Source organism: Ursus arctos, unplaced genomic scaffold (assembly GCF_023065955.2).
Source record: "Ursus arctos isolate Adak ecotype North America unplaced genomic scaffold, UrsArc2.0 scaffold_3, whole genome shotgun sequence".
Taxonomy (NCBI): domain Eukaryota; kingdom Metazoa; phylum Chordata; class Mammalia; order Carnivora; family Ursidae; genus Ursus; species Ursus arctos.
In genome coordinates, this window is record NW_026622985.1 from 95,988,437 (window position 1) to 96,109,031 (window position 120,595).

Here is a 120,595-nt window from a genome sequence, read left to right on the forward strand (position 1 = left end):
CCAGTGCTGCCTCTGAAGGGCTGCCCTCTTTGGCTCCTCCTGGGTGACCAGTCCCCAGCATCCTCACCCACACATTTCAGGAAAGTCTCACCAGAAATACAGACATCTTCAAACCCAGTGAGACCTTGAGGAATCATTCGGCCCCTTCCCCTGCCTCCCAAGCCCTAAAACCACACGGAGAAGGAAGGCATCCCTGTCGGAGATGCATCTGGTATCCAACGACCTCGATAAGCAGCACACGTGTTCAGCCTTGATCCTGCGTGTCCCATCCTTGGTGGTGAGAGATCCAGGGGTCTCACGGGGGTGTTGGGAGCCTGCAGGCACAGCAGAAGGGTGTGATGGAATTCATGAGGCTAGCGTGGGGTGGGGGGAAACTGTCCAAATATTGCTCAACTCCGTGCATCCTGCCACCTCCCTGGCTCCAGGCCCCACGCGAATGGCCCCAAACAGGGTCTCATTTACCTTCCCAAATCCCCAGCGACTGATGGCTGATGATTGGCGCAGATTTTCTCCCCGTCCCTATTCACCCCGGCCATGGATCTCCACAGGGAGCTGACAGCTTCCTTTGCGATGTGCTCTGGGGGCACCAGAAAGACGCTTGGACGACTACCATGGTTCCTTCCGTGCCGTCTTGTAGAACGCGTCATGGGTCTCGTCGGTGGGTGTCTCCTCTCCCATCTTCTTTCTCCTTGTGAATTTATACTTTCTTATTCATTTACCATTGTTCTGATGGAGTTTTGGGAGGGAGTAGGGATAAACACGTGTGTGATCTGCCATGTTTAATCAGAGTCTATGAGTTACTAAAGAAGAAAAATCACTATCTCGCTACTATTTAGGTATAGTATATATATAATTATATATAATATTATATGTATAAAACTGTGTGCCCCTAAAATTTCTATGTTGAGATCATAACCCCAAGTACCTCCAGAATGTGACTGTATTTGGAGGTTTGGACTTTAAAGAGGTAATTGAGGTAAAATGAGGTCAGATGGGGGGTGAAGAGGAAGGACCGATCCAATATGACTAGTGTCCTTATAAGAAGAGATCAGGACACAGAGGGAGGACTGTGTGAAGACACAGGGAAAAGACAGCCACCGACAAGCCAAGGAGAGTAGCTTCAGAAGAACCAACCCTGCCAACACCTTGATATCGGACTTTTGGGCTCAAGAATTGGGAGAATAAGTTTCTCTTGTTTAGACCACCCAGTGTGGACAGTGCTAGCAAAACTACACACACACACAGAGGAGACCCTTTCCTAAGACTAATCAGGTGCTTTGTGATCAAAAGAATGAGGCTAGAATGGCTAATACTAAGTTGAAAAAAATCAAAATGGCCTTTTCGAGAATAAATATATGAATCCTATATTTATCTGGAAAAAAACGTATAAGAAATCAGGATGCCTTTTGTAATGTTTTAACATGGCAGGAAATGAAACTTGAATTTTCATTAGAGGACGTATCTTAACACTAACATATCATTAACGTTTTGAAATTTATAATAACTCTTTCAAGAAAATTCAGCAAACTAATAAGAGGAATTTGCATCTTTATGAAGTACATTTAAACAGTCAGCTTCATGGATGCAAAAATATTTTCCTAAATCAAAGTGGTTGGAAGGCAGGCAGATACCAGGCTGAAGGTCCATCAGATCTCACGGAGTCCGGGAAGCCTCGCTCAGGGATCCACCACTAGATGGAGACAGTGGGCACAGGCTAGGTCCTTCACGCCGCCAGTTCTCTGCCAGTTTTTTCAAATAACAGGCAGTGGAATTATTATTATTTTGGGAGAGAGAGAGAAGGAGCGAGCAGGGAGGGACAGAGGGAGAGGGAGAGAGAGAATCCCAAGCAGCCTCCACACCCAGCTCAGAGCCTGATGCAGGGCTCAGTCTCACAGCCCTGAGATCATGACCTGAGCCAAAATCAGAGTCAGAGGCTTCATTCAACTGACGAAGCCACCCAGGCAGCCCAAGAATTATTTTTCTTACATAGTTGTGGTAGCCTATGGTCGCTTTTTGATTCCTGGTTTAACTGTAAGAACTTCTTTTAACTCCATCCGACCCATACATCATGCTAATTCGTTGCAGTGCTTTTATCTGCCATTCGCCCATTCGTTAGAACTGCTCCCCGGCGCAGGCGCAGATAATAAGCAGCATCTCCGCCAGTGGCAGGCGCGTAGAGCAGTTTAGATGCTGCGAAATTACACACTTCCCAAATGTTCTTTTGAGAATGAATTTTATTTTGTATATTGTTTGTCAGATGTAGTAATGTAATAGAATGTTACCATGTGTAGTCAAATGTGCTATATTGTTGTCACTTCTAATAACATCCCCGAAATAAACCTTCTTAAATCATGTTCAGAGGAAACTCTCTTCTCATGTTTGAAGACAGCTGAGGCCAACCACTTCTGAGCACATTCGAGACCTCAGCGGCCAGCTCTGAAGGCACCAAATTTAACTGTGACCCAGATTGGGTCTTGGAGTCCTTGAGGAGGCTCTGAGTTGAAACCAAGTTTACATTCTGACTCACCACGTGAGGTTATCTGAGAAGGGTCTGGGCAGGCGCGAGCTAGGGTTGGAGGTGGCATTTCTGTGCCGTGGCGACGCGGACAGAGGGCGTTTGTGCACAGCGGCACGTGCCACCGGCGACAATGAAGCACTTGCAACTACCCCTGCTTCTGCCAAACTGCGAAGACCCCACAGAGGTTCCGTTTAGAATTTCCCTGGTGTTTCCAAATCAAGCTTGGCTTTTAGATTTTAAACCAAGAATGGATACACACAAGGCTTCTCAATCCATCTTTTGAATTAAGTTGAGGAAGACACAACTGATGCCAGTCTGGAGTAGAAAAAGACGTAGCATCATAATCATAGATGAGATTGGACTTTGAAAGGGTAAAAATGTCGATCTCTAGGTAAAGTCAAGTACCTTCTCTCTTGGCTGAGACGCTGCAATGGTTTGTGGCCGCATTTCCTGGTGGCATAGGGTCCCGAGAGCAAATCACCAAGCAGTGGTAACCGTGGTCTCCAGAGTGTCGGGCGCCCTCCTCCCCCTGAGCTGCGGTCCCCTCAGAGCCAGAAGTTCCTCAAAGGTGCTCGCATTCCTGTCATTCTAGAATAATGTTCCAGATAAAAGAATGTTAGATAAAAGAATGCTGCCTACAGTCAGAGTCCTTGAAGGAGGAGAGCTACAGACTCAAGTTTTCTTCTAAATGTCTTCTTCTTTGCCTCACTCACATACTGACTGGAATTCTCCTATGAGGAAAAGTGGTATTTTTCTCTCACCCGAAGGTCTATCAGACTCCCACCCTCTGCTTAACAAGCAGGGAAGAGACTTTGAAGTTTGCGAGTAAACGATGGTCCGGACTGTGTGGTCTAATCCAGTTCTCTCCCTGTGGGCTCAAGCTCTCCCATGTCCTTATTCATTTGGCCCACGGACACTTGCTGAGTTCCTGTCACGGACCTGACGCCCTTCTAGAAGCTGGCTGCAGTAGAAAAGACAGGCCAGATCCCTGCTTTCCGGCGACATGAGCTATGCACAGCAGTAAAGTAGGGGAGCTAGGAGGGGATGGGGTCGGAGTAGGTGGTGGGCTGATGACGACCCAAATCCCTGCTCAGGTCCCAGTGGTTGCAGTCCGTGAATGTTACCTTATATGGCAAAGGGGACTGCGGATGTGAGCTGGCTAAGAGCTTTGAAATGGGGAGATCACGTTGGGGAACTATAACTGAAAACAAAATCTCCTACCAACCCAGAAAGCTCTCTGCAAAGGCAGAAAAGAAAGAAAACAGTTTTATTATCCAATAAGCACAAAAGCAGAAAGAGAGGCGCATCACAGGCAGCCCGCTGAGAGATCAGGAAAGCAGAAGGAGATCTCCCTGGTTCCACAGCGCAGCAGATGCCGCCCGCTGTACACGGTCTCCAGCTAGAGCCTAACTCGTCCTCAGCAAGAGGACTTGCGTCACCCGGAGTTCATCCTAAACTCACCTGGCCATTGGGGTGGCCGCCTGTGTTTGCTAATTGCCTTGCTCCCAAGGAACAGGGCGCGTCTCCTATCTTTAGGACAGGAGACAGTTCTGCAGCTTGGAGCCGGGCGCCCGCGGAAGTCAGGCCCCCACCCACGCTCCCGTGGGTCCCTGTCTTCCTCGGTGTTTACATTTCAAGGAGGTGGCTCCCAGGGCCTTGGAGGGAGGGGGGGTGTGTGTAAAATGAACGCGTGTGGTCTTCAGCCACCAGATCTGAGGTGGCTTGTCACGGCAGCCACGGGAGACTCCTGCGGGTGGGGGTGCGGAGAGGAGAGGCTCACTGGGAAGCTCGTTTTGAGGGGAGGATCCTTGAGCCTGAATCAGAAGGAAGCAATGAGTGAACGCTATAAAGATCTGCAGGTAGAGCTTTCTAGGCAGAGGGAACAGCCTCCGCAAAGGCCTTTGGGGGGACCGGGCTACTGAGGCTGGGCAGCGTCCAGCCGGACCTCGGAGGCGCCCAGTACAGAGGCTGGTGCGGTCAGACCAGGTGGAACCTTAGAAGCCCCAGCAGCCGTCTGCGGGGTTCTCAAACAGAACTGCGCTGTGTTTAAGAGGACCATGCTGGCCCAGGCTGGGGAGGGCCTGGGGCGGCGGGAGGGGCTGCACAGGGCTGGCGGCAGGGGGGTGCAGCCGGGAGGCAGCCAGGTACTCTACCTGGTTTCCTTTTGACCAACCCTGTGCTTTTCCTTTTAGAAGAACAGACTCCTGGAACTAGATATGCAACAGCAGAGAGTCTGGTGCAGTCTTCTGGGGGTGACATTTGCTCTCGGTCTGGGGCTGCTCTTACAGGGGTCCTTGCCATGCACAAGGAGGACCACTGTGATCGTTTCCTGGGGAGTTTCCATGCCAGCTAGCAAGATCCCTTCGCCAGAGATGCCAGCCTGGGGCACTCAGGGCCTTCCTCAGTGGGGGCGGCGGCCGCTTTCTCCCCAGGTCTAGGCCTGGAGGGCTCAGGATGGAGGGCTGCCTGAGCACCTGCAAGGGGCCAGCAGGCGTGACCTCCACACAGCTCAGCGTGGGACCGTTCTGCCTCCTCCCCGCACTGTGAGGTTTCCCATCTGCCTGCAGGATGCTGTCTGAAGCTGGACTTAACAATTGTGAGTTGCATTAGAGTGAAGTTCTGTCTTCTCGCTTGCTTCTTACTCTCCTCCAGCTTTTCAACAGTCATGCATTCAAGGTTTATCAACAAGTACTTGGTTTTGGGGCACCAGGGTGGGTCAGTTGGTTGAGCGTCTGACTTCGGCTCAGGTCATGATCCCAGGGTCCTGGGATCGAGCCCCACATCGGGCTCCCTGCTCAGTGGGGACCCTGCTTCTCCCTCTCCCGCTGCTTGTGCTCTCTCCCTCTGTCAAATAAATAAATACAATCTTACAAAAACAAAAACAAAAACCCCCAAGTACTTGGTTTTTATTTCCTATTAAGTACTACCCCAAGAAAGATTTCCATTGCTAAACTGGGCTAAACGTCCTCTCGACGTCCTTTCACGTTGTGGGAAAACAGCACGGACCATTTCCGCGTGGCTCATGATGAGGACCAGCACGTGGCCCAGTGGCAGATGGCAGACACTGACTCAGTATTTGTTGGATGTGCAGTAGTCCTGTGGGGAGCACTGGGGCAGCGTATCCGCGAGAGGTGGGTGCAGATACAGGACTGCTTCTACGCTATACTCGGTCCTCTTCATAGAGCATTTCTGGAGACGTTGCTCCCTCATGCCCTGGTGTGCCCACCTGCTTTGCCATCTAAACCAGTAGTGGGGGCCAGGCACGGCTGGAGGGCAAGAGGATCCTCCCAGAGCCCCTGTCAATTTTTGCTGTCTGGCGGGTTCTCAACCCGGTGCAGACCTACCATTCTCTGGCAAGCATGTCAGAGCGGAAACGATCTCCACTGGGTTCGGCCATTTGGCTGGCTGCCGTGCCACCCCCCCCCATCCTCCTCGAAGGCATATTGGGGGGGCGGATTCCCAAATACCAAGGCCTGGAATTCCTGGCTGCCATAAGGGCTTGGGAATCCCTCACAACGCCTGTGTCCCTTTCCCTTCTGCAGCGTGAAGGCCGTGTCATTTCCTTTGGCTATGCCCAGAGAGGAAGGAACAGCTGCAGGTGGCTAACTCCTGATTGCACGGAAGACACTTCTAGTGGGGGCCAGGGAGGGAGGGAGTGGTTTTTGGACTTAAGGGAGGAGCCTTTTGGCTAAGAGAGGCTGCTTACCAACAGATGAAGATACTCTGGGGGTCCATGAAAGGAATTCCACTTTGAAGGTGCTGGCGGGAAGGAAGTGTTGGACGTGCCATGTTTACTTGTGAACTGCTGGGTATCTCACAATTTTTCTGTGCTGGGCCCAGCACTTGGTGCTTTGCCCACACATACGACTTTAGTGGAGAAGAGTAGGGCTGGTTTCCTGTCAACTCCTATCTAGCTGTGTGGCCCTGGGTAAATTCCTCAACCTCTCTTGAGTCTCAGTTGTTTCGTTTGTAAAATGAAGACTAGAAGAGTATGTTTTCTAGGGCTGTAGAGGGGATTGAGATGTGTATACGAGGAGTTTATCACCATGCCTGACACAAGATAAGGACTCCCTACATATTAACTATCCTTACTAAGTACTTAGGTAAAAACTAGACTATCTTAGGGGCACCTGCATGGCTCAGTTGTTTAAGTGTCTGACTCTTGATCTCAGGCCAGGTCTTGATCTCAGGGCTGTGAGTTCAAGTCCCCATGCTGGGCTCCACGCTGTGTGTGGAAGCTACTTAAAAAAACAACAACAAAAAACTAGAGTATCTTCTGAATCTACCGATAGAGAAATCCATTCTTGTAACCATCAAATTTGACATACATTGTATAATATGCAATATGCTATGAACATATTTTCTGAACCCCAAAACTCATGATCTAACAAAAGTTTTTCTTTTCGTATTTGTGAATTTTATTATTTAAAAAGTACAAAACTTATACATTTAATCTACAAATAGAAACCTTGACTGTGAGAGATAAAATAAGACCTGAATAAATGAGGGGACATGAATCTTAAATCTTCAAATGGATTTTAAAATATTGACAAGAAAAAATTTAAAAATATTCGACAAATTCTAAATTTGGAAGAATAAATGAGTGATTGTAGCCAAGACAATTTTTGGGGGGGAAAAGGAATCTGTGTGTAGGGGGAGTACTTATACTATTAGATATTAAAACTTATTTTCTGTGATAAAAATACACATAAATTTTAATATAATTTAATATTAAAATTTTTAAAATAAAATTTAATTTGGGGAGCTGTGGCTGCTCTACATATGACACCAAAGGCAGAAACCATAAAAGCCTTTTACTTTATAAGATACGAACCCCCAAATAATATGAAATAAAACCAATTTCCCAACTTTAAAAAATGGACAAATAAAGTGAGCAAAGGGACATAAGCAAATTCCCAAAAAAGAAAATACAAACAGGCAATAAATATGTGAAAATACAAGCCAGCTAACTAGTAATCTAGGAAATGATATTCAAAACAATGAGAAATAATGACTTTAAATTTGAAAAAATAGCCTTCGTTGTCAAGGATCTGGAAAAATGGGCATTTTTCAAGGGAAAGCTGATATTTTTCCTGGAAGATAATTTAGAAATACTTGCCTTTGATCCATCAGTTTCCCAGTCCCCGAATTTTAAAATCAGCCCTGTGCAAAAAAAGATGAATCTCTAATGGTCTAGAAAACCAAGAAAGTTTACTTGTACATTTATGCTGCCATTAAAAGTCACGTCCTAAGAGAATATCTAATAAAATAGGAGAAAATTCACAATATTGTTAGCGAAAAGGGCAGAATACATTTTTGCAACTCATTATCCCAATTACGTCAGACATGCATAGATAAGCATAGAAAAACACCGGAGGAGACATACCAAAATTTGAAGTGTAATTGACTCTAGGAGCTCAAAAGTATGAGAGATTTTTATATTCTTTTCTGATAGAACCGATGCAACAGATCTGTGTTTTAAAAATGATTGCACAATTAACATCGACTCTGTTGAAAAGCATAAAAGTACATGACATTGTACTAGCCTCGGAAAACCCAGGAAGTGTTTGTATAGCCACGGCCACCTGCTCGGCGGTGAGTCACGGGCGCAGGCTCGCACCTGCCTCCGCGCTCGCCGACCCGCTGCTCCGCGGTTCCAAGCGAAATGCCCGGGGCGAGAGCGGCCCCTGGGCCAGGCCCCGCGCCACCGGCCACGGGAAGCCGGGAACGCCTGCTCGTGGTAATTTCTGGAATAGGGGTTATTCTCTTTCTAAAGTTCAGGCGGTCGGGCCTTTCCTTTCTCCACTTGTGAACAAATCAGAAGCCAGACTTTCGGGACAGCCGCGCCGCCCCCCACCAGGGGCATTTCGGAGCTGCAGCGCGGCCAGAGGTCGAGGTGGCCGGCGGCGGCCGCAGCAGTGGAGGGGTGGCCCGGGGACGGGGAGCGCCCTCTCGGAGGAAGCCAGCAAGGCCGGGTCTAGCCGAGGGACCGCGGTCCGGCCACGCGGTCGCGCAGGGACGCGCGTCCTCCGCCGGGACAAAGGGTCGGGAAACTTGAGCCGGGCCTGTCCCGGAAAATCCGGGCTGCGGTCGCCATGGCTACGGAGCCGGGCTCCGGGCGGCCGCCCCCCGGCCCAGCCCGCGAGGGGGCGCTGGGAGGGGGGCGCGGAGGGGACGGGCCGCGCCGCCCGCCCCGCCCCGCCCTCCGGCCGCGGCCGCCGGCCCCAGCCCGCGACTGACCCTCGGCAGCTCCTGTAGTCACGTGGCGCTGGGAACCGGCGGGGGGGCTGGGCCCGGGCCTGGCAGTTGTGAACTCGAACCTGCCGCTGTCGCCGCGCGGGGTGGGGAGCGCGGCCGCCGGCGCCGGCGTTCCGGCCTCATGGACGCGCGACGCGCCTCCGCGCACCCCGCCGGAGAGGTTCGTCCCGGGCAGGGCGCGGGGTTCCACGCGGGCCCGAGGCGGGCGGCCCTACCTGCCGGGCGCGTGACTGTGTGTGCGCTGTGTGGGGGGGACAGTGCTGGACCGAATGGGGGGGCGAGCCCGCGCACCTGCGCACAGGCTTCGCGAGGTGCGCTCTGCGTGGGGACCCGAAAGGGCCCACTCGGGGTGCGCGGAGCCGTGTGTCCACGGCGTGGTCGGGGGACACGCGCGAAAACAAAAGGGGGTTGTGGGGTCTCCACGACCTTTTTGCCATTCAGAGGCGCAAGGGGATTGTGACCGAGACCTGGCCACACTAGCTCGCCCTACGCAGCCCCTTGGGAACCGGGCCTGGAATTCCTGTTGGGAGGAGGGTGGGGGAAGGGGAGCCAGCAGGGATTCCAGAGTTTCTGCCGTCAGCCGGCCTTTGGCCATCAGCATGGAGAATTCATGCTGTGACCTTACCCGTGGAGGAAATGACCCCCGAACGCTGTCGTGTACTTCCTTGGTGAAGGGGGCACATTCATTTATTAATCCAGTATCCATTAAGGTTACTCGGCCGCTCGGGGTGTGGGGCTTGGGTGGGGGAGGGGGTTGTGGCTGGCGAGGACACAAAGATGACTGCCCTGGAGGAGCTCAGAGCCTCATGCGTGTTTTCTCTCCCCTCCCCGCAGGTAAGGCTGGCCTCTCTGCACTCAGAGGTCTGAGCTCTGCCATGGGGGTAGGGGTGTCTTTACTGCTGCAGTTTTCTCTGACATCTGGGGGCTACCAGAGTGTGGGCGGAAGCCGGCGCTACAGCCGCAGAAGTATCCCCAGGAACATCCCCAGGAGGAGCTGGAAAAAGCCTCATCTCCAGCTCCACGGTCTCCAGGGTAGAGTCTGGCCTTCCTTGTTGGGTTCCCAAACCATTCCACAGCCCCAGTGCTAAGATCTCCTCATCCTGGAGGAAGGAAGTCACCTGTAGGGGGAAAGGATCACATTCCCACGTCAGCGTCTTCCCTGTGCTCTGACTGGCCATGGGGAATGAGTTGTGTCTGAGCTCCTCAAGAGGAAGGAGTTCGGCTCTAGGGAATTCAGGAGGATGTGTCTGGAGTTTGCAAGCCGGTAGTGAAGGTCCATTAGGAGGCTAACCACCACCCACCCCTCAGTGGCTGCAGGACGCGCTCCTGGAGGAATCTGGGCTCCCCAGCACCGTGGAAGAGCGGAATGTGGGGCAGCCCCTGGTGGGGTTGGGGCATGACCTGGCAGGGGACAGGGATTACAGTCTTGTCTTTCCTCCCCCTCTCTTGCCCCATTGGTAATCCCTATCACCCCAAGGGAGGCAGGGATCTGGGCCCCCAAGGGTAGCCTGCTGTAGGTGTTCCTTGGATTCGGGAGAGCTTTCCTTCCCGCGATGTCCTAATCATGTGTGTGGGTAGAGGAGGGCAGGCAGGCAGAGTGTGGGCACAGTCTGGACAGGTAGTGGCCTGGCCTTACGCAGCTCTGCAAGTAGCATCTAGCACTGCCCTCCTGTTCCCCAGAAGCGCTGCTCTCTCCTGCTCTCCAGGCTTCTGCCCTGAGCGACTGAGGATAGGGAGGCCAAATACGTTCCCGTGTGGTGTGATTAGAGCCCAGGAGAGGATAGATACGATAAAGGCTGTAGGAGTTTCTTTTCTGTGGGAACTTTACAAACCCAGGTGTTTTAGAGGCAAGAACACTGGCCTGGGAGTTTAGAAGACCTGTCCTCTGGTCTTGGTTCTGCTGTTGGTTTACTGTGTCCCCTCGGGCAAGCCCCCCCCTTTTTTTTTTTTTTAAGATTTTATTTATTTATTAGACGGACAGCCAGAGAGAGAGGGAACACAAGCAGGGGGAGTGGGAGAGGAAGAAGCAGGCTCCTAGCGGAGGAGCCTGATGCGGGGCTCGATCCCGGAACGCTGGGATCACGCGCTGAGCCGAAGGCAGACGCTTAACGACTGAGCCACCCAGGCGCCCCAAGCCCCCCTCCTTTTTATGCCTCAAAGTTGCTTCATCTGTCAAACTGGGAGCTTCATGTCTGCTTGTCCCGCCTCACTGTTGCTGTGAAGCTCAAATGTAGCGGCAGGAAATACTAGAAAGGAGCAGTGGCAGCAGGGAAGCACTTGTGAAAAGCCTAAAGCACCATAGGGAGAGAGGTGACTACGTTCTCTGGTGAGTCCGAAGGCAGGAATGTTTGTGCAGCCAACTCTGGAGTGTTTACTCCATGCCAGACACGGAGTGACTGGCATGAGGGGGGATTCCAAGAAGCGTCAGAGTTCCTCCCTCCTGGTAGTTTCCAGGGTTAGTAAATACTTAAATACACTTGCAGTGGTTTCTAGAAGCGCAAGATTGAAATGATGTAGAACATACAAGGAAATAGAAGAATAGTCCAGATTCAAGGGCTCTAGGCGTTCAGAGAGACGAGCTCCTCTCGGGCCTGGGGTCGGCCAGGGAGGAACTGGGGCAGGATAAATTGATCTCCAGAGTGACACTCCTTTTCCACCCTCAGCACAGGAAGAACTCATGCTGGAACGTCGCTGCAAGGGCCCCCTGGCCATGGGCCCCGCCCAGCCCAAGGTCTCTGGGCCCTCCCAGAAGTTGCCCCAGACCCTGGAGAAGGAGCCCCACGGGCTGAGGTTACGAGGCACTTCCGTGGCCCAGTCAGGCAGCCAAGCCCCCAGTAGGGCCCACCGCTGTGCCCACTGTCGAAGGCACTTCCCGGGCTGGGTGGCCCTGTGGCTTCACAGCCGGCACTGCCAGGCCCGGCTGCCCCTGCCCTGTCCTGAATGTGGCCGTCGCTTCCGACATGCCCCCTTCTTGGCACTGCACTGTCAGGTCCATGCCGCTGCCACCCCAGATCTGGGCTTTGCCTGCCACCTCTGCAGGCAGAGCTTCCGAGGCTGGGTGGCCCTGGTTCTGCATCTGCGGGCCCACTCGGCTGCAAAGCGGCCCATCGCCTGTCCTGAATGTGAGAGACGCTTCTGGCGACGAAAGCAGCTTCGAGCTCACGTGCGGAGGTGCCACCCCCCGGCTCCGGAGGCCCGGCCCTTCATATGTGGCAACTGTGGCCGGAGCTTTGCCCAGTGGGACCAGCTAGTCGCTCACAAGCGGGTTCACGTAGCCGAGGCCCTGGAGGAGGCCGCAGCCAAGGCTCTCGGGCCTCGGCCTAGGGGCCGCCCGGCTGTGACCGCCCCCCGACCTGGTGGAGACGCGGTCGACCGCCCCTTCCAGTGTGCCTGCTGCGGCAAGCGCTTTCGGCACAAGCCCAACTTGATCGCCCACCGCCGAGTGCACACGGGCGAGCGGCCCCACCAGTGCCCCGAATGCGGGAAGCGCTTCACCAATAAGCCCTACCTGACCTCACACCGGCGCATCCACACAGGCGAGAAGCCCTACCCGTGCACAGAGTGCGGGCGCCGCTTCCGCCACAAACCCAACCTGCTGTCTCACAGCAAGATCCACAAGCGGTCCGAAGGGTCTGCCCAGGGCGCCCCCGGCTCGGGCAGCCCCCAGCTTCCGGCCGGCCCCCTGGAGGCCTCGTCTGAGCCCCCCGCCGAGGCCCCGCTGAAAGCTGCCCGGGAGCGTGCGCCGGAGCCTCTGCTGGAGGCCCCGGGAGCGCCCCCGCCCGACGCTGCGGCCGCGCCCCCGTCCCTCTTCAGCTGCGAGGACTGCGGCCGGAGCTTCCGGCTGGAGCGCTTCCTGCGGGCCCACCAGCGGCAGCACACCGGGGAGCGGCCCTTCACCTGCTCCGAGTGCGGGAAGAACTTCGGCAAGAAGACCCACCTGGTGGCGCACTCCCGGGTGCACTCGGGCGAGCGGCCCTTCGCCTGCGAGGAGTGCGGGCGCCGCTTCTCCCAGGGCAGCCACCTGGCGGCCCACCGGCGCGACCACGCCCCCGAGCGGCCCTTCGTCTGCCCGGACTGCGGCAAGGCTTTCCGCCACAAGCCCTACCTGGCGGCCCACCGGCGCATCCACACTGGCGAGAAGCCCTACGTCTGCCCAGACTGCGGCAAAGCCTTCAGCCAGAAGTCCAACCTGGTGTCCCATCGGCGCATCCACACGGGCGAGCGCCCCTATGCCTGCCCCGACTGCGACCGGAGCTTCAGCCAGAAGTCCAATCTCATCACCCACCGGAAGAGCCACATCCGGGACGGCGCATTCTGCTGCGCCATCTGTGGCCAGACCTTTGACGACGAGGAGAAGCTCCTGGCCCATCAGAAGAAGCATGATGTCTGAGAGGGCAGGGGCTGCGGAGGCCGAGGAAGGGGGGGCCCGGGCGTCATTTACGCGAGAGTGTTGCCGTGGGCCTGGGCCTTGGGCGAGGGGCCTGTGTTGCTGCTGGTGTAGGCGAGGGGTGGGAGAGCAGCCAGTGAGCTGCGCCCTGTTAGAGACGGAGGTCCAGCCCCCGGCCGCCAGGGAAACCACTCGCAGAGCACGGGACTCCGGCCTCCAGCTGGTGTTCCCTAAGGTTCTGTCCTGACTGTCCCGTGCCCTGGAAAAGTAGCAATAGCAGCTCCACCTACCCCTTAGAGCCCTCCAGCTGGAGGGGCCACCAGGGGCTAGGAAGACCCTTCCCCCCTGGTGTTAACGCCTTAATGTCCTTGTCTTTTATTATGAGTTCCTTCAGCTCGTTTTTTGGAAGTAGGTGTGGTACAGTCCTTAGTAAATGAGCACTTGGGAGGAAAAGTGGACCAGCTGGCTGTACACCCGGGAGAACCTGCTGGCCTTGTTAGACAGCACCTGGGCCTTTTCCAGCACAGAGAGGTGAGGCCGCGCTGCTCTAACCGGTCCCACCCCGTCCCCTTCCTCCTGCCCCTGCGTAGGCACCGGGACTCAGAGAGACCCATCTACTGTTAGCACTCAGCTCCACTCCCCCTCCCTGAGGTCCACGCACCACCCTCCCAGCGCTTCGAGCATCCCCTGGACACAGCAGCACTGTGTCCAGGCTTTTGTCTGAACACCCCCACCCTCCACTCGTTCCAGAACTTGACATGGTGGAAAGGACTGCCCCATTGATAATGGAGGGTCGGCTGACAGGCAGAAAGGGGCAAGTTTCCTCTTCCACATTTCCAGGTTATGGATGCCCAGCCCCTGCTTGAACACTTAGGTGACAGGGAGTCCCCACCTCCTGAGGCCCTGGTTCTATTGTAGGATAATTCTAATTGTTAGAAATTCTTCCTTATAATGAATGGAATCTGCTCTCCTGTAATTTCTACCTATTGGGCCTTGTTCTGTTCTCTGGAATGAAACAGAACAACCACTTACCCTCCTTTTCAAACTAGAGAATAAAGATTTGGTTTTAGAGCTGGTGGCTGAGTGTTCCTTTCTCCTGGGGAGCTGTGTAGTTTGAAAGAAGGGCAGCATGCTCTGCTCTGGGCTGGGGGGAGGGCGGTGGAGGAGGGGTGCTGGTCAAGGGACAAGTGCCCCCACTTGGGCTCCTTTGCACCCTGCTTTCAGTTCTTCCCCAGGGGAGGCCAGGCACACCCCGCGGGTGGGACTAGTTCTGCAGGGACTTAGCTTTCTGTGGGGTCAGACCAGCCAGGGGCCAATTATCAGGAGGAAAAGGTCTGATTTGAATGTTCTGCAGTGTCTTCCTGGCTGGCCCGCTGGTGCTTCCCTGCACTGGCCGTTTCATACACATTTGAGTGCCTATTCTTGACGGGTATCAGTAGGCCCTTTTCCTGCCGGTTCCAGTAATTTTCGCAGAGATCCAGCACCTAGCACACCGTGCATAGTAACAACCACAATTTGTTTATGGGAGTGGCGCCTTGCAAAGGAGGTTACCTAAATTATTTCACATAATCCCCGCGTGGTAGGTACTTCTTATACAGATGAAAACATTTGCTCAAGGTCATATAACTGGCAATCACCAGAGGCAGCTTAAACCCAGGTCTCTCTCACTCCTGGAACGTGTGGTCTTGACCACTGCCACGTGTTTGTTGGGTGAATGGAGTATGCTGCTGCTTTGGTGACGATAATTATTAAATGCCTACCATGCTTGATGTTGTGATGGCAACTGGGGACTCAGCAAGATAAGACCCTGTTTTTACCTCTAAGAGGCCCAAGTCTGGGGAGGACGTGTCTGTGTACACAAAGAATGAGCAGGGGGCGATGGACAGGGGTGAGTGGGGCTCCAGGTGTGTAGAATGGCAGCAGACAGCTTCCAAATTTCATATTGGTTGAAGCCACTTCACGCCTTCATGGGGCCACTTAAAAACCTGTATAGTTAATGGCAAATTATCTTTCGGAGACTAGAAGCATTGACTCAAGAATGCCGTACGTCAGTATGTCTCTTTCAGGGAATTTAGGGCTTCAAGGGAAGGGGAACAATGCTTTTTGGGGGGCAGGAAAGTAGGTCAACGTCTGGGGATGATGGGCAGGGAGCAGGAGCCAGGTCCTCAGGCATCTAAGGTTTGTACTTCGGGGTTGGGGAAAAGGATGATGGAGAGGGAATCTGACCAGGGTGCCTGACTTTGAAAGATCACCTTTAAAGGAAATGCTTGGGGGTGGGGAAGGCTGGCATTGGTTTTTTCCTAGTGCTGTGCTGCACCTGTTTTTGGGTAGAGATGGCTAGAAGTCCAAAATTCAGGGAAAGCCACAGAAGTGGCCTTGAGGGGGCTGGTAAAGCTGGGACAGTGAACTTGTCCATAGGTCCTTCCTGGGTCCCTCAGAGGACCTGGTGGTTCCCAAGTCCTTGCTCAGTATGGCACATGCTGACAGTAGTCTTGAGGGAGGAACTGCTCAGGTTGGAGGGGTCATAGTTCTGGTGACAGGAGCTACACTGCTGTTCTGAGGATCCAGGGTTTTTTCCCCCCTTTTTTCTTCTACAATTATAAACGTTCTCAATTATCTTGTCAAAATTTAATAATGCATACTTTTTTTTTTAATGTGGAAGTCTTTCATTCCCCTCCCTCCCCGTTCTGTCTTTTCTCTCTCTCTTTTTTCTTAATGTAAATAGGATCCCAGATGTGCTTCATTCTTTCCGTCCTTGAAATACCCTTGGTTATGAAATGCCAATCCGGAGAAGTCTTTCACTCTGTAGAGGAGGAAACATACCCAGAGAAAAGTGGGTTTTCTCACTCGTAACCAGTGGCAGATCTGGAACTAGAATACTGGAATTCCACAAGCCTTTGGTAAACCTCCAGTAGGCATTCTAGAAAATAAAGAGGTGAACGGGATTCTTTAAAAAAAAATTGACGGCCTAGAGGTATCTGACCTCTGTGTAGACTTTTATACTTTACAAATGTTTACACAGACAACAGAACAAATTTGGGTCCTGCAAAAGTCTGGAAAGGTAAGTATGTAACTAGGAAATTACTCTTTCACAGATAAGTCAAAGTCCAGAGACAGAAAAACTGCACAGAAGTTAGTAGCAAAACCGACAGAATCTCAGCGGGACAGTGTCTATTGTCCTGAGGCCAAACAATAGCCGGGCCCACCGCAAATGCTTAGCAGGTGGCTACCGATTCATTAGAATGAGGTCCACCAGCTTCTTGTAGGTTAGTAGGAAGTCTCAGAGAGAGAGGCCAGCTTCTGTTTTTATCAGCCTCAAGTCCCAAAGGCAGTTTCTAAGCAGCTCCAGAGAGAATCCTGCCAGTGGGAGTTGACCTAGCTGGCTTGAGGTAGCAGTGTGAGGACTCTTATTGGCATAAAGGAGCATTTGCTTCCAATTCGTGTGGGTAGAAGAGAAAATTCTCTTTTCTGAAGATCTCCAGGAGCACTCAAGACCCTCCTTGGCCGTCTGGACCCTGCCTCTAAATCAGCAGTGACACTCCATCGAGGAACGTGACCTCTTCAGACCGCCGTTTCCTGACGAGAAAGCGAGGGGGTGGATTTAATGAGGTCTCCGTCTCTCTCGTAGAGACCCCAGGATCTTTTATCGGGCGCCCACGACGTGCCTGGCGCCGCGTGGGGTACAGAGGGCGATTTCTCTCGGGTCGCGGGAGACAAGTACAGCTTCTCACCCTAACACTTGGTGTACTGTAGTGCCAAGTGCCACCATGTCACATGTACACTCGAGTGTGAGCGTCAGAGTGGGGTTCGTGCGTCCTGTTCTCCCGATCCCGGCGCCAAGAGCGGTGCGGGCGCGCCCCGGAGCCGGAGGAGAGTTGCGGAATGACGGGATCGATCTGAGAGCGCGTCCGCGGGGCCAGAGCCAGAGGGAGAGCCCGGCGGAGCGGAAGAACAGGGTGCCGCGGCGCCGACCGGTCACCAGCACCCGGCCTCGCCCTCGCTCCTCCTCCCCTCGGAGCCCTGGACTCGGCTCCCGCGCCAGCGGCCAAAGCGTTAACGCCGCGCGGGGCCCCGCGAGGCCCAGCGGGCAGCGGGGTCAGCCCGCCCACCAGGGCTATTGGCTCAGGAGAACAAAGGGGCCGCCCCGCGGGCTTCTCCGATAGGGCAGAGCTGGTCATCTGAGCGGCGCAGCCAATCAGGCGGCGGGACGGCCCCGGGGATGGCCAGGCCCGTTAGCCAATCAGAGGGAAGGCGCCCGCCCCGCCTGTCCCGGGACTGGCAGGGCCGGGGAGCCCAGTGCCCAAGTCGCCCCGGGGTGGCAGTTCCCGTTAACCTTAACCACAAAGTCAAGGTATTTATTCCCGTCCCCTCCCTCCGAGTCCCTCCGAATCCGGGCGGGAGGGGCGTGCGGAGGGACGGACCGTGCTGTGGGGCCAGCGCCCGGCCCGCTCCTCCCGCGCTGCCCCCACCCAGCCTCGGGCTGGCGGCGGCCTCGGGGGTCTCGCGGTCCCCTGAGCCCCTGGCACTGCGGCCCCGAACTTTCTCCGCCCCCACACAGCCCCTGGGGAAGGGGGTCGTGCGTGGGAGGGGGCTGCAGGCCGGGGCAGAGAGCAGGAGGGGGGCCGTGAGAGCGGGAGGGACGGGGTGGTGAGCGGGGGGCTGACCCCTGGTCCCTTTGGCGCGTTTTGCCCAAGCTTTGCCCCTATGTTCGCGGCTGTGTCAGCTGTGTCAGAAAGACCGAGCTTTTGGAGGGCAGGAACCCCAGTGCTCGCCGCACAGTGACACAGAGTAGGTGCTTAATAAATGATTAAGTGAGTGGGCATAAAGATTGGGAGTGCGAACAATGAGAGGGAAGACCACAGAAATTGAAAATGCGTGTGTGTGTGTGTGTGTGTGTGTGTGTGTGTGTGGTGTGTTGGGGGGGGGGCTCCATTCCAGGAAAATGGGCACAGGAGTCAAGACCTCAGTGGGGGTGGGGGTAGGAGCCGGGGGCTTCTTCCCCTGTAAAAGTGGAGGATAACGGAGATGCTGCCTCCTCCAGTCCTTTGGGCGGGGTGGAGCCTGGAGTGGGTCCTGGTCAGCCAGACCTGGGGCTGGGTGTGGTCAGAGCCCAGGAGCTTGAGACTGGCTGATGTCCGGGCTCCACTATTAGCTATTCTTTTTGGGTCCCTGTGTTCATCTGTAAAACGAAGCGATTAGAGGATATTAGTCTCCTTTCAACTCTAAGGTTCCATGATTCTGTGTTTCTAATCCGTTTTGAACTTAAATTTCTGTATTGTGTTTATTAAAATTTTTGTTAATGGTTTACAGCACATGGGACCTTCGGCTGGATGTTGGGGAGACAGAAATACTCCGTGTTAAGATGTTTACAGTCTTGTTGTGGAGAGAGATACATTATTATACTATGTACATGGTATCAGGCTGAGTGGGTATACCAGGTCAGACAGAGAAGGGCCCCTAACTGAGCGTTGCATATCCAAAAAGGCTTCCCGCTAAGAGGGATCCCTGGTCTAGGCTGGGCAGGGAAGAGCTGGGCAAGAGTCTTCCAAGACTGGTCACGGGCCAGCCAAAATGCTTCAAGGTCAGGGAGTCACATGCTGGGACAATGGGGAGCTGGGAGGCAGGAGAAGCCAGCAGAGGCCGGGTTCTAAATGGTCTTGCCAAGAAATTTTTAGCTGAACCTGGAAGTGCTGGGGACCCATTGGGAAGTATTTTAAGCAAAGTAGTAACCTGTCCTCATTGTAATTTTAGGGTAATTGCTTTGAGTTCTGGATGATAAATGGATTGGCGGGGGAAGATAACCTATAAAACGAGTACATTCTTTGGGCAAGAAGCAGTGAGGCCTGAACTGAGGTGGGGCAGTAGGAGATCTTGGAAGTATTAAAAACAGCACTGGTATGACTTACCGATGTGTGCATTGTGACAATTGCACTCTGAGGTGGTGGAAGGTGGTGGTGGTTTTGAGAGGCCTGAAGATCACTGTCCCCCTGGAGAGGCAAGGACTACCCAGGACAAAGTGCAGAGCTTGGTGGAGGTGGGCCGACCCCTGCACCTGCCTCCCTGGCGAGGGTTAAGCTGAGGAATCCAACATTTCCCTGTGCGGCGGTGGCTGGTGGCTGGGAGGGAAGAGCGTGGTCAGAGTGTGCAGAGGGGGACCTTAGGTCTAACTCTCTATGAGGCAAGGGATATCACCTCTGGGCTTTGCGTCCCTCCCCTCATCCGGCAAGCGGGTGGGTGGGTGGGGGCACTCCTTACCCTTTCCAAGCTCTTTCGAACAAAGCAAGGGTTAGAAAGTGGTTACAAATGAAAATGTGGCATCTGATCAGTGTTGTTAGCAGTCAGTTTCATCTCTTGTCTTCGGATCAGGTCATGAGGGGTCCCCAGGCCCTGGCGGGCTTCTGAGTCTTAGACCTTGGGGCTGAGGAATGTGGGTGCTGCTCTCTCCTCTAAAGGGAGATGGGTGAGCAGAGACTGGGGATGTGGAGGCCACGGGTGAGGGACAGGCATAGGGATAGGGAGGTGGGGTGGGGCAGTCCCAGCAAAGGGGTGAATGCTGGGCTGGTGGAGGCAGAAGTCCTGGAAGGAGGTGTTTCTGAAACTGGCCTGGGGTTAGATCACGGACCTCCGGGACGGGGCAGGCATGATAGGATAAGCGGCTGCCCTGGCTGCCCCGGCCGTCCGTGGACCTGGTTCCCCAGGGATCCCTGGTGGATCACCAGGGATCCTGATGTCACTAAACTGGGCTGTTCTTGCCAGGCGGCCCTGAGATACAGTTCGTATAATGTGGGAGGCAAGGAGAGGGTGACGGCAATGTGGTGACCTAAAAATACTTTGTCTTGCACTTTGTGTTTCCCGGAGTCCTTTCACTCCGTTTCCCCCCCTTGCTTGATAGGACAATTCCATCCATAGGAATAAGTGTTATTATTTTCGAAATAATAATTTAATAATTTCTGTGGAATAATGGCCCGCCCTTTCCCCTTGCTCCTCTGACCCCTCTCCTAGGACTTAGGACCACAGTGTTTGGGAGACCAAGGTCTGAAGGTGCTGGAGGAGTAGAAGAAGGGGAAGGGGCGGAGCTCGGATGAAAGGCCACAGTGGGAGGTGCCCAGAACACCTGATCGGGTGCTGAGTGTGATCTGGGGAAGCCGGGGAGGAGGGAGGCGTTCTTGAGGAGCAGGGCAGGTGAGAAGAGAGGAAGCTGGGTTGGAGGCTCTGGAGGGGCTGGGGAGTCTTCTGGGAGTCGTAGAAGGACGTTGGGCATGCTCATGCTGGGGTGAGGGATGGAGGTGGGCCTCCAGGCGGTGGAGGCGACCCTTCCTTGGTCTGAGCTGAGACCCCTGGGCCTGCTTGTCTGTCTGTGGGCCCAGGGCCATATAGGGAAGCAGGTCTCCTGGGGCTCGGGCAGCAGCTGCGCTGTTTCTTCTAACATTTTAAAGCCACTGGTTTGTGTGTCCTTCTTGGTCACACACTGTGGATGAGAGGAGGGTGGGAGGTCTGATGTGTCGAGGGACTTGATACCTGGAGAGAGCAGACTATCCAGAGGCCAGCCAGAACACAACCCCAGGGCACAGGCCTTGTACAGGAGTGGCATTTGTGGGACTGGCCTCGGGGGAGGGCCTGGTGGCTTTGGAACAGGTCCTGGGAGACAGGATACACTGCCCCCTTCCCCTCAGTGAAGCTGAGGCTTTGAGCCTTAGGCCAGCAGAAGCGTCCAAGGCTTCTAGCCCAGCCCCCATGCCTGGCGCTCAGGCCCCCCAGCCTCCGGCCCTGCTTTCCTTACCACCGTCCATGCAGCCCCCTCCACTCCTACCCTGTTAGGCACCTGAACCAGCCCAGAGCCCCCCCCAGGGCTGTTGGGGTCCCGTGACCTGCCATCCAAGGAGCTGTGCACGGCCTTGAGATGGTTCCAACAGGAGAATAGTGCACACCCTCTTCCTCCTGCCAGGCCCGCTCACATCGGGGAGCGGAGTTTGGGGTGACTGTGTGGGCAGTGGGGGCCTCTGAAGATTCTGAAGCAGCTGGAGGAGTGAAGGTTTAGGAAGAGTGAGCAGCAGCGGCCGGAGAGGGCGTAGGGAATGGGGAGTGGGTGGTTCTCAGTCCGTAGGGGTGGGAGAGAGACGTGGCTGGTTTGTAGGCTCCGGGGAGTGCCGTGCGCTGCAGGGTCTCATCCAGTGCTCGAGAAACCTGGGGGGCAGGCCTTTTCAGTCACCTTCACCTTAGGAACCCGAGGTCCAGAGGTAAAGTGATTTGTCAGCCACCGGTGGCTTAGAACTCAGGGGCCCCATTCCCAGTCTAGGTGTGACATGGGCTTGAGGAGAGGGGCAGCCTTTGGGAGTGGACTTTGTTGAGGGGCCAGCCGTGTGGGGCTTAGGTTCCCAGGGGAAAGGGTCTGCTGCTTCCTCTGGGGCTAGACCCCCTGCAGGCCCGGGAGGGGTCTCTCGCTGCTTCGGGCTTGCCCAGCAGATTCCAGTTCTCTGTCCGTGGCTTTCTGTACCAGGCCAACTCCTCCCCAGCCAGCCGCAGCCCTGGCTGGCCCCGTGCCGTCCCCCGCCCCCAGCACGGGTGACCTAACAGGTGACTGTCCCCCATCATACCACCTCGCTTCCGTCTCCCTGAGTTCCCTTTCTTGGAGCAGTGGGCAGCTGGGAGCGTAATTGTGTCACACACAGACCCACGTTTCTGGTTTTGCGAGCGCGCTGTGTGGTATTGGTATTTCTGTGGTTCGCGCCTGCGCGCGCTGGTTTCTGCAGGTCTGCAGGTGTATCTCTGGGTTTCTAAAGGCCTCAGTTTCTCCGTACTTTGCATATGGTTTTGCAGCTCTTCTCTTATGTACGAGCGTCTCTGTATTTTTGCGCCCCTGAACCTCGGTTTACCGAGCTGTGTTAGATGTTAGATACGTTTCTGGATGTGTTAGTGTGTGCGTTTCGCGTTTGCGTCAGTTTCTTCGCAGATGCCTGTAATCGCATGTTGTAAATGAAGACACCCCCTGACAGTAACTGCAATTGGGTTCCCAGGCAGAAAACACCATCACCTTGTCCCAAGATAGTTGTCATCAGGGGCCAAGGACTGGGGCCAGAGGAGCCCTCTTTACTCCACCATTCATTCATTCACTCATTCATTCAATATACAGGTGCACCTCGGAGATATTGCAGTAAAGCAAATACTGTGATAAAGCGAATCAAGTGAGTTTTTTGGTCTCTCAGTGCACACGAGTTATGTTTACACGATACAGCATCTAGGACGTGGGCAACAGCATTATGTCTCCAGTGATAATGTACGTGCCTTCATTAAAAAATACTTTATTGCCACACCCTGCTGGCCATCATCGGGGCTTGCCACAGGTCATAATCACGGATCACAGATCACCCTTAGCAAATATAGTAATACTGAAAAAGTTTGAAATATCGCGAGAATTACCAAAATGTGACACAGAGACACGAAGGGAGCAAATGCTGTTGGAAAAAAATTGTGCCAGTAAACTTGCTCAGTGCAGTTTGGCCACAGACCTTCAGTTTGTTAAAAAAAAAAAAAAAAAAAAAAGTAACGTCTGCGAAGTGCAAGAAAGCGAGGTGTGCCTGTCAATGGAGCAAGGCTGCTGCCCTCCCGGAGCTTACAGTCTAGTGCAGCGCCATCCACTGGAGCTCCGAGAGCATAGGCATGTCCTCTGCTGTCCTGGTAGCTCGGGGTCCATGAGGCTTTAGAGGACTTGAAATGTGGCCAGTGTGATTGAGAAACTGAATTTAAAATTTAATTAATGTAAACTTGAATAATCACGTGTGGGTATAGAAGCCAGACCCCTGAAAGTAGGGATGGGTAGTTTAAGGTTTGGTAAGTCCTGTACTTTCTTCTAGGAGGCGACATTGTTCCTGAGAAGGAGCTCTGGCGGGGGCAGGTTGACCCCAGTTTGGTTCTGGCTCTATTTCTTACCAGCTGTGTGACCTTGAACAAATGACTTAACTTCTCAGAGCCGTGGTTCCTCAGCTGTAATTGGTTGGGAAGGAAGAAACGGGAGATGCCTGCTCAGTGTTCTGTGCACAGTGGTGCTCAGCAGACAGTGGCTCTCTCCCTGTCCATACCAGAGTCTCGGCTGAGCAGTCCTCTTTCCACGACCAGATCAATGTCAAGATCTCAGGAATGTCCCCTATGCCCCTCAAAAAATGAGGTTAGGAGAGGAAGAACCTCGGCCCCTAGGGAGCACTCTGAGCTCATCCCCCCAGGGTGGAGGCTGGCTGGAGCCTGAGCAGGGCCACCCCCTTACAAATGCTGTCCTGGGCCACAGTCTTGAGTCTGGTCCCGGGCATCTGACCTGTGTGAGCCAGCGCAGTGGGTCAGGGCAAGGAGGTGAGAAGTGGGGCCTGCCCGAAGGGAACCGGGAACTCTCCAGGAAAGAAAGCTGGGAGCGGCCCAGGCAGATTAGAGCATGGGGGGGGCGAGGGTGGGAGGCTGGGTGGGTGGGCTGTGCACTGTGGACCAGGTGGGTCAGACCCGCTGAGGGGTGGGAAAGATGTGGTTACTGGAAAGGTAGGCCGTTCGGGAAGCATGGCATCCTCATTGGCATGGCAAAGGGGATCAGCTTGACGTGGAGGGGGCATTTGGGAAGAGGACCCCCTGCCCGCGGTTTCCTGTGGGGTCAAGGAGCTGTTGGTGTAGGGGAGCAGTGGTGGCTGGTGAGGACCTGGGTGTGGGCCCGGTGGGAGCTCACGGCTGAGAAGGGCCTGGGAGCTGGGCCTTTGGCCGTAGTTCGGGGAGATGCCAAGGATAAAGAGTTCCAGGGGCCATGTCCCTGCACTGCCCCTCCCATCTGCGGCCTTTCTCTTCACCCCAGCTGCTGTCCGCTCCCCTCCCTGCCCCCAGGATTCTGCTGAGAGCAAAGCCCCTTTGTTACCTTCCCCTGCCCCCAGACCTCACCACCTGCTGCCGGGCACAATCCTCGCTTTGTGTGGTCTGGCAGTTGTCCTCCAGCTGCCCCCTGGAGGCCTCTCGTGGAGAGGGCTCCCACCCCAACTGCAGCCTGACTCAGTGGGGAGGGCCAGGCCCAGAGCCAGGTGCTGGGAAGGGGGAGGTGACCGGGGCATTGTCCCGAGACCCATCCCCTGTGTGTGTCCCACACTGCATAGAACTTGCTGGGCCAGGAGGGGAGAGGTCACTGGAGACTGGGGTGAGGGCCCTGCATGATAGGCCAAGCGACCTTCGGAGACTCAGTGTGGGCACTGTCGGGGGTGCTGGATTGGTCTCATTGCCTTCTGTGTCAGCCAGGCGCATTTTGCTGGGCATCCTGCATGTCAGGCCAGGTCGGGTGACCGTGGGTCAGGGACAGTGGGTGAGTGGCGGCTAAGAAGGGGCCTGCAGGGCAGCGTAGCAGGGTGGAGGCAGAAGAAGAGGGAACGAGAGAAAAGGTGCAGCTTGGGGGGGCAGACACGTGGCCACAGGCAGACACTTCCCTCTGTTCGGCTTTCTCAGAGTTTTACCTGCAGTACACCTGCTGGCCTGTTTTTAGACACATTCCACCTGAGCACGCAGTTGGAGGTGGGCACTCAAGACATGGGGGCCTGCCCCCCATTCCTGTCTTCTGTGCCTCTTCTGTGCCCTGCCTCTCATTTCTTACTACTTCCCCTTGGGCCCATGGGGGTCCCCTTCCCTCTGTTCCCACTCCTGAGCTTACTGGGACCATGTTCCAAGACCTGGTGTGGCTGGGACAGAAGTTCCCAGGGACACAGGGAGCTGCTCTGTAGCTCACTGTGAATAATTCACCAAGAACTGAAGCCTTTCTGCCACCTGAGCTGATTTTTAGGTCCTAATACCCCTCGGAAGACAAAATGGATGAAGTAGGACCTATTTGATTGGGCTCAAGAGGCCCGTTGTGTAGCAACCTGGAGGGAAGAGGTGGTGCCAAGGCAGGAGTATCAGCATCCATCCACCCATTCATCCATCTGTCCATCCATCCGTCCATTCATCCATCCATCCATCCATCCATCCTTCCATCCACCCATCCTTCCGTCCATCCATCCATCCATCAGTCCATCCACCGACCATCCATCCATCCACCCATCAATCCATCCATCTGTCCATCCACCCACCCATCCATCTGTCCATCCATCCGTCAGTCCATCATCCGTCCGTCCATCATCCGTCCATCCATCCATCCACCCATCCATCCATTTGTCCATCCATCCACCCATCCATCCATTTGTCCATATTCACTCATCCATCCATCCATCCGTCCATCATCCATCTGTCCATCCATCTGTCCATCTATCCATCCATCCATCCATCCATCCGTCCATCTGTCCGTCCGTCCATCCACCCATCCATCCATCCATCCATCCACCCACCCATCCGTCCGTCCATCCATCCATCCGTCCATCCATCCACCCACCCATCTGTCCATCCATCCACCCATCCATCCATCAGCATCCATCGGGGCCTTCCCGCTGGGCCTTTCCCTCCCCTCTTCCTCCCTGCCTGCTTTTTCTCTGCACCACAAGCAGGTTTTAGCCATCTGTAAGAAACCACAGTAGGGGTGCATAGCAGACCCCTTTTGGGGAAATAGAATTAAAAACAAAGTCTCCTGCCAACTCAGAAAAGCTCCCCACAAAAGGAGGAGAGAAAGAGAAGCTTTTTTTTTTTTTTTTAACTGAATAAGCATGAATACAGAAAGAGAGGCACATCACAGGCAGCCCGCTGAGAGATCAGGAAAGCAGAAGGAGATCTCCCTGGTTCCACAGCCCAGCAGATGCCGCCCGCTGTACACGGTCTCCAGCTAGAGCCTAACTCGTCCTCAGCAAGAGGACTTCCCCGATGGCACCGTGCGTCACCTGGAGTTCATCCTAAACTCACCTGGCCATTGGGGTGGCCGCCTGTGTTTGCTAATTGCCTTGCTCCCAAGGAACAGGGCGCGTCTCCTATCTTTAGGACAGGAGACAGTTCTGCAGCTTGGAGCCGGGCGCCCGCGGAAGTCAGGCCCCACCCACGCTCCCGTGGGTCCCTGTCTCCCTCGGTGTTTACATTTCAAGGAGGTGGCTCCCAGGGCCTTGGAGGGAGGCCCGGGTTGTAAAGCTGGCAAGAGGCTTTGTAGCTTTTGAAAAGATTTACATGCCTCTCAAAGGGGCAGAGAAAAATTTACAACGACGACTTTTCTCAAGTAAATGCCCTAAGAGAAAAGGGCAGGAGTTTCTTTCCCTTTTTGCCCCAGGGAAAATGATATTTCTCTTTTTTAAATGCATATTTGCCCTTCTACCCCTGCCCCCACCTCTCTTGGCAGGGCCCAGATTCCCAGCCTGGGTCCCTGCCCTCCAACCCCCCAGGGTGGCTGTTGGAAGGGGACCTGGGAGAGGGGAGGCGGATGCCCTTGGGATGGGGTGTCTTGAGGGCCGGAAGTGGAGAGCAAGAGGAGATGGGTTTTCCTGAGGTGGCTGAGCCCCTGTGCGGGGAAGAAAGCCCTGTGACCTGGAGAAGCCCCACTGTAGCAGCGGGGGAGCCGAGCGTCTGGGCTGTGTGGGGCCGGTGCCACAGATCCTCACTCGGGCCTTGGCAAGTGGGCACTAGGGGGGTACAGGCATGTGAAACAAGATCCCTGTCCTTAGGGGAGGCAGCCCACGGCACTGTGTGCAGAAAATGAACCCCCCGGCTGCAGCATCCCCCCTCTGCTGAGTGCAGGTCAGCCAGCCGGCCAGTCAGGCCACACAGCACCGGGAGTGCCCTTGGGGTGGGGGCTCTCTCCCAGGCCCTGGACATTCAGCAGCGAGCATGGAAAAGTCCTGTCTTCTCGAAAGATGACGGGATACGCAGACAAGTAAATACCATGTCAGGTGGTGAAAAGCGTCAAGGAGGAATGTGAAGTGGGGTTAGGGTTGTGACAGGGAAGGCCACTCGGAGGAGGGGGCATTGAGGCGGAGACTGAAAGGCGAGGGGCATGCAGGGATCTGGGGAAGGGCACCCTACGCAGAGGGGCAGCCAGTGGAGCCTGGGGCCCCCCAGCTGACCTGTCCCTGACAATGAGCCAGTCAGGACGTGCCTAAAACCTTGAGCATTAAAACAAGGAAAAAAGATGAGCCCCAGATTGGTGAACTCTTTCACGGGTCCCCCAGATGGCTTGTGTGTGATCTTGCATGCAATAGGGACGGGAGGGGACTTTGAAGGAGAGGGGCCGGTGGTTTTGGAGGGCCAGTCCTGCCTTCCGGGGTGTCTCCACGACCACTCAGGCGGGTGTCAGGCTTAGCTGAGTTTCCTGGGGTGCACCTCTCACCCTGACCCTGCTGATATTGAGCCCATGGGCTTGAGGCTCTGGTCAGGAGTTAGAAGAGCTGGGGCCTCCCCCGGCGTCACCATTCAGCTGCCTCGGTGACTCGGGGCATGTCAGAGGCCCTCCCTGGCCTCAGTTTCCTCCTCATAAAATGGGAATAATGCCTATTTTACCTGTGTGTACAATTTTACAAAAGCCCTGCACTTTCAACTGAGGTCAGGGACAGAGAAGCTCTTGAAAAAGAGGGAACATGTTCTGTGAGGTGGCAGGAGGGCGGGGGGCCCCATTTGGTCCTTGTCCCACTGGCCAGCTCTCCTTCCTCTGCCCCCTTCTCACCCACAGACGGCAGGGCAAGCGTGGTGCTCGGAAGGCCTCCGCCGATGGAGTGTGGCCCGGCTGGCGCGAGCACAGGTAAGGGAGCGCAGGGACAGGTGGGAACCCACTGCGCCCTCCTCCGCCAGGCCCGTCTTCCCCGCCCTGTCCCCGTCCTGCCCCTGAGTGTGAGGCGCTGCCCTCACTAGGAGCCTGTGGGCTGTAGAACTGCAGAGCGGGACCAGGAGGTGGAAGGTTATGTCAAAGAAGGCAAAGAAGACAGACTTTGGGAGCTAAGAAAATGACAAAAGGCCACCGTGCCTTGCTAGGCAAGGGGACGCGCACACACCCGTGCAGAAAGCCAGGCGGGAGGGTGAGTGAGGCCTTTGCTAACTGCTGGCGGTCACTCTGATCCAACATTGAAAACCAGCACTCCGGGTAAGACGATCCCTGTGGGGTTTTGATCAGGAAAGTGCCTTCAGTTTGGTCCCTGAGAGCTTCCTGGTGTCACTCAGAGTTCACAGGCCGTGGGAGGAGACAGGCAGGCAGTTTCGGTGTCCACCAGGCAGGTTCTGCTGTGAGCGGAGATCCTGTGTGCTCGGCACGAGCCCCCCAGCCCCCAGCACCCCCGGCCTCCTCGCCACCCTGCTGTCGACTGGCTCTGGTCCTGGGAGAGGGGGCGAGGCCCGTCCCTGGGAATGCCGCCCCTTGGCTCAGTGACTCTGGTTTCTTTACCCCCCTCCCCTCCAGGGCCTTGCCCCACGGACCCCAGAGCCCCCACCTTCCCAGGATAATCATCACAATGAACCTAAGATGGAGGCAAAAATCAGGCAGTAGGGTGATAAAGGAATGAAGCATCCAGCTCAGAGGGGGCAGGAGGATCCATGGACACCGTGCATCCTGGGGCCGGGTCCTGATGCAGACTTTAGGGAGCACAGTCACCCCACTTCCCAGTCCAGCTCCCCACCACTGCCATGTCACTTCGAAGGCTGGGAGCCCCTGGGTGTGTGTGTGTGAGAGAGAGTGAGAGATGCTGACGTTACCATAATTACAGTAAAACCGAGGACAGATGGTTCCAGACGTTTTAGCAGAAGGAACCTTTTCCCAGGGAAACTTATAAGCAGACTCCCAGTTCAGGCATGAGAAATGGGGTCAGCCAGGGCCCTCTCCCCCACCCCTGGCAGCTTCTGAGGTGCCCTGGAGTCTTAGGGAAGAGGTGGAAGACCACCGGCTTTGATGCTGGAGGACGGAGGCACTGGGGGGCTGGATGCCCCTGGGGCTGCAGCCACGGTCTTGCCAGGTCTGGGCCTTCCACAGGCTCACAGCACCTGCCGACCAGGCTTAGGGAGGGAGGGACTCTTCCTGGGTGACCAAAGTTCTCAGATAATTACAAGTTTACCTCTTTTAAGCACCTTTTAATTTCTATTTATTTTGTGTGTTTTTTCTTTTGTGGTGAAATATACACAACATGAAATTTACCATTTCAGCCACGTCTAAGTGTACAAGCCAGTGGTTTTAAGTACAGTCACACGGTTGTGCAAACACCACCATCTCCAGAGCATTTTCATCACCCCAGAAACTGTCCCCAATGAGCAATAGCTTCGCATTTAGCAGCTTTCTATTTTTCCTGAACCATCTAGAATTTTTTAAAAAAATTATCCTTTTTGTGATGACGGAGGAGCTGAACCTTTGTTTTAGGACTCCTTCGACAGGCAGGCCAAGGCCTGTTTTCCTTGTGTTAATACCTCAGCCCCGAGGTAAGGTGTCCCTGATGACCAAGGACCCCATGTACGTACTTCAGAGGGGCCTATACACGCACAACCCAGGCACTTGTGTCTGCTCTGGGCCGGGTAGCATTGGACAGGAATGTTCTCTGGGCTTTGAGGCCAGGCCCATCTTTTTGGCTGGAGAGGGTGAGCCTTCCCAGCCATCAGCCACCATGATGAATATCAAGGTCAGGTTTAATCGGAGCAAGGCAGTGACTTTTGTGGGGCTCTGGGGCATTAATTGGGACCCTGTCACTTGGGGACAGTGATGTCCCGCTTACCTGAGTATATTTTGGATTCACTACCTGATCGCCGGTTTGGACACCTATTCTGTTAAATATACTTCTGCTGGCCAACATTTCAGGGCATCTAAAGAAACCTCTTAGAGTCAAGTAAACTCATTACAAATGGGTAGTTCAATTCTTGCCAATGTGCAGTTTAAATCACCACTTTCATCGACAAATTATGACTCCTGCTAAAATGCTTTCTCACAACCAAGCACCTGGCGAGGCCTTCTGGGGTCGTGTCGCCAGTTGGGAAACTGGCCCCTCACAGGTGGGCCCCCACCCTTCCACCCCATCCCGCGGTCACCACATCCCTTTCCGTGTCCTCATGGTGGCCAGTGAGGCAGAGGAGGGGGGCAGGGCTCTTTGGCCCTAGAACCAAAGGCCACCAGATTCTAAGTGAGGTTTTCTTTTTCTTTTTTATTTTTTTATTTTTTTATTTTTTTTTTTTAAAGATTTATTTATGTGACAGAGAGACAGCCAGCGAGAGAGGGAACACAGCAGGGGAGTGAGAGAGGAAGAAGCAGGCTCCCAGCGGAGGAGCCCGATGTGGGACTCGATCCCGGAACGCCGGGATCACGCCCTGAGCCGAAGGCAGACGCTTTAACGACTGCGCTACCCAGGCGCCCCTTCTTTTTATTTCTTAAAGTGTTTTAAAGATTTTAAAATTCTGATATTTGAGTATTTTCACAAAAATTCAAACAATGCAGATATTAAGATTTTAAAATTCTAATACTTGAATATTCTCATACACATTCAAACAGTGCAGATAAAGTGAGGGTCCCCTTTGACATCTGCCATCTGGTCCTCGTATTGTCCACATCGTCTGCAGGGCGCCCACCGTCAGGCTTCAGTGTGGACCGTCCGGAGCGTGTGCATGTCTGTACATGGAGAGCTAGCCTGTTAGTTTTCACAAATTGGGTCAGATGACTGATCGTTGTTTTTCAATTGATTTTTTGTTTTCTCTGCAAATGTTTTAGAATCTTCCCATCAGCGTGTATACGGCTGCGTGGCATTTTTTTCGGTTGCTGCCTACTATTCCATATTATGAAGGGAGCGATCATTTTGTGGGACTGTTACTGATGGGCAATTAGACTGTTCTCCAGCTTTTGCTAATTACAGATAGCACTGCCGTAAATGCTTGTGGACATTGCTCTGTACACTCCTGTGTCAGTATTTATTAGGTTGAACGCCCAGGGTGAAACTGTTGGGTGGAGGAAGTGGAAGTTTCGATACATTCATAATTTTAATAAGCACTGTCAAATTGTTCTCCAAGAAGTCGGAAGTAGTTCATGCCCCCAGCACACCCACGGAGACACTTGTTCTAGAAACATCTGTGTGCAGGTTTCTGTGTGGACGGTTTGCAACTCCTTCGGGAACATACCCAAGGGAGTGATTGCTTATCGTATGGAAAGAGTATGTTTCATTTTGTCAGGAACTGACAAGCTGGCTTCCAAAGTGGCCGCACCGTTCTGCATTCCCAGCAGCAGCGGGTGACGGTTCCCGCATCTCCCCAGCCTCGCTAACATCCAGTTTTGGCAGTATTCTGGGTTTTGCCCATCCCATAGATGTGTAGTGGTAGTGTTTTATGTTTATTTTTATTTTTATTCATTCATTCATTCATTTTTTAGTGGTAGTATTTTAGCTTTCAATGTTGTATAAGCCAAATTCTTCCTTGCTCATTTTTAGAATTTTCTGGATGGTCTATGCACATCAGAAATTTTGTAATTCACTTAATTAGGATGGCACTGGATTTAAACATTGTTTTGGAGTGAAGAGCTTCCTTCCTTCTCATCTAGGACTATGATGTATCAGCCCTTTTAGTTACATTTTCTTTATCCTTTCAATAACATTTAAGAGTGTCCTTGATGTAAGTTATGTATGTATGTTAGGTCTATTCCCAGTTATTTTATAGCTTTTATTGCCATTTTTTAAAAGTTATGAGTTTTTATATGTTTTTGTATCTGGCAAGCTTGCTGAAACTTTTTAAAAGATTATTTATTTGAGAGAGAGAGAGAGAGAGGGCAGTGGGGAGGGGCAGAGGGAGAGAGAGAATCCTGAAGCAGACTCCTGGCTGAGCGCGGAGCCCGATGCAGGCCTCGATCCCAGGACCCTGAGATCACGACCCGAGCTGAAATCAAGAGTCTGCCGCTTAACCCACTGAGCCACCCAGGCGCCCTGCTGAAACTCTTTTATTTCTAATATTGTCAGTAGATTCTCTTGCACATTCCATGTTAATGATTATCAGCAAATGACACTTTTCTTTTCCCTTCCAATATTTATGTCTATTTTTCTTTTCTCCCCCTACTTTGGTAGCTCCTCCAGGACGACGTTGGAGAGTGGCAGTGACCGCGAGCATCAGCTTGTTCCTAACCTGAGCGGGCTTTTCATGCCTCGCCCTTCGTTATACCATTTGCTGCCGTTTCTAGAATGGCTTCTTTGTCAGCCTAAGAAAGTTTCCTCATAGGCCTGGTTTGCTGAGAGCTTCCTTCCTCCTCCCTCTATCCCTTCTTCCTTCTCTCCCTCCAGAAATGATGGTGGACTTGAGCATATGACATTTTTACATGGATTGAGATTGTGTCAGGTTGTTCTTGTTCAGAAAGCCAATGTCAGGAACTATATTGAGCCATCTTCGCTTTCCTGGGAGGATCGCAGCAAGGTCATGATATGTTGTTCTTTTAATGCTGCTGAATCTGCTTTGCCAATGGTTTTGCTTGTTTGTTTCTGGTGTCTACTTTCAAATGCTAAACCTATAATATCCTGCCTGCTCTGCCCTTGTCTTGTTGACACGGGGTCATGCCAGCCTGTGGCTCCCTCCCCGGCTAGTCACTGTCACAGTTTATGTGCGCTTCGGGTAACCCTTCCCTTCGAGTTTTAGTACAACCTGTCTTTACGGTTAAGAGGCCTGTTACCCACTTTTGAGGTAGAATGTTAGCTTTCTTTTCTGTCTCTTTTAGGACGTGTGTTTTTTTTTTTCTTCTCCACCTCCCCCTCTTCTCGAGTCACTTTTGTTAATTTATATTGTCTCACAGAATCATCCATTGTATATAGATTTTTCAAATTGATACAACATTTATGCATTAGTGTTTTAGGATTTTCAGAATCCTTTTTACATCTCTATGTTCCCTTTACCCTATAGTCTCTGCTTTTTTTTTTTTTTTAAAGATTTTATTTATTTATTCGATAGAGATAGAGACAGCCAGCGAGAGAGGGAACACAGCAGGGGGAGTGGGAGAGGAAGAAGCAGGCTCCTAGCGGAAGAGCCTGATGTGGGGCTCGATCCCATAACGCCGGGATCACACCCTGAGCCGAAGGCAGACGCTTAACCGCTGAGCCACCCAGGCACCCCTATAGTCTCTGCTTTTTATCTATTAATTCCTTCCTCCTACTTCCCTTGGGTTTATTTTGTTGTCTTTTAAATATCAGAACTCATTTAGAATTTCTCTTTTTTGTTCACAGCTGTTTTATTTCACCTACTTTTTACTAAATGTAAACTTTTTGTTGACGTATAACACAGAAAAGTGCACAGATCATAAGCTCTGTACATTCTGACAAAGTGAACATATGCATGAAACCAGCACCCAGATCGAGAGAGGGAACAGTGGGGCGCCTGGGTGGCTCTGTCCCTCAAGCTCCCGACTCTTGATTTCAGCTCAGGTCCTGATCTCTCGGGCTCCAAGGAGCCTGCTTAAGATTCTCTCCCTCAGGGCGCCTGGGTGGCTCAGGCGTTAAGCATCTGCCTTCGGCTCAGGGCCTGATTCAGGAGTCCTGGGATCGAGCCTCACATCAGGCTCCTCTGCTATGAGCCTGCTTCTTCCTCTCCCACTCCCCCTGCTTGTGTTCCCTCTCTTGCTGGCTGTCTCTCTCTCTGTCAAATAAATAAATAAAATCTTAAAAAAAAAAGATTCTCTCCCTCTTCCTCTGCCCCCCCTCCCCCGCTTGGGCTCTCTCTTCCTTAAAAAAAAAAAGACAAAACACCCAAACGTTGCCAGCCCCCCTCAGGCCCCCTTTCCAACCACTGTGCCATCCGCAGGCAGCAGTTTCCTGACATCTAACTCAGCTGTTAGTTTTGCCAGCTTTTGCCCTTCCCGTAAGTGGACTCCTACAGTCCGTGTGCAGTGTCTGTAGCGGGTCTCTTCCATCGTGGCTTCAGTCCGTGAGCAAGGGGGACAAAGCACCCCTGTAGACCCGAGCTCGCTGTAAGAGGTAGGTCCGTAGCCGTGTGGCAGGGGACTCCTGAGACTGATGTAGGAGGGCTTAGGAAGGGCAGGACAGCACCTATTCTGGGTGCTCAGTCGTTTCCGGCCTACTTTCTGGTTCTTGGTTTTGTGGAAGGACGGTGAAGTTGCCAAACAGCCCAGGTGGAGGAAGGTGAGGCGCTCAGGCCGGGTCGCTGCTGTGGGGAGAGCCTGGCCATGAAATGGAGCCTGGTCTCCCCAGCACTGGGGGACTGGGCATGCACTCACTCAGCAAGCTCCCAGCACATGGATCCTCTTAGAAAAACAATGAGAAGCTTTGAAGCTTGGCCATTTTCTGCTTTTCCCTGGGTGGGAAGACCGTTCTTGTATCTTGGGGGCCTCCGGTTGGAGAAGGCGGGGCAGCAGGTGTGGCCTTGGAACAGCAGCTTCTCCTCCTTTCTTGTACTTTTTCTTCTCCACGTCCCAAGTTTCCCTTTCTCTGACTGTTCTACCTCTCCTCTCCTCTTTCTCCCGCCTGGTGTCCTCTTACACCCTCTCTTCTGCATCCTTTCCTCCCCTCGAATTTTCTGTGCTCGGCCCTCCCAGCACTTCTTTTCCTCACCCCAGGGGGCAGTGAGTGACTCTCCCGTCCTCTCTCCCTTTGCCTCTGGCAGGAGATGGGCTGGTGATGAAGATCAAGCAGGAGAAGCCGGAGTGGATGCTGCAGACTCTGGTGCCGCAGGCCGTGCTTTCCGAGAAGGATAAGGAAAACATTTTCCAGCAGCATCGGGGCCTCCCGCCATGCCAGACCATGGGGAAGCCTCGGGCCTTGGGGGGACAGGAGGAGTCTGGGGGTCCAAGGTGGGCCCCTCCCACTGAGCAGGCCGAGGCGCTGGCAGGCCGGGCCCTTTCTGCCGGCGAGGGTCACTTTGTGTGCCTGGACTGCGGGAAGAGGTTCAGCTGGTGGTCGTCCCTGAAGATCCACCAGCGCACCCACACCGGGGAGAAGCCGTACCTGTGCGGCAAGTGCGGCAAGAGCTTCAGCCAGAAGCCCAACCTGGCGCGCCACCAGCGGCACCACACGGGCGAGCGCCCCTTCTGCTGCCCCGAGTGCGCGAGGCGCTTTAGCCAGAAGCAGCACCTGCTCAAGCACCAGAAGACCCACTCGCGGCCCGCCACCCACTCGTGCCCCGAGTGCGCGCGCTGCTTCCGCCACCAGGTGGGCCTCCGCATCCACCAGCGCGCGCACGCCCGGGACCGCCAGGGCGCCCGCGCCGGGCTGCAGGAGTTGCTGCGGGACGCCGCTGCCCGCCGGGGGTGTCGCCTGCGGCCCGGGCCGCCGCGGGGCCGCCCCGAGTGGGCCTGGCTGGGGCTCTGCCAGGGCTGGTGGCGCCAGGCGGGGGCCCGGGCCGCGGTCGCCGCCGCCGCCGCCCCGGGGCCGGGCGAGCAGCGCCAGTTCATCTGCAACGAGTGCGGCAAGAGCTTCACGTGGTGGTCGTCCCTGAACATCCACCAGCGCATCCACACGGGCGAGCGGCCCTACCCGTGCCCGGAGTGCGGCCGTCGCTTCAGCCAGAAGCCCAACCTGACGCGGCACCTGCGCAACCACACGGGCGAGCGGCCGCACCCCTGCCTGCACTGCGGCCGCAGCTTCCGCCAGAAGCAGCACCTGCTCAAGCACCAGCGCACGCACCTGCCCGGCGCCCAGGCTGCGCGCTGCCCCAGCTGCGGCCAGAGCTGCCCGAGCCGCGCGGCACTGCGGGCCCACCAGCGCGCGCACGCCGCCCCCGCCGCCGAGACGCCGCGCCCTGGGCCAGCCGTGCGGGACGCGATTCCGCGCTCCGAGCCGCAGGCCGAGGCGGCCCCGGGCCTGGCGGCGCCGCCGCGCCACCTCCAGCCGGCGCGGGGCCTGGGGGCCGTGCCGTGGGGCCGGGCGCGGGCCGGCCTGAGCGCGCCGGGCGAGCCCCGCCAGTTCATCTGCAACGAGTGCGGCAAGAGCTTCTCGTGGTGGTCGGCGCTCACCATCCACCAGCGCATCCACACGGGCGAGCGGCCCTACCCGTGCCCGGAGTGCGGTCGCCGCTTCAGCCAGAAGCCCAACCTGACGCGGCACCGACGCAACCACACCGGCGAGCGGCCCTACCTGTGCTCCGCGTGCGGCCGTGGCTTCAGCCAGAAGCAGCACCTGCTGAAGCACCAGCGCGTGCACCGCGGGGCCCTGGCGCCCACCCCCAGCGCCAAGGATCAGGCGCTTTAGTGCGCCGGACCTTAGGGGACACGCGGTGGGGGTGGGAGGGGATGTTTGTGGGAGTGCCGTGGCCAGAAATGGTGGTTTCTACAACCCCTGGGGTAGAACCCGTGAAAGGGTGATTTCCTCAAGGCTCCGAAGGCTAGAGAACAGAATTGAATTCCAGAAGCCTCTCAAAGGGGACAGCCCCAGGGTGGGCTGAGGGAGGAGGTGGGATGGAACGAATTTCTCTCTGGAGCCTGAATGTGTCCGTCGGTCCGTCAGTCTTGGGACCGCAGGCCTCAGGCCCCGGGGAGGCGCTGTCAGGGCTCTGGGAGAGGCTCTCCGGTGTGAAATGGCCCAAGGCTGGACTGATCAGCTGTAGCCGCAGCCTGTCATGTGCAGGCTGCCGGATGGCCAAACGCCGGTCTAGTGGGGGAGTTTTAACAGACTCTGATAGCAAGGATGGAAGCCAGCCGTGGTGGCTGTGGAGGGGCAGGCATAGTCCCAGTGCCAAGGGCGGTGCCCTGCACTTAATGGCCATTCAGTGCGTATTTTTGGAAGGAGTGAATGGTTCCCTGGTCCTTCTCAACCGTGAGTGCCCCAAAGCCCAGGGTGCTGTCATGGCGGGCGGGACCTTAGGCCTGGTATGTGTGCGGTGGTTGGACTGGGGTATAAGAGGGGTGGTGGCAGCTGAGGTCTGGTAGCTTGGGGAGGGGGCTGCAGCAGGAAAGAACCACAGGAGCTGCTCTTACTTAGCAGCCCAGGGGCACTCCCGACGGCTGTCACTGACTTGGGGCTTTATCAATGCCAGTGTTGCAGAAGAGAAAAATGAAGGATTGACTGTCTCATGTGGTCTCATTGTTCTTTGTAAGCCTCCCTTTTGGAACTCCCAAGTCTGTGTGGGCTCTGGGGTACTCATGTGCCCCCAGGACCAGGACAGGAAGCTTTGGCCACGAGCCTAGCAGCTCCCTATGCCTAGTTCTTGCTGGGGGTGGAGGGAGTATTCTCTTGCCCTCTCCAAACCAATTTGATATCTTCCCACATACCCTTCTCAACCTCTACCCCCCCCCCAGAGGTCTCTTCCAAAGCAGGGTGCTGGGGCCCTGGCACTGACAGGAGAACCCAGGGCTCCAGTCTGGGCCTGTGGCCTTGGATGGCGTCCTCCATAGGAGGGGAGGGAATTGCAGAGAGAGCGGGGTGTTGCGGGTACTTAGGGTTGGATAGCTGGGAGGTGGGAGGGAAAAGGGGGGACCGTAGCATTCTCTAAGAGGAGGAACCGTGTCCGCCTGCCTCCCAGGAGCCCACCGGCTTCTCTTCACTGAGGGAAGTGCTGCCTTCCCCAGGAGCTTCTCGGTCACTGCGTTCTCGGATTCTGTTGAGTTCCGTTCATGTGGCAGGGGTCTCATTGTTGCAGCATCACAGAAAGACCTGGGGAGGTGATCCCGCTTGCCTGGGGAACACAGCGCCAGGAATGCTTAGCGCTCAGCCGGGCCGCCCACTCCTGGGCCAGGTCTTGCTTGCATCATAAACCCTGCTGTGTGATCTCTCCCACTGGGCAAGCTGTGCCCGCTGGTTGCTGCCCATGTGAGACTGAGGCTGTCAGTCCAGCGGGGGTTTTCTAGGCTCTCGGTGCTCTCCTACCTTCCCAGAATGCCTGTCCCCTCCTGCAACTCCTTTCCCAGCCTGCCCTGCTCAGGGAGGCCAAGCGCCCTGGATCTCGGCAAAACCTACTTTACCCATGGGTCATTTGCTTCTTCCACTTTGCCACTTAGCAAATCCTGAGACCCACTCAAGCAAGCCCGCCTCCTCCAGGCAGGCATCCCAGAGTACCACTCCTGCATTGGAAAGCTGCTGCCTGCAAGGATGAGCCTGCCAGAGCCTGGAGCCCCGTGGGATCAGGTGCGTGAGGGGCAGTGCCGGCAGCCACTGAAGATCTCAGGCAGGGGGCACTTTCTGTGCGATTGAAGGTGTCCTCATCCACCAACGGCCTCTGTTTAATGATCAAGCCAATCCAACAGCTATGTTGGTAGGACGTGGGATTAATGAGGCCTAATCGCGGCTTTCTTCCTTGTGCAAATTAGGAGAAGGCTTGTTCACTAACCCAAGGTGACTGATCCTCACAGATGGGTGCTTTGGGTCACGGGGTCAGGGCCACGTCCATGAGAGTGAAGAATTACTGAGATGTATGCCCCATTGGCCAGGTCAGGGGATAGCACACGTCGATTCACTAACAAGCCTACTGTGCGCCAGGCACTTGGGCCGCCATGACAAAGGACCACAGACTGGGGTAAGCAGTCTTAAGCAACAGGTGTTTACTTCTCACAGTCTGGAGGCTGGGAGTCCAAGATGAAGGTGCTGGCAGATTCGGTTCCTGGTGAGGGCCCACTTCCTGGCTTGCAGATGGCCACCTTCTTCCTGTGTCCTCACATGGCAGGGGGAGGGGGGGAGAGTGCCCTCTGATATCTCTTAAGGACACTAATCTCATCAAGGAAGATCCCAGTCTTATAACCTCATCGAAACCTCATTGCCCCCCAAAGGACCCAGCTCTGAATGCCATCACATGGGGGGGGGAGGGTCAGGGCTTCAATATATGAATTTGGAGGGGGACAGAATTCAGCCAGTAGCAGCCACGGTCCCTATCCTTGAGGGGTTCCCGCACCTTCGTGGGAAATCACTAATACACACATAGCTCAGAAAGGTCTGTCCAGTCAGCTCTTGACTAAATTGTCCCAGCCCCAGCTCCCTGACTAAAGCTTGTTCACTATGTCATTTAGCCTCACTGTGAAGTCAGTGACTGTGGCAGGGCAGTGGTACAGGGAAGGGGGGATGCTGCGGCGGGATTGGCCCACCAGGTCATGTCACAAACCAAGGGCAGGTCCCAGGCCTCCTGTTAGCCAAGCCCCTTCCACTGCCACGATCACTGGCTTCTCCAAGGGTGGCCTGGCATTGTCGACTTCAATTTTTTCCCCCCTTCATTGTAAAATACTAAAACTAGGCCAGGGAATACTTAGGAAGAGCATGTCATAAAATCAGACGAGAAGGTCAGATCTGTCTTAGTGGTTTACAATCCCAAATACTCGAGAGCATGCTGAGATAAAAGGGTTTCTCAGGTGAACAGGAAACGACCATAAGCAGATCAAGATTGTAAAGGACTTTGGTCCACCTCCAGGTAAGTGCAGGTCCGTGGTGAGGACCCACAGCCAAGCTTCGAACGGGCCAGATGAGCTTGGGGGAGCTGGGGTTCTCGGAACCGCCTGTGTCATCCCTGTGTTCCTCTGTGAGAAGCAGGCTGGGAGCTAAGAAAAATGACCTAGGAACTGGGAAAATGGTGGTTCTTTGGCAAGCAACCCGAGCTTCGAGTCGGCCAGCAAGCTGGCAGCCTCCTCAGGAGGACTGGGCTTCCTGCTTGCCCAGCCCCAGCCCCAGCCCCGGGGAGCTGCCAGAGGGAGAAGAGGCTGGGAGGCCAGTGGGCAGGTGCACGGACAGGGAGAGAGCGGGACCAGCAGGCACTTGGCGGACAGCACCTGGGGGATGCTTCCGAGACCTTTTCCTTTTATTCTTTAAGTACTTTGGTTTAAAAAAATATATATATATCGACCTTTTGGCAAGAGGAGAAGTGTTGGGGCTGGAAATAGTATGTTCTCACAGGTCACTGCTCCTACTGGATCATGGCAGAGAAGAGAGAAAAATGAACAACATCCTGTAGGTTGTCCCTTGGGTTAAAAAGAGAGTGGTGTCTCCTAGGTTGCTCAGATCTGGAGGGGGCGGTGCCCCAGACAGGCACTGTCCAGGTAGAACTTTCTGGGATGAAAATATTCTATAACTGTGCCGTCCAATCCCATAGTCACCAGCCACATGTGGCTACTAAGTACTTAAAATGTGGCGTGTGAGGCTGAGGAACTGAATTTAAAATTTAATTTTAATTAATTAAGCCACGTGTGGCTGTTGGACAGTATAACTCTAGGAATAACGCCCCTATTAAGAAGTAGGAATGTTGGGTCTCTCCCTGTCACCACCCAAATCTAGAAAGAGCTTGCTTTTGTTGTTGGGAGCCGTGGATAGAGTCGGAGAGCTCTGGGGCTGAATCCTGGCTTTACTGTGTAGGCTGCAGGACCCCGTGCAAGGAACCCATGCAATGCTTGTGGTGTAGCGCCTGGCACACAGCAAGCGCTCAATGAATAGCCGTTACCACCGTTATTTTAACAAGCCCTGTGTGTGGCTACGTGCACAGTGTTTGTACAAGTGCCAAGTTTACTATGGAAAGAGAAGAACAGGGTTTTCCCCAAACAGAGCTCCATCCCATAAGGAGGGAGTCTCCACCTGTGTGAAGGAGGCCAGCTGTAAGTTTAAGGGCTTGGCTGAAGTGATCCTAGGTCCCATCTTGGGCTTTAATGTCAAGGAAAGAGAACTTCGGAGCCGATGAGATCTTGCACCCACAGCCCCACGTCTCCAGCCAGGCGCCGGCAGGGTCTCGCGGCCGGGGTCGTGGCTGTGCCTGCAAAACCTCATTCCTTACATCGCATCGGCATGCTGACTGGCTGCAGGGCCACCGTCCCTCCACGGCTAGCAGCTATGTCTTCCGGACGTGCATTCATTCATTCTTTCCGCAGAGATTGGCTGAGGGGCAATTAGATGCCGGGCACCTGGGATCCAGAGATGCCGGAAACACAGCCCCTGCCCTTTGAAGCTCACAACCTGGTGGGAGAACAAAGGTGTGGTAAATCCCAACTTGAAGTCAGCACAAGATGCTTGAAAGGGGATGCGAAGTGAGAAGTGATAGTTGTCCTTTTTGGGGAGATGGGAGGAGCGAGTGGGGAGGGGGGAGTGGTAGCCCCGCGGAGCAGGAAAGGCCTGGGGTTCAGCCCAAAGCAGGAGGAGCTGGAGGAAAACCGGGCTGGGATCTGCAGGGGCAGCGGTCTGGGGCTGGCCAGGGGAGCACACGGGGTGACTGTCCCTCTAGCACGGCCGCGGCGTGTGGGATGGATGCTGTGCAGGGCCCTGGGCAGGGCTCCGCTGGGCTGTCCACACCTCTGCCCACAAGGGGGCCATGCGCCTGCTCTCTGGGATGCTTTGGCTGTGAGCAACCTAGGCCTTTGTTAGAGTCCAACGTCCAGCTGTCACACGAGCCTTGTGGTGTGGTGGTGACTGCCATGCCTGCCCCGGGCCCTGCCTGTATGAAGAAGCATGGCTTTGTTTGCAGAAAGTCTCACCATCTCCATTCTGGGGTGTTCACCACAGCACATGGGAACCGTGGGGGGAGATGCGTGTGTGTGTGGGGGGGGTGCATGTGTACGAAACTAGAGAGATGAAGTGACTCAGCAGAACTCATTCATGGGCAGAGCAGAGAACAGAGGCCTCCGGGAACCCCGGGTCCTCGGCATCGCCCACCAAGACGGGGTGGGTCTTAGGGGGTGTCACCTCCCTCCCACGCCCGTCCCCCAGCTGTGTGCCTTGCCTCTTCGGCACAGCTTACTTAGAAAATGCTGCTAAAAATATGGGTGACATCCTCGGGTACGTTGTTGGTTTTGCTTCTGAAAAACCTGGTCGTTGACTAGGTGTCCCCATTTGTGCTGTTGCTCTGTCAGCTGACAGCCTCTGCCACCGGAGCTGGACAGCTGGCAGGTGTGGCTGTTGGGAGAACAAAGTTCCAGCACCAGGGCCGGGGGTGGGGGCGGGTCATCAGCGGTTAGGGGGGCCTTTTGGCAATGTCATGGGGACATCTGTCCTGGTGAATTCATTTCTTGTGGCTTCCCAGGATTCCCTCCCTGGTGCCTCTATTTTAAATGCCAATCTCCTTGGCATGTCTGGCTCGGGAAGCCCCACTTAGCTCTGTGGGAGCAGCATGGTTGGGGTGGCGTGGGGAGTGGGTCCTGCAGGGGCTGAGAGGGCCAGAGGTGGACCCGCTGGGATGGACTTGTCCTCAGAGCGAGATGTGATAGCGGCCAGGGCTGATCTTCAGGTCTGCTGTTGAGAATAAGGGGTGGAGTGTATTTCCAGGTGGACCCCACCTGGAACTGTGCAGTTCCCAGGAAGGTACACTGAACACCTGTGGGTGACCGGGCCTGCCTCATGGGGCCGGGAGGCCTGCGTCTGCCAGAGCCCCTCCTCAGGGATGGCGCCACCCCAGCAGCCACAGCCACCATCTGTTGTAAGGAGCTCCGCCTGGGCCGCCACCTGGCAGCTACCAGGGGCCACAGAGAAAAGGGCTACTCGATATTCCTCCAGCACTTACAGTTTAAAAAAAAAATCACTTTCCCTTCTGGTCTCGGTTTCTTCATAGAAGTATTAATTCGGGGGCACTTTTTTACCCTGGACAAGATGATTTCCAGTCATAACCATTGCACCCTGTTTCTGTTTGGGGTTCTAGGTACCAGAGTGGTGCTGGGGAGAGTTGGGGGGTGGGGGCTGCCTTCCCATCTGGCCTCTGCGGGTCTGTGGGGAAGCTGCTCCGTGTTTCAATTTTATTTTATTTTCCCATCTATAAAAGAGGATAATGATACCTGTACAACCTAGATGGCACACGGTTATTGGAAGGCTCCCACGAGATAATATATGAGAAAAGCTTTGTAAAGAGACAAGTAATGTGTAGGTAAGGGGTATTATTATTGAGGGTGGTTGAAAGCTGGAATTAGCCCAGCCCTGTCCACTGGGGTGTTCTAGGTGTTCTAGGGGGCTCTTTTATGGGATATCTTGTATGGGGTATCTTTGGCTTGACCAGAATGTGTCCAGTTCGGAGGAGGTGGGGAAGTTGGGGGTGTCACTTCTTCCAGGTCCCCTGCCGTCCTGGGGGCAGAAACCGGGCCAGAGGGTTGTGGGGAGGCTTTGGCCACACAGTTAGTTCGGGCCGCTGATTCTGCCCCTTCCACGGCTGTCTCCCACCCTAGACACCCCGCTCAGAGAGGCTCCCTGGCAGGGGCTCCCGCCTCACCCCCTGCTCTCCCTCGCAAGGAAAGGCCCCCACACCCCGCTTCCTGGGCTCTGGGGGCAGTCCGTGGGCCTGGCCAGGGTAGCGCGGCTTTAGGACGAGGGAGGTGAGGACGAGGCTCTCACTGCCGGCTTGGGGCTCGGACCATCCTGAAATGGGAATGGCTGAGGCCGGGGGCCGGGGAGCTTGGGGCGTCCCGCCCGGCGGGGCGTTCTGCTTGCGAAGCGGCTCCCGCCGGGTTCCCTCTCCTGCCTCCTGCCCGGGCGGGCGCAGCGCTCGCAGCCCTCCTTCCTCCGTCAGCCAGGTCGTTGGCGAGTTAGACCTCCCAGCCTCACGGGGCTGCTGTGCGGCTGCGGCGACGCCGGCGACTGCGGCGCTGCGGAGGAGACGGAGGGGCTCGGGAGGCGGCGCCATGTGAGTCCCGGGCCGCCGGGGCTGGGGCCGCGGCGGGAGATTACCGTATTTATCGAGGCCGGGGCCGGACCCTTGGGGGCGGGTCACTGCGGGCGCGCTACCGTATTTGCCGGGAACCGCGCAGACCCTTTTCCCGGAGCTGGGAGCGCCGCGACTTAATTACGTATTTATCCAGGGTTGCGTGGTCCTCCCGGGGGTGCTGCGGGAGCTGGGGGTGGGTTGCATCCGTGCCCCGAGGGAGCCGGGGCTTGCAGCGGGGCGGGGTGGGTTGAGGCAGCAGGGTGGGAGGCCTACGTGTTTTCGTGGGGGCGAGGTTGCGGCGCAGAGTTTACCGTGTTTCTCTGGGGTCGCTCGGGCCACGGGAGTTTGCACGGTTGTGTGCGGAGGTCGGGTGGGTGGGGTCAGCTGTTTTGATTCATGGAGCTATTTCATAAAAACAGCGGTGCGGGAGGCTGGCCGTCTTTATGGGGGCGAGGGAGAAGGGGCGCGGGAGTCGCTGCGGGAGAGTTACCGTATTTGCGCTGGGCAGCGCAGACTCTAGAGGAAAGAGCCACTGCCGGAGACCGGAGGAACAGGGGCGCAGCCTGGGCTGTGAGTGCGGGAGGGGATGGAGGAACTTGGGGGAGAAGAGGGGGCCGTTGCTTTAGACCTTTCTCCGTAGTTGGGGGGCCCTAGTCAGGGATATAGCTGGGGAGAGTGGGGAGGCTGCCTGGAGACAAGGCCAGGCTGAGATTGGCCGAGGGGACCATGACGGTCTGTCTTTGCAAATGTCAGTGCCGCTGGCTGGGGAAAGCCTCGTGGGTGGGTCTACTGCAAGTAGTACTTGTCTCCTTCGCCAGGGTGGGTGTGTGTTCCACCCTGGCCTGAGGGGCGGGGGAGACAAAAGGGGTATCTCGGAGCTCCCACTCTGCAGATAGGTGGACTGAGGTTGTAGTAAGCAGTGCGATCTGCGAGTGTGAAGGCCTGCGTGGAGGTCTAGGTCCCTGATGGGGGTGGAGGACTGCAGGGGGGTGCCCGCTCAGCCTCCTCTGGAGCAGGCCCCAGGGCTCTGCAGGGGCCCTAGGTTTGTTGGGGGGCATGCAGGTGGTGGCGGCAGACAGGGCCCTCCAGGAGCAGGGGTGCTTTGGGTGTCTCTAACCCCGTGGTGGTCGGGACAGTCGTGGTGGTCGTGTGTGTGTGTGTGTGTGTGTGTGTGTGTGTGTGTGTGTGTTTTGAGGGGAGTTCAGTTGATGAGCAGCTGGTATATTGAGAAGAGCTTTTGCCAGTGAGTCAGGAAACTTAGGGCCTAGCCCTGGCTCACCTTGTGTGACCTTGGGTGAGTAAGCTGACCTCAGTTACCCCATCTATAAAGCGGGGCTCAGGAAGGTCTGCTCCTTCCCCCGGGTTGCTGTGAGCACAGTGGGTAACGATTTAAGAGGAATAAGAGGAACGCAGTGCCCTGGGGAAGAGGACCCTCTGGAACCAGCATGAAAGGGGTGGAGCTGAACCTGGGGGTGTTTGTCGAGCGTGGAGCCAGACTTCCATATCTTGGGGATGCCAAGAGGAATCAGGCTGAGACCAGCTCCTGGGAGCTCACCTCCCCCTCTTTCAGGGATCTGCAAGCCTTTTACAGGCATGCCTCATTCTGATAAACACAGAGCTGCTGCCCTTAATGTTTGATTGAGATGACTCTCAAGTTTACAGGGTTTTCGTGTTGTTTCTTCTTTCAAGCTTTTCAAAAATATCTTTGAACCACCGGTGACCCCACCCTTCCCTCCAGATTGGGTCTGCACCCCCCTCCTTGAGATTCTAGAATGTTGGAGAGAGAAGACCTATCCAGGGGCAGGCTAACTTACAATAGTAGAAGCCCCTGAATCTCACCTATGGTCATTTATCCAATGCTTGGAATGGCAGGCACAGTGCTTGGCACTGGGGATAAAAGAAGGAGACAGCTCTGTCCTTAAGGCATGCGCAGGGCTGGGAGACCGAGGTGGCGTGACTGGCCTGGATGCAGTGTGATGACGGAGGGTTACAGGGTGGGCCATAGGGCCCCGGAGGGGCTGGAGGGATCAGGGAAGGCCGTGGGAGCAGGCGGCACTTGAGAAAGGCCTGAAGGAGGGGCGGGCTGTGATTAAGGTGTAGAGGAGAGAGAAGGGCATTCCAGCAGGGAAACATTGGCTCGACCAAGACTGTGGAGGGGCAGATGCTGAAGTTGTGGGGAGCCAGTGCAGTGTCCTCCCTGAGCTTGGGGGCCGGCTGGTCCTTAGATGCCCCCCACCTCCCTTCTGACTCCTCTCTCTGCTTCTGCCTCTCCAGGGGCTGGTGACTGCAGCTGGAAGTGCCCATGACAGAGCTGGCGTCGTCGGGGGGCGGGTCCCCTGCGGGGGACGGGGAGGAGGGCCTGGGGGACGAGCGAGGCCTGGTCATCCACCACCCCGCCGAGGAGCAGCCACACCGCTGCCCACTGTGCGGCCAGACCTTCTCGCAGCAGCCCAGCCTGGTGCGGCACCAGAAGGCGCACGCGGGCGCGGGCCGCGCGGCCGCCTTCGTGTGCCCCGAGTGCGGCAAGGCCTTCAGCGTCAAGCACAACCTCGAGGTGCACCAGCGCACGCACACCGGCGAGCGGCCCTTCCCGTGCCCGGAGTGCGGCCGCTGCTTCAGCCTCAAGCAGAACCTGCTCACGCACCAGCGCATCCACAGCGGCGAGAAGCCGCACCAGTGCGCGCAGTGTGGCCGCTGCTTCCGCGAGCCGCGCTTCCTGCTCAACCACCAGCGCACCCACGCGCGCATGCCCGCACCGCACCCGCGTCGCCCCGGCGTGTTCGGGGAGCGGCGGCCCTACTTCTGCGCCCGCTGCGGCAAGAGCTTCGCGCGCGAGGGCTCGCTCAAGACCCACCAGCGCAGCCACGGCCACGGGCCCGAGGGCCAGGCGGCCCATTTAGGCCGCGTGCTATGATGAGCCCCAGGCCTGCCGCCGCCTCTCTCCTGGGCCAGGGCCGCTGGGGCCGTGACTCCTGGAGATGGCGCTGGGCTGAGGCCCCCTGTCTGGATGCAATCCCTGGAGACGGGGAGGGCTGGCTTGGGGTCTTGAAGGAATGGGCCGCTGCCGGGCTTGGGACGCCTCCTTCCGTGTCTGCGCCACCCTCTGGCTGGCCGCCCACAGCTGCTTTGGGGCCCTGCGTTGGTTTTCCTCCTCAGGCTCACCCGGCCTAGAGTAGGTGAGACCCAAGGGCCACCCGGAGCCCCTCTCAGGCCTGGGCAGGGGTTGGGGGGACAGGCAGGGAAGGTGGGGTGCACTGGGCTCTGGGTCTATGACTAGCTTCCTACTAGATCTTCATTCCCAGAATGTCAGAGTTGAAAGCCACCTGGAGAGGGCCACTCTCCACAATGCCCAGGCCACCCTCAGCCCCCAAGGTGTCCTGGCTCCAACACTTACTATCTGGTGTACTTGAGAAGTCATTTCACTTTGTGACTCAGTTTGTTCATCTGTAAGTTGCATTTAACAAGGGACTTCTTCCTGGGATATTGTGAGGATTGTGGTTTAACATTACCAGATAAAAGAGGGTGACCTCACTGGTCCGAAAACATCTATTGGGCACCCCGGTGTGTCATGCACGATGCTGTGCTCTTGGGAGGAGGTACAGACATAAAGCTTTAAGGGGTGACACTTGGTGCTCACACAGGGTATGCAGAGCATCCTAAGGGACAGCCTATCGGGTGGTCCGGGAGGTTGGGGGAGGGGATTGGTGTCACCCAAGGCAGTCTGATGGCTTGAACTGGGTTCTGGGGATGAATAGAGGTGCTCTAGGGAGAGCAAAGGTCGAGAGTCTCTGAGGCAGGGATCAGATGGAGGAGGCTGATGTTTGCCCTCCAAGGGACTTTGTGGTGGGGGAGAGAGGACACCAAGATGTTTAATGAGGAGAGCACGGTGATCTCAGGCATGCAGCTCAAGGAGAGATGGAAGCACTGTGAGGACAGGTCAAAGTGCGATGAGCAGGAGCCTTGAGAGTTGTGGGGTCATCTGGGCAAGAGAAAATGGGGCCCCTAGCCAAGAGGCTTGACCAAGGGGAGAGTCGGGCCTGTACCCTAGGCCCCTGATTCCAAGTTGGTGCTCCGAAGCACAGGCTTTTTCACCATTTAGCAGATGAGGAAACTGAGGCTCACCCAAGCTTGCTCCAAATCTCACTTAGTACGTAGTGGTAGGGCAGGGCAAGCCTGGTTCCCAAGACTCTTCATCTCTACCGTTGTGCCTTTGAGGGCGGCTCTTACTGGTGGGACATGGGGTGTCAAGGATGTGGGGATGTGAGTGGAGACCAGGTGCCAGGATCCTGGGCAGGGGTGCCCCTGGGTGGTGTGGGGGCTTGGGGGGCCATGGCATCCACAGTAGTGGGTTGGGAGGAAGGGAGCTGGGGGCTTGGAGGGGACCTGCACTCACAGAGCTCTTGCTCTCTGCCCAGCCTGTGCCACCACCTTGCTAGGTGCTGGAGACCTGTCCCCGCCCTCTGCCCTTCCTTAGAGCTTCGTGTCTCCTTGGGGTCAATGGCCCTCTGCTTGCCACTAGGTGGCTGCTGCAATGTGGCCGCTGCTACGTGGACGAGTACTTAGTGGCAGAGATGAAGAGATTAACCCGGGACCTGGGACATCTGGAGCTCGAATGCCCTGAACTCAAGTTGTCTCAGTGGTAAATGGGATTGATAATCCTGGAGTGCTTGGTAGGGGGCTAAGAGGACTGGCTCAAAGCACCGGACAAGTGCAGGGTGGCCCAGCTGACCGCTTCCGCCTACCCATGGGGGGTGGGGGTGGGAGGGGGCGAGGGGGCCTGGGCAGGGCCCATGTCTGAGCCCCAGACCTGACCCTGGTCTCTTTGTCTCCATGAACAGATGTGGAGTGGGCAGGCCCTCTGGGCACAGAGACAAGGAACTGGGCCCCATGGGGACCTGCCCACTGGCATGAGGACACGTCCCCTAAGAAGACCTACCTTGGGAGGTGCCCTGCAGAGGGGAACTGTGCAGCCTGGAATTGGAAGCGGGTTCTGTGCTCAGTGGAAAAACTCCCCAAACCCGGTGGGAGTCCCAGCTGGAGAAGCTTGTCCTGGCTGCCCGGCCACAGTCCACACTCCTGTGGCCGCAGGGACAGTACCTGTGTGGAGAGCCGGCTTCTCTGTGCCTGCCTGGCCCCCCAGAGACGGCGAGGAACTGGCCTACGAGAACACAGCAAGTCGGTGGCAGACCTGGCTCCAGAGGCAAAGCCTTGCCCCAGGTGTGACCCATACCTGCGGGCTCCACTCGCCGCTCAGAGCGGTGGTTCTTAATGCGTGGGGGGCATGAAGCCCTTTGAAAGTCTCACAAACACTAGGAAGCTTCTCCCCAGGAAAACACGCATACTCATGTAGACACAAGAACCTGCAAGCAAGCTCGGAGCTCCAGGACCTAACCCGCCATGCGCTCCTCACCTGACCAAGAGCCTGGGCCACCCTGCAAGTAGCATTTCTCCCTCCCCGGGCTGAACTTCCTTCCCTCGTTCAGGAATAAAGGATTCTGAGGAGGGGACCCTTCCAGTCACTCTCTTCTCCCGGGCCTAACAGTGCCCCAGGCTTCTGGAACCTTTCCTCCCTTCCGCAGACATTGCTGGAGGCTCCCTGGGCGGGGTTTCTCATCTCTGGTTTGGGGCTGCTTACTCTGGCTACCTGGCTGCTGGTTTTCCCCACGCAGCCTGGACTCCAGTTTCACTGTGGAGGTGGCCGGGAAGCTGGAATTTTCCTTGGATGTGGGGTGAGCAGGAGCTTGGGCCAAGTCTACCTGGGAGAGGGGTGCTGCTTCCAGCATCCAAGCCACGGCGGGGCTGTGTCCTGCCAGACAGGAGTTTAGCGCAGCTGGGCATGGTGTGGGGACGGCTGGGGAGGAAGCTCAAGCCTCGCTCCTGGGGCCTGCCAGTGTTGGCGTGGACAGTGGGAGCAAGCTGGCCTGGAGCTCACTGGCCTCCTTGGAATGAACCACTCAACCTGAAAAGGTGTGGCCAGTTAGGGCTGGGATGGGTTTCCGATGACAACCAGGCGTCACGATGCCGGTTCTATTTAGTGAGACCCTTGGCGGGTGGGGAGAGGACTCTTGCCATGGGATTCAGATCAAATCCCAGCAATGTGAGTTGTGGGGGGCACAGTGGAGTTGTTCAGGTGGGATGTCCCAGGGCCAAGTTGGGGTTTGGTTAGGGTTGTCGGGAGGCCTCCTGGGCTCCCAGCCCGGGACCTTGCTGGTCGCGTCTCCCATGCGGTTCGGTTTGGCACAGAGGTTCTCACGGGCCATCTGCCATATGCCTCATCCTGGAATGACACACCGCTCGGGGGGGGGGAGATCAGAGGAAGAGGAGGCAGTCTGAGCTCCAGAAGCTTCCACGTGCTCTGATCCTTGGCGCACCTGAAGGGAGCCTCGCAGATGCACCCCTTCTCCGCTGGTTGTCCTCTCATCTCCTCCCTTCCCTGTAACTTCACGGCCTGCATCCGCTGTTGCCTTCTCCATCTTCCCTGGAATTGCTCGGAAATGTGGCCCTCTGCCGCCCTGCTGAGCCCTCTCCTCTGCCAGGCCCTCCACCCCCGTCCTCCGAGCTGTCCCCGTGTCAACACGCCGTCTCACCCTCGGGTAGCACGTGCAGCCTTGCACTCCGGTTTTCTGTGCACGCGCGTGTGCATGTGTGTGTGAGTCTCCAGCTAGACTGTGAGCTCCCTGAGGGCAAGGGACGTGCCATGTCTTCTTGAACCCCAACAGGGTCCAGCACAGGGCTGGGCTCATAACACTCAGGAAATACTTGTCGACTGGCTGGTGGGCTGTGGGGTGACTGGTCGTGAGGAGAAGGGGAGGGCCCGTGAGTTCACACGCCGGTGCATTTCACTGGGGCGTGAATTGGCTCCCCTGGGGCAGGAATGGCCATGGGAGCCCTCAGGTCCCCCCATACTTGGGGCAGTGGGACAGGAGGGACCCCCCACATGGCTACGCAGGAGTGCGTGGGAACGGTGTCCGGGCTGGATGTTTCTGTCGGTCACTGAGACCTGCTGGGGCTGACCAAGTGGAATAAATGTTCTCTCGACATCAGCTGGTGTGAGCGGTGGTCATTTGGGGCTCAGCTGGGAGCAGGGGTGGCTTCTAGCTCTGCCGCGTTCCTAGCTCGAGGAGGCACATTCCACGGTTGCCCAAGGCTGTAGAGAGCAGAGCTCACGAGCCACAGCATGGCAGCGATGGTCTGGATGATGACTGCAGTCTGGATTTGGGTAATGGATTTTGGGGCCCCTTCAAGCAGCTTCAGCTGTTTGCTCGGCTGGGAGTGAGGCCGGGTCTGCTGAAAAGCTGCGTGGTGATCCCGGTCACCCCTGACACATGGCCGCTGAGCGTGCTCCTCCCAAAGGCCATCCGTGCTCCAGGCCCGCCACTGCCCCCCGGGGCACCGTGGCCCGCCACGTATCTCTCCGGAGCTTGGTCCCCTCGTCTGTGACTGCCGTGCTCCTCCTACCTGAGAGTTGTGAGGGCCGAGTTAGAATGTGCATAAACTCTGCCAAGCAGGACGCGGAGGCCGGGGTTTGCCGTCCCTGTCCTCGGGCTGAAGGGGGACCTGGCAGTGCACCCCTTGGTGTCAGAGCCCAGGAGTCTCCTGGAGCAGAACGTGCTGGAGGGCGCGGGGATGTCAGGTCTGCCACCGGGTAGCGGTGGATGAGTGATTTCCCTCCTGCGGTTGGTGAGGCGCTGGGCCTGGTCATGGCCAAGGCTCACCCCAGAACCTTGCTCCTGTGTCCTATTCTTTTTTTTCCTAAGATTGATTTATTTGAGAGAGAGACAAAGAGAGAGAGAGCAAGGGAAGGGGCAGAGGGAGAGAGAGAATCTCAAGCAGACTCCCTTCTGAGTGCAGAGCCTGACCTGGGGCTCCATCTCCAGACCCTGAGACCATGAGCTGAGCCGAAATCAAGAGTCAGGGGCGCCTGGTGGCTCAGTCGGTTAAGCGTCTGCCTTTGGCTCAGGTCATGATCCCGGGGTCCTGGGATGGAGCCCCTTGTGGGCTCCCTGCTCAGTGGGGAGCCTGCTTCTCCCTCTCCTCCACATTCATGCTCTCTCTTGCTACCTCTGTCTCTCTCTCTCTCAAATAAATAAATAAAATCTTAAAAAAAAAAAAGAAAAAGGAATCAAGAGGCAGACACTCAACCGACTGAGCCACCCAGGTGCCCCTGTGTCCTCTTTCAATCAGATTTGGGGCCACATCGGTTGTTTCTATCAGCCAAGGAAGGTCCTGAGGGGCAGTAACTCAAGGAAGGGGACTTGGGAACCTGGGTCTGTTGGGGGAGAATCAGGCAGGACTCTTGTTCAACTGGAATTGACTAATGCCGAAATGGGGGAAGTGTGAGCTCATGCAGTGGTGCAGTGACTTGATGGTGACAGCGGGGACCCTAACCCGTCTTTGGCTCTGCCCTCCCTCTTGGGGGCTGCCTCCCCAGCTCGCACACGGGGCAGGAAGAAGCCCTCTGCCTGCTGAGGCTCGTTTCTCCCCTAAAGGTCTGAACCCATTGCAGGGCTGCCTGGGCGGCAGAGGGCAGCGATCTGAATGGCCAGGCCCTGGGCCCGCACTGTTGCCGAGGGGTCAGCCCCGCCTGGAGCCCATGGTCTGCAAGTGAGGGGGGACGACCAGAAGGAGAAGGCAGTGAGTGGGCTCCAGGAGGATGGACTGACGCTCTGGCTCCTGACCAGCGCCGCCAAGTCACCTGGGACCTTGTAAGTGCATGCTGGCTGCCCCGCTCCAGAATGTGGTCGGGAGCTGCGTGTCGGGGACACCCCCCGGGCAGCTGGGTGTGTAGGCTGTCTGCACCGTCTTCCCCTCCTCCCCGAGGTGGGCCTCTGGACTCAGACGTTCCGTCCACACTTCCGTCTAAAGGAGGAGATGGGGATGTGCATTCCTCTGAGGCAGGCTCGTGGGTGTGGAGACAGGATGCCACCTCCAGCGGGGTCCACGTCCCTGGCCGCCGCAGTGCCCACCCCATCCTGGGGATGTATGCCAGCAGCGCCTATCCTGACCTGGAGAGAAGGTCCCGGAGGGTGGCCAGTCCTGGGTGAGGAAGCAGGTGGCTCACAGAGCAGTTCCTCCCCCCACTGTGCACCCTCCGGGTCCACCTCTCCCCTCTGTCTGAGCCCCGTCTGTCCAAACATGGCCAGGTCTCAATGTCCTCCCTGTCATGATGCCCGAGTGAGAGGATGTCTGCCACGGCTGCTGCTGGTGCCACGCCAGATCCCCTGTCTGAGCTGTTGTGAGTGCTGGCTGCTAAGGGTTCACAGCTTGTCACCTGTGGGGCTGCCCCAGCCAACCCCCACTGAGGCTGACATGGGCAGGGGGGGCAGCTCTGAAGTGCAGCATGGCCTCAGAACTGCCCGGGGGATCAGAGGACACCAGTTTCCAGCCGAGACCCCATCCCTGGCTCTTTTCCCCACCCGATCTTACTTCCCACTCCCTTTCTCCAGAGAGCACTTTGCAATAGTACTTATTCACCTTGGACAGAATCCTTGTCTCAGGCTCTGCTTCTAGGGACTCCAGACTAAGGAAATGTCTTAAGGAATACAGGCTTAAAGCACTTTGCATGTGCAAGAGGTCATGACAAGTATCTTTTTTTTTTTTTTTAAAGATTTTATTTATTTATTTGACAGAGATAGAGACAGCCAACGAGAGAGGGAACACAAGCAGGGGGAGTGGGAGAGGAAGAAGCAGGCTCATAGAGGAGGAGCCTGACGTGGGGCTCGATCCCATAACGCCGGGATCACGCCCTGAGCCGAAGGTAGACGCTTAACCGCTGTGCCACCCAGGCGCCCCATGACAAATATCTTTATTCGGTTCTGTGTGGGGCCGGTTACCCGTAGGCTTCTAGCGGAGAACTGCCAGTGGATGAACAGATTGGCGTGGCCATCTCTTCTGTGAGGGGCCAGGCCAGAGGCCCTAAGTGCTGGTGTGGCAGCTCCTCACCCACTGCTCTAGGGCCCCTCCCAGCTGCAGACAAGGCCTTAGAATCTAGACGAAGGGTCAAGGGTTGGGGTCTAGTATAGCTGTGTGGCTTTGGCCAAGATCCTTACCATTTTTTAAGTAGTTTCTCTCTCACTCTCTCTCTCTCTCTCTTTTTTTTAAGATTTGTTTATTTATTTGAGAGAAAGAGAGAGAGAGCACTAGCGAGCCAGGAGAGGGGAAGAGGGAGAAGAAGCGAGAGAGAATCTGAGCAGACTCCCCACTGAGCACAGAGCCTGACATGGGGCTTGATCCCATGACCCTGAGATCGTGACCTGAGCCAAAACCAAGAGTTGGATACTCCACCCACGGAGCCACCCAGGCACCTCAAGATCCTTACCATTTTGAACCGCAATTAGTTCTGATCCATGGAATGAGCCGTGTAGACGAGCCACCCCCCAAAGTTTCTTTTAGGGTTGAAGTTCCATAGTCACTTTCTGACTGCTTGTGTGGGCTCTTTTGGGGTTGTAAGGAGCCGAGACCACTCTGGCTGCAAGGTCTCATGAGATGTGAGGGAGGCCCTGTAGCTGTGTCCCCCAGGAGGGCATTCCTCCTCCTTGGTCCCAACACTTCTCCTGTGACTCAGCTGAGCTCCTTCCTATGGCTGCCACCTCTTCGACTCTGGAGCAGAACTAGAACTAATTTTTTTTTCTTTAGGCAAGATGACTGCAGTTTCTAGCTGCACAGACGGAAAGACACCTTGGAGCAGACCTTTGTTTCTAGAAAGTCGTCCGTTAAACCCACGTACAACACATTCTCACGGCTCGTCTCAAACTAGCCTGGGACTTGGACAGCATTTCAAATGCAGATGCTTCAAGACAGTTTGTTAGCTGTGTGTTTGATAATCATCATTGTGATTTTATTTTATTTTTTCCAGATTTATTTATTTGAGAGAGATAGAGCGTGTGCTGAGCGTAGAGCCGGACTCAGGACTTGATCTCATGACCTGAGAGTCGGATGCTCAACAGACTGAGCCCTCAGCAGAGCTCCTGGGGATCGGGGCCTCTGAACTGTGGGAAGGACCTTTCATTTGTGAGGGGCCGAGCTGGTCCTTCTCCTGGCGCGTGGAAACCCGCTAGGGGCAAGCAGTGCCCCTGACGTTAGGTTTAAGGCATGTGGTTCAAGAGAGCCTTTGTGTCTAGGAGCAGTGCGAACTGTGTCCACGTGAGGGCCAGGGGTGCGCTGGAGGTGGGTGGCATGGGGGTGCACAGGGGGTCCTGGGAGGTGAGAGAAACACAGCCTGAGGATCACTGGGGACAGGCAGCCTCCCCCGCAGATGAGCACTCCCAGAACCCCCTGAGTGTATGTGCGGCGTGGGGCTCCTGGAGGAAGAATGGATCATACAGGGTTCTTGGGATCGGGGAGGACTCGGTCTTGATGTGAACATAAGAAGTGTATTTTGGGCCAGCAAAGGAGGACACACTGGCCGTCTTTCCCACCTGAGGTCCGGTGTTTGCCGCGGCGCCTTATCGCTAATGCTGCTTTCTGCCACTGCCCTTGGCTTCCTCGCCTCCTGCCCTGTGTGTCCTTCTCTTTGTCTCACACACAGAGTCCCCAGGGTGGATTTTGGTGTGACTGGCCACTGTCCCTTGAGGGAGTCCCTTGGATACAGTCCATTCTCCCGGCACAGCCGACCTCGCCGGTGAGCCTTGGGAGGGTACCTGCCGAGCAGGCACACACCGGTCCTTATGGCCAGGGTGGTGAGGGGCAAAGGGTCAGGGTCAGTCCGGGGGGCTTATGAGGGCATGTCTGAGCACGTGTCCCGGACAGCAGTGAACTGACAGGCGGTGGGCTGTCTTTCTTGTCCAGCCGGTACTCTGCTCTCTCCCTTTGACTGCGCAGATTATCCCATATGCCTTGTGCGCTTTTTTTCTTAAGATTTAATTTCTCAGGGCGCCTGGGTGTCTCAGTCGGTTAAGCGTCTGCCTTTGGATCAGATCATGATCCCAGGGTCCTGGGATCGAGCCCCGTGTTGGGCTCTCTGCTCAGCGGGGAGCCTGCTTCCCTCTGCCCCTCCCCCTGCTTGTGCTCTCTCTCTCAAATAAATGAATAAAATCTTTAAAAAGAAAATATTTAGGGGCGCCTGGGTGGCGCAGTTGTTAAGCATCTGCCTTCGGCTCAGGGCGTGATCCCAGCGTTCTGGGATCGAGCCCCACATCAGGCTCCTCCGCTAGGAGCCTGCTTCTTCCTCTCCCACTCCCCCTGCTTGTGTTCTCTCTCTCACTGGCTATCTCTCTGTCAAATAAATAAATATTAAAATCTTAAAAAAAAAGAAAATATTTAATTTCTCATGTTTTTGGTTGATCTCCAATAACAACATTTGAACATCATCTGATGGTTCATTTTCTTGTGTGTAAAGCCCTCAAAGACTCGGTGAAATTTTGCAGGTCTGGGACCGAGGTGCCTGACCCTGGGAGCCCAGGGAAGAGGTCGATGGCCTGGGTGCATGAATGCTGGCTTTGACTGGGTTTGTGCTCTGGGTATAGTGCTGGAGTTGGAACAAAAATATCATTTTGGGAGCTTCTTTCGGTTTCTATCGTCTCCCCCTGGTTGGTACGTATTTATAGTCACTTCCCCCTACGGACTGGAGAGTATTATACAATGAGACTGTTTTGTTGGCCAGTGTGGGAGCATATTCGGGAAATCTTAACAATATGAGAAAATTGAGAAATAGGACCAGTAAATACAACAGTCCTATTTATGGGGCAACTCTCAAAAAACCCCCAAAGATCACTGGAAGATCATATTCTGTGAACTCAATGCAATAAAATTAGAGGTAATTAATAACAAAACAACAAAAGTTTCTGTACATTCAGGGACTTAAAAACGCACTAATAGTTCACATCACAGAAGAAAATGTAATGGACATGACAAAATATTTATGAACGGATGGCTATGAAAACACTGCATTTTAAAACGTGTGCTGTACAGGGGCGCCTGCGTGGCTCAGTCGGTTGAGCATCTGACTCTTGATTCGGTTCGGGTGGTGATCTCAGGGCTGTGGGATCGAGCCCTGCATTGGGCTCTGTGATTAGCGGGGAGCCTGCTTGAGATTCTCCCTTTCTCCCTCTCCCTCGGCGCCTCCCCAACTAGTACTCTCTCCCTCAAATAAATGAATAAAATCTTTAAAAAAGCCAACTTGTGCTGTACAATGAAAGTAGTAATTAGAGGGAAACTTTAGCCTTATTGCACTCATCTGAAGAGAAGAAAGTTTGAAAACCGATAAGTGAAGAGCTCAACTTAAAACGTTAGAAAGCGTACAACAGAATGTGCCCCGAAGAAGAGGGACACAGATAGAAGTCAATAGGGTGGCAAACAAAATCCTATTAGCGACTCAATAAAACCCGGACCAGTTCTTTGAAAAGACAAATAAAATAGACAAACCTCCGGCTAAAAAGAGAGAAGACACGTGTAAATGATGCTGGAAACGGAGAGATTGTAGCTGTGCGCACAGTGGAGATTTTGAAAAATCACAGAAGAATACCACAATTCATGACCATTTACAGTCACAGGAAATGAATAATTTTCTGGAAGAACATAAATTATCCAAAGACACTTAAACAATCTGAATACATCTATGAGCCTAGAGTAATTGAATCAGTCATCAACTACAACACTCCCTCAACCCCCCAGATCAAGATGGGAGGCCCAGGTCACTTTAACCGGGAAGGTGTGTCAAACTTTTGTGAAGAAATGATCCTTCATCTACAGTCAGTTCCAGAGAATGGGGGATAAACATTTCCAAACTCTTAACGAGGTCAAGCAAAAGCTTGAAAACGAAACCAAACAAGGACAACACAACAAAGGAAGATTTTTAGGTCAATGCCACTTAGGGATATAATCACACAAATCCAAAACAAATATTAGCAAATCAAATCCTGAAATCTATTGAAAAATATGTCATGGCCAAGAAGATTTTATGGAACAAATATATGGATTGTTCAACTTTGGAAAAATCTGTTAAAGAAATATACCCCTTCAACAGAGTGATGGAGGAAAAACATGGTCATCTGAATAGATGTAGAAAAAGCTTTAGCTAAGACTCGATGTATTTGTAATTAAAAACCCAAAACAAAACCAAGTAAATATAGGACAAAACCAAACCCAAACCCATCTTTCATAGTTACCGCTGTTGTCTGTTCCTATGAATTGTTTCAAACGTAATGAATCTTTTTGAGATGACACTTCAAAGTTAGCAAAGTTGATACATTGCTGGTTGTAGACATTTCAGCAAAGATTTATTGATTGCGATTGTGCAGATTTTTTTGGGTATTTTGAATTAAAAACAGTCTTCAACGTAATCGTAATTTTACAAAACCCGTAAGCCTTCCAGTTGTACCTGTGGCTAATGGATAAATGGACCTGCTTGGGAGAATTATAGAATTCCTATCTTTCCCTCTTTGTGCACCCAGTAAATGAAGTTATTTCCTTCTTAAGGTTCAGGACGTGTGAGAGTCCTCATTTGGCTGACTATGTGGTTAGGTATCCAGAGCCTAAATAAGACAAAGAGGATCAGATTGACGTTGTTTAAGGATACAAACTTGCAAGGCAGAGTAAATAAACCACAGAGATCTATCCCACAGTACAGCGAGTATAGACAACAATATTGTACTATAATTATGTAATGTGATAGATATCAGTAGAACTGCAGTCATATTAAAATATAGAAATATATCAAAGCAACACATTGTACATCTTGAACTTCCACATGTTGTGTGTAAAATGTATTCAAGTAAGAAAACAACCCGGAAGAGGCTGCATAGTTACGCTAGACTTTGCAGCAGAGGTCGAAGGGAGAGTGGTGCCCTCTAGTGCACGTTTGGAGAACTGACGTTCAGTGCCTTGGACTTCGCAAGGAGGGCTGTTTCCCAGAAGGTGCCCCGGCCACGTTTTTATTAGAAGCGGCAGGTCCGGGAGCTTGTGGGCTGTCAATAAATATGCCTTGAATGAATAAATAGAGCCATCGGGTTTTTTCGGAGCCTCCGTGGAAGTGAGTCAAAAAAGCCGACTTGTCAAAGTAAGTTGTCCCCTTAGAGATGAACTGGTCTGACGGCTAATAGAGGAGAGAAGGGAAAATTCCAAGCACAGAAGCTTTGTGCGTGTTTCTTTCCTGGGTTTCGAGAGGAAATAAGATGGAAACTAGAGTCACTTTCTGAAGAGAGCTAGCCAAAAAAAGCTAGCAAAGGAAGTTGGCTCCAAATAGCCTGACTCGTCCTAGGTGGGAATAGCTGTGATATGGGCTGGTGCCCGGAGCCCCTGGCTGAGCCGGCCTCAGGACCAGAGGGAGGGAAACTTGCAGTAAGAGTGGGGAAGCAGCCACGAGCTCAAGAGCTGTGGGCTGTTTTCATCAGTCAATAAATCTTCAAAGTGTGGATGCTCTGCAGGAAATCTGAGCGTTTACTGGGTATTCAATAATACAGCTTCCTCGTAGTTATAATTAGTTACTGTACTCATGTTAATAAAGGATCTTTAATTTCAGAGATACACACGGAATGGAATGCTGTCTGGGATTTGCTTCGACCAGGACGGGGGGTGGGAACCAAGGGGATGGAGCACAGGGACCACGTGTTGATAATTTGAAGTCAAGCAACAGGTAGCTGGGCTCCTCTCACTCATTCTATCGTTGTTGTGTGTTAGAAGATTTCGTAGTAACAGCTTAAAGCATGCTTGCGCTCAATGCTAGCCTTTCAAAATTTCCCTTAATACTGCTAGCAAAGCTAGTGTTGGTGGGGGAGAGGAAATGTTTGAGTTCAACCCCTGCCCACCCCTCGGAAGGAAGGTTCTGGAAGGCTCCGGGCCATCCTTGAAAAGAGCAACTGTGAAGAAGCCAGCACACACAGCTCGCAGTCTGTTTAAAATGGTAATTTCCTGGTGAAGGTCCAAGGAGCGGGGTGGGCGTCCATTCCAGCACCGTGTCTTTATCAGGCTCTGAGAAGCCATCCCTAAAGCCTAGCGGTTTAGGGGGAGCGTCCGATCCCCTGCCTGGCTCAGGCATGGAGGGTGTCCCCTGGCGCTCCAGGTGACCTGCCCGTTGGAGTCTGGATCTGGCGGTTCCACTGGTGGGAGGCACTGAGAGATCTTGAGTCAAATGAGAGAAATGCTCAGAGAGGCTCTCTGCTTCACCCTTTGCCTTTACTGGCTTTTGTGGGGTGCCAGGGACCCCACTCCTCAAATTCGATGTTCACATACTTCACCAGTCCCTCCGTGCCTGCTTGCCACTCCTGGGGCGTGGGTTACAATCTTTTTTTTTTTTTTAAGATTTTATTTATTAATTTGAGAGAGAGGGAAAGCGAGAGAGAGCACGGGGTGGGGGTGGAGGAGCAAAGGGAGAGGGAGAAGCCGACTCCCCACTGAGCAAGGAGCCCTTTGTGGGACTTGATCCCAGAACCCTGGGATCATGACCTGAGCTGAAGGCAGCCGCTTAACCGAGTGAGCCACCCAGGCGCCCTTGGGTTACAATCTGAGCTAGCATTTATTAGGGACCCCCACGGGATGGGCACTTGATCATTTACAAGCAGAGTCTCATTCAGTCCTCCCCCCTGTGAGTCTCTGAAGTGTGTTCCACTTTCCCTATTTTATAGGAGAGAATGGACGCACGCAGAGTGCCAGCACTTAGCCAGGGATGTGCCGTTCAACAGTAGCAAAGGCAGGACGCAGACTTCCATCCACCAAGCTGCCATCATGTGCATCAGGGAACACAGGAACCAGGTCTTCTTACCTCCCTTCTCGCAAGGGGGCACCATGCTTGGACAAGTGCACAAAGTCCTGCGGGGGGTCCCAGCTGGGAAGGCAGAGTTCGGGTCGGGCCCCTTCCTGCAGCTTTGGGCTTTCTCCTTTCTTCTCCAGCCCACAGCTTATCTGCTCTCCAGGGCGGAGCAGCTGTGGATCCAGAGCATTCTGTGGGCCTTGGTGCCTCTCTGCCCTTTCCCACCAGATTTGAGTGCCCGCTCTGTCCTTCCTGGAGCAAATTCTCCGTCGGGTATTCCACACTCGGGGCATGAAAGGCTGCTTGCTCTGCGGCACCAGACATGGCCAGTTGGCTTTTCGTGCCCATTCTGCCCTTCCAGCTTTACCTCTGGCTTTCTGCGTCTGTGGCCCCAATGCCCACCTGGCCTGCTCTCAGCACCCCTGAGATCCAGCTTTCCTTATTCCTCCACTCACCAAAGTATACTCGTCTCATGACCCATGCCTGAGCCCCCTGCTAGGGCTCATGAAAATTCATTCAGGCCAAGGGGTCACAAGTGACAGGGGCTTCATGTATTAACCCTCCTGCATAAAATTAGCATTCTAACTGGGTCTTTTATGCCTTAGACCAGAGGCCCGATGACAGTGTGGTGTTTGGGACATGGGGGAGAGAGTCTTTAGGGGAGAGAGGCCTTTCTCGTGACCCTCCAGCCTCTCCTGTCCTGGGGTTTGCCAGAGACACCTGGGGGACAATGGGCAGAGGCAGCTTTAGCCACCTCCCTGCATAGTGAAAGGTGCATCCACTTTGCAGTGAGAGGACCTGAGATTCAGCTGCGGATTTTTTGTAGATGCCCTTTATCAGGAGGAGGAAGTTCCTTTCCATTCCTAATTTATGGAGTGTTTTTATTACCAAAGAGCATTGGATTTTGTCAAATGCTTGTTCTGTGTCTCTGATCATGTGGTTTTTGTTGTTTATTCTAGTGATATGGTATATTGCGTTAATTGATGTTAAGCTGTCAAACCAACCTTGCATTCCTGGGATAAAGCCCACTTTTTCTTGGTGTATAATTCTTTTTGTATATTTATGGATTTTGTATGCTAGTATTTTGCTGAGGATTTGTGTGTCTGTATTCATAAGATATATTGGTATTCTATTGGTATAATTGGTATATGCTGATATATCTGTATGTATATACAGTGCATGTGTGCATGTGTGAGGTCTGTTTTGGAGGGAAGTATCTTTTGTTTTATTTATTTTAAGATTTTATTTATTTATTGGAGAGAGAGAGACAGAGGGAGAAAGAGAGAGAGATAGAATGGGGGGATGTAGGGTCAGAGGAAGAGGGAGAAGCCCACTCCCTACTGGGGAGGGAACTTTTAAATGTAATTGACCAAGGGTTGCTAACTCAGGATGACCGGCTGGTGTAACTGATGAGTGCCAGCAGGTGGCAGCAGAGAATCATCCCCAGTTGTCAGGAAGCCAGGGCAGAAAGCAGGCGTTGGGGATGGGTACCCCGTGGAGACAGAGCTAGAAGCTGCCAGAGCCGGGATCCAGGGGGAACCAAGAGCAGTTTGGAGACAGAAGCAAGAGAGAAAAAGGGCAGGCTGGTCCTGGGAGCACCTGCTCCGGAGTCAGGAGGTGAGGAGGGTAGAGGTCGACTTGATTGCTCCTGGCTCCCACCTGGGACTTGGTGCAGCTTTACCTGCCCTGAAAGTTCGTGCCCTTTCCGGCCGTGTTGCACTGTCTCTTACGTTGACTTTTATGGTCCTGATGCTTCTAATTCATTATGCTTCTGGAATGCATGGAATCAAATACAGGTGTGGTGTGGCAGGAAACATCGTGGGCCAGGAGTCAGGACACGTGGATGTCACACCATTGCCGTTAACTTTATTTATTCAAAAGAAAGGGCCTTTAAACTTTTGAAAATATTTTTCTAGCTTTATTGTGATATTATTGGCATATAACATACATAAGTAATGTGTCAATGTGAGGATTTGATACCCCATGTATTGTAAAATGATGATCAGACTAAGGTTAGATAACACCTCCATCTCTCACATAATTCTCTTTTTTCGGTGTGTGTGGTGATAACATTTATGACCGACTCTCTTAACAACTTTCAAGTATATAATGTGATTATTCTCTGCATCTCGGAAAGAGTTGACTCAGTCCTTGGCCCAAGAGACAGGCTTGGCGGGGGTGTCCCAAGGGCACCATCTGCAAACCAGGCTTTTCGGGAAGTTTTCATTTAGCTCAGAAGTTCTCACGGCGAATGATTCTTTATTATCCGTCCATATTTGGTCCATCAGAGCCTTAGCGCTGGCCCTTAGCCCACGGAGCAGCACCCAGGTTTGAGAAGCAGGAGGCAAGCGACCCCGAGGTTCTTTCTGGCTCATGGCTCGTCTGTTGGCCCCCTTGCCTTTCAGCCCGCTGTTGTTCTGGTGTGCCAAGTCGCCTTTGTCTGCTCTGCCCTAGGGTAAATACCGTACCACTTTTTACGGTATTTACGGTACCGTAAATTACGGTAAATACCCCTCACCACTCGCTGCTGATGTCACTTTAGCGGTGCTAAAGGCCTTGACACTGCGAAGTGCATCTCCAGGAGAGCTGGCCCAGGGCTAGATGCCTGCTGATTTGCCCAGGCTTGATTAATCCCCGGGAAGGAGGAAGATGTAGCTTTCCTTCTGGTAATGTCTAATTGGGGGGGATGGGGGGGGGGCTCTTGAAATGCTCGCACTCACATCCTTGGTCCCCCAAGCCCCGCAAAGAGCTGTGTGGCCAGGCGAGCTGGATTCTACCACCTGCCATTCCTGGTACCGGGGGTACCAGGATGATAATATCTATGGGTTGATAGCAGAAAATGCAATTCTGGCCACATATATAATTATCAATTTATGATAAGCCCAGGCGAGAAAGGGTAAGAGTGACCATGAGTGATGACTGACTGCTTCCTTGATTTTTTCTAACATCTTCCAACTTCTTGTCCGTAGGTCCAGAAGAGCCACAAACTGAAGTTTTGTTAAGCCACATCTTAACAATTGGCGATGTGAGAAGGGAAAGACCTATTGGTCAAAAATACAGAGGGGAGGGGAGAAGAGGGCAGGAAGGGGTTGGGAAGCAGGAAGGGGAGCATGTCCTTGGGGAAGGGGGACAGTTTGCCCTTGGAGGTGTCCAGCGGTCCCTCTGTCTTTCTGCTTCTCTTCCTGTTCCCGGTATGAAGTCCTGGAATGCTCACCTGTGGCCCAGGCCACGCGAGGAGGCTGAAAGATGGGGTCGTGGCTGAGGGGTGGGAGGCGTCGGTTTCTACCACGCACCAAGTCCTGAGGAAGGCAGACCGAATTCCCATTCTTCCAGACACACAATCGAAGGAGGCTCCGGGAGGAATGTGTCACTCCTGGGGTTTATGTCAAGAAACCCAGAATGAAGGAGTGTGTGCTTTTCTCATGTACTCATTCATTCCTTCCCGCACTCTTTTGTTCATCCGCGGATGGGCGCGCTGTCCCTTACGTGGGCTGCGTGGCGGGAGTTGGAGATGCAACTGGAAGCAAGATGACGAGGTCCTGGCGCGCAGGGATCTCTCCTCGTGTGCAGCGGTGTTCTGAAGAGGTGGGGATGAACCAGACACCCGAGAGGACTAACTTGGTGTGGAGGTCGCGTCATGGCCGAGAGCCTTGCCTTTCCGCTCCCAGTGTGCAGCTGGTCAGGATTCGCAAGGTCACGGTCATGCCCGCGCAACCATGCCCGCCATCCATCCCCAGCGCTCTTCATCTTGTAAAGTTGAAACCCTCTGTCTGTTAAACCATAATTCCCCATTCCCTTCTCCCGAAATCTTTGCTCTTTATAGGTGAACAAATCTGGAGAATTTGGAGAAACTTCTGGAAGAAGAACCAGTGTGAAACTGTCTCCCCTCACAGGAAGCTCTGGGAGGCTGTAAAGCTCTTGCTGAATTTCCCAGAAATTCCCCTCCCCTTTATGCTGACATGTTCCTTCTCTCTGGGTGGTTTTCTTTATGTCAAAATCAGGTCTCTCACTAGCTTTTAACTACTCTTGACCTTTCAAAAGTCTGATACAAACACACTTTTAACCTCCAAAAAGCTGTTTTGCTACCATTATCAATCACTTGGGGTTTAAGAACTTCCTATTTTCACTGGCGATTCAGATCTCAAGGACTCTTGGGCCTGGCCTGTGTCTCTAGAACCTTCCAGAAGCAATTCAACTCTTTAATTTCTTTGCTGACAGCTGAGGTGCAGAGAGAATGACCATCACCATAACAACAAGGGAGCACTTCATCTTGCTTAGCAATAAACACAGCAGGACACAGCCAGAAATCAGGACAGCCCTGTGTGGCCCTTCACTACAAGGGACCACCACGGGTCTCACGGGTCTCCCTGCTCCGTGCTCTGGAACCTCACTGGAAGCGGCCATCTTGGGCCTTATGGAGTGGGGAGGTGGAGTAGTGGGGGGTGGGGGTTCTCACAGTTGCAGAGGCCACAGAAAAGTGTCTCATGACTGTTTTCCCTTGGGAAGTAGGGAAGTAGGAGTGACACTCCTCTGCCTCTAGATATGCTTTTTGGCAGCAGCCCACTGGGTGTCTGGTGGGGGTTCTCCTCGGCCTGTCAGGGCCCCTTTTTAAACACTTCCACCTGCTCAGCACCCGATGGCAGCGTGGGCAGCTTCCCGCTTTCCTGGGAGACAGCAAGGTCAGCCTGGTCCTGCCAAGACGCCAAGCTCGCCGCCCGGGGCTCACCCCCTCTGCTGAGTCTCCTTTGGAGAAGAAGGGACAGAAAAACGAAGATTTCAGAAACCAAAACCAAAAGTAGCAGCAGCATCAGGGGGGAAAAAAATAAAACCACTCAGAAAACCTCAAACCAAAAACAAATTAAGAAAACAAATTAAGAGCACCCTGGGGGACTCACAGAGTGGGGGTGGTGGCTGCAGCCCAGGGGGTGGCAGGGGACCTAGAGGCTCCAGGGAGGTTGTAAGTTGGAAGAAAGCTCCCTGCAAATCCTCTTCTGCTTCTTCTCCAGCCAGCAGCGGGGCGGTGGCAGGAGCGGATGTCCCGGGATCCTGGAAAATGTCCTGCCAGGTGCCGTCAGAACCATTTGCAGGGGGAGCTGCCCTCCCTTCCCAGTGCCCTATGCCTGGTGTTAAAGGCTGAGGCCAGGGCGCCTGGCTGACTTTATCAGCAGAGTCTGTGACACTCTTGATCTCAGGGTTGTGAGTTCAAGCTCCATGTTGGGTGCAGAGATTACTTAAAAATCAAATCCTTAAGAAAAAAATGAAAGAAAAACAAAAAGCCTGGAAAGATCACCTCTTCCCAAGGTGATCTTGGGCCTAGATACTACACCTGCAAAATTTGCAGTAGGAGAGAGAAATTAGGTGGTAGCCCGAGGGGAGAGTGGGGCAAGGGAGTTTTCTTTTTAAAACTGGGAGAACATGCATGGCCGCATGCTGTTGGCAGTGGTCCAGGAGAGAGGGGGCACAGATGGTCTGGGGCGGGGGGCACTTGCCAGAGTGACGTCCCTGAGAAGGGTGAGGAAGAGGGTTGATGTACAATCGGAGGAGCTGGGCTCAGGCCAGGGTCTGGACAGGTCGGTCGCGGTAATGGGAAGGCAGGTGGAGTCCGTGGCACAGCCCAAGGCTGGGGGTGGGGGTGGATGGGGGGGTGGAGGGGATGTAGCAGTGGGGCTTTTGGACCCACTGGTTCTGCTTTCCTAAAGAGTGAAGAAGTGAAGGCACCCACTGAGTGGGGAGGGGAGGTGGGGGAGCATTAGAAGAGAGGAGAAGCTAGGAAGTAGTTGGCTGGGGCGGTGGGGAGGGGCTGGGGCTGCGCCTCCTGGGGGTGATGCCCAGCATTCAGAGCCCGTCAGACCCCGGGGACCATAACCAGGAGCGTGAAGAGAGGCCAGCCAGCAGGTGCGTGTGCCCCCGCCAGCCACTCCCGCCAGGCAGGCACAGGTGTAGCCAGGTGTGTTCGCGTCCCCCAGCCCGGCTAAACTTGAGATGGGTTGGTCCTGACTCTTGGTCCACCCCCCATACCTTCCCCTTCTTAGACAATTTACTTCAGAAAACTTGTAATTGCAAATTCTTTCTCCACTCTTTGGAGATGCAAATCTTTATAAAGCCTCCTGCCAGTGTTACAACCCAGAACTGTCTTTCTCAAAGATGTGGGTGCCATCCCTTTGAAATGTACCCATCCCTGGCGATGCCGGCCCATCTCCCAGTCTCTGTGGGAGGGTAGAAGCCTAACTGATGTGGGTGCCTCTCCGCGAACCCACGTGGCCTAATCATGTTAACCAGTGTCCCCTTCACGTCCTCTAGCACTTTGCCACCATCTCATGCCAACCCTTCCAGTCCCAGCCCTGCTTCAGCAGCTGGCCTCTTGTGCTCACCACTGAGCCCTGAACAGTCTTCCTTGATGGGGTAGCTTCGTCCAGGGCAGGTTTGCTCTGACCCTTCCCACGGGGCTTTGGTGTCTGATCCCCTCTCCCAGGGAGGCTGCAAAGCAAAGGTTCTCATCTTTCCAGGACTGCCCCCCCCCCCCCAGGGAAAGGATTCCTACTTGCATTTCCATTCTTGCTGTGGCCCAGTAGTTTCTTATTGCTTTATTGCTTCCTGGATGCTTTTGAGCAGAAGAAAACATTTTTCTCTTGTTTAATTGCAATTGTTTCCAGTGGAGGGTTGATATAAATAACATGGGAGGAGGGAGCAGTCATGACCTTTGGGACTTCTCTGCCTATCTTGTCTCCAGTGCCTGAGACTCAGTGTCCCCAGGCTGAAGCGCCCATCTCTCCCCCGTCCCTCCCAAACATGGGCCTCCCACAGCTCTGTCTCCATGAAGGCCCCTAGAAGTGCTGTGACCCCAGACATTCCACAGCCAATCGGCCTGGGGTGACCACTGGCCTCTATGTGAATGAGAAAATGGTGTCTCTTCTTCAAGTGAAACATTTATAAATAAGCATATTATTTCTTAATAATTACTGTAACAAACAAAGACTCTGTTTGAATAAGACATTTCATTCCATCAGAAAACTGTCAAAATATACACATTTAGTTACAAGAGACTTCACTACCATCTGCCAACGTTGTGGTAAACACAGCTCCCATCGATGAAGTTAAACAACAGATAACACAACTTTTCGGAGAGAAGGCACTGTCTACGCTGTGAACAGCCTCCCCTTGATGTGGCAGCCTGGGCCCTTGCAAGGGCAACCGTTAATTAGTCTCTTTAAAAATTATTTCGTTGTTTCCGTCTTTTAAATATATCATCAATATGTTCCTTTTTCCACTGTGCGTCAAGCTTGGACTATTGCAGTACCCTCTAGCTCGCTCCGACCTCCAGCCTGACCCCACCTCCCCATGCTGCTCACAGCACAAGGAACGCCTGCCTGCGGGGTTTGCCTGAGGGTCCTTTGCAGGGACATTTCTACATGCCCTTCACGACTTAGGGTAGGGGGAAGCCCCACTGTGTGGAGCTCCCGTGTGTCTTACAATGTCATCCATGACAGTATCTGCCATAGAAAATGAATGGTTTATGGATTTGTTCCTACGTTTGTTTCCCCACTTGGCTGTTTCTCATCTTGTAGGATTTATGGAGCTTCCTCTTTGCTCCCGTGGCACCCTGACCACATCTCTATATAATACATGTTCTATTTCTCCATAACCATAGTTCAGTCCCTCTTCCCATCATTTGACTTCAATGGAGATTTGTCTTGCGGGTCTTTGAGCCCCTGTACCTAATATGGTGCCTGGCCCGGTAGAGTCCTCCTTGTTTGCACAGTTTGTGTCTTCCAGGCTTATATAATGTTTAGAAGGTCAGCCCTCTCCCTCCTCACCCCCACTGAGAGGAAGGGAGAAGGGAGAGGAAGTGCTGGGGAAGCAGTCTTGGTGCCCTTGTCATTAGCCAAAAGGCCACTAGGGGGCAGAAAACCCCCATCCTTCCCCCGATGCCAGCCCATCCAGCCTTCCCCGCAGAATTCAATTTTCCAAGAAGCCCATGTGCTGAAAGATCATTTTGCAAAATGGTCAACTCAGCAGGTAATCAGCTTGCTAAATCAATGAGGAATTACTTGAAGCTGTGGTTTTACTCAGAATGCTCCCCAAATGCTTAATGTTTCAGAAGAAGCGAGCTTTTCCTGAATTCAGTTTACTATTTTCTCTATTTTGGGGAAATGATATTCCACTAGGCTGTGACTCTCTGCCCTCGAACTGACCTCCACTCTCCTGGGATGATCACGGGGTGGGATTGAAGGCTTTTGTCTGATTATTTTAATGAATTGATTTTATGTGACTTGACCTAGCACCCTAAAGAGGGTGGGGATTGTTTCTAGAATGGGTCCTCCTTACTAGGGGCATAAATGGGTGGGGAATGGGAGACGCTGCTTTTTTTTTTTTTTTTTAAGATTTTATTTATTTATTTGAGAGAGAGAGAGAGAGCAAGAGCAGGGGAGGGGAGGGGCAGAGGGAGAAGCAAACTCCCCACTGAGCAGGGAGCCCTACTCAGGGCTGGATCCCCAGGACCCTGGGATCATGAGCTGAAAGGCCGCCGCTTAACCGCTTAACCGGCTGAGCCCCCCAGGCGCCCCTGTCACGGTGTAGCGCCAGTGTCTCCAGGTTTTCTTTGGCTTTCTAAGGAGGTGGAACATGAAGACCAGCCCAGAGGGGAGGTGGACCCTTACTTAGGACAGAGCAGCCCCTCAGAACCTGCTCAGGGCCCTCCCTGTTCCTCTGGGTCTCTCTCTGGGAGTCTCAGCACCACCTCAGACCTTTCAGACCAAGCCTGGTGAGCTAGTGTGAGCTTAAGGCCATGGCTCCTCAGCGTCTGCAGCGCATTAAAGTGTTGTCAAGGGGATGAGCCTCCAGGACACGCCGTAGCCAAGCGAGGAAGGCTAGTCACAAACGGGCAAACACTGTCGGATTCCACTCATACGAAGTATCTAAAGCCCGCAAAATCATAGAAGCAGAACGTAGAGGGCTGCCTCGGCGCCTGGGTGGCTCATCTCGTTAAGCACCTGCCTTTAGCTCGCGTGGTGATCCCAGGGTCCCCGGATGGAGCCCCCCCCCATGCGGGGGGGTGGGACTCCCTGCTCAGTGGGGAGCCTTCTCCTTCTCCCTCTGCCCTTCCACCAAGCTCTCTCTCTCAAATAAATCAATCAAATCTTAAAGAAGAAGAGGAGGAGGAGGAGGAGGAAGAAGATGGAGGAGGAGGAGGAGGAGGATGAGAAGAAGAAGAAGAAGAAATAATTAGAGAGGCGGTTACCAGGGCTGGGGGAGGGGAATTAGGGGCTAATGGGTACAGAGTTGCATTGTTGCAGGATGGGAAAGTTCCGGAGCTCTTTGCAGAGCAACGAATGTACTCGAGGCTCCTGAACTGTGCACTTAAAAAAAGCTAAGATGGTAAATTTATGTAATATTATGCGTGCTTTGCCTTTCTAAAAACCATAATAAAATAAGTCTGTTTCAGTGTTCAACTGCGTTCGGCGGTAGGGAGCTTTCGGAAACTGTCATCACTCACAGAAAGGGAAGGGGTGGCAGCTCTAGCATTTCAAACGTCTTACTAGCTCTAGGAAGGAACCTCTTCGCCTGGGAAGCAGCGCGTTCCCCAGGTCCGGTTGGAAGGTCCCCCTGGAGGGGTGTGAGGAGTTGCTGGAGGTGGGGGTGGGAGAAAGAAAACAGCATCTTCCCGGTTTCCGCAGTCTTGGGAAGGGGCCTCGGAGCCGGGGTGGCGGAGATCACCCGGAGGAGAACGGCCCCTCCCTGGCCTGGCTCAGCCTCCGCAGGCGTCACGGTGTCCGACCCGGGGACGGGGAGCCCCTTCACAATGACCGTCTCTGGGGACCCTCCCGAAGCTCGGCCTGGGCCCCAGCTCCCGTGCCGCAGCCCCAGACCGAGCCTCCGCTCTCGCGTCCCCACTTGCCCTTCGGTCGGCGGTCGCGCGAACCTGACACCCCTGCGAACTCCACCCCCACCCCCAACTGCCTCCCGTTTGTACATCAACGTAGAAACCTCTTCCTGCTAGGAAGCGGAGTTCGTCAGAAGGATCCCGCCCCTGGCGCGCCGGGCTCGCCGCTTCTTTCTCTCCACGCTGCCCGCGGGGACCTCAGCGACGTCCCCGGAGCCATGGAGCCTGCGACGCGCCCGGAGACCGGATCGAGGTGCGTGCGCGCTGGCGCGGGGGCCGAGATGGCGGCAGGTGGCGACCAAGGGGGGCAGCGGGGGCCCCTGGAGGGCGGGCAGCGGGCTCCGGGCTCGGGCTCCCTGGCAGCCAGCCGCTCAGGCCGGGCCTTGGTGGGGGGCTTGGGGGCTGGCGCGCGGGTCACGGCCTTCCAGGGGGAGGGCGTCCTCGCGGGGCGCCCCCACCCGACGTGGGGGGCTGATGGCAGGGCCGGGTCTGGGCCGGAGGGAGCCCGCGGGAGGACACCCAGCCTCCCTGCGAAGCTAGCAGCTCGGACGTCGGTCTTCCATGTTCGCTTTTCTAGTATTTTCCTCCCTGTGCACTTTTGGATCCTGTTAACTGAGCACTGAAGATGCCAGGGGTTGCCAAAAAGACTCTGATTTTAAGCCTCCTGGGCTCTCACCTTTGAACTCTTTCTCCTCCTCCTGATGACTGACCTGCTGGGCTGGGACTGAGTCCTCACCAGACTGGGTTCTGGAAGCTTCTCTGGCCATCTTTTTCTGTGGGTGTGAACTGCCCCTTAATGTGGGACAGATCCCCACAGCACTGGGATCTTTGCTTAGATGGCTGAAGCCACGTCCCCCTTGGGCTATATCCTGAGAAGTGCAGGCTGCTGGAGTGTCTCAACTAAAGTTTTGGAGAGAAAGTTCTCTTTCTTCCTCTCCATTAACCTGCTGGGTGTCTCCAGAGTGGTCTGGGAGATGATGGGAGGGGAATGTGGGTAAAGGAGAGAGTGAGGGAAGGCGGTGTTTTGGCTCCTTTTTGTCCTTAAAAGTGTTTTTATATGCTGGGGAAAAAATGCCACAGGTTAGCAATTGCCCACAAGAAGGGAAGGGGGTCCCGTTTCAATATGGCGGCCTGGCTAGGAGTTTAGCAAAGACTAATTTAGTTACTATGATGGACAATCACGTAAAACAGTGGAGCTTAGGTGGGAAATAAATTCCTTTCTTCTTTAGACCTGCTGGAGGTGTCTGCTTCCTTCAGCTATTTAACCACTGGGGTCTTTTTTTTTTTTTTTGAATTAAAAAAAATTGATGTACAAAAAATACCACTTCACTGGCTTGGGATACAATATAAAGTTACTTCTCTGTCTCTCTTTCTGAAAAGACTTTATTTATTTGACAGAGAGAGAGAGAGCACAAGCAGGGGGAGCAGCAGGCAAAGGGAGAGGGAGAAGCAGCCCCCTGCAGAGCAAGGAGCCCGACGGTGAGCTCCATCCCAGGACCCTGGGATCATGACCTGAGCCGAAGGTAGAGGCTTAAAGGACTGAGCCACCCAGGTGCCCCCAAGTTATTTCTCTTTTATTATTCAAAGTGACATCACTACATCAAAAACTAAGGATGTACTCTATGTTGGCTAATTGAACATAATAATAAAAAAATAAAATAAATACCTAATAAAACAGAATGAAAATGAAAAAGAAAGTGACATCACTTTTATCTCCCTCTTCATTTCTAAAAACTGTTTTTCCTCCTTTCGTCACCCCTCTCCCCCATGATCATTCATTTAAAGCCCCTTATGGAGCATATGCCACCTGCCAGGCACGGTACTAGGACCTCAGGACACAGGAGAAGACAGGCGTGGTCTCTATGCTTGTGGAGTTTCATACTAAGGGAGAAACTAGAACATAGAAGCTAGGGAGAGGGTCTCTTCATTCAGGGGGGTGTCGGGGTACAAAGGTACTCTTAGAAGCGTTGCAAGAGTGATTGGACCTCAGCCACCAAGAAGTCTGTTTCTTCTTGGCGTGACAACTCTGAGGTGTGTGGTCCCAGTGAGGCTGCTTTGCCTCCTGCATCCTGTGGAGATCCAGAGACACAGGTCTAGAGAACAGCCCAGGCCTCCATCCATGGCCCGATGACCTCCTCTGCACCTCACTCAGTCCACTGCATTTTTTTCATGGTGGGCTTCTGGGAGGAGGAGTCTGTGCACTACCTTTCCTGGCTTCTCCCAGCTGCAGGGCTCTCTGGGCCCACTCTCCAGTTCCTTCAGCTGCTCGTCTTTGTTCTTCAAGTCCACAGCCATCCACTCAGTCACAAGCCGGTACTTAGCCCCGAATGCCTTCTCTAAGCTGTAGATGCGATGGTGAACAAACCAGGGCAAGTCCTCCTTCTCCCGGGACTTACCTTTCAGTGGTAGGGAGACACAAAAGAAGCAAGTCAAGGCACCGTGTGAAAGGTGGCTGCCGTGGTTTCTGGGAAGCAAAATAGAATAGGGTGGGGGGGGACGAGGAGTGCTGGTGGGGTGCAGCAGGGAGGGTTGCTCTTAATTATAGGATGACTACAGAAGGCCTTCTGCACTACAGGGACAATACGGTAAAGACCTAAAGGAAGGGAAGCTGCCTTGCACAGGTCTGGGGGAAGAATGTTCTAGCTCAGATGAACAGCCAGCACAGAGCCCCAAGGTTGATGTTTGGGGAACAACAGGGAGGCCAATGTGACTATAGCAGACAAAGCAAGGTGGAGAGGGGTGGGGGATGAAATCGGAGAGGCAGGTAGAGCCCAGATTGGGTAGGGTCTTGCTGACCACTGCAAAGGCTTTGCCTGTTACTTCAAGTCAGTGGGAAGCCATTGGGGGATTTTGGACTGATGAGGGACATTATCTGTCTCTTGTTTTGGTAGGAGCACCCTGGCTGTTGATGGACAATAGACTCTAGAAGGATGGAAGCAGGGGGACCAGTGATAGTGATATTGCAGAAGTCCAGAAAAGAGCTCATGATCAGTTCAATCTGGAAAAATCACAAGAGGCTTGACATGGAGGTGACACTTCAGCTAAGTGGTGAAGAATGGGGAGGAATTTTCCAGACAGACAGGAGAGTGGTGCAGGGAAGGGCATGCTGGACCTTCTGGATAACTGGAGCCTAGGTGGCAGAATTGAGGTGGGGTCCCTGATTAAGAAGGCACCCCCAAATGCAGGCTACACATTCTTTTTAAGCCCATGTGAAACATTTACAAAAATTTTATTGGGCTAAAAAGTAAATCTCTACCAGTGACAAATATTTTATACAGATGTTGTTCTCTGGCCAGAGAGTAATAATATTGGAAATAAATAAAAAGATAGCAAGTCTCCCAATACATTTTTAAATTCGATAATCACTTCTCCTAATTTATGGATCAAAAAGAAATAATGGTTGAAATTAGACCATGTTTAAGACTAACCAACAAAAAGAGTGGAGGGAATGACAACAACATGAAGATATCAGTTCTTCTAAAACTAAGCTACACATTCAATGCAATGGCATTCTAGATTTCAACAGGATTTCCTAAAGACAAGGACAACCAATTTTCAAAGTTGTACATGAGATTAAAAAGGCAAGAGGAGTGTGACAATTTTGAACAATAACAAGGTGTTGGAACCTACCTTCTGTATCACATAATGAAGACTTAAAGTTATGTTTTAAGTAGAATAATATTAAGTCATTTTGGTTTTAGTAACTAAAATTTTCTGGTTTGGGAATAGACTGAGCGAGCATCTAATGGACAGAACAGACAACCTAGGAATAGACTCATGGAATTTCGGGCACATGGTATCTGACAGAATCATTTGGAAAAGGATGGACTGTTCAAGAAATGGTGCTGGGAAACTTGGCTCTTCAAGTGGATTCTGATTCAGTTGGGAATGCTCATCTTGAACTAAGGGTGGCTTATACCAGTGCTTCTCAAACTCGTGTGTTCGTGAGAAGCATGAACCTGGAACTTGTTCAATGACAGATTCTTATTCAGGAAGTCTGGGTGGAGCCCGAGATTCTGTATTTCTGACATGGTCTCAATTATTGGCAGTATCGCTAACCTGTGAACCACGCTTGGAGTAGCAACAGCTAAATCTTTAGAATACCAGCTACTTACTTAACAAAAAGGTGATCTCAAGGCAGCCCAGTGAGGTCATCAGGGATTCTTTCATCTCTCTGCTCTGCGGTCCTTCAGCGTGATGGTATATGCTGACTTTTTGTTCTCTTGTTGGTTACCTCATTGCCTCGTGATATCTTCTGTGATTCCAGATATCACATTTATTTTTTTTAAAGATTTTATTTGTTTATTTGAGATAGAGATAGAGAGAGAGCATGAGCAGTGGGGGGCGGCAGAGGGAGAGGGAGAAGCAGACTCCCCACTGAGCAAGGAGCCTGATGCAGCGCTCGATCCCGGGACCCTGGGATTGTGACCTGACTGAAGGCAGATGCCTAACTGACTGAGGCACCCAGGCGCCCCCAGATATCACATTTAAATTCCAAATAAGAAGAAAGCCCAAGGAAATGTTTTCTCAACTGTCATCAGGTAGAACCGGGTCACGTGGCCACTCCCAGTTGAAAGGAAGCTGGGAGAGAAAGTGTATTAGTTTCTGTTGCTGCTGTAGCCAATTGCCTCACAATTAGTTGCTAAAACCCACCAACTTATTATCGTACGGTTCTGGAGGTCAGAAGTCCTCAAATCAAGGTGCTGGGTAGGGTCCTTCTGAAGGCTGTGTGGGAGAATCTGTTTCCTTGCCTTTTCCAGCTTCTAGAAGCTGCCTGCCTTCCCCTTGGCTGGTGGCCCCATATTCCATGTTCAAAGCCAACAGTGTAGCATTTTCAGATCTCTTTTCACTCTCTGACCTCTGCTTCTGTCCTCACATCTTCTTTTTCTTACTCTGACTTTCCTGCCTTCCTCTCGGAAGGACCTCTTACAGTGTGATTATATTGGGTCCACCTGGATGAGCCAAGGTTATTTCCCCATCTCAACATCCTCAACACATTGGCAAAGTCCCTTTTCCCACGTAAAATAACGTAGTCACAAGTTCCAGGGATTAGCACATGGACATCTCAGGGAGAGGGCATTATTCTGTCTATCATAGTGTCTCCATTTCCCCCAGTGTGTATAGTGGGGGATGAATATATAGAGAAGGGGTTGTTCATTTAGCCAACCAACAGTGTGTGACGTCTTACCAATATGGATTTATTTCAGAGGCAAGAGCACAGAGAGTATCCTGGGAAACAGGATTTCTTATCCCAATCTAGTCTGAGTTGACGTCAGTAGCCCCAATCCTTGGCGAGAAACTAAAAAGAGAATGCATTTTCTTGCTGTTCCTCTAGCGACTCTTGCATGGTTGCACATTGATACGTTGCTTTTTGTCCAGCAGAACCAACGAGAGCCCGTGTCAGGAGAGAGAGCCGGAGCCTGGCTGCTCCATGCCGGAACTGAGGCTTCTCCTCTTAGGGAGCTGTGGTGCGGGAAAAAGTGCCACAGGAAACACGATTCTGGGCAAAACTGTGTTTGTGTCCAGATGTAGTGGCCAGATGGTGACGAAAATGTGCCAGAGAGAGAGTGGGACCATAGGAGAGGGGAAGGTTGTGGTCATCGACACCCCCGACCTTTTCTCCTCCATGTCTTCTGACGAAGACAAGCAACGTAACGTGGAACACTGCTTGGAGCTCTCTGCGCCCAGCCTCCACGTCCTGCTGCTGATAATTCCCATCGGCCGCTATAAGGGGGAGGACAAAGAGGCAGTCAGGGGCATCCAGAAGTTGTTTGGAGCCGAAGCCAGGAGGTACATCATTATCGTCTTCACTCGGGAGGATGATTTGGAGGGTAACTCGCTGCAAGAGTACATCAAAGGGGAGGAGTACCTCTCGGAGCTGGTTGAAAACTACGGAGGCCGGTACTGCGCTCTGAACAACAAGGCAAGCGAGGAGGGGCGGGCCCGCCAGGTGAGGGGGCTCCTCTGCCAGGTCCAGCGTTTGATGGATGAAAACGGAGGACCGTATATCGTGAACTTCAGAAAAGAAGGCAGTAGGTTCCTGGTAAGACATTCTTAAGGTCTGCAAGGATCTTTCTTGCTAGAGCTCGTGGGTGGATGGTGGGCACAGATAAGGGAGGTGCGGCGTTGTGTGATGGACCACAGGCTTTTTTTGTCCATGATCTGCAAAGATGAGACACCCGATGGTACGGTGCTTTGAGTATTACCCTTTGGACTTCGGATTTTTGGTAAATTAATGGACACATTTATGTCCTTACCTAACTTTATCCCTCACAGTATTGGACACACAAATGGACCCTGTCTTCCCTTGGCTTCAATACAGCTGCACTCTTTTGTTTTCTTCCTCCTGCCCTTTCTGGCTACTCTAGTGATTTCTGAGCTCTCCTCACATGGCCTCTGAACGTTGGCATCTTCAGGGCATGGTTCTAGGCTTTCTCAACTTTCTGCCTTCTAGCTTTGAGCTCTGTCGATCACTAACGGTTTCCAGATTCATCACGCCAGTTCTGACCTCTCCTCTGAATCCTGCTTCTTTATCTGACTGCTATTTGGTATCTCCACTCGGCTCTCCTGTAGGATCCCAGACTTCACACATCCAGACTTTTGGTTTTCCCTCTGAAATCTGTAGGACTTCCGTTTTTCTCTCAATTGGGTAAACAGTCGTGCTGCTCACCATACTCTTCAAACCTAAACCCAGAGGTCAGCTTTGCTGCTACTACTAGCTGCCATCTGATATCCGAGACGTCATCAAGTTTTGTGTGGTCAGTGTGCCTGGAACCCACTCACTTCTCTCCATCAGCACTCCCCCCATCCGGTCCAAGCCAGCCTCGGTTCTTGCCTGTCCTGTCTTACAAACAACCTTCCCCCCATTCATTCTTGTGCCTTACCCCTCAATCCATTTCATACACAACAGCCAGAGTGATATTTTATTTAATTTCTAAACTTGAATGGAACAAGAAAAATACAAAAATTCAGGCTTTTGCCTTTGAGGAGCTTATACTTCGGTTTGAGTGACTCGTGTATAAGACACAAAACAGTTCCTGATTCAGGATAAGTAAGTGAATGTTGGGACAGAGGATTCTTAACACAAATGCCAGCGGAGGTAAAGCAAGCAAAAAATCCAGTGTGTGGGGGGGGTGCTGGTCAGAGTGAAACTCTGAGAACTGCTGAGCGTTAAGCCCAAACAGGATGGAAATGAGAAGGAAGGCTATAGTTACTGAGTATCTACTGAGTCCCAGGCACATGAACGGATGAAGTCTTCACAAGCGCTCTGGGTACTCATGTTCTACAGGTGAGGACCCTGAGGCTTGAGAGAACTTGTTGCTCTCTTATCTCCTAGCTCTGCCCTCCCTCTTTCTCCTTTATAGCCGTTTGTCTGTCTCTTGAAGGCTGTCTGGAACAGGGATGTCCACAGAGAGGATCAGAGCACAGAATGAGCTCTTGCAATGTACCCTGAACACAACACCCTCTTGTTTCAAATGCTGGAGTGACTGTCCAGTGATCTTCGGATCGAGTTCAGAATCCCTGACCTGAGCTGGTCCCTCACCCTCTAACTTGCTCTTCATGTGTTGGTCTCACTGGCCTTCCCTGTGGTCCTTGACTTGCCTTCATGTCCACTCTGAAGCTTCCAACCTGTGATTTAGTCCACCTGGACACTTCCCCTCTGCCATCCCACCCTGTACCAGGTCTGCTTTTCTGTATCCGTCTGCCTCAGTGTGAGCTCACTTCCTCGGAGAGTCTTCCTCACCGGCCCTGTTTCCATCATGGCACTCCTCGCATGGCCACCAGCGAGTCACGTGATTGCTGTGACTATACTTGCGGTGGTTCCCTCCCTACAGACTCCCTGAGGGACAGAACTCATATCCGTTTTGTTGACCCAGGATCTTATTTTTGTCTTCTGTAAAACAGAGGTAATAATATAAATCTCAGGGATTTTCGTGAGGATTCAGTGAAATATATGCTTACAAAGTTATTTGCAAATACTTGAGATGTAAGCATCCACTGATTATCAGCTGCCATTATTATTGTTATTAGTATTATTATGGATGTGTATAAGGTTCACATAAGTTATGGAGACATTAAGGACTTTAACAACACGGAGACTGAGCAAGATTCCCACTTTTAGGACTATTATCCAGAAATAAAAACATTCCCATATATAAAGATGTATGTATAAGGGTAATTATTGTGGCATCTTTTGAAATAGTAAAGCCAGAAATAACCCGATAGTCTACCAATAAAGGAACTGTTACATTAGTGCGGAATGTTCCATGTCCACGCTGTGGAGCAAATAGCATCTCCTGAAGAAACGGGGTTGAGCTACGTGTACTGACTCGTACAGCTGTACAGGACATATTATGAAGCAGATTGCCCAACAAGATGCTTAGCAAGTCTCCCTGTGTGTTCACATAGGCTTGTGTGTATGCGTGTAAACTTAGAAAAACACAGAAGGATGTATGTTAATTAGCAGCTGCTCCTTTTACAGTGGGTTGGAAATTTAAAAATTATTAATTTTTAGCTCGAACACATTTGCCTTGTAACAATCTTCGGCATTTAAAACACATGGAAGAATTTGAGTTGTGCCAGGTAAGATGAAAGAAGTCTATGGTCAGAGCTGAGCAGAGAGGATCCAGGGAGAGAGATGGTGGAAGGGATCCACAGTCTGGGGTAAGGCCAGGTAAGAAAGCAAAGGGAAAATTTTCCTGGCTGTCATGGAGATTAAGAAAAATAGAGTTAAAGTATTGGAAGCTTCTAGGAATCGCAGATCCATCAGGATTATGTATCGTGTTTACCTTCTCTTTTGATTCCATGACAATTTAAATTTTGGGAGCAAGTCTGCTTTGCCAGACAGGGGAAGGGAGTACCAATTGTGTGTTTGGCTCCAGTTGCCCACCTGGGTGGGGAAAGTTCCAAATTTCCCTGGTTCTTATGTCAGAAGAACCTTCATCTCTATTTTGGGGGCACAGTGTGGGGAGGAGACACCAGAGATGTGTGGGAGCTTCGTGCCCAATCTTCCCCCTTCCCCTGGTCCCTCAGATGAACATCCCAGACATCAGGGGGCTAGTTTCTTCTTCCAGGAAGTCCAGTAGCTCTTCTTAAGCTTCTGGACTTTCTCCAGGAACAGCAGAAACTCTGGAAGACTTTGAAAGGAGTTGCCATTACTACTGGGGACAGGGGAGAAGGAAAGTTAGAGCTTCAGGCTCAATGCCTTGGTTAGATGGCATTTGTGAGGCTCCTCTGAGCAAGAATAAGACCCATTTTCATACTTCTGGGAAGCCTATTGCAGTGGCAGCAGTGGGGTCTCAAGATTGGCTGTCATTGTGGACAGGACTACAGAAGCCAACAAGCAACATGACCATGGCCTTGATTTGGCCACATCCTCCTCATCAGATTACTCTAAATTATATATTTGTGTCTCCATTTCTTTGTTTTGTGAAAAGATGAAATTTTAGGTCCCTGTGTATCATTTCCACCTTTATTTTCTAGAATTGTGTGAATGAAGCTGCGTCTCAGAAGGGGGACAAGCCACATGGTAAGATGATCCTTAAAAATGTTAAGCTTACATCTGTATCCTTATGAATGCATCATGTGTCAAAATGAAGTAGAGAAATTAGATAAGTAGGAACAAAGATGTACCTAGCTCAGGTTGGTGCCCACAGCCTGTCCCCCAGGGAACTTCTAATACTTGGGAGTAGGTTCTGGACATGGTATGGGTGTCCCAGGTCTTGCCTGAAATGTTATAGAGGTGGACTTGCCTTCGTGGCTTCTTCCCCGACCCAGCCTTGTCTTTCTGGCCCTGGATCCAGGACTACACAATGTTGACTCCCTCTGGGAAAGCAGAAATCACCTTCATGGATAACACTCATTTGTAGAATTCAGGATCCATCCTGCACACTGCACAGGTCAATCCGTATAGATCCACCTTGTTCTGTTTAGTAGGTGCGATTTTGTCCACAGTAAGGGCATACATGACTAATTTAACCATCCCTTTACTGATGGACTTTCAGGTTATTTCTGGGCCATCTGTGCAAGAACTGAATATTCAGCAGTGAATAAGATAGATGAGATCTCTGTCCTCATAGAACTTCTCCAAGTAATAATAATAATAATAATAATAATAATAATAATGATAATTATAATTTCAACTTTAATGATAATCACAATTGACATTATGTACTGGAAAAATATATAAATAATTCAGTCTTCCCAGCATACAACATAATTCTCATAATAACCATACACATATATTCCTCTTAACAGCCCTATGAAGAGGGTGGTATTATCATTATTCTTAATTACAGATGAGTAAACTTACCCAGAAATATGTGAATTCAGGCAGAAGTAGGGATTTAAAATTCTGTTGATGCCCTTCAGTCAAGACCTCCAGGAACTTTCCTGTTATGTCCCCAAATGATTCCTCGCTGCCTTGAGGAAATAGCACGCCATGGGGAGCCATGGGAAGCCATGGGGTGTCTCAGAATGAGGGCATTGGAAGGGACTTTCGATAGGATGCAGACTTGTGTGAGGTGATTTTGGGGAAAGTCGGAGCTTTCGAAGACAACATAAGAAGGACGAACCATCACTAGCATTTCAGTGTCTTTCTTTAAAGGCCATGTTCATTCCACCTCCCAGACCTGCGACTCCTAGCACCCAGGATGCCTCAGACGCTGACTATTCCCTGGAGTGGCTGACTCTGCCATTTGCTCAGCCTGAAGTTCTGGTGCTGACCTTGGGTTGAAGAGAAGTGGTGGGGGCAGGGCACGTGTGCAGAGAGAGTTTTGTGGCACAGGTTTCTACAGTAATTTACTGAGGTACAATTAACAGAGAGTAAAATGCACAAATCTTAAGTGTGTAGCTCAATGACTTTTTACAGATCTGCGCATATGTGACCACCATGCAGATAAAGATCTGGAGCATTTCCATCACCTCACGAGTTTCTGCTGCATCTCTCCAAAGGGAACTGAATCCAGACTTCTGAGAATGTAGACTAATTTTGTCTGTTCTTGAACTTCATACAGTGGAACCCGATAGCGTGTGGTTTTGTGTCTGGCTTCTTTCGTTTAGCATGTTTTGAAGATCCATGCACGTTGCGTATCAATAGTTCATCCATTCATTCTTTCGGGTTTTTTTGACTGCTGAGTAGTATAACAGTTTATAAATATACTACCAAGGGGCATTTTATTTTATTTTATTCATTTATTTTTTCCAAGGGGCATTTTAAACTCAGATTCTCCCTTGTCTTGCTTTAGCCCATGGACTTCATAGCCCAGACACTTATCTTTGGTAGCACAATGAAAGGAAGTCTAAGGACCAAGACCACTAAAAGCCAAGCTTAACATTTTCACATTCCTGGGAAGTCTTGAGCGTTTTACATACCTCTCCGTTTATTCATGGCCCGTTTTGTGGCTTTTACTCAGAGGGGTAACTTCTGACCGGGACTAGAGTCCTGCTGCTCAGAACAGTACTGGCGTTCTCTGTAAAAACTGAGAAGGCTGAGAAAGCATAGGACCTGTCCACATCTCTGTGTTCAGCTGCAAGAAGAGACTCTGAATCTGCTCTTTTGTCCCTCAGGGCGAGGGGAGTTGCAGCTTCAGGCCCCAGGATGTGAGCCGAACCCTGGGCAGTCGGACCTGAAGGTCCTGCTTGTGGGCAAGCGTGGAGCTGGGAAAAGTGCAGCCGGGAACAGCCTTCTGGGGAAGCGAGTCTTTGAGACCAAATTCAGCGAAGAGTCAGTCCCTGGACGTCAGAGCTTTCTGTCTGATAGCAGAATCTGGAGAGAGAGGAAAGTTGTGGTCATTGATACTCCAGAAATCTCATCTTCAAAGGGCGTTAAAGCGGAGCTCCAGAGACATGAACTTGGATGCCCCCACGCCCTCCTGCTGGTGACACCGCTGGGCTCCTTCACCAAGAAAGATGAGGCGGTACTGGACACCATCCGAGGCAGTTTTGGAGACAAATTTGTGAAGTACCTGATCATTCTCTTCACCAGGAAAGAAGACCTAGGGGATCAGGATCTAGAGATGTTCCTGAAAAACAGATATGAACATCTCTACAAGCTCATCAAGGTGTACAAACGCCCCTACTGTGCCTTCAACTACCGAATCACGGGGGAAGAGGAACAACGCCAGGTGGATGAGCTCCTGCAAATAGTTGTGAGCATGGTGCAGCAGAACGGTGGCAGGCCCTGCAGCTTCAGAGGGGAAGGTACACAGCATCTAAAAACTTGTTCTAGATGCTTTTGGAAACTAGTTATGAAATATACGAGAAGGGCGTAGAGAAGACAGAAAAGACAAGTCCAGTCTACTAACTTTTCTCTTTCTCCAAGGTTACTAAAGTTATGTGCCTTTCCATGCACACTGTCTTTAATTCTCTCCTGACCCTTATCCCTTCTCTCCAACTGGATGGTGAGGGTCTTGAAGGAAGGAGTTGAGCTTTTTCCAATCTCTTTTTTTCCCCACAGTGTGTCTGTTGCCCGGGGCTCAAGACTCAGTGCTGGTGATGAGATAGATGGTTCTGGACCGTTGGTTTGCTCTTCTCTTTCTCTTAAGCCCACTCTGACACTCCCTCTCCCTCTCTTGACTCTTGGTTCTTAACTCTTCTCTCTTTGGAGAGGGAAGGCCATTTTGAAGAGAGGAGGACAAGGACTGGGAGCCTGAATCCTCACATGGCACTAGATGGGTTTCTTAGACCAACCGCACTGCCCACGGCTTTAGAGAAGGCCCCATGCACTCGGTGCTACACACTCTATTGCCCTGAGCTGAGATTCTTCCAGGTCAGCATGACTCACCCCTTTGTCTTCACTTCAAATGCCCTCCCCTGAGAAGAACAAGACTCAAAGGAGTGTATCTATTTACGAGCCCTTTCATAGTCGTCATGGAGGGCCAGGTGCTGGGGAGCCCTCTCAAGAAGTATAGACATGCAGGAAGGTCAGGAGAGGCTGTGTGGAGAAGCCCAATTTGAAATGGGTTTTGGAGAATGTGCAGGGTTTGTGCGACTGGCAGAAAGCTGGAAGACATTGCAGAGAATACTCCAGCAATTGGAAGCAAGGAGGTGGGACTAAGCCTACCACTTGGGAGGGAGGCCAAGGGAGTGGCCATGATGGAAATGGAGGGTTTGAGCCTCTACACGATGTGGGATGGGGATTATAGACCAGATCACAGAGGTTCTTGAGAACCACCCCCTCTGAGGGTGTGGAAGCAGGGACTGAAATCCGTGACAAATATGGGACTGTTGGAAGATGAATCTAGAATCCTTTAAGTGTAACTGTGACCTTGTGGGTTCAGGATAAGCAATTCAATGATTTCCCCTGGAAGGAAGAGCACAGGGTAGGCTTTCCTCCCTCTTTGTTTTAAGGTGGATATGGGTAACTTGGCAAAGAATGTATAATTGAGAGAACTGTGAAAAGGCCAGCGTGGAAGAGAAAGACCACAGGACAAGTGCAAAGTCCTAAGGGGCCCCCACTAACACCCACTGCAAGGTCTCTAGCATCTGTCATTCCATTTGTAAGGACATCTGTTCTCCGTTATCACCACACAAAACAGTGTGAGTGCGCATCGTTATTATAACCATGAAGTGCCTTTTGGCTCATCGATGAAAGATGCAGTTCAGTTTGTTGTGGTTTTCATGAGGAGTGAAGTTTCGGTGATCCAAAAGAAGGAACTAGGAGTATGTCGATGGTATATGTAGTTGCTTTTTCATGAAAAGTCAATTCTGGGGAATAATTTTTCAAATCCATCAAGGAGATTTTGCTGCAGTTAGCATTAGTTGGCAATAGGAACACTTCACTGCAGCAGGAACGGAGACCAAGGGATGAGATGTGGAGGCTGGACGCAGCTGAGTAGGCGACAGGTAATAAAGACAGTGGCACTCACAGGGTGCCAGGGAGTCAGAGAAGTTACCAGAAGGAGGGAGCAAATTCAGAGATGGGAACAGTGCCATGTCATGGATGAGCGTGGGACAGAGATGGCGGTCCAAGCCACGCTTCTGGTTCCCAGAGCGCGTGCCCGGAACCGTGCTTGGGGATAGAGCTGCTGGGTGAGAGGTGGCCGGGGTGCTCTCTGAGCATTCTCTACCAAACAGCTGGCAGCACTCTGAGAGCTGCACCCGGATCAGCCCGTGGTCACCAATCTTTCCTGCTTCCTTTTTGACAGAGGGCCTGAGCATTGTCCTGGTGGGGAGGAACGGCACTGGGAAGAGCGCCACGGGGAACACCATCCTGGGGAACCCCGACTTCCGCTCTCAATTCCAAGCGCAGCCCGTCACCCAGACCTGCCAGAGCAGCAAGCGGATGTGGCACGGGAGGCAGGTGGTGGTTGTGGATACGCCCTCATTCTGCCTGACGACCAGCGCAGAGGGGCATCGGTTCCAGCTGGAGGAGGTCAGACGCTGTTTGTCCTGCTGTGAAGAAGGGAACAAGGTTCTGGTCCTGGTGTTCCAGCTGGGGCGGTTCACTGAGGAGGACAAAAGGGCAGTGAAGGACTTGGAGAGCATCTTCGGAGAGGAAGTTTTGAAGTACACGATCGTGCTGTTCACTCGGAAGGAAGACCTCGAGTCAGGGAGCTTGGAAGAGTACGTCAAGAATACAGATAACAAAACTCTGAAGAACATCATTAAAAAGTGTGGCGGGCGAGTCTGTGCTTTTAATAACAGAGAAACGGGCCAAGCCAGGGAAAACCAGGCAGAAAGTCTTCTGACATTGGCTGACGAGCTGATAAAGAGCCATGGAGGGCAGGGGTACCCACACGAATGGGAGAAAGTCCACAAAATCACTATAAATGCCCAGGAAAAGCACAAGCCCACAAATATACTGAAGAATATAAAAGAGTTTTTATTGTAGGCAGCTGACATGCGTGGGGGTGTCTCTAAGGTAGAGACACCCTCACTTGGGGATGGGGTGTGGTAGGACTAGTGGGATGGGAGGAGGCTCCGGGACGTTGAGGCAGGCGTGGTGGGTGTATGCAACGCTGCGGGCACTGCCTCGGCTCTTTGTGGCTAAGTGAATCGTCAGGCTGGGGCAAGGGATTGATTCTAAAGGAGAAAGAAGAAATTGGGTGGGGAAATCTGGAAAGAAGCTTTAGAGACTGGGTGGTTTTGAGGGTCAGAATTAAGTGGTGTGAATCCCCTCACCTGTGTGCATAGATTAGCATCAGGACAGACACTGCAACCAAGGCCAAGGCCAGCCTGGGGTCAAATACAGAGACCTACCCAAGGACCAGGGGATCCAGATCCGTGAGAACAGAGCAGCGAGCACTGTCCAGCCAACTCCTGGCATGGCAGAATGGAGAAGCCGGACTCATGTGGGCCTCCACGGGCCCCGGGCTGCTTGCCTGGCCTGCTGCCCAACCCTCCTGAGCTGACTCAGGGCCAGCACATCCCTTTCCTCAAGGGGAGGCTGCTCCTTAGCGCTCCCTTCATTCCAAGCCTGAATGAAAAGTGGGACCCAGTCTATTCTTTCTTGTCCCTTAGGAAATGAACACGAGTCTGGGAGGTTTCAAAAGACTTTATTGCTAACCATCGCCATAAAATAGAGTAGAACAAAAATCAGACATGTGGTGAAATTGCCAAGATTAGATGATCTTGCAAAGTTCCAAAATTCTAAGTAGAAGCCTAGATTGCCTCTAGAAAAGTTTATCGAAAACTCCTTTGCACTCGGTGATGGTCATTGGGGAAAGTATGTGTTGTAATGAGCACTGGGTATTATATACGACTGATGAATCACTGACCTGTACCCCTGAGACTAATAATACATTTGATGTGAATTAATTGAATTTAAATAAATAAATAAATAAAAATTTTAAAAAAGAAAACTCCTTTGCACTTTTCTCTTTTTTTAATCCCTGAGGGTTAGAAATTAGGGTAAAGCTCCGAGAACTCAAGTATAATGTCTCGAACACACTGGGGGCTTACTGTGGCCACGTCAGCAAGTCCAAGGAGAGGCAGTCCAAGGCTGGCGTGGCCTCCGCGCTTACAGTCGCTTCTCGGATCCAGGGTGGCCATGTTCTGCCAAGGCTGAGCCGGTGGTGTTGAGGGCTGCCTAGTGCGGGCGATGTACGAGGCGAGACCTATGGGGTCTTCTCCCAGGTAATTGCGGTTGGATGTTATCACTATTAACCGTTTTGTGGGTGGGGTGGGAGATTTTAGTCCAAGGGCGCAAAGTCCCAGCTATAAGATGAATAACTTCCAGGGATCTGATGTACAGCGTATAGAAAAGAAAAGAAAGGAAAACTTCCACTCTGCTCCGAGAAGAGCAGTTAGCTGTCAGCCTCCAGCTGCAACACTTTCAGGACCCACTTCAGCTTCTAGGCCAAGGCCATGCCCTTCCCAGGCAGCCCCTAGCCAAGTGCTGAGCACCGCGGAGCTGCCAGTGTCTGCCCAAGGCAGGACATCGTCACCGTGCATCAGTCTTTGCCCTAGAACTCCCTATTCAGAGGGCGCCCGCTTGTCAAAGGTGCCGCTCTCCTTACCCAAGCAGCGTCTCCCTCTTTCCTTCGGCATGTGTCAGATCTGCATCACAGTGTGAACACTCTTCCAGCCCACTCTGCTTCCTCTTTAGTCTTTAACAGCCATTGCTTTGTCCCCTGCGCCCCCCTCAGGGAAAACTCTCGCACCGCTAACTCCTAGCATGTGCCCCTCCCCTCCAGGGAACTGACACAGCAGTGTCGTCCCACCCCTCACACATGGTCCTAAAGGAAAGTGGAGATGGATGTTAGGTCCTACCTGGGAGAAGATGTCGCATGGCTTAGCCCACACATCCCCCACCTCGTGCAGCTCCCAATGCCACCTGCTCACTGGGCTTTGTGCCTGCCTTCCAACAGAAGGGCAGCTCTGGGAAGAGGCACAGAACGCCTTCTAGACTTTACTCCTCCCGCGCTCCTGGTTCTAATGTATTTGTCTTTGCTATAGTGAAATACCTGGAGTGGGTGATTTCTGAGCTGGCAGAGGCCTAGTAAAGAAGTACCTGTCACTCACTCCGAAGGTCCTCACGCACAAAAGATGGGTGGTTTCGATTTGCATTTCCCTGATGATCAGTGATGTTGAGCATCTTTTCATGTGTCTGCTGATATTTGTGAGTCTTCTTTGGAAAAATATTTGTTCAGGTCCATTGCCCATGTTTTAATCAGATTGCTTTTTTTTTCTATTAAGTTGCCTGATTTCCTTATAAACTTTGGATATTAACTCCTTCTCAGATATATCATTTGCAAACATTTTCTCCCATTTTGTATGTTGCTTTCTCATTTTGTTAATTGTTTCTTTTGCTGTGTCAAAGCTTTGCTTTGATGTTATCCCACTTGTCTATGTTTGCTTTTGTAAAAAATTACTGCCCAGACCAATATCAAGGAGTGTTTCCCTGAGCTCTCTTCTGGTAGTTTTATCATTTCAGGTCTTACACTTAAATCTTTTATTCACTTGAGTTAATTTTTGAATAATACAAGTCCAATTTCATCCTTTTGTTTGTGGATATTATTTCTCAACATCATTTATTGAAGAGAGTATCCTTTCCCCATGTATTCTCGGCTTCCTTGTCAAAGATTACTTGACTAAATTTTCTTGACAGGACAACCTTCGAGAGTGGTGCACCTTCATAGCTGTCACAGCTGGCTGGCACGCTCTCTGCAGAGCCTCTTCTCCATATATGTTCAGAGATCTGTTCCTGCAGGGTTCCACTGGGCCTCTCTTCCTGTGAGGCAACTAAAAGAGGAAGATTTCTAGGATGAACTGCGGCCCTTGTTACTGAATTCAATCTTGGGCTGCATGCAACTCCTCGTCTTCCTCCTCCGCTGTCCCTTCTCATTTCCCTCGCCTTTAGATTTCTTTTCTGTTCCTGTCCCTGTGATCCACACTCTTGTTTCTGAAGCATCTGAGACCCTGGTAAAACTCTAAGACTCAAGCATATGTGTCTTAGCAAGGCCACTAAATGCTGACTGTGAATTGCTCATCCTGTCTCTTCAGTGAGGTATGTAACGCAGTGGCTCCCAACTGGGAATGACCTTGCCCCACAGGGTAGGTTTAGCAATCTCTAGAGACATTTTTGGTTGTCACAACAGGGGGGTGCTACTGCCACGTAGTAGCTGGAGGCCAGGGATGCTGCTAAATGTCCTCTAACACACAGGACAGTCTGCATAACAAAGAACGGTCCAGCCCAATATGTCAGTAGTACGGAGACTGAGAGACCGTGATACAATGGATCAATGTGGTGAATTGAAGGATGTCCAGACGTTCTAGCTGTTTCTGAATTAGAGAGTGGGAGAAGTAACTAAGGAGGTGGTTTTTCCTTATTCACAGTGTTTCTGTTGCACTAATGCACTGCGTAGGTACCTATTTGTCACATGGGGTCATCCAATGTCCCCAGACTCCCCCCAAGCCGCCCCTTTCTCGCGGTGACCCCTTTCACTTCCTCTTCTCGCTCTTCCTGACATGAGAACGACCTTGTGCAGAATGTGGCATTTGCGGTGAGTTTAAATTCCAGAGTAAAAAAAAAAAAGTGTGCTGATTACAAAAAGACAGAAAATCTGAAAAAAACTTCATCTTCCTATCCCATTGTTACCATGGTTGGTGCCATGGACCCATTGGTCCAGCCTTCCCCGCTGGCATATTAATCTTCTCCCCAGCAGACTGAGACATCAGCATATCTCACCTTCCAGTTTTCCACGAGAGGCAATGCAATGCTAACAAGAAGGCTTCGGGTCATAATTCTTGCATTTATTTCTGAGAATAGACACAGGATGTACTTACCACATCGGTGTGAAATCTACCTGTGAACATGATACACTCAGCTCTTCAGCTACAAACATTTCCTGTTTTTCTCTTCTCACCTAAACCTGTCTTCATAAATGTTAGTGGGTGCTAGGGTGGAGGGCCTGTGTTTCCTGATCCCCAGATTAAAAGGGGTTAAGCTTGGGTCAGGTGTTATGCCCCAAACATAGCCTTTGGCAATATATTTGTAATTTGTCTGTAATAAGGCTACCGTTAATTTAAGATGAGGTCATTTGCATTACGAATATTTTCCTAGCTTTCACTCTTCCTGCTTTTGCAGCCCTCCAGAGCCCTTGCAAGTTCTGGTTTGTTTTCCTTGGGTATATTTCTGAGGTTCCCCAAAGGAGGAATTCTATAAGCGCTTGAAAACTTCTGTGACCTGCCATGTGGTCCTTACCATGCTTTTCTTCTTTTCCTGATATGAATCCTCTGCTGGGTTCTGCCTAGAAGGCACTATTATCACCAGGCATTACTCTCAGTCTTACTGGTCACCATATCTTCAGGTTGTCAACATCGCCAGGTCTATGTGGACTGGAGCATCCGCCAAACGCCTGGTATTTCTTCTGGGCAATGAGGTTCTTGTGGGCACCACTGGTGGCTCCTCTGGCCACTCACCCCCTTCCTCCCTGGGTTACCTACATTGGAAACGGTGGCACACTCCATTGAAGCTCACGCCAAGAAACTTGACTTAGACAAAAGTCGCCAACAAACTACTAGCAAATTGAATACAGCAACTTATAAAAAGAAGCGTAGACCATGAGTAGTAAGCACCATCTGAAAATACATATACCTGGGATTTAACCCCGGGAATATAAGATTGGTTCAATATATAAATATCGATCGGTGTGTTTTACCGCATTAATAGAATGAAAGACAAAAATCACATGATTATCTCAATAGATGCAGGAAAAACATTTGACAAGATCCAACACCCATGTATGATAAGATTCTCGATAAACTAGGAAGAAATATAATCAAGCTGTGTTTCACAACTGTCCAAGCTCCTTCGTAGTTTAAGCAAAGCTGTTCATACTGTGGCCTCCATATAACTCTCCGCTTACAATTCTTACTTCTGCGGTCACACCCCAGGGTCCTGCCTTCCTGCCTGCAGTGCTTCCTGCCTCAGCCCTTCCCACCTACCGCAGACACACACGCATGCTGTGGATGACCACGCCAACTCATTGCTTAGATTTAATGATTCATCTTACATCTCATATGCAAGGAGCCCAACGTGGGGCTCGAACCTATGACCCTGAGATCAAGACCTGAGCTAACATCAAGAGTTGGACACTTAACCAACTGAGTCATGCAGGTGCCCCACATTTCATATTCTTAAGGAAAGGTTTTTGATCCAGCCAAGGATGGCTTAAGCACCTTTCCTACTTGATTCTGTCACGTTCTACGCATACCCAGATCCACGACTTACTCTTTCTTGTCTATATACCCAAGTACATTGTAAAATCCTTGGTGACAGAAGCTCCTATTGTTTAAGTTACATCCCAATATTTGATATGTCCAAGGCCCTCAATTTTTAATTTGTCACTCAGATGTCAGTTAAGTATCCCCCAGTCCTTGATGAATTGGTTAAATTTGGTCCGGTCCATCATTACACAATATGTGGGTGCTCCAAGTACTCCCTATTTCTAAGAGTTCCCTTCACTTCTTCCTCAGCCTTTTCTGTTTCCTCATTTCTATGAAAGTGTGCACTGTTTCTGTTTCAGCCTATGCCCCTGAAAACCTAAAATGCAGTGTTTTTACTGTTTTTCTTTCAACTGTCTTCAAACACAATTATTCATTTTCAGCTTTTTCTTTCTTTTTTTAATTTTAGGAACTTCACTGGAGACTGTGCAGAGTACAAGAGTCAGCCCACAGCCTTCCTCTTTCATTTTGATCACTCTATTCGTTTCGCTGTCCTCGCTTTTAAAAACAATTTTAAGATGATTTACTCATGTATATGAGATCCTGTCCCTTCATGGACAATAATGACATTTCTCTTTCAGTCTGCCAAGCTTTGGTGAAAAAAAAGCCCCTCAACCCCCTCCCCTCATTATATTGAAAGGTAGGAAAAGTCAATTTAATAAACTTATTTTAAAATTTAAAAAGTCCTACATATTCAGAATATTGGATAAACTATAGATAAACATCAAGTGTGGACCAAAAAATGTGCAGGGAACTCCATCAGGTTCAGCAAGAAGATACATTTGTGCTAATTTTTGGTATCCTGCTTGCTTCCTGTGAATAGTTAAAAGGCTCCATTCTAAATCTTCCAGCTCCTGCAGAAGGGCGGTCTTTGGAATGTTCTCCAACTGTTTTTTTTCCAGCTGTTTCCAGTCGGTTGTTTGCTGCTAATCCCTCCTCTAGGTTCTTGCTCTTCCCTCTTTCTCAGGGTCTTGTGATTTGGGCTGAGAGATGTTTTGTGCTATGATCTTGTTTTGCAGCTTTTGGCCTCATTCTTCCTTTGTCTTTTAGGAGCTGTTTTCGATATGGAGTCATTACTTTGCTCTTGTGGTTTCATGGTCTGGGCATCTTCTCATGCAGGTTGAGAGCAGAGACTTGTTTGTTTCTTATGGCTGGGGTTCTAAAATTCATTCCCATATTGGCTCTTCACTGGGGACTTTGCTTAGAACTGCTTGAGAAGTTACTGATTTCACCAGAGATACTACGTCTGAAGCTTTCTGCCAAGAAAGCGACTGTATTTCTGCATCTGATGGCACATTACTCTTGTGCAAGAAGGTGCTCGAATAATGCAAAATCTTGTGCTTATCTGGGCCCCAAGCAAGCTTGGTAACATTAGAGGCCCTTGGTTTGGAAATAAGTTTGTGTGTGTGTGTTTTTTTTAAAGATTGATTGATTGATTGATTGATTGATTGATTTTAGAGATAGAGATGGAAAGAGAGCAAGTATGCAAGCAGGGGGAGGGGTCAGAGGCAGAGGGAAAGAGAGAACCCATAAGTAGACTCCCCGGCTGAGTGCAGAGCCCCACTACCCTGAGATCATGACCAGAGCAGAAACCAAGAGTCGGCCACTTAACCGACTGAGCCACCCAGGTGCACCCCAGTGGGCTTGTGTTTTTAACACCCCACAACTCCATGTGTCTCCTTGTCTTCCAAACCCAGGCAGTACTAGGGTGGCTATGTGGAAGCTCTAGCGGGCTGCCATATGAGAACCAGCTCCGACGTGAAATTTACAAACACAGAGCACAGAGCAACAAGCAAATTGTTGCTTTGACACGAGTTTGGCTGGAAGGCCAACCTCATCATCACCAGGGTCGTCTTCTGGTAGTCGCGCTGTGGCTCTTTGTTCCTTCGTGCCCTGTAGAAGAATGTTTGTCATCCACAGGAGGAAACAGCTTTGTTGACATCTGCACGAGCTGTTGTGAACTTGCCTGAAGCTCTGAATCTTTACTGGCCTTAGACTCTTTTGTGGCCAAAGTTTCATGATACCGACCAAAGAAAGGTACAGATTTACTTCAGTTAAAGAAGGTGCAGTCTTATTTTCAGGAACATACATCCAATTGTATGAGATTGAAGTCCTGGGGAGAGTATAAAAGCATTGATCTTTTTTGCCAATTAATTCATGTCTTATATAATCTAATATAGTTGTAATGGATTTATAACATTTCCTACATTTCATTACCTCTCAAGAAACTGTGAGTTGACTGGGCTTGTGGGATGGTTCTACCTCATGTGACTTTGGCGGGAGTTGCAGTTACTGGGTGTCCCAGCTAAGCTGCCATGTACGAGATGCTTCGCTCATAAGCTGCTGGTGGATGCTAGCAGTTGGCTGGGAGCCCAGCTGGGACTGTGAACTGCAGCGCCCATGTGGGGTTTTCTCCTCCAGTCTGAGCTTCTCAGAGCGTGGTGGCTGGCTTCTCAGACAGACTGTTCAAAAAGCAGCATTCCATGAGTCCCCTATTCTTTTCAGAGAGAAACTCTTGCTCCTCAATTTCCAAAAGAGAGAATATTTAAATTCCACTCCCTGGGAAGAGAATAATATTCACTCCTTCTCATACAAACAGAAGTAATTTGGGGGAAAGAAGTTGGAGGAAAGCCTGACATCCACTTTTTCCAGATACTGGAGTAGAGTTTCTCAAACCAGGATATGGGTTCCATGTCCCCTCTCTTCAGTTTCCAGTCTCCCTGGAGCCATGCGTCACCTGCTTGGGGATTCCTGTGTCCCCACTCTCAGATGACCAGAGAAGGCCTATTCCTGGCAGACTCAGGTGAGTCTTCCTCTTCAGGTTTACCCTTCTCGGTCTCATATGGTGTGGCCTGAGTAGAGGTCCACTCTGGGCCCGATGGCCCTCCAGTCAGGGAGAAGTTTTGGGGAGCTCCATTTTGACCTTGATTCCTGCTACATTCAGTACTGCAGCTTACTAGGAGGCTCTGTGTTTTGGGTGAAAAGGTACTAGTTTGCCCAAATGACTCCATTCTCTGTATACGTATATGCTTTTTTTCAGAAGCATAGAGGAAAGAAGGGGTTCCTTGGTATTCTGAATAGAAACAGTGACATCTGGAATAGCCGTTCAAAAATTCTTAACATGATTATTCTTTTGTCTTTCTAAGCACATGAACATGGCCAAAATCTGTCAGAGGCATTTTTAAATGAATCATTCCTGAAGAGGAGGAATCACACCTAAATGCAGTTTGATATGTATTTCTTTCCACATGCGTGAGATTAAGCATCTTTCCGTATGTTGGGTATCAGTTTTTCTTCTGTCTTCTTTTCTTTTGTCTTTTGTCTTTTTCTGCTGTCTTTTCTTTTCTCTGGTCTCTTACCTTTCAATTTCCTAGGAACTGTACATATTGGACAGATTAGTCATTTGTCTATTATATGGGTTACAAATATTATTTTCTAGTTTGTTATTCAAATTTTACTTTGTTTTTGTTGTTTTGAATGATTTTATTTGTAAGTAATCTCTGCACCCAATGTGGGGCTCAAACTCACAACCCCGAGATCCAGAGTCTCATGTGCCACCAGCTGAGCCAGCTCGGCAGCCCTTTACTTTGTTTTTTAAATGCAGATGTGTATCGCTCTAATGTAGGCATAGGAATCCATAAATTTGTGTGTTCTGGCTTTTGAATCATAGTCACAACTTCCACATGCATCGATTACAGTGGAATACTTTTCTGTTGCCTTCTAGAACTTTTCTGATTTCTTTCTTGCTAACGTTTAAATCTCTTATTCATTTGTAGTTTATCCTGGTGTTTATCAAGCATTTATCCCGCCTTTCTAGCATAGACTGTACTTCAGGTTACTAAGTAAGTGAAGAGGGAGAGAATATCCTAATACAAATATTCTAGCTACACAATGGAAAGGAAATAGAAGAATAGAATATCACCATTTTGCAATACTTCTTTAAATAATGGATTTACCCAGTGATCCTCAATGACTACTAACATAAAAAGAGGTAAAACAAAACACTAAGTCCCCCTGACGGAAACATAGGGCACCATTTATGAGTAACATTGCCAAAAAAATTGAACTTGATTCTGGTCTGATCAAATCAACCACAGCTAAGTTCCAGCTTACAGAAATCTATGAGACAGAGGAAGATACTAAATGACATTGTGAGGTTGCAAACAGCAAAATTCAGGATGTGGGAAAGTCAATAGTACAGATGTCTAGTGTCTTTGACAAATACTTTGCAAAAGAAGACATGTGGGCGGGGTCTTCTGTTTCAGGGCATGATGGAATAGCCAAGGTTAATATTTACCACGCATCCTGTGATATTGTGATTTATAAGAAATAGGTATTTGATCAAATGACCAAAATATATTTTTCATATGTATTTGGTCTTTGTCCGTGGTTCATGGCTCACAGCTCCTAAATCCCTTGAAATTTTCTGAGATACTGACGATAAAGGTGTTTTTGTTATGTTAATGAAGGTGGCTTTCAGACCCATCACGGTGGGGTGCCGGTTTTCCCAAGGACAATGGGACAATGGGAATAGAGGATTGGAACTTTCAATCCCACCCTGACCTCCCAGGACCAGAGAGGTGAGGGGTGGCAGTTGAATCAGCCAATGGCCAATGACTTAGTCAATCATGACTGTGCATGGAAGCCACCATAGAAACCCAAAAGGTCTGGGTTTAAATATAAAGAGATAGGTTAAAGGCCAAGAATTAGAAAAGGTATAGCATACATAAAGTATATGAAGCCTGCAGTGGCTATATTGCTATCAGACAAAGCAGGCCTCAGAGCAACACCTTCTCTTCACCAGGGATAAAGAAGGACCTTTCCCAGGGATGAAGAGGTTAATTCATCAACAAGACACAATAATACTGAATGTGCATGTGTTACAGGATTTTCTCTTCGGTGCACTTGGTTCTTGGTCATGCCACTATGAAAAATGAAGAGGGAGACCAGGCAGAGTGGTGGGCAGCAGAGCAAAGTTTATTGAGTTTAGCAATAATACAAAGCTCCCAAAGAGGGAGGGGACCCAAGAGCTTTGCCACCAGAATTTCTAAGTCTAGGGGTTTTTTATGGGCTTATTGGCTTGTTGTTTTAATCTGATTTATCCTCTCTGTGCCTGCCATCCAATCGGGTTTTGTCATCTATCTATAGCTTGGGAAAGGGTGGAGGGCTCCTTCCAGGGTACGTGTAATGTCCTCTTAAGGAGGTTTCCTTATAGGGCAGGCCGGGGGTGGGGAGGTGGGGGACTTGTCCCTGCATGCCTTTCCTCCGACTCTCCTTCATCACACGCATCCATAAGTAACCGAGCTTCAGAAAAACAAGAAACTTCAAAATTGAAGAAGTAAAACTGACAGAAGTGAATGGAGAAACAGACAAATCCATGGTTATAGTTGGACATTTCAACACTCCTTTCTCAACAGTGTGTATTATTTCCTTTCCTCCTGAAGACTGAGCAGAGACAAGGGAAGAGAAATCGTGTTTCATAATTCAGATTTCCTCCCATCAAACTCTGACTTGAGATTTCACTTCCACATTTCCCACAATCTCATCACTGAGTGGGTGGGGTGGGGTCCGGTGAGGTGCGTGGAGGGACACACAGAAGGTGAATTGTAGGACTCAGATTGTGGTTCCAGGTCTGGTATGCAGGGTGCCTGGTATTTGCTATCTAAGCTTGCTGGGCCTCAGGTTCCTGTCTTGTCAAAAAAAGAGAGTCTTTTTCTCCTGTGTGAGTGGAGTTGGAGTCCCTGAAATCCCCGTGAGTGGACAGAGAAGGTTGTACCAGTGCCCCAGGGATGTGAGCCGTGGTGTGCCCAGCATCCTGGAAGGCCTATTCTCACACAGCCTGGAAAGTATCTGCCCTGACCAGGCAGCTGCTCTCAGAATTTCTACCAAGGGGCTAAATTACATAGTTGAGCTGATCATGCACAGAGGGTTGGCTAAGCTGGAAGGTGGGCAGAGGCTGGCCAAGGGTGAGTAGAGCCAGGTTTGTCCATTCTTGAGCAAAGTCATCTGTGCTCAAGGTGGAAAAGGAGTTGAGTGTTGTGAACAGGGACAGACATGCAGTAGGGAAAGTATTCTCCCCTCTTCTCTTCAATGGCAAAGGACGTTGGCTTTCGCAATGGGTAGAAAAAAAGAGGAAATGGGTCTTTACCACTTACTTTTCCATCCTTCGGTGACAGAGTCTTGAGTGTTTTCCAAGCCCAGAAAAGTCCCTTTTCAGCCTTAGACTTCGACACGGGAGGGCCATCAATAAGGCCTTTGCTCAGAGCCCAATGATGGTTTGGGGAGTCATGAAGCTGCTAGGGCAGAGAAGAAGACATTTCTGGTAACTTTCTATGACTGATTTTCAGCTGGATTCCATTGTGATCAGAGAACACACTCCATACAGTTTCGACTCGTAATTTTACGTTCGTTGAGATTTGTCTTGTAGCCCAGGATGTGGTCTATCTAGGTCCATGTTCCACGTGCACTTGAAAAGAATGTGTCTGCTCCGCTTGTTTCTATCAATATCAGTTAGATCCTGTGATTGATGGTGTTATGGGGTCAATTCTCCTATAACCTTGCTCATTTTCTCATGGTTGCTCTATCAGTGGTTGAGAGAGGGATATGGAGTCTCCAAACAGAATTGTGGATTCGTCAGTTCTCCTTTTGATTCTTTCAGTTTTTGCTTCACACGTTTTGCAGTTCTGTTTTCGGGAATACACACTTAGGATTGCTGTGTTTTCTTGATGGATTAACCTTTCAATCACTGTGTAATGTCCCTCTCTGGTTTTGGTAATTTGCTTTGCTCTGAAGTCAACTTTATTTGATATTAATATAGCCATTCCTTCTTTCCTTTGCATATTTAATATTTGCACTATTTATCTTTTTTCATCCTTTTATTTTCAACTTGTTTCTACCATAATATCTGAAATTATTTTCTTGGAAGCAGCATATAGTTGGGTTATATGGTTTAATCTACTCTCCAGTTTCTAATTTTTAATTTAGATCCCTACATTTAATAGAATTAATTTATGAGGTGTTAGTGCATAAGTCTGCCATTTTTATTTTGTTTTTTTCCTTTGCTCACTCCAGTTTTTATTTCTCTATTTTCTCCTCTACATTCCTGTGGATTACTTGAGCAATTTTATTATTCTGATTTTAATATAATGTTTTTATATTTATTCATTTATTTTAGTTTTTATTTAAATTCCAAGTAGTTAGCATACAGTATAATATGAGTTTCAGGTGTACAATTTAGTGATTCAACACTTCCACACCACACCGGGTACTCATCACATGTGCCCTCCTTAATCCGCACCACCTATTTCACCCATCCCCCTACCCCCACCTCCCCTCCAGTAAACATCAGTTTGTTGTCTAGTTAAGTGTCTGTTTTTTGGTTTTCCTCTTCCTTTTTTTCCCTTATGATAATTTGTTTTGTTTCTTAAATTCCATATACTAGTGAAAGCATATGGTATTTATCGTTCTCTGACTGACTTATTTTGCTTAGCATAATGCCCTCTAGCTCCACCTATGTTGTTGCAAATGACAAGATTTGATTCTTTTTGGTGGCTGAGTAACATTCCATTATGTATATGTTTGTATATATGTGTGTATATATATATATACACACACATGCATATCACTTTTTATCCATTTATTAGTCAATGGACATTTGGGCCCTTTTCATAATTTGGCTATTGTTGATAATATGTTATAAACATTGGGGGAATGTATTCCTTTGAATTAGTATTTTTGTCTTCTTTGGGTAAATACTTAGCAGTGCAGTTGCTGGGTCATAAGGTAGTTCTAGTTTAAGTTTTTGAGGAACCTCCATACTGTTTTCCAGAGTGACTGCACCAGTTTGCATTCTCAACAATAGTGAAAGAGGGTTCCCCTTTTCCCACATCCTCGCCAACATCCGCTGTTTCCTCAGTTGTTGATTTTAGCCATTCTGGCTGGTGTGAGGTACTATCTCATTGCAGTTTTGATTTGTAGTTCTCTGATGATGAGTGATATTGAGTATCTTTTCATGGCTCTGTTGGTCATCTGTCTGTCTTCTTTGGAAAAATGTCTATTCATGTCTTTTGCCTGTTTTTTAATGGGATTATTCATTTTTGAGGTGTTGAGTTTTATAAATTCTTTATATTTTGGATGCCAACCCTTTATCAGATATGTCATTTGCAAATATCGTCTCTCTTTCTGTCGGTTACCTTTTAGTTTTATTGATCGTTTCCTTCACTGTGCAGAAGGTTTTTATTTTGATGAAGCCCCCGATAGTTTATTATTGCTTTTGTTTTCCTTGCCTTGGGAGACAGATCTAGTAAGAAGTTGTTACGGCCAATGTCGAAGAGGTTGATGCAGGTGTTGTGCTCTAGAATTTTAATGGTTTCCTATCTCCCATTTAGGTCTTTGATCCATTTTGAATTTATCTTAGCGTATGGTGTAAGACAGTAGTCCAGTTTCATTGTTTTGCACCTTGCTTTCCAGTTTTCCCAACACCATTTGTTGAAGAGACTATCTTTTCTCCACTAAATATTCTTCTTTGCTTTGTCAAAGATAAATTGACCACACAGTTATGGGTCCATTTCTGGGTTTTCTATTCTGTTCTCTTGATCACTGTGTCTATTTTTGTACTATAATACCTAGAAAAACCACTAAAATCATTACTCAGAAAGGGGACACTGTTTTAAAGTATCCCCTTTCTGAATAACTACTTAGTAGTTTAGTGGTTGTTCTAGATATTATAATAGATATATATCTTACCACCGTCCATTGATTGATGTTATCATTTCACCAGCCAGAGTGAAGCATATAAACTTAACCTCCCTTTACAACACTGAACCTCCCCTGTCTACAACATAATTGTCTTAAATTTATTTCTTCTACATAAATTTAAAACCGCATCAGACGGTGTTGTAATATATTCTTCAATCATCAAACATAATTAGAACTCAAGGAGAAGGAGAGTACATTTTTGCTACTTTCTTTCTTCCTAGTGTTCCAAGGTTCCTTCTTTTATTGTTTCCTTTCTGCTTCAAATCCTCCTTAGTCTTTTAGAGAAGGTCCCCTGGTGACAAATTCCCTCAATTATTTTTCCTTCACCTGAGGATGTCGTGATTCCCCTTTTATTCTTTTTTTTTTTTAAGATTTTATTTATTTATTCGATAGAGATAGAGACAGCCAGCGAGAGAGGGAACACAAGCTGGGGGAGCGGGAGAGGAAGAAGCAGGCTCATAGCGGAAGAGCCTGATGTGGGGCTCGATCCCATAATGCCGGGATCACGCCCTGAGCTGAAGGCAGATGCTTAACCGCTGTGCCACCCAGGCGCCCTCCCCTTTTATTCTTAAAGAACATATTCTCTGGCAACAGAATTCTGGGTTGATAGTCCTTTTCTTTCAACACTTGAAAAACGCTTTGTCACTTCCTTCTGACGTCCATGGTTCCTGAAGAGACCTCTGGAGATGACCCTGTACCTCTCCAGGGTCTGCCACTTCTATAGCCCCTGTCTACAGAATGGTAGGAGCCAGGCACCCAGCCCCCATTCCACTATGTATTTAGGGTCAGGGCGGGTATCGTTCCAGGCGCTTCCAATTTGTCCTCATGTACGATCACCTTGTGCTTGAACGTCACCCAGCTTCACAGTGGGGCTCAGCTTGCTTCGGTTTTGGTCCACAGCTGCCCCTTCGGGACTGATGTCCTCCCTAGTCATTACTGTCACCACTAGGCCATGCTCAGAGGAGGGTGATATGGGGGCAGCCTGCACTCCCTTAGTGCCCTGCCTACTCATATCTATGAGCGACCTGCCATTTCATCTCCTTGAATGGCACAAACATGTAATTCTTGTATGTTGACCAGGGGTAATGAGAGGGAATCACAACAGGAAGGATGTTCAGTTGGCTCTTGAACAACATGAGGGTGAACTCGTGGATCCTTTTCTATGTGAAATTTTTTTCCCCAGTACATCCTGTACAGTAATGTGTGGGGTGTCTGGCTGGCTCAGGCGGTGGAGCGTGTGGCTCTTGATCTCAGGGTTGTGAGTTTGAGTCCCATGTTGGGTATAGAGATTACCTAAAAATAAAATCTTTAAAAAAAATAATAAATACGGGGCGCCTGGGTGGCACAGCGGTTAATCGTCTGCCTTCGGCTCAGGGCGTGATTCTGGCGTTACGGGATCAAGTCCCACATCAGGCTCTTCTGCTGTGAGCCTGCTTCTTCCTCTCCCACTCCCCCTGCTAGTGTTCCCTCTCTCGCTGGCTGTCTCTCTCTGTCGAATAAATAAATAAAATCTTAAAAAAAAAAATAAATACTGTATAGTACTGTAAATGTATTTTTCCTCCTCATATTTTCTTAATAAAATTTTCTTCTTTCTAGTTTACTTTATTGTAAGAATACAGCATATAATACATAGGACATACAAAATATGTGTTAATCAACCAAGTTGTTCACACATTAACTGTATTATTCCCTAGGGCTACTATAACAAAGTACCATAAACTGGGTGGCTTAGAAGGACAGAAATTTATTTTCTTATGATTCTGGAGGCCAGGAATCCAAAACGGAAGTGTTGGCAGAGCCATACTCCCTGGGAAGACTGAAGGGGGACCCTTCCTTGCCTCTTCCAGGTCCCGATGGCCTCAGGGGTTTCTTGGCAGCCTAGTCCCACCTCTGCCTCTATCTTTACATGACTGTCTTCCCTCTGTGTGTGTTTGTGGCCACATTTCCCTCCTCTGATAAGGACACCAGTCATGTGGATTGAGGCCCACCCGAATGGCCTTATCTTAATAATTAAATCTGCAAAGACTTTATTTCTATGTAAGGTCACATCCATAGGTACTGAGGGTTAGGACTTGAACATATCTTTTTGGGGGAACACGATTCAACCCACAGGAGTGGAGAAAAGCTGAAAAAGTGAAGTTGAGGGGCGCCTGCATGACTCAGTTGGTTAAGGGCCTGACCCTCGATTTCAGCTCAGGTCTTGATCTCAGGGTCATGACCTCAAGTCCCGTGTTGGGCTATATGCTGGGTGTGGATCCTACTTGGAAAAAACAAAAACAAAAAAACACATTTAACAAGTGAAGTTGAATATAAATGTTGACGGAGCAGAAGCATCTAAGGCTCAGACCCTCTCAAGGACCTTCTCATGAGCCCAGTCCAGTGTTTGGACATTCCATACAAACGGAATCATACCTTCATGTGATTTGTTGTGTGTCTGGCTTCTGTCACTTAGCAGAACGCTTTCGAGGTTCATTCATGTGGTGGCCTGCGTCTGTACCCCATTTCTTTTTATGGCTAAATAAAGTTCCATTATCTCGATACAGCATCTTCTGTGTATCCATCCATCCGTTGATGGACATTTGGGTTGCTTCCACATTTTCAGCGATAATGAATCGTGCTGCTACGAACACGCACGTACAAGTTTTTGTGTGAACATGTTTTCAGTTCTGTTGGGCACAGACCTAGGAGTGCAGTGACTGAGCATGTGGTAACTGTGTGTTCCACTTTTTGAGGAACTGCCAGCCTCCGTTCCATAGTGGCTGCTCCAGCTGACAGCCTTACCAGCAATGTGTCAGGTCCGATCTCTCCACATCCTCACTCGTATTTCTTAGTTGTTCTTTGTTTTTTAAATTATAACCATCCCGTGCATGTGAAGCGGTGTCTTATTGTGGCTTTGATTTGCATGATGCCGAGCATCTTTTCATGTGTTTATTTTATTTTATTTTTTTTAAAGATTTTATTTATTTATTTGATAGAGAGAGAGATACAGCCAGTGAGAGAGGGAACACAAGCAGGGGAGAGGGAGATGGAGAAGCAGGCTCCCAGGGGAGCAGGGATCCCCATGTGGGGCTCGATCCCAGGACCCTGGGATCACGCCCTGAGCCAAAGGCAGAAGCTTAACGACTGAGCCACCCAGGCGCCCCTGCCGCCCCCCCCCCCTTTTTTGAAATTGAAATAAAAGAAACATTTCCAAACCTCTTCAGTGTTTTATTTATCCCTGGGCTGGAAAGTGTCACCTTACCCTGTGAGTGCGGGAGCCAGTGACAAATCTCCTCTTTGGAAGTGGACTCTCTGCTGGGTCTCAATGGCCCCTAAGGAACCGGTCTGCCTTCACGCTGCTGAGGGGTGGGAATGGCCATGTCCAGGGAGACAGCGCCTTGCTGGTGGACGGACAGTTTTAGGCCAATGTATTCTGTTCTTCTCATCACGTGCCTGAGTGTGTGTGGGTGTGTTTGCACTGGGGTGTATGGGTTTTGCAGACTGGGTTAGGAATGCCAGGAGTTAGCGTCTGTTCAACAGGAATATAGGGCAGAACGAACATCTACCATCTAAAGGAAATACCGATTTCCTTTAACACCATGTGATTGTTGCATACATTTATTTATTCAACTCAGATTCAACTCAAATGAGGAGGGACTGAGGCTCTGCTCTGTGTTGGCTCTTGCCCTTGGGCCTCAGGGGTGAGTCCAGGGGCATGAGGGCAAAGACAGGAGCGAAGACAACCCAAGGACAGGGAAAGGCAGCTGAGGTCAGTGGAAACCAGACGAAAGCCACTCTGGTTGTTCGACTTCGGTGAAAGGAGAGCGCAGGGAGGCCCATGTCCCAGGGGAAGGTTTTGTGGGAGAGCGGCCCTGGCAGGACTCTGCAGAGGTCATCACCGCTAGGGAAGGAGGAAGAAAGCCTGTGGGCCCTGAAGGCACACACCGCCAGCGGTGAAGTGACTCTCAGTGGATGGTAGACGTCCTGCTACTGTCAGTCAGGACTGACCTCCTGCAAGGGCTGTGGCCTCAGGCGCCAGAGCAGCAGGCCCAGCAGCAGCGCGCCCCCCAGCAGCAGCAGCGCCCGCCGCCACCTGTGCCCAGCCACCTCCAGCCAGCGCCGCCCCCGTCCCCGTCCTGAGCCGCCCGCCGCCGCCAGCCGCTGGGCCACCTGCCGGAGCCTGTGGTCCGGGGGCGTGTGGCGCAGGGCCTCCGCCAGGCCGTACACGGCGTTGGTGAAGGGCGCGCCCCCGTGCTCACGCGCCAGCCGCTCCACCTGCGCCAGCAACAACTCCACCTGCGCCTCGCGCTGCGCGTCCGCCGCCCGGTTGTTCAGGGCGCACACGCGGCCGCCGCACTGGGCCACCAGGGCCCGCAGCGCGCGGTTGTCGGTGTAGCGAATGTAGTCGTCCAGCGAGGTCCCCTCCAGGTCCTCCAGGCGGGTGAAGACGACGATGGTCCGCGCCAGGACGTCGGCCCCGAACAGCTCGCGGACACCGCGCAGGGCCTGCTCGTCCTGGGCGGTGAAGCGGCCCAGCTGGGTGACGAGCAGCAGCGCGTGCGGCCCGGGCGCCGACAGCAGGTAGCAGCGGCCGCGCTCGGTGCAGTCCGGGTCGGCGCCGCGGCCTCCGGCGCTGAAGAGGTCGGGGGTGTCGGTGACCTCCACGCGCCAGCCGGCCCAGCGGCGGCTCCCCTGGGCGCAGGTCCTGGTCACCGGGGTGGATGCGAGCCTGGACGGGAAGCGCCTGTGGGCCAGGATGCTGTTGCCGGTGGCGCTCTTGCCCGCGCCGGTCTTGCCGGCCAGGATGAGCCCGAGCCTGGGCTCCTGCGCAGGCGGCACGTCTTCCCAGTCCTCGGAACCTGCGAGGACAGAGTAGGCGTGGGGGGCCCGCCTTGGAGCCACCTCCCGCTCCGCTGCCCTGGGCCTCAGGGGTGTCTGTGGGACACAGGAGAGCAGCAGGCCTTGGGCTTCTGCTTCTCCAGCCGGGCCTTTCCTAGGGGGTCTGGGCAGAGCTTGTCCCGCTCCGGGGCATCTGCACCCCTCTCTCTCCCGTCTTTGGCCTCAGCACAGGCACCTGTACCCGCTCCAGCAGCTGGTGCGCATGTCTCGGGAGGGCACCCCTGACGATGCCAGGCCCTGACTCCGCTGACATTATCTCCGGGCACGCTCGCGGTGCAGAGCTGTCACTGCTTGACACCTACCCTGGCCTCTGGGATACTTCTCCGAGACGCCATCCCAGCAGGGAGAAGCGGGAGGGCGCGGGAGGCCCGGGAGTGAAGGGTTGTCTGGAGTCCCTGCCACCCTGGTTGGAATCACAGCCCCAGCTTATGTCCGCTGTGTAACCGAGGGGAAGTTGCTTCACCCTCTTCAGCACAGTTGGAAGTGGTGACAGAGAGTCGTTTCTCCCGAATTGCCCAGAGGATTAGGGGAGCTGGTCCCTTGCCTTCTCCCCTCCTTTCCTCTTGCCCTTCTCCTCCCTCTCTCTTACACCTGCTGCCAGGAAGTTACCTGCTAAGCCCCCATCCTTGTTCTCTAGCACATTCTAGCTGGTAAATCGTGTTCCCTGTACTCCAAGATCTCATTGCCTCCACCTCCTCGTCTGTGGGGCTCAGACTAGATTTCTTATTCTCAGTTTACCCTTTGGCTTGGGAGGCACACACTAGTCAAAGCACTTAGTATCTCCCAGTAGGGTGGGGGCAGAGATGCCGCACAAAGGCAAATCCGGGGCTCTTGCTGTTTCCCCTTAGCACCGAGACGCCCCTGGAATTTGTTCCGTCTTGTGTTAGCTCATCACCTTGTTCCCCAGAGCTGACACCTGGGGCCAAGTACACACAGTGAGGAAATTCTTACCATAGGTGTTTTCTTCATCTCTTGCCATCTTCCGTCCTCCCATGCTTGCCTGGAAGAGGCCCAAACACAGTTCGTTCATTCATTCATTCATTCATTCATTCATTCATTCATTCATCGAATAGGTATAATGACCTTCGATGGGTCAGGCAAGGTCCAAAGAGTTGGTGGCACCACAGTGCAAAGGTCATGGCTCCTGCCTTCCCCTGAACATCAGCACATAGGGAAGAACCCTGGAAGGACCTGACTGGTGTTGGAACGACACCAGGAGAACGTTTGGTGACCTTTCAGGGACTCTGGACGCAAACACCAGAGGGGAGATGATAGCACGTCCCTGTGTCAGAGTGAGCTCAGTGCTAATGTTCCCAGGTAGTTCTGTGTCAGTGACATAAGCTGGAGCTTCTGAGTTTTCCCAGGAGATTCCACAGCCAGGGGAGACTTCGGAAAATGCTGAGAATCCAAAAATTTGCTCAGTGACTTGGGGACTACCTTAGGGTGGTTGGCCTGGGAAAAAAACGAGAAGAGTATTTGCATTTTGTTTTTGGAAATTGGGAAGCAAATATCCCCCCAAGCTGATCTGAAGAGCCTGTGATCTGCTCTCAGAAAACTGAAAAACTGGGCTTGTGTCATTTGTCTAAGTTTGATCTGTGTGCTGGGGAGATGGGTCACCGCCCTCCAGCTCCTGATGTTCTTGCCCCAGGTCTGAGGCCTCTCAGAGTAAGTGATTAGACCCATTCCGACATGGTGTAATACAGTTAAACACTCAGCGATGACGTCCGTGTGAGCACACGAGTGCCGGGACAGAAGCGCCCAGCCTGTCCTCCGTCTGCCTCTCTGGCCGCGTTTCCAGCTCACCCCCTGCTCATTCGGCTGCTCCACAGAGAGCAGGTTTCAGGACCCCCCTTCCCTCCTGCGCACTTGCTCCTCTGATCACTGATTCTCGCCCACGTTTCCGTCTGAGTCCTGTCTGTGCCTCACCATCCATTTCAAATGCTACCTCTTCATGGTGACACCTGCTTACTGTGGGTGACTGTGTTCTGTCCCGTGGGCGCCACCCGAGGAAAAGCACAGGGAGGGGCTGCTGGATAACTTCTCTCTGGCCTGAGGACTTAGGTGACAGGTTTGCATAAAAATCAGCAAACTCCCATAACTGACCCCTGAGTGGAAGTGAGGAAACAGAAGATTTCATGAAAGGATCAAGAATAGAGCTAAAGCCAGAAGTCCTAGTCTATGCTAGAATTGAGAAAGTATGCTGTAGGAAATTCACTGAACTCCCGGGCCCTTTGGAACCTCCTCCAGGGTTCGGATTAGGATTTGGAAAGTTCTTCTAGAGTTTTTGAGAGCTGAAATCCGGGGTCACAAAAATGTGTAGTCGTTGAAGAAAGTAAACCATGGAGACTCCTGTAATCTTAAATGGGATCAGAGATGATTTATCTAGTCTGGTGATTCTGAACCTGCTATCTTTTGGAAATATCTAGAGATTCTTTAAAATGTCTATTGCTTTGACATTTGGCTCACAGATATGTACTTAATCAGAAAGAAAGTATGTCTCGCCCCACCCCCCTGGGTGATTCCAATGCATTTGGTGGGTGCTCTGAGTTTCGGAGCCATTCACCCCGTCCACCCCCTTCATTTCCAGTGGGGATGAGGGTATGACATTCGCAGCCCACGGAGCCCTGGGCAGCTCGGGCTGGGGGGAGAGGGGTCTAAGGGCACGTGTAGGGCGAGGGTTTGAAGACCGTGTTCAGCATGGCTGCTGGCTTCTGCCAGTCCCTGCCACTCACAAGGCTGAAGAGGTCGAGTGTTTGGGGAGGATGCAGCTCACAGACATAATTTTCACTTTGTATCGTGTTCTGAGGTTAGACCTGCTTCTTTGTCCCAGCAATATCTTTCGGCTTTGCCGCATCTGCCTTCGGGGAGTGTCTGCAGGCTTCTCCAGTGTGCTCTGCTCCTGGAGTCCTTCTAGCAAACCCTTTATTACTAGTCGGGGAGTAGGGAGGGGAAGGGATTTTGCCCGAATAGGAGTGTGTGCTCACCACTGCTGGACAAGATGCTGAGCACGTCCACGGAACTTACTTTGTTTGAAACTCAGAGCATCCTTAAAAACTGGAAACTGTGAAGCTATCCTTTCTAGAGCCTGCTTCCCTTCCTCAGAGGTAGGAGAATGCAGGTGCTCGCTCACTGAGCTCGCACAGACCCCCAAGTCCTCAAAGCCCCCACTCCCCGGGCGACCCCTAGCCCTGTGGGCTCACCTTTCCCGCAGCAGTGGTGACAGGCTCTGAGGTTGGCTGGAGAGGCCCCTGGCCTAGTGCTTTCCCTCCGGTTGTGAGTGCAGAAGAATGCTCCTCCCAGCGTGGGGAGGAAGTGTCAGAGCCTCTCAGAGCTCAGAGCCCAGGAAGGGAGGGTGACAATTTAAAGGGACAGGACCATGGCCAGTCAGGGGTGCCTTTGCATCCTTTCCAATGGGAAACCCACCCCTGCTTTGGACTGTGGCGATGTTTTCCAAAGGTCCCTGTGACACCCCGTCTTGTCCCCAGTATGGGCTGTAACCTCAGAGAAGAGCAGCTGAGATTTCTGAGGCCTGTGTCAGTTCCAGCCTCTGCCCCACTAGTCTTATCTCAAGCTGGCTTTTGGTTTTTTAGGTGTTTTCCCTATGAAATGGCCTCTTGAGAGTCTCCTTCCCTTGACAGGACATCAGTGTGGACACAGTCACCAGCGTGGTCCTATCTGCCAGTCCCATCAATCTTAAGGAAAAGGAGGACTTTTCTAGCCATTAAAGATCGGACAGCAGGAAGAGGATAGAAATTTTTCATACGAGGTTTAGTCTAGCCTCAGTTGGTCTCTCTGACCCGAGTTTCTGTTTCTTCTCGCAGGAGGGTCATGAGAGAGGTGAGTAAAATCGCCAGCCGTTGTGTGGAAGGAAGGCTGCAACAGCATATGGTGTTATGGGCCCTGGACCTGGTTAGGTCATGAATCCACTCTGTGATCTTGCCTAACTCACTTAATCTTTCTGGAGTTAACTTCATCTGAAGCTAATTGGCGGGGGTCTGATTTTACCCATTCTTGCCAGCTTATTCTCTCTAGTGATGATAGCCAGCCCACTACCCGCCACCAGTCCCGCCACCCCCAGCTTTATTGAGATATAATTGAATTGCGACAGTGTGTAAGTTTAAGGGCACGGTGTGTTGACGCGGTGCACTTCCATACTGTACACTGCTTACGGCCGTAGCGTTTGTTAGCTACCCCTGCGTCACATCGCATCATTGCCATTGCTTTGTTTGAGTGACAACATTTAAGATCATCTGTTCTCTTAGCGACTTTCAATGTATGATCCAGTAGTATTAACTCTAACCACTGGGCTATGCGTTAGACCCCCAGAACTTCCTCACCTTATAACTGGAACTTTGTACTCTCTGACCAGTGTCTCCCCATTTCCCTTCCTCCAGCCTCTAGTAACCACCAGTCCCTCTCCATTTCTGTGGGTTTGGTTTTTAAAATTCCACGGAAAAGTGATGTCATACAGTATTTGTTGTTTTGTGCTCGACTTATTTCACTTAGGAGAATGTCCTCAAGTTCCACCCACGTTGTTGCGAATGACACTATGTCATTCTTTCTTGTGGATGAATAATTTTATATATATAAAATTATAAATAAATAATTTTAATATTATATTAAATGATGGCTAGATAGATAGATTTTTATCTGTTCAGGTACAGATGGTAACTTAGGTTGTTTCCATGTCTGGCTGCAGTGAACATGGGAGTGCAGATGTCTCTGAGAATCTGCTTTCAATGTCTTTGGAGAAATACCCAGAAGTGGGATTGCTGGATTGTGGGTTCTGACGCCTGTTTTGTGGGCTATGACCAGCAAAACCCACAGCAGCAGAAATAATTACTCCAGACTACCGAGCAGTCAAGAAAGGTGAGAGGGAGCCTGAGGATAGACTCCCCCAGCCACTCCTAGACTCTCCTGTTTATTAATGCAGAGACTTCTGGTAACAAAGTAACATATATCATTGAAAGTCATGGTAAGTGCAGAGCAGGGGGTTACAAGGTTCTTGAAGCAAACGAGGCAATTAATCTTAAGCAATTCATAGGGTAGGCTTTACTACTTCTGGAAATGAGTTTTCTATAGGTAAGGCAAAAGCAGGCAAGCCTACGAATCCCCCAAATCTGGTAGAGATGTCCTAGATAAGCGAAGCATGTCCTGTTGTTTTCAACAAGACAGAATGCAGTTTTCTGCTGTGCTATGCGGCCCTATAATTTAGGAACCCATGATTGAATTCCCACACTGGATCACATGATAATTCTAGCTGTAATTTTTGGAGAACCCTCCATACTGTTTCCCACAGTGGCTGCACCAATTTACATTCCCAACAACAGTGCACGAGGGTCCCCTTTTCTCCACATCCTCGCCAACACTTGTCATCGCTTCTATTCTTGATGACAGTCATTCTGACAGGTACGAGGCGAGAGCTCATTGTGGTTTTGATTTGCATTTCCCTGATGATAGTGACACAGAACACCTTTTCATGTTCCTATCGGCCATTTGTATGTCTGCTTTGGAAAAATGTCTATTTAGTTCCTCTGCCCGTTTTTTAATTGAATTGCTTGTTGTTGGTGTATTTTGTTTTTTTTAAAGATCTTATTTATCGAATTGAGAGAGAGAGAGAACCTGAGCAGAGGGGAGGGGCAGAGGGAGAGGGAGAAGCAGACTCCCTACTGAGCAGGGAGCCGATGTGGGACTCAATCCCAACCCTGGGATCATGACCTGAGCCGAAGGCAGGTGATTAACTGACTGAGCCACCCAGGCGTCCCTTGAATTGCTTGTTTTTTGATGTTGAATGATAGGAGTTCTTCATACATTTTGGATATTAACCCTTTAGCACATGTATGATTTACAAACATTTTCTCCCATGCAGTGGGTTGTCTTCTCATGTTGTTGATGGTTTCCATCACTGTGCGGAAGCTTTTAGTTTGACGTTATTCCATTTCTTTATTTTACCTTTCCTTGCCTTTGCTTTTGGGGTCAAATCAAAAAAATCATTGCCAAGACTGCTGTAAAGGAACTTACGCCCTGTGAACTGTATGATTTCAAGCATCTTAAATTTATTGAGGCTCATTTTATGGCCCATTGATGATATTTAGGAAAACGTTCTTTGTGTACCTGGAAAGAATGTGCATTCTACTTTGTTGGGTGGTAGGACCCGTTGGTTTATAGTCTTGGTCACATCTTCTGTTTCTCTTTTGACCTTCTGATAAGTTGCTGTGCCCACTGTTCGGAGTGGGGTATTGAAGCCTGCAGCTCATTGTTGAATTATCTACTTGTCCTTGACGTCTGTTATTTTTGCTTTGTGTGTGTAAGGTCTCCATTGCAAAGTTCGTGTATGTTTATAATTATTATATCTTCAAATTCACTGATTCTTTCTTCTGCCACCTGAAATCTATCATTGAGCCCCACTAGTAAATTTTCCATTTCAGTTATTACACTTTTCAATTGCAGAATTTGTATTTTGTTCTAAAAAAATAATAATTTCTGTATTCTTATTGACATGTAAACCACAGCAAAGCAAGGCCTAGAAAAGCAGAAGGGGAATCAGTATGCAGACTAGCTACACCATATTACCTCAGCTGCCCGGTTTTTCACAAGAACTACAGAACATTCATCAAAAGAAGAGAGCGTGACCCACATACTGGAAAACATCAGGCCACAGGAATGGCCTGTGAGAGGCACTGGATACTGGACTTGAAGACAGGGCTTCAAAGCAGCAATGATAAGTATGTTTAAAGAACTGAAGGAAACCACACTTAGAGAAATAAAGCTCTGGAGACAGTATCTCAGCACAACAGATTCAGAGAAAGCCTTTGACAAAACTGAACACCCTTTCGCAATAAAAATACTCAACAGACTGGAACTAGAAAGAACCCTCCATAACCCGGTGAGGGGCATCTATGAAAAATCCCACAGCTATCACCGTGTTTCATGACGAAAGACTGAAAGCCTCAGTCCTGTGATCAGAAATAAGGCAAGGATATCTCTTCTGGTCACTCCAGTCCAGCCTTGTGCAGGAGGTTTGCGTGGGGCTTGCTTTCCGGGCTAGACTCTTCCCCATGGCGTCTGCGTCCCCTGCAGCATGAACCCCCTGGGCATTCCCGACAGGGTGCAGCCTTGGGCCTGCACACAGTCTTAGGGGTGACACTACTTGTAGGAGAGCTTTCTGTCTCTTGCACTAATCGCTCTGTTCCCCTGCCTGCCTCCGTTGGTACCAGCCCCAGCTGTCAAGCCTGCTCAAGACCAGCTCATTGCTCTCTTGTTGTTTATACTCTCCTTGGATATGAATCTCTCCACAGTCTGATTGAACTAAATCTGCAGGGATAGCTTTTGTGGCCAGTCTTTCAGGTTTTCTCTGACCCTGAAGGACTCTTCTTCATAGCTTCTTTTCCTGGTTCTCTCTGGCCAACTTGCTGGCCTGTGGTTTCTCTTGTGTCGCTCATAGGGCTACCGATCTCCTCTAAATTGCTTACCACTAAAGTGTTCCTTCTTTTCGAGTGTAGCCCTTGACTTGAACTTCCACTAAGGGAAGCCTGGGCCCCCGGCCTTTTCAGCTTGCCTCTCCCAGCAGGGACCTGCTGTCCTCTGGGGGACTGGGCTGTGGGCAGCTAGGGCGCCAGTGTTGGTAGCCTGCTGAGTCTCGGGGCAGCGTCTGCCCCAGAGCAGACGAGCAGTAGGGTGCTGCTGGCTGCACTCACCCAGAGTTTAGTTTCAACAGCCCAGAGTTGGTGGGGATGAGATATGTTGCACGCTCAGCCCTGTTTCTAAGATACTGTACTCTTGCTGGTTTGCAGAGGGGAGAGGGAGCCCCAGCTTCTTGGCCACATGTGCCGAGAATGCAGGTTCCTTCCAGATGAGTCGAGCACGAGTTGGAAAGGAGGAAGCAGGTCACGGCTCAAGGGTCATAAACTCACTGTTTTTACTAAGATTGAGTTTTTTTTTTGAACGAATATTTATTTGCTGTGTGACTTTAGAACAATTCTTAGAGATTTTAATCTTTTTTTAAAGTTTCACCAGTAGTGGCTTTTCTACCAGTGAGAAGTCTGCGCAGTTCCTCACGGTGTGTTCTGGAAGCGGAAGCCTGTCAGTGGTTTTAGATCGAACCCCGGGCACATTGCTAGCTGCCCTCTCCTTCCTTCCTCCTGGGTGCCTGGGTTTGGTATAGTTTTGTTCTCCCCATTGTTGTTCTTTTCTGTAGCTGAAGGAACCCTCACTGAATGGGGAGCCAGGTGGCAGTTCTTTGCGGATCCCGCTCTTCCGCTAAGTGCAAATCTGGAATCCTTGCAGAGGGCGAGAGAGTCGCTGGCGTCGCGCTCCATTTCCAAATAGTCATTTGTGCTCTTTGGCAGCTTACAAGTGAGTCACGTAAATACAATTTTCAAGTTATGCTTCTTCCTCACAAACCATAGTCGAAAACAATGAGGCTGCTTAGCTGTTTCTTAGCTACTTAGGCTTTGCGTTGAAATTTGTTAAAATTTTGAAAGATAGCAACCTCCACGTGCACCTGGACCGATTTAGAGCAGAGCTGATTTTGTTCAGTGCACGTCAGAGTGCAACGTGCCAGGTGCTGTGCTTGCTCTGACCCCCGCCCCGGTGAGGGGGGGTGGGGGGGAGCTTCTCAGGAAACCCCATAGCAGCTCATCCTAAGGCCCTGCCCAGCCTGTGGAGTGGGGGTGGGGGGTGAAGAGTCCTGCCCAGAGGCCCCTGCCATCCCCATCACAGGATTCCTCCACGCCCCGCCTTCCTCCTCCAGTCCCCTGGGAGCGCAGCAGGGGGCAGGAATAAGAGGACAGATGGGCCAGGGTGCCTGGGTGGCTCAGAGGGTTAAGCATCTGCCTTTGGCTCAGGTCATGATCCCAGAGTCCAGGGATCGAGCCCTGCATTGGGCTCCCTGCTCCGCGGGGAGTGTGCGTCTCTCTCTGCCTCTGCCTCTCCTCCCTGCTTGTGAACACTCTCTCTCTCTCTGTCAAACAAACAAATAAAGAAAATCTTGAAAAAAAAGAGGGGGACATGGGCCTGTAACCTAGCCTTTGTGGCCTGTGTGTCCACAGCTCTAAGTGGTGAGGAAGACGGACTCTGGGGAGGAGAGGCAGGAAATGGCTGTGGGTGAGATAAGATGCATGTTTGTCTGTATGCAAGTCAGTTTACAATAAATCACCCTGTTGTTCATTTATCGGAAATGTAGGGGATTATGGGGACAAGAAGAAAACACTATGCTGGGTGTGCTGACATGTGCATTACCGCCGTTCCTTTATCCCTTGTCAGTTTGTTTTACAGATTTATTTATTTATTTTAGAGAGAGGGGGAAGCACACTCCCCACTGAGCGGGCAGCCACATGTGGGGCCCAATCCCACAAGCCCGAGATCATGACCTGAGCCAGAACCAAGAGTCGGACCCTTAGAGGACGGAGCCACCCAGGCCCCCCCTTCTCACAGTTTTATTGATCACATTTCTCATTTGCAGTAAAGCACTTAGAAGTGCTCTCTCTACAGGAAGGTCAGAGTGAAGCAACAAGCGATGTCAAGCTGAAACCAAAAGAAAGAAGGGAAGGTAGCAGCAGCAAGTGTGCGAAGTCACTTGGAAATCCCAGAGAGCGAGCAAGTCACCGAGTGCTGTGGGCCGCTTCTGGCAGCCTCTGAACTCTGTCCCCGACCCCCGGTCTCCGCCAGGGAATGGCTAAGAATCCAGGGGCTGGCCAAGCAAAGGCTGTGGGGTTTGGAGGTGTGGGACGGAAAAGTCTAGGTGGACGAGGAAGGAAGGGAGCTGCAGGTGCGCTGAGAGGAGCCGAAACCTGGGGCAGAGCCGGGCCTGTTGCCTTGCTTCTTGCTTGTCGGGCTCTGGGTGCCAGGGGGAAAACAAAGCTGGTATCGGGAACTGGCTGTAACTGTCCGTTACTCTGAAGGCCCCAGCGACTCAAAAGCCCTGGGAGAAGAAGGCTCAGACTCACAGGGCTCACAGCAGACCCCTCAAGCCCGGAGCACAGCACTGGGCTCCCCCCGTGGTCTCCTGTCGTGGGTCACGGTGCCCCGCTTCTCCGTGCAGGTTTAGAACGACAACCAGCAGCCTCTGAGAAGTCGCATGGCTCTGCGGGCCAGGGCGCCCACTTCGGGCCTGTGGGAGAGTCCGGGGATTTGTCTCGTTGGCGCGGCCCCACCCTCTGCTGTGATACCAGGCTGTAGCTGGCCTGCAATTGAGATCATCTTGGACTTCCCTATCTTCTCATCCGTAAAGATCCTGGGGCTCCTGTGGGTTATGGTTTTCTTGGTTTGTTTTTTGGTTTCCTCCAAGCCCTAGATTCTGATAGTGGCACAATCAGACCCACACACTTTCCCACTGGCTGCATTTCATATATTAATGGGAGACACTCGGTGCTGATTAAGATAAAATCGTTCTTTTGAGTGGTTCTGCTATGCTGTAAGAGCGTGCGATTGGCGCTTGCTGCTGGGGCTGGGGCATGCTTTTCCCTTTTAGGCAGATGGGGTTCCTCACCCCCTCAGCTCACCCCACCTGGACAGTCTACCTGTTTCCCTGAAGACATCAGGAGGCCTTGCCTGCATTGGCAGGCCTTAAGTTCCTCTCTCTCTCTCTGATTTTTGTTCAGATTTTATTTATTTGAGAGAGAGAGAGCACAAGCGGCTGGAGGGAGAGGGAGAGGGAGAGGGAGAAGCTGACTCCCCACTGAGCAGAGAGCCTGACATGGGGCTCAATCCCAGGACCTGAGATCATGGCCTGAGCGGAAGGCAGATGCTTAAGTGACTGAACCACCCAGGCGCCCCTCTGTCTTTCTTTAGAAGAAACGATTTTTAGTTTTTGTTTTGGTGTTGTATAAATTGTTGACAAAAACAATTCTTTAGAGGATTTAAATCTCAATTCTCCCGAGAACACCACTTCTCTCCTCACTGAGACTTCCCTGGTCCATCTGGGCCAGATACGTGGTGGGAGATGAGGAAGAACATGGTCCAGGGAATTCGCCCTGCTCATGGGGTGTGATGCAGGGGGAGATCCTCGGGTTGTGAAGAGGATGGGACCAAACCTGGGCAGGGGGAATGGTGGAGGAGAGGGGAAGGGGGACATAGTCAGCTCCTAGCCCTGTTCCTGCAACAGCAGAACTTGATTTCTCGTCGCCCCCGGAGTCCACAAGCAAGATGGCCACAGAGCACGTTCTCTCTGACGCTATAGGGGAGGGCCTTGCTTGCTTCTTCCTGGGCTCGGCTGGTTGCTGGCCATCTCGGTGCTCCTAGGCTGGCGGATGCGTCGCCAGTCTCTTTCCTCTTGCATTTTATGAGAAGCAGCAAAGAGAAACCAGCAAGGTGTGCACCTCCCGCACTTTTCTCAAAAACGTCCTCTGCTGAACATTCTAGATCAACCGCCCGACCCCTGAGATCATGACCTGAGCCGCAATCAAGAGTCAAAAGCTAAACCCACCGAGGCACCCAGGTGCCCCCGTGTATCTGTCCTTAATCTCCTTCATTTTAAAACAATTCCAGTCATCGGATTAGGGCTCACCTTAACCACCTCATCTGGACTTCATGACGTGGCAAAGACCCTATTCCAAATAAGGTCACATTCTCAGGTACCAGGAGTTAGAACGTGAGCATGTCTTTGAGGCAGAACATTCAACCTACAGTGGGTGGTAAGAAAGGGACATTGCATGCTGTTTGAGGGTAAAATACACCCCCCCAATCTCTTCCTTTCCTGTCCTCCTTGCAGTTCTAGGTAAACCCAATGGGATAGTTTTCTTATGTCACTGGTTCTGGGGAGACTTCTAGTGCCTAGGGCTGAGAGTCGACATTCCTTGGCCTGGTACTCAACAATCATTACAATCTGTCTCAACTTTTCTGCCAAAGCCCATCTCCTCCTTCTCTCCTGAGAAGCAATGTAATATAGTAGTTTCAGGGGAGCTCTGCATCCCCAAATTATCATTGATTGTTCCTGTTAATATCTGTTTCACACGGTTGTAAGGATTCAAGGTGGTAATGACATAAAGGCCAGTGCCTGGAACACAGTAGGCCCTCAAAAAAGGCTGGTAATCGTTCCTCCACTCCAAATTGCTTGCTCTTCCATGCCTGTGTCCAGTATAGTTCCACCTCCAAGGCTTTGCTCCTGCTATTTCTGCCTGTCTTTCTTGTTAGAATGAAGTTTTCAAAGAAGGGAAAATCATGGGGCGCCTGGCTGGCTCAGTCAGTTGAGAGGCTGACTCCTGATCTCAGCTTGGGTCTTAATCTTAGGCTCCTCAGTTCAGCCTTGGGTTGGTCTCTACATTGGGCATGGAGCTTACATTAAAAAAAAAAAAAGCAAAATCACGGACTGTTGTGCAAGTATAAACAAAGTTTTGCTCACCTCATTAGTTAATGAGGGAACCAGTAGGATATTATAATTGGTTCAAAGTTCATTTGAGAATCTAGGGTCAGCTCTCCAAGAGAGTTGTAATATGTAACTTTTGAGTTATACATTCCACCGGACAGAAAATTGTTTGCATATCTATAAGGCGGAAATGTGTAAAACACCTCTCTTTCCTTACAGAGTTGTAAAATATCTCAGACGATAGTGAGGTGAGCACAGCATCGCACAGAAAGAAAGAACACTTAGCAAGCTCTCTTACCTATTTCTAAATTGTGGACCATTTTAACGGTGTTGCCACTTTGTGATCATAAACAGTCTCCAACAATTATCATTGTCCCCAGAAGACTGGCTTTATCACGCATGGCCTGATGACTGACATGAATGCAGCAAGAATCTTAATGAACTGGAAAAGCCTCTTTGAATTTGCTCAGCCTAACAGTATTAAGCAACTATGAATTCCAAAGAACAGACTTCTTCAGGAAATTTTCAAAATGAATCTTGAATGAGACTTTTCAAAGCCTCTATCATTCTTCTATCCCAAGGGGAGGAAACAGAGACGCCAATACTTTCTCCAATAAAATTTGCATGCTGTGCCTATACATCTCAGTGAATTTTCCTCTTTTTGAGGTCTCCAAAGTTTGCCAAGTTTTCTGAAGTGCCAGGGAGTGTACTTCCTTATTCCCCGAGAGACTGGGATCCTGGAAGCCAGATGTCATGTTTTCTTGCGAAGGTTTTGTAGGCATTTGCTCCGCCTATAACACCAACCATTGCTCCTTGGTGGTCTGCTTGTCCTTGATTAAATAAAAATCCCTCTCAGACATCACACTGTGGGGGCACCTGGGTGGCTCAGTCAGTTAAGCATCCGACTCTTGATTTCGGCGCAGGTCATGATGTTGGGGGTCTTGAGATCGAGCCCTACAATAGGATCCGCTCTGGATGTGCAGTCTTTTTAGGAGTCTCCCTCTCCTTGTGCCCCCCCCCACTTAAAAAAACCACACTGTACATATGAGCCTCAGGCAGAATGGTTTTTTCCAATTGTATCTTTGTAAAACAGAGCATAGATTTTTACTGAACCTATACAAATGATTCTATCATCCTGAAAGTGAACGAGACTCAGCAGAAGCATTTGTTTTGGAATTCTGAGGCTAAGTGAAGGTCAACTAACGTTTAAAAATGGTTGTGGGGGTTGGGTGGCTGGGTGATGGACATTGGGGAGGGTATGTGTTGTGGTGAGTGCTTTATATTGTGTAAGACTGATGAATCACAGACCTGTACCCCTGAAACAAAAAATACATTATATGTTAATAATAATAAAGTAAAAATTAAAATAAAAATAAATCTCTAATTTAATAGGTGAAAAGAAGAAAAACAAAATAGCCCTTTAATCTTAGTTTTGTGACTAGCTGAATTTTGCCTTGATATCATTATTTTAATAACTTTATGGTTTCTAAATTCACTTTTTACAATTAAAAAGATCTTTCACTTGTTATTTGGTTTGCTATAAAAAAGTTTGAAAAAGATGGTTGATAAGAGTTTACAAATTCAGGGGCGCCTGGGTAGCTCAGTCGTTTAGCGTCTGCCTTCGGCTCAGGGCGTGATCCCATCCTTCCGGGATCGAGTCCCACATCGGGCTCCTCCGCTGGGAGCCTGCTTCTTCCTCTCTCACTCCCCTGCTATGTTCCCTCTCTCCCTGGCTGTCTCTGTCAAATAAATAAATAAAATCTTTTTAAAAAAAGAGTTTACAAATTCATAGTGTACTAAATTGTGGATTGGAGATACTTTAAGGAGAAAGAAATCAGGTTTGCTCATATATCCATACAAATAGAACATTGAAAATAATGCCATCGATATTCCAAACAACTAACCACGATGATATCTCCTTAATCCGTTCATTCCGTCCCATGTAATTAATTCTCACTGTGCTGGATCTTGGGTTGTCTGATGTCATGGGGGACATATGCCTCCAGACTGAGAGTCTCAGCAGTCCTGGCTCTGCTCACTGGCACAGTCCAAGCGTTGACTAAGTGCTGCCATCTTGGAAACCTGCTCCAAAGAGTCTATTTGGAGTACGAATAGTTCCATTACCTCCTACAGTTTTTCCCGTGAAACTCTGAGACTGTGCTTCTCTTTTGAAGGTACAAATTCTGAACATAGCTTTTGGCAGAGTCTTCAGACGAGCCTAAGAAGGAAGCAGAGACTGTTTGATAGCTGACTGAATGGTTGTGGTTAACTTATTAGAATAACCGAATATATCAGAGTGGAAGAGAGTAAAAGTCTCTGGGGGGCCAGTCTTTATTTCACGAGGCTTTGATCCATGTTTCCTTTGAGGAATCCAGCTCCAAGTGCACTGGCACATGGAGCACCGTATCTCTTTTGTGAGGAGCCGACCTCAGACTGCAGGAGGCAGCTCTTCTCGTGAGTCCCTGGGGCCAGAAGACCATTTCAATAAAGACGTGTGAGTGGAGGGGTAGAGATAATCCAAGTCCCTCGCCCCAGGAGACAGGCTGTGGAGGGGTTGAGTCTTCTTTCTCGGGTAGTACCCTTTGGGGAGGAGTGAGTGGGGAGAACCCAGGAGGTTTGAGCGATATCCCATAATTCACTTAAAGCGGATTGTTAGAAAGGGGAGTTAACGAATTTTATTTGGTGACAAGAGAGCAGGCTCCAATATCCCTGGCCGCTTTCCTCACCCATGATCTGTTTGACCTTCTTGCTAAATGACACACTGCATTAAGCACTGTGTCTGTCCCCATGTTGGTCTCTGGCCAAAGGAGGTAGTGTTTCCTGGCAGAAGTTTAGATTTTTATTTCTTGAAGATGTAGGAAGGAAGTATTTTCAGATGCATAGACAGAGGATGAGAAGCTGGGCCAGAAATCAACCAAGTCTTAGAAGTTTCATATCTGCCATTCTCAGGGTATGAGGACAGGCCCTCAGCAGGAACAGAAGACATGAAGTAAGGGTTTGCCGAGCTCTCCTCCTCTCCCTGAGGCGCCTTCAGTTCTGTTCATGTATTTGGGTCCTGCTGTGGACTAAATTGTGTCTCTGTCTCCCCAAATTCATATGTTGAATCCCTAACCCTCAATGTGATGGTATTTGGGATAAGACGTTTTGGAGGTAATTAAGTTTCCATGAGGTCATGAATGTGGGGTCCTCATGATGGGATTCATGCCTTAGTAAAAAGGAGTACCAGACAGCTGCTTCCTCCTGCCCCCAGGTGTGGACACAGTGAGAAGGTCCCATCTGCAAGCGGGTAGTGAGCCCTCCCCAGGGAAAGGAGTTGGCTGGCCCATTGACCTTGGGCTTTAGCCTCCGGAAGGGTGGGAGATAAATGCCTGTTGCTTAAGCCCCCAGACCATGGTGTTATGGTCCAAGCTGACTCTTGCAGACAGCTACGATGTGAAATCTTACAGTACGCCAGCTGTTGGAGGGTAACTCTGACCCGGGACTAGCATCAAAGCTTCTGTCACTACTACAAACTAATACTTGGTGATCACTGTGATCCAGGCGGCGGTCTAACAGTACCACATGCACTACTTCAGTTTCATAACAACCCCCTGAAGCAGGTGCTCCACTGTAAAGATTAGGAGAGTCAGGTGCAGAGAGGTTAACTCACCCAAGTGTCCTAGGCTGAAGAGAGGCCCCCTGAAAGATAGCCACATCCCTAGGACCTGTGAATGTAACTTGATGGCAAAGCATCTTTGCAGATGTGCTTAAGTTAATGACTTTGAAGTGAGGAGATTATTCTGGATTATCTGGGTGGGCCCTGATGTAGTCACAGAGGTCCTTGTTGGGGGAGGCAAGAAGGTCAAAGGAGGAAGAAGGCAATGGGTTGGAGGCAGCAGAGATTGGTGTGATGAGGCAATGAGCCAAGGAATGCTGGCAGCTTCTAGAAGCTTAAAGAGGCAAGGATGGATTCTCTCCTGGAGGCTTCAGAAAGAACCAGCTCTGCTGAGACCTTGATTTTATCTACATAAGATAAGGCCCTTGACCTCCAGAACTGTAAGAGACTACATTTATATTGTTTTAGGCTTAATTTTTGGTAATTTTTGGTAATTTGTTGTGGCAGCAAAGGAAACCGATACACCAAGGTGACATATGTAGACGGTGTGAGGAGCCATTATTTACATTTCCTGTTATTATTTCTGCAATGTCTTCATAAATTGAGCTTTGAATTTATCTAGATCTAGGTTTGGGTTTTTCTCTTGGCTCCCAAAGGTTTAGACTTTTGGCTTTGTGCCTGAGTGTTATTAATTTTTGAATGAGTAACGTGAGACTTTCATGAAAGACTATAATAAAAACCCATATCATACAATCCCTGGGAAGTATCCCCAGGCTCTAAATTTGGAGCCAGC

General features: G+C 51.3%; 5 protein-coding genes across 15 annotated transcripts; 4 read left to right on the forward strand and 1 right to left on the reverse strand.

Annotated features, from left to right (window-relative positions):
- Positions 1-7,963: 7,963 nt before the first annotated feature.
- Positions 7,964-14,234, forward strand: REPIN1 (replication initiator 1). Of its 6 annotated transcripts, none has more exons than XM_026479126.4 (3): positions 7,964-8,258; positions 9,611-9,808; positions 11,440-14,234. In XM_026479126.4, the coding sequence occupies exons 1-3, from the start codon at positions 7,979-7,981 to the stop codon at positions 13,164-13,166; spliced, it is 2,205 nt and encodes a 734-aa protein (XP_026334911.2). In that variant the 5' UTR covers positions 7,964-7,978; the 3' UTR covers positions 13,167-14,234. The 6 variants fall into 6 exon arrangements, with proteins under 6 accessions (XP_026334911.2, XP_057160272.1, XP_048068991.1 ...); XM_048213034.2 differs by having other exon boundaries at positions 8,128-8,258; positions 9,682-9,808; XM_048213035.2 differs by lacking the exon at positions 7,964-8,258 and adding an exon at positions 8,779-8,936 and having other exon boundaries at positions 9,682-9,808.
- Positions 14,235-16,151: 1,917 nt separating this feature from the next.
- ZNF775 (zinc finger protein 775) lies at positions 16,152-37,776 on the forward strand. The gene is made up of 3 exons (XM_048213011.2): positions 16,152-17,514; positions 27,748-27,816; positions 34,620-37,776. The coding sequence occupies exons 2-3, from the start codon at positions 27,786-27,788 to the stop codon at positions 36,200-36,202; spliced, it is 1,614 nt and encodes a 537-aa protein (XP_048068968.1). The 5' UTR covers positions 16,152-17,514; positions 27,748-27,785; the 3' UTR covers positions 36,203-37,776.
- Positions 37,777-43,542: 5,766 nt separating this feature from the next.
- On the forward strand, positions 43,543-50,568 carry LOC113241423 (zinc finger and SCAN domain-containing protein 2). 2 transcript variants are annotated; one of them, XM_044392283.3, is made up of 4 exons: positions 43,543-43,677; positions 45,810-46,711; positions 47,951-48,174; positions 48,374-50,568. In XM_044392283.3, exon 2 carries the CDS (start codon positions 45,838-45,840, stop codon positions 46,447-46,449), a length of 612 nt encoding a protein of 203 aa, XP_044248218.1. In that variant the 5' UTR covers positions 43,543-43,677; positions 45,810-45,837; the 3' UTR covers positions 46,450-46,711; positions 47,951-48,174; positions 48,374-50,568. The 2 variants fall into 2 exon arrangements, with proteins under 2 accessions (XP_044248218.1, XP_026334864.1); XM_026479079.4 differs by lacking the exon at positions 43,543-43,677 and having other exon boundaries at positions 45,345-46,711.
- A 19,148-nt stretch (positions 50,569-69,716) lies between these two features.
- On the forward strand, positions 69,717-85,902 carry GIMAP8 (GTPase, IMAP family member 8). Of its 4 annotated transcripts, none has more exons than XM_057304379.1 (6): positions 69,717-69,803; positions 70,217-70,352; positions 75,479-76,142; positions 79,583-79,628; positions 81,668-82,300; positions 84,247-85,902. In XM_057304379.1, the coding sequence occupies exons 2-6, from the start codon at positions 70,318-70,320 to the stop codon at positions 84,930-84,932; spliced, it is 2,064 nt and encodes a 687-aa protein (XP_057160362.1). In that variant the 5' UTR covers positions 69,717-69,803; positions 70,217-70,317; the 3' UTR covers positions 84,933-85,902. The 4 variants fall into 4 exon arrangements, with proteins under 4 accessions (XP_057160362.1, XP_026334929.1, XP_057160361.1 ...); XM_026479144.4 differs by having other exon boundaries at positions 75,482-76,142; XM_057304378.1 differs by lacking the exon at positions 69,717-69,803 and having other exon boundaries at positions 69,810-70,352.
- Positions 85,903-102,248: 16,346 nt separating this feature from the next.
- Positions 102,249-107,179, reverse strand: LOC113249227 (GTPase IMAP family member 1). Of its 2 annotated transcripts, none has more exons than XM_057304271.1 (3): positions 107,104-107,179; positions 104,855-105,355; positions 102,249-103,863 (listed from the first exon to the last, which is right to left on the reverse strand). In XM_057304271.1, the coding sequence occupies exons 2-3, from the start codon at positions 104,931-104,933 to the stop codon at positions 102,998-103,000; spliced, it is 945 nt and encodes a 314-aa protein (XP_057160254.1). In that variant the 5' UTR covers positions 104,934-105,355; positions 107,104-107,179; the 3' UTR covers positions 102,249-102,997. The 2 variants fall into 2 exon arrangements, with proteins under 2 accessions (XP_057160254.1, XP_026346523.1); XM_026490738.4 differs by having other exon boundaries at positions 104,855-104,903; positions 107,104-107,178.
- Between the last annotated feature and the right edge of the window lie 13,416 nt (positions 107,180-120,595).

Excerpts from the sequence above, each read along its gene's own strand:
- REPIN1 (XM_026479126.4), top strand. The coding sequence starts at position 7,979 with ATGCAACAGATCTGTGTTTTAAAAATGATTGCACAATTAACATCGACT. Across the intron at positions 8,259-9,610 it reads GCCGGGAACGCCTGCTCGTG|GTAAGGCTGGCCTCTCTGCA; the intron begins GTAATTTCTGGA and ends CCCTCCCCGCAG. Across the intron at positions 9,809-11,439 it reads CCAGCTCCACGGTCTCCAGG|CACAGGAAGAACTCATGCTG; the intron begins GTAGAGTCTGGC and ends TTCCACCCTCAG.
- ZNF775 (XM_048213011.2), top strand. The coding sequence starts at position 27,786 with ATGGAGTGTGGCCCGGCTGGCGCGAGCACAG. Across the intron at positions 27,817-34,619 it reads CCCGGCTGGCGCGAGCACAG|GAGATGGGCTGGTGATGAAG; the intron begins GTAAGGGAGCGC and ends TGCCTCTGGCAG.
- LOC113241423 (XM_044392283.3), top strand. The coding sequence starts at position 45,838 with ATGACAGAGCTGGCGTCGTCGGGGGGCGGGTCCCCTGCGGGGGACGGG.
- GIMAP8 (XM_057304379.1), top strand. The coding sequence starts at position 70,318 with ATGGAGCCTGCGACGCGCCCGGAGACCGGATCGAG. Across the intron at positions 76,143-79,582 it reads AAGAAGGCAGTAGGTTCCTG|AATTGTGTGAATGAAGCTGC; the intron begins GTAAGACATTCT and ends TTTATTTTCTAG. Across the intron at positions 82,301-84,246 it reads CTGCAGCTTCAGAGGGGAAG|AGGGCCTGAGCATTGTCCTG; the intron begins GTACACAGCATC and ends CCTTTTTGACAG.
- LOC113249227 (XM_057304271.1), bottom strand. The coding sequence starts at position 104,933 with ATGAACGAACTGTGTTTGGGCCTCTTCCAGGCAAGCATGGGAGGACGG. Across the intron at positions 103,864-104,854 it reads AGATGAAGAAAACACCTATG|GTTCCGAGGACTGGGAAGAC; the intron begins GTAAGAATTTCC and ends CTGTCCTCGCAG.